The sequence below is a fragment of the Watersipora subatra genome, chromosome 5 (assembly GCF_963576615.1).
Source record: "Watersipora subatra chromosome 5, tzWatSuba1.1, whole genome shotgun sequence".
NCBI classification, from domain to species: Eukaryota; Metazoa; Bryozoa; class Gymnolaemata; order Cheilostomatida; family Watersiporidae; genus Watersipora; species Watersipora subatra.
Genome location: NC_088712.1, coordinates 33,714,564 through 33,828,315, shown reverse-complemented (window position 1 = coordinate 33,828,315; position 113,752 = coordinate 33,714,564). Strand labels below are relative to the sequence as shown.

The 113,752-nt window shown below is 37.0% G+C and overlaps 1 protein-coding gene across 1 annotated transcript; it reads left to right on the top strand.

Moving 5' to 3' along the window:
* The first annotated feature begins 3,212 nt into the window (after positions 1–3,212).
* Positions 3,213–103,744, top strand: LOC137396469 (ATP-dependent RNA helicase TDRD9-like). Its single transcript, XM_068082757.1, has 30 exons — positions 3,213–3,430; positions 16,272–16,368; positions 16,540–16,719; positions 21,657–21,728; positions 24,700–24,817; positions 26,749–26,906; positions 27,679–27,753; positions 30,046–30,216; positions 36,360–36,522; positions 37,005–37,211; positions 38,054–38,282; positions 39,599–39,701; positions 44,599–44,712; positions 45,135–45,314; positions 46,512–46,706; positions 48,883–49,100; positions 54,789–54,989; positions 57,560–57,653; positions 57,955–58,065; positions 64,460–64,648; positions 67,119–67,251; positions 70,668–70,780; positions 73,697–73,887; positions 75,269–75,347; positions 76,931–77,058; positions 92,964–93,102; positions 95,769–95,863; positions 97,514–97,634; positions 101,395–101,525; positions 103,305–103,744. The coding sequence occupies exons 1-30, from the start codon at positions 3,213–3,215 to the stop codon at positions 103,450–103,452; spliced, it is 4,371 nt and encodes a 1,456-aa protein (XP_067938858.1). The 3' UTR covers positions 103,453–103,744.
* Positions 103,745–113,752: the final 10,008 nt, after the last annotated feature.

Here is a 113,752-nt window from a genome sequence, read left to right as displayed (position 1 = left end):
TGTCAATAATCGACCTATTGCAATAAATTTCTTTGCTACTTTGATAAAACATGAAGTGGTATGAATATCTAATTTGTCAGATTGTTGCGTAAAATGCTAAATCAGGCCAGAGTCATGCAGGCATTCATTTGATCATAGTATGATTCAAGTCATGCGACCTTTACCAGGCTTTGTAAACTGCAAACATTTAGTTCAAGTAGATTAAATTTTGCACTAATTGGAAACTTTTGTATAGTTTTTTAATTTACTGTAACATCACTGCTCTAAGAAACACCATTCCTATAATATAAGTAACAGTAAATTCCAAACTAGTTCACTAATCGGTCCTCGCCAATACCTTTGGATATGTGACGTCACTGACATGGTTCATGATTATGGTAATTTTACAGTAAGTTAACTAGAGCTCATACCTTCAATTTTGAGGTTTTTTTCATTTTTCTCTAGAATGCACAGGATAGTCTATTTTACAAAGGAAAAATATAGCAAATGTTTTATATTGCTAAAATAAAGTAAAACAAAAATATGTATTTACTATACGTAATAAGAACGGTGTTCGAGATTAGGATAAGAGTTACCTTTCGACGAAACTACAACTCATATCAGTAAATCATAGCGTATCATCACTCATAGCTTGGTAAATCGGCATTCCAACATCTGCATTAATAGATCGCCTCTAAATACATGCACGTACCTATTTCTGAATTATTGCACGGTTACTTATTTTTTGTGCTTTGCCAACACCTGACGATCTCTAATAGCGAACTGGATTGCATGGGCACTAGCATATATATATACTGCTGTACTGCTCGGCGTTGCCTGGGTAATAAAAAGTTCTTTGCATAGAAAATTGTTTTGTATTTAACATATAACAATAATTGCCATTCTAACTTTCAAACTACATATCATGAGAAAAGTGTTTTTTGCAGTTGAAATAAATTAAGAAAGAAAATAAAATAAACTGTAAAGGTTTTCAAACATTGTCAAGCAACTGTAACTTTCAAATTTCATATCATGAGAAAAATGTTTTGTGCAGGTCAAGTAAATTAAAAAATTAATATAGGGTTTAAACGTAAATGTGAAATAACTAGCAAGTAATAGCCAAACTAAGTCTGTTTTGTTATGATTACAATAAAAATAATTCAGTAATGATACAATTAATACAAATAGAGAAACCAAATTAAAACACCTGAATATGTTGAATTAATAATAACAATTCTTGTGTAGAAGCGTGTGTGTATAAAAAAGGTTACTGTTCCAGCAGAAGCTATCCATCAAAACTTTGAATACGACGATGCTGGTACCTCTCGATGCTAGTACCTCTCGATACTGGTACAAATGTAAAAATGAAATATCGTACTGTCTTTGTCTGACCGAATGTTTAGAGAATGTCGAGGCTCTTCCTACGTAGATAATACCTGTGTGAAAAGAATTGGATGTTACTTGTGATGCAAAAACTGGTTTTCTATTGTTCTTATTCACCACCTACGCTCCCAGAGCATCAAATACTCTGCTATAAAAGGTAATATTACCATGCACAGTAGTGTATGGAGTTTTTACCTTTGAGACCGATGGTAGCGGCGAAAGGCTGTGTGAGAGAAACTTGACAGCCACGTGTTTGATACGCTGCACTTTTGTGATGCTACGCAGAGTAACAAAAATTTTAAATTTTATTTAAATGAATTTAGTTTATTATATAGTATATATATACTATATAGCAGACTATATTTTCACATAGATCAAAATATCTTTTGATCTTACACTAAACATAATTCTAATTTTTTTTTCATTTACTTTTTTATTATCTTATTCCAGCTTATGATTCTTTATTTACTCTTTTTTGGCTCTCTTTCACTTTCACCTTTAGTCGGCCCTTCACCTTTAGTCGGGGTCCTTCACCTTTAGTCGGCCTTCACCTTTAGTCGGTCTTTCACCTTCACCTTTAGTCGGCCTTCACCTTTAGTCGGTCCTTCACCTTTAGTCGGCCTTCACCTTCACCTTTAGTCGGCCTTCACCTTCACCTTTAGTTGGTCTTTCACCTTCACTTTTAGTCGGCCTTCAACTTCACTTTTAGTCGGCCTTCACCTTCTCCTTTAGTTGGTCTTTCACCTTCACTTTTAGTCGGCCTTTCTAAAACCATTTCAAACTGATCCGACAAAAAAGACTGAGTGATGCTGTTCTTGTAATCCGCCTCTCACGTACTCGGCCAACTTGAACTGTCTCATATGCTTGTATCTCAATTTTGTCTAGTCTCTCAAAGCAAAAATTTGTTTGAAATTCTTGTCTAATTTTTGGTATGATGTGTCATGACTGTACATTGGAGTATAACTAGTTAAACTGTAATCATAAAAGACTGTTGAAATGTTTAAACTGTAGAGATCTACATATGCAGGCATGCAACCTACATACACTATGAAATTTAATTAAGATTCTAACAGCCTAAAGTTATGTGGATGTGAGGATCTTGTTACATACAACAGTAGGTATTACATACAGCATGTATGTAATGCCTACTGTTACATACAACAGTAGGTATTACATACAGCCTGTATTTAATACCTACTGTTACATACCGGTACATCACATATTACACACGCGCTGTATGTAGCACCTACTATGCGTACACATGAGTTTTGCATCAAAATACAGCTTAAGGCCTATGTCAAGCTCTGAAATGCGCATATGTTCACGCTAGCCTTTTTTCAACATTGGGTTTTATGAGTTAGTAACTCCAAATGGAGATTCAGTTGATGGTAGGGTGAAAATCTAGTCGTTGCCCACCTCAATTGGGAAAGCCGGCAATTATTGATAGCAAAGCACTTTTGTAAATTTAAGCAGATCAATTCGTGTTGGCAATCAAAGTATTATCCCTGTTGAGTCTGATTTATAATTGGTAAAAAATGGACTTCTGTCATAATGCGATTCAATCACGCAAACTCTACATTCTAAATGCTTTAATGTGAGTTGTCGCCAATTTCACCGTAAATAAGCCAGTATGTTGAATATGTTTCTAAATTATTCATCTTTTGTCTGTCACTAGTTGTACCTTTCTGAGCCCTTTAGTACACATTAAACAATTAATTTATGCTATCATTAAGCCTTAGGTTTAAATGAAATATCTCGCTTGACCTCTTATCTAGGTGTAGAGGGCATACAATAGCATGAATTTGCACGAGCTTTTGTTAAGTATTATTTGTGCCTCATATGCAGGAGATATGCCGAGGCATCAACTCCGTGGAGCTTCTACTTTGGATGATATCGATGACTTCTTTTCCATCAAGCCTCATTCATCTTCAAGAAGCAGCTATGTTTCTGAGGCGACTGAAAGAAAGCCAGACCGCATCAGAGGTCGTATGATTGATGAGCATGGGAACCCCATCACTGCTGAGACATACACAGTTCGCCGGCAGCAGACTATGCCAAGCTATCAACTGTGAGTGTATATGTTCAGCTCACCCCTTCATCTGAGCTAAGTCATTAGGGCAAAGTAGTGATGCCTGTCATTAAAAGATACCTGAAATATTTGTAGTTGATTGGAGCTATTTTTCTTTTTTGATAACGCCAATATTCCGTAGTAAGTTTGGAGTCGTTTATCCTTGATGGGACCATTGTTTAGATGCCACTAGGCATTGGGGTTTCGGAACTTATTAGTTTCACTCAGAAGATTCCTGACTGTTCATCTATACAGGAATTTACTGATTATTCACCAAGTGCTCAATGAATGAACTTTTAGAAAATACAAGTAAGAGGTTGACGGCCTTGTGAGCAGCTGTTCTTAACTATCGTACTTTTCAGACTATTAGCCGCTACTTTTTTCTGATGTCTTGAGCTATGCGGCTTATATAAGGGTGCAGCGGTTCTGTGGTTTTTTTTTCACTGCTAGGGCGCATTAACCGGAATCTCCGGTTAGCGCGCCTCTAGCGGTGAAAGAGAAAACCCTGCAATGCCTAACGGTAGTGTTCCGTTAGGAGCTGGGTTAAAAAGCGTTGATTAATACGGAGCCGTGCCTCACGGCACTGTTCCGTAATAACTAGCAAAGTTGCTGCCGTGTTAAAAATCACCGTCCTGAGTTCTGTGACCTATACAAAGGTGCGGACTATGTACTGTTTTATTATCGTTTTTTTTAAATACAGCAGATGCGGCTTATATAAGGGTGCGGTTAATAGTCCGAAAAGTATGGTAGATATGAAACTAAGAATTGTTGTTTTCATCCGACTATTACTGAATCACTATGTTTCCATGATGCGCAGTGCTTCGGAGTGGGGCCCTCTCCGAATCATGGAAACGGCGTCTCCGCACTGAAATCACTGCGCACTGATCAGTGCGAAGCCAGTGCAAATTCGCAGCAAGGAAACAGCTATTGCGCAGTGGCTGCGCATCGCTCTCTTGTTGTAGAGGCAGATTCATCGAGCGCCATAACCGCGTACGAAGGTTTTCTCGCGTATATTGTTCTTTTCTATTCTTCTGCTCTTCTTTCAATTAAATATGGTTTGCACTTATGAGGATGATGAAGTGATTACTTTTTTGGACTTTATTATTGATACCAACACTTTTCAAAAGATAGATGGCAAGTCCCAAAGTAATATTAAAATATTTGATATGCTGGCTGCAAAGGTGGCTGAGCGAGCTGCGGACGGTGAAGGGAAGTCGTGGAGTCCAAAGACAGGGACTCAGTGGCGTATTAAATGGAAATCATTGAAGTCGAAATATCTACGCTACAAGGCTGAAGCATCCAAGTCAGGTAAGTAAAAGTTGGTCAAACAAAGCACCAGATACTCTTTCCTATCACGTAAAATTAATTCTATTTTGCAGATAGTCGGTGATTGATTTACCTATTATGTATTACACGATGTATTATCATTATTTTTTTTAAAAATAATTGTTTTCTAATAGCAATAAAACATGTAATGTACAATAGTAACATTTATCAATATGTTATTTTATCTTTGTGATATACCATACACAACTGCTCATACTCACGCTGATACATTTGTCATTTCCGTTATCCAGGAGCATCAGCACCCTCGTGGCGCTTTTACCTAAAGCTTCAGGAGGTTATGGGTCATAGACCCATAGCTAATGAGATCGACACGGAGGAGCAGGCAGAAAATACCCAAGGTTTGTGAAGCATGCTATTTACATACTATGTGATTGATCTTAAAAATAATTGAACAGAACTTGATTTCATGTAAAACCAGACCTGCTAGCTGCTGTTGAATTGTGTAAGGAAGGTGTTGCATTTGAGTGGGGTGGTCCTAACCTAGGGTATCTGGGTCGACAATACAAGACATATTAATAAAATTTTTATAAATTTATTTAAAAATATCTAATTTTAACAGATGTTGACTCTGATCAGGAGAGGCCCAGATCTGCTGTGTCAGCATGTTCATCTTCTTCGACCAACAGGAGAAAGAGGTCGAGAGATGATGAGGACATGCATGATTTGAAGAGGATCTTAACAGAGCAAAGACAAGACGACCTAAAGGCTGTTGCTGCCATTATCGAAAAAAGTTCAATGACAATGTTGAATGGAATTTCTACTATTATGCAACAGATAATGCAACAACCCTCCACACCTTATGCCATGCCTAACCACCTCCAGGGCTCTGTCCCTTTTCCGCAACCTCCTAATGATACTTTCGCCAGCCCACCCCACACCATCAGTAATACATTTCCTCACACCACCCATTCGTCAAATAATGCATTCGCTTCAACCATACCACCCCACCGCCACAATATTTCCCCCTGTGCACCCCACACTGCAACCAATCCTGAAAGGCTACCTACCTCAATGGCCAGTAATGAATTGTCAGGGTACAATGTGCCCACGTTAGACTAGTACTTTGAACTACGTAAAGACTTCACATAAATATTGGAGACAGTTCATGTATGTTCAGTTGAAATTATTATTTACATTATTATTTTCTACTCAGTAAAGATTTTACATAAATATTGAATACAGTAACACAATTAGTTCAACTCACTCACAAAATTAATGTAACAAATTCAAATGCGGTTTTACATGTGAAAGGGACGGAGTAATGGCTGGGTGTGAGCAAGGAACTCTTTGATAGTATCACGGATCTCAACTGCATCTCTAGTTTGCTCATGATTGAACACAGGTGGCGGCTGTTCACGTTCAGCTGGTTCATCTGCTAGTCTGTTGAGAAGGTGGCGGGGAATCACAACTTTTCTAGTTTCCAGCATGTTATGCAATATACAGCATGTAGTAATAAGCTTGGGCACCAACTTATACTTGACATCAATACACTTCCGCAGCATTCTCCAGCGTGCTTTGAGTCTTCCAAACGCAATCTCGACACACATGCGTGCTTTGCTGTGGTAAACATTAAATGACTCCTTTTCGGGTGACAAGTTGGCCCCTGTGAAACCTTTAATGATTTGTCTAGATATAGGGTATGCAGGGTCGCCAAGGATGTGGAGTGGAAGACTCTCTCCATGAACAATTTTATCCCGTTTTGGCATATTTTGCATCACTAATGTACTCAGCCTTGATCTTCTAAAAACGGCGGCATCGTGAGCACTGCCTGGGGTGTTGGCATAAACGTCTCTAAACAGATACTGAACATCAACCACCGCTTGCATGACAACACTTGGATACATTTTCCTACATAGAAAATCAGCCATGCCATCAGCAGGTGGTATGATCTCAAAGTGTGTTCCATCGACAGCCCCTATGGCTTGTGGGTATTTGTAATTAGCTTCGATGATATCAGCAATCTCCCCTGCTTCTACATCTGAGTACCAGGTGATGAACTGATGTTTTTTTCTTGACATTGCATGGCAGAAAGCATACAAGCATCGATGAACTGTAGTCTTACTGACCCCGAACGCTGTTGCAACTTTGCTATATTCGCAGCATGAAGCCAGTTTGAAGATTGCTATGCACACCCTGTGAATAAGAGAATATTGCCACAATTAACCAAACAGTTTTACAAGACATATTGAAAAATGTACCATTATTCCTATATGGCATGTTTTCCATATGCCAAAATTCCTACATGACATAATAAATGAATGGCATTACCTCTTCTTCAGTGGAACAGGTTCCCGTACACATCTTTCTTGAGGAGACATATCGTCACGTACTAGCTCACAAATCTCATCCACAATGGTTTCTGGCATTCTGAAATGCTGCAGCCACACACCTGGCCTTGACTTAGGCAAAACATTATCATACCAAGAGGGTGTCACCTGTAGGAGAGAGGAGACGATGAGTAGAAATAACAGAATAGTATGATGTGTTAACACTAATATTTTAGGATATTTATGTTTTAGCACTGTATTTCCAATTATTTTTTTTATAAATTTTATTTTTATATGTATTGTGAATATTGTTTGAAAAAATAAATGTCATACAGAAATTAAAATAAAAGCAACTAACATACTACTAATGAATGACAACTAAACAGACTTACACACTGAACAGATTCCCATTCAACAGGTAACTTTCTCTTTCTATTTTGTCTTCTTGTCCTTCTAGAAGTGGCTTCTAACAGTATGGCGTCCTGTCGCGTATTACTTTGTAAAAATTGTGTTAAAATTAGTAATACATTGTGAAGGTGTATTGTAAATAAAAGTGTAATTACGAGAAAAGCATAAAAAAGACGTTTCTGGCGTTCGGTCTGCATGATTGCTGTGCGCAAGCGCGGCGCGTGGCGTTCCTATTTATACACTTTCTCTTCTCCGACTGTTTTGCTGGAAATCATAATCATCACTGCGCAGCATGGAAACGCCCGATCCCCACGACTTCGGAGAGCGCAACTCCGAAGCACTGCGCATCATGGAAACATAGTGAATGTCCGGCGTAGCGTAGGTAATAAAAAGGGTTTTCGCCCAGATAATCAACATTTATCATTTAACTTTTAAATGAAGGTGTTTATTTCTGTGTTACAAGTTTAATTAAGTTCATACTAATTAAACTTAATTAAACTTATAGTCAGGCATTCAGCTATACATATACTAGTTGAATGCCTGATAAATGAATACTGATGAATGCGATGTACCGACTAACTGACAAATGGACACACGTAATGACTAACAGACAAATGGAAACACGTAATGACTAACAGACAAATGGAAACACGTAACGACTAACAGGCAAATGGAAACACGTAACGACTAACAGGCCAATGGATACACGTAACGACTAACAGACAAATGGATACACGTAACGACTAGCAGACAAATGGACACTTGTAACGACTAACAGACAAATGGACACACGTAACGACTAACAGACAAATGGAGACACGTAACGACTAACAGACAAATAGATACACGTAATGACTAACTGACAAATGGACACACGTAACGACTAACAGACAAATGGAAACACGTAACGACTAACAGGCAAATGGATACACGTAACGACTAACAGACAAATGGATACACGTAATGACTAGCAGACAAATGGACACTTGTAATGACTAACAGACAAATGGACACATGTAACGACTAACAGACAAATGGACACACGTAATGACTAACTGACAAATGGACACACGTAATGACTAACAGACAAATGGAAACACGTAATGACTAACAGACAAATGGAAACACGTAACGACTAACAGGCAAATGGAAACACGTAACGACTAACAGGCCAATGGATACACGTAACGACTAACAGACAAATAGATACACGTAATGACTAACAGACAAATGGATACACGTAACGACTAACAGACAAATGGACACACATAACGACTAATAAACAAATGGACACGTAACGACTGACAGACAAATGGACACATGTAACGACTAACAGACAAATGGATACACGTAACGACTAACAGACAAATGGATACACGTAATGACTAACAGACTAATATATACACGTAACGACTAACAGACAAATGGATACACGTAACGACTAACAGACAAATGGATACACGTAACGACTGACAGACAAATGGACACACATAACGACTAATAGACAAATGGACACGTAACGACTGACAGACAAATGGACACATGTAACGACTAACAGACAAATGGATACACGTAACGACTAACAGACAAATGGATACACGTAATGACTAACAGACTAATATATACACGTAACGACTAACAGACAAATGGATACACGTAACGACTAACAGACAAATGGATACACGTAACGACTGACAGACAAATGGATACATGTAACGACTAACAGACAAATGGACACACGTAATGACTAACAGACAAATGGACACACGTAATGACTAACAGACAAATGGATACACGTAACGACTAACAGACAAATGGATACACGTAACGGCTAACAGACAAATGAACACACATAACGACTAATAGACAAATGGACACGTAACGACTGACAGACAAATGGACACATGTAACGACTAACAGACAAATGGACACACGTAACGACTAACAGACAAATTGATACACGTAATGACTAACAGACAAATAGATACACGTAACGACTAACAGACAAATGGACACACGTAATGATTAACAGACAAATGGATACACGTAACGACTGACAGACAAATGGATACACGTAACGACTAACAGACAAATGGATACATGTAACGACTAACAGACAAATGCACACGCGTAATGACTAATAGACAAATGGATACACGTAACGACTAACAGACAAATGGATACACGTAACAACTGACAGACAAATGGATACATGTAACGACTAACAGACAAATGGATACACGTAACGACTAACAGACAAATGGATACACGTAACGGCTAACAGACAAATGAACACACATAACGACTAATAGACAAATGGACACGTAACGACTGGCAGACAAATGGACACATGTAACGACTAACAGACAAATGGATACACGTAACGACTAACAGACAAATTGATACACGTAATGACTAACAGACAAATAGATACACGTAACGACTAACAGACAAATGGACACACGTAATGAGTAACAGACAAATGGATACACGTAACGACTAACAAACAAATGGATACACGTAACGACTAACAGATAATTGGATACACGTAATGACTAACAGACAAATGGATACACGTAATGACTAACAGACAAATGGATACACGTAACGACTAACAGACAAATGGACACATGTAACGACTAACAAACAAATGGACACACGTAACGACTGACAGACAAATGGACACACGTAACGACTGACAGACAAATGGACACACGTAACGACTGACAGACAAATTGATACACGTAACGACTAACAGACAAATAGATACACGTAACGACTAACAGACAAATGGACACACGTAACGACTGACAGACAAATGGACACGCGTAATGACTAACAGACAAATGGATACACGTAACGACTAACAGACAAATGGACACATGTAACGACTAACAAACAAATGGACACACGTAACGACTGACAGACAAATGGACACACGTAACGACTGACAGACAAATGGAAACACGTAACGACTAACAGGCCAATGGATACACGTAACGACTAACAGACAAATAGATACACGTAACGACTAACAGACAAATGGACACACGTAACGACTGACAGACAAATGGATACACGTAACGACTGACAGACAAATGGACACACGTAACGACTGACAGACAAATGGACACACGTAACGACTGACAGACAAATGGACACACGTAACGACTAACAGACAAATGGACTCACGTAACGACTGACAGACAAATGGACACACATAACGACTAATAGACAAATGGACACGTAACGACTGACAGACAAATGGACACATGTAACGACTAACAGACAAATGGATACACGTAACGACTAACAGACAAATGGATACACGTAATGACTAACAGACTAATATATACACGTAACGACTAACAGACAAATGGATACACGTAACGACTAACAGACAAATGGATACACGTAACGACTGACAGACAAATGGATACATGTAACGACTAACAGACAAATGGACACACGTAATGACTAACAGACAAATGGACACACGTAATGACTAACAGACAAATGGATACACGTAACGACTAACAGACAAATGGATACACGTAACGGCTAACAGACAAATGAACACACATAACGACTAATAGACAAATGGACACGTAACGACTGACAGACAAATGGACACATGTAACGACTAACAGACAAATGGATACACGTAACGACTAACAGACAAATTGATACACGTAATGACTAACAGACAAATAGATACACGTAACGACTAACAGACAAATGGACACACGTAATGATTAACAGACAAATGGATACACGTAACGACTGACAGACAAATGGATACACGTAACGACTAACAGACAAATGGATACATGTAACGACTAACAGACAAATGGACACACGTAATGATTAACAGACAAATGGACACATGTAACGACTAACAGACAAATGGATACACGTAATGACTAATAGACAAATGGATACACGTAACGACTAACAGACAAATGGATACATGTAACAACTGACAGACAAATGGATACATGTAACGACTAACAGACAAATGGATACACGTAACGACTAACAGACGAATGGATACACGTAACGGCTAACAGACAAATGAACACACATAACGACTAATAGACAAATGGACACGTAACGACTGGCAGACAAATGGACACATGTAACGACTAACAGACAAATGGATACACGTAACGACTAACAGACAAATTGATACACGTAATGACTAACAGACAAATAGATACACGTAATGACTAACAGACAAATGGACACACGTAATGAGTAACAGACAAATAGATACACGTAACGACTAACAGACAAATGGACACACGTAATGAGTAACAGACAAATGGATACACGTAACGACTAACAAACAAATGGATACACGTAACGACTAACAGATAATTGGATACACGTAATGACTAACAGACAAATGGATACACGTAATGACTAACAGACAAATGGATACACGTAACGACTAACAGACAAATGGACACATGTAACGACTAACAGACAAATGGATACATGTAACGACTAACAGACAAATGGAAACACGTAACGACTAACAGACAAATGGACACATGTAACGACTAACAAACAAATGGACACACGTAACGACTGACAGACAAATGGACACACGTAACGACTGACAGACAAATGGACACACGTAACGACTGACAGACAAATTGATACACGTAACGACTAACAGACAAATAGATACACGTAACGACTAACAGACAAATGGACACACGTAACGACTGACAGACAAATGGACACACGTAATGACTAACAGACAAATGGATACACGTAACGACTAACAGACAAATGGACACATGTAACGACTAACAAACAAATGGACACACGTAACGACTAACAGACAAATGGACACACGTAACGACTGACAGACAAATGGAAACACGTAACGACTAACAGGCCAATGGATACACGTAACGACTAACAGACAAATAGATACACGTAACGACTAACAGACAAATGGACACACGTAACGACTGACAGACAAATGGACACACGTAACGACTGACAGACAAATGGACACACGTAACGACTAACAGACAAATGGACACACGTAACGACTGACAGACAAATGGACACACGTAACGACTAACAGACAAATGGATACACGTAACGACTAACAGACAAATGGACACACGTAACGACTAACAAACAAATGGACACACGTAACGACTAACAGACAAATGGATACACGTAACGACTAACAGACAAATGGACACACGTAACGACTGACAGACAAATGGACACACGTAACGACTGACAGACAAATGGACACACGTAACGACTGACAGACAAATGGACACACGTAACGACTAACAGACAAATGGACACACGTAACGACTGACAGACAAATGGACACACGTAACGACTAACAAACAAATGGACACACGTAACGACTAACAGACAAATGGACACACGTAACGACTAACAGACAAATGGATACACGTAACGACTAACAGACAAATGGACACACGTAACGACTGACAGACAAATGGACACACGTAACGACTAACAGACAAATGGACACACGTAACGACTGACAGACAAATGGACACACGTAACGACTAACAGACAAATGGACACACGTAACGACTGACAGACAAATGGATACACGTAACGACTAACAGACAAATAGATACACGTAACGACTAACAGACAAATGGACACACGTAACGACTGACAGACAAATGGATACACGTAACGACTGACAGACAAATGGACACACGTAACGACTGACAGACAAATGGATACACGTAACGACTAACAGACAAATGGACTCACGTAACGACTGACAGACAAATGGACACACGTAACGACTGACAGACAAATGGACACACGTAACGACTAACAGACAAATGGACACACGTAACGACTGACAGACAAATGGATACACGTAACGACTGACAGACAAATGGACACACGTAACGACTGACAGACAAATGGACACACGTAACGACTAACAGACAAATGGATACACGTAACGACTAACAGACAAATAGATACACGTAACGACTAACAGACAAATGGACACACGTAACGACTGACAGACAAATGGATACACGTAACGACTGACAGACAAATGGACACACGTAACGACTGACAGACAAATGGACACACGTAATGACTAACAGACAAATGGACACATGTAACGACTAACAAACAAATGGACACACGTAACGACTAACAGACAAATGGACACACGTAACGACTGACAGACAAATGGAAACACGTAACGACTAACAGGCCAATGGATACACGTAATGACTAACAGACAAATAGATACACGTAACGACTGACAGACAAATGGATACACGTAACGACTAACAGACAAATAGATACACGTAACGACTAACAGACAAATGGACACACGTAACGACTGACAGACAAATGGATACACGTAACGACTGACAGACAAATGGACACACGTAACGACTGACAGACAAATGGACACACGTAACGACTAACAGACAAATGGATACACGTAACGACTAACAGACAAATGGACTCACGTAACGACTGACAGACAAATGGACACACGTAACGACTAACAGACAAATGGACACACGTAACGACTGACAGACAAATGGACACACGTAACGACTAACAGACAAATGGACACACGTAACGACTGACAGACAAATGGACACACGTAACGACTAACAGACAAATGGATACACGTAACGACTAACAGACAAATAGATACACGTAACGACTAACAGACAAATGGACACACGTAACGACTGACAGACAAATGGATACACGTAACGACTGACAGACAAATGGACACACGTAACGACTGACAGACAAATGGACACACGTAATGACTAACAGACAAATGGACACATGTAACGACTAACAAACAAATGGACACACGTAACGACTAACAGACAAATGGACACACGTAACGACTGACAGACAAATGGAAACACGTAACGACTAACAGGCCAATGGATACACGTAATGACTAACAGACAAATAGATACACGTAACGACTGACAGACAAATGGATACACGTAACGACTAACAGACAAATAGATACACGTAACGACTAACAGACAAATGGACACACGTAACGACTGACAGACAAATGGATACACGTAACGACTGACAGACAAATGGACACACGTAACGACTGACAGACAAATGGACACACGTAACGACTAACAGACAAATGGATACACGTAACGACTAACAGACAAATGGACTCACGTAACGACTGACAGACAAATGGACACACGTAACGACTAACAGACAAATGGACACACGTAACGACTGACAGACAAATGGACACACGTAACGACTAACAGACAAATGGACACACGTAACGACTGACAGACAAATGGACACACGTAACGACTGACAGACAAATGGAAAACACTGAGATTTGTATATGTAGATTAGAAAAGGAGAGGACAACTCATTGTTGCGTATTGCTTTAGCTGCTTGAATTAGCTGCTGATTGTTGAGACACATATTAACAGTTTATTTTGTTCTTGTGTTCAAAGAAGCTACATGTAGGTAATGATTTTACTAAACGGGCTATAATAGTGACTACCTGCAAGCAGAAGTTCATCATACCATCTTTTTGTATTTCAAATATTAGCGCACTTCTACTGCGAGTGGAGATTTCATAGTAGAAAATTGTATGTGGAACCAAGAAATTGCTAAACGCTCATAGAATCTGTCCACAGAAAGCTTCCACTGAAAGGTTGAAAGTGTTAGTTCAGACATACGTGTAGGTTGAATAGTTTGCATAAGTTGAATGATCAGCTAGAGAATGGAATGTGGGCTAGGGAAATGGATGCATTCCGAAGTTGAAGTGATGTCAAAAACGTGATGTGTAGCGTACCTTAACTTAAACTAAAATTTTTTTTAATTTAATTTGTTTATATAGTATTTTGTTCATTTTTTTTTTTATACTTCTAATTTTTACAACTTTTTTTCATCACCTAAAAAACTTTGATGTTTCAAAATCTTTTCAACATCAATTACTTCTCATGCAGATTCTAATATACGCTGGAGTTACTTCTAGTGCTGGAATTGAATGTTGTTAGAAAACTTGCGACGGGAGGTTAGAAGGTATAATATTCTGATTGATGGAACGATGAATTTTCTCCATTAGTGTGTCACGAAACTAAAAAATGGTGAAATGGTATGAGTTATGTAACAAATATCGTTTTTGGTTGTTAATGGAATAACAACTAGACAGTTTTACAAACCCTGCTTCTGACCACATACTGCCAAGTAAATCATATAATGATATACATGTAAAGTAATGATATAAGTTTTGACACGCTTTGGCAATTTGGCAAATCCATGTTTTAAAACTAGTTCAGGCTAAATTATTAACATTAAAGCTCCTGTAAATCATGAGTTGTAAGTTGCTAAATTACGATGCTAAGTACCTGTAAGTACTGTACTCTAAGGCAGTCTGGTCTGCCTTGAGAGGTTGTCAGGTGTAATAGCCATCTGTACACATATTCTTATCTACCAGCTGAGCCAATCGAACAACTCAATTGACTCAGGTGTCAGCCTAACCAGCTGAATGTCTTGAATGTGAATCCCATTGAAAAGATCTTTTTTTCAAACTCGACGCATGGGGACAAACAGACAGACACATTTTTTATTATAGTAAAGGTTTCAATTACTGTAAATATCGTAATTTTTCTGCCCTGCTGGGGTTATCTCGTTTGTATTATTTTAAAGTCCCTACAAAGAATTAATGAAAGACTCAATATCCTTAGCTACAGTTTTTGAATGTATGGAAACAGGCTAAGGTTCATCTGTGCATTGGCTTATGCATGATGTAGGGAAAGTGCGAGGTACCGTGATGGGAAAGCATATGTTCAAGAATTTAAGAAAACACAGGCCGACTCGGCTGATGCTTCCGAGGAGTTGTCTGCTCTGGTGAGTGATGTTCTTTTATGGCATAAGCTACAATTAGCTTGTCAAAGACATGAATTAAGGAACAACTGATCGAGCTAATTATTCCTGGAGTGTTTTATCTTGCTTGTCACAATATTTTGCTGATAGCTTGGTTGTCACAGACTCTATTTTTAATTTCCATGCACTTGACAGAAGTTGGATGACACGGCAACCTTGGATAGGTTGGAGACTAGCAGTATGACTGGCTCCACTGTGTCCACCATGTATGGGCAGCTTTTTAACATGCCCATACAAGATGCCAAAGTGGCGTACAAAGGCTACAGACAGACAGTATACAGCGATAAATTACCCATAACATCACACAGAGAAAAGGTACTAAAATAAATCTTTGTTATAATTTCTTTATGGGATACCATAATGTTTGATTTGTTCATTGAATATTAATGAAAGTGTTGACTTTAGTAAGTGTTCATCTTAAGTTCATAAAACTATGCTACAGCATATTCTTTAATAATGTTTATAATGTAGGCTAAGGAACTTTTTATTTCGAGCTTTTTACCGCATAACTTAGCCGCAAAGTTAGCTATATGCTTTTATGAATAGCCAAAACATATTTTATTTGTAATTTAATGCTCAGCTGCACCCAACTTATGGCCCACTGGTCACATCTGGCCCATAAAGCTGTCTCAACCTATGGCCCACTGGTCACATCTGGCCCATAAAGCTGTCTCAACCTATGGCCCATTGGTCACATTCGGCTCATAAAGCTGTCTCAACCTATGGCCCATTGGTCACATCCGGTCCATAAAGCTGGCTTATGGGGCCCACTCTTATGAAGTTTATTGGAACGACGTATTATAGTAGAAATATTCAAATAACCTTTTAAATAGGGGTCGGAGTGTCGTAATTTTTCCATAGCGACTGTCTCCTTGTTGTTTTTTAGATGCCAGATAAAAAAATTTGTAATCCCTTTTTTATCTCACTCTAATTGCCCCTCTAATATCTACCCATTCTATTGTCTTTCACTGACGCACTTTTGAGGCTACGGGACCCTTCTATGTCCACCCAATGTACTGTCTTTCACTAAAGCACTCTGAGGCTATGGTACGCTCTAATATCTACCCATTCTACTGTCTTTCACTGAAGCACTTCTGAGGCTATGGTACCCTCTAATATCTACCCATTCTACTGTCTTTCACTGAAGCACTTCTGAGGCTATGGTACCCTCTAATATTTACCCATTCTACTGTCTTTCACTGAAGCACTTCTGAGGCTATGGTACGCTCTTATGTCCACCCATTCTACTGTCTTTCACTGAAGCACTTCTGAGGCTATGGTACCCTCTAATATCTACCCATTCTACTGTCTTTCACTAAAGCACTTCTGAGGCTATGGAACCCTCTAATATCTACCCATTCTACTGTCTTTCACTGAAGCACTTCTGAGGCTATGGAACCCTCTAATATCTACCCATTCTACTGTCTTTCACTGAAGCACTTCTGAGGCTATGGAACCCTCTAATATCTACCCATTCTACTGTCTTTCACTGAAGCACTTCTGAGGCTATGGAACCCTCTAATATCTACCCATTCTACTGTCTTTCACTGAAGCACTTCTGAGGCTATGGTACCCTCTAATATTTACCCATTCTACTGTCTTTCACTGAAGCACTTCTGAGGCTATGGTACGCTCTTATGTCCACCCATTCTACTGTCTTTCACTGAAGCACTTCTGAGGCTATGGTACCCTCTAATATCTACCCATTCTACTGTCTTTCACTGAAGCACTTCTGAGGCTATGGTACGCTCTAATACCTACCCATTCTACTGTCTTTCACTGAAGCACTTCTGAGGCTATGGTACCCTCTAATATCTACCCATTCTACTGTCTTTCACTGAAGCACTTCTGAGGCTATGGTACCCTCTAATACCTACCCATTCTACTGTCTTTCACTGAAGCACTTCTGAGGCTATGGAACCCTCTAATATCTACCCATTCTACTGTCTTTCACTGAAGCACTTCTGAGGCTATGGTACCCTCTAATACCTACCCATTCTACTGTCTTTCACTGAAGCACTTCTGAGGCTATGAAACCCTCTAATATCTACCCATTCTACTGTCTTTCACTGAAGCACTTCTGAGGCTATGGTACCCTCTAATACCTACCCATTCTACTGTCTTTTACTGGAACACTTCTGACGCTACGAGACCCTCTTATGTTCACCCAATGTGCTGTCTTTCACTGAAGCACTTCTGAGGCTATGGTACCCTCTAATATCTACCCATTCTACTGTCTTTCACTGAAGCACTTCTGAGGCTATGGAACCCTCTAATATCTACCCATTTTACTGTCTTTCACTGAAGCACTTCTGAGGCTATGGTACCCTCTAATACCTACCCATTCTACTGTCTTTTACTGGAACACTTCTGACGCTACGAGACCCTCTTATGTTCACCCAATGTGCTGTCTTTCACTGAAGCACTTCTGAGGCAAATGCTTCCGTGTAAGACGAGTCGAAATTTAAGTGGACATTAAAAGGTTAAATGGCTAAATATTCGTCTGATGTTGTTAATCATGTTACAGCTCGAGCTTACATTGTGAATCTTCACATTAATATTGTGCATACGTGTTGGCCCGCAAGATTTATCTCAATGTTGAGCGTGGTACCATGTAAGAAGAGGTTTGCCACCGCTGCTCATTAAAACGAGAAGCTTTCAAATTGCATGAACGGCAAATATTTGATTTTGATGTATTGAATGTACTTTGTTGATTTCAAAATTGAAGTGAAGACCAGGAGAGTATGTAGTAGTAACATACCCAAACCTGTGTTACTGATCTGTTTGTTTGTCAAGCCTTGCTAATTGTTAGAAAATTTTATTTCAATCTATACAATTTTTTATGCGCAAATAATGTAACCTTCCTGAAACAACATTTTTATTATAGGATTAGCTAAACTAAGCGAGTTTAAACTCCGTCTAGTTTTAGTCATGCCTTGTATCTATAGCAACACCTCATCTCTAAGTCTATGATCATGCCTTGTATCTATAGCAACACCTCTTCTCTAAGTCTATGAGTCATGCCTTGTATCTATAGCAACACCTCATCTCTAAGTCTGAGTCATGCCTTGTATCTATAGCAACACCTCATCTCTAAGGCTATGAGTCATGCCTTGTATCTATAGCAACACCTCATCTCTAAGTCTATGAGTTATGCCCAGGGCTGTATTGTTCATTTTTAGGATGCCTCTGCCAATATCTTGAGTAGCCCTTTAGGCAACTTGTGAGGGCTGTAGGCCTGAGCGGTCAGCGGGGTGGGTTTGGGAGGGGTGCAACGCCCTCCAGAAAATCGAACAGAAACTTACAGAACACACACAAGAAACCCTATCTGAGAGCAGTTTTAATTGTATTATTGCAACTTATACAGGCAAGGATAATACTAGAAAAATTTCTCAAAAATCATCAAGAATGCTGTGTATCACGTTCCGTACGAATTATTGAATACATGTCATGTGGTATGTAAACTTGTGCCAGGGGCAAGAAAGCAAAATCTTATGATTATTGATTAAGATTTGATAATAAACTCTAAACAGCAAATCTATAAATAGAAGACTAAAGATTATTTCAAATTGAATATTAGGTTTGCTACTCTGCTGAGAAAAAATTATGGTAGAACAATGAAGCTAATTTGAGCTATCTAGATCTATAACAAGAGCAGCCGTCACTGAGTGACTCAAAGTTCAACGTGATGTCAGAGTTCTTTCCTGAAGATTGTTTAAATTTGAAGATGGTTGATTTTGAATTTAACAAGGTTAGAGATTCTTCTCACGCTTTGGGTGATCAGGTTTGGTGCTAATGGTACTACCTTTACCCATGAATAAACAGGTTCAACGAGTGAGAATAAAATAAAAACTGTACAAAAAATATTTCCATGCAAATATAGATAATAATATAGCTCACTAAACAAACAAATTATAGACATATAATACGTGACTAGAGCTTGTCAAGCAGATATTAAAAAAATAAAACACAAAATTACGAAGAGTTTAAATCGGCTGTTACATGTATGCAGCCTCAGAAAATCCTTAGTTGAATTCCATGCAATGAAGTAGAAGTTAGTTCGAATGATGGTTCTAAACACGTTTGCTTCACACAGCGTCGATACAACAAATATAATAATAAAGAAAACATTTCAAATATCGTTTGCAAATTGTAATCAGTCAAGTGACTATCGTCAAAATATTTCGTGAAACTGCAATAAAGCTAGTAAAGCCAGCCAAGAACTATTCTACACGATCCTGTAAGTAATTGGCTTCCCATAACCATCAAAATATTGATCTTAAGTAGAAGTAAATGTTTTAGACGTCCAGAATTTATGGTAATCGTCAAAATCAAAACTCTTCGTCAGTTCAACAGCGTCTAGCACATTTAAACTTAATCGTTATCATTAAATATGTGAATCCAGAACAGACAAAACCGAAACGTCTGTTTTCCGTTCCATTCTCAGCAGTAAACAATGTTGTCGAAATGGATTCGCTAGGTTTGCAACCACTAGTAAAATTGTGAAAACGAGCTCTGCACAATACGTTCGCACCTTTCGTCCGAACATTGTCGACACTAAACAACAAGGAATTCACCGTTTGGCCGTTATGGGTGCTGAAAGTTTGCCTCTGCACAGCAGAGGCTGCCTCATGGAACAATACGGCCCTGGTTATGCCTTGTATCTATAGCAACACCTCATCTCTAAGTCTATGAGATGCCTTGTATCTATAGCAACACCTCATCTCTAAGTCTATGAGTCATGCCTTGTATCTATAGCAACACCTCATCTCTAAGTCTACGCCACACCGTGCCCACACTTCTATTCACATTTCTGCAAGGTGGAGCAACCAAAAAGCTCATTTTTACTGATTATAAATTGAGTATTATTAGTTTTATATAATGCGTTAGGTTTAACGCTATATGAGATTATTTGTAGAAGTTATTTAGCAGTTACCATAAGTTTTTTTGTAATTTGCAAAAAAGAACCGATTGAGTTGCAGTATATTCCTATAGCAACGGTTACTCTAATTGTTGCTATAATTGTTGCCGTTGTTTTAACATTCACGGCAACCTAATTAACTTCTAATGAAGGGTTATCTGGACACGGTGCTTTATATTTAGGTGAGATTTTACCTTTTTTATCTTGAGGGCTTCTCTCAAGATCATATGACATTAACAGGCGGTTAGATATGCCATCAGTTCAGGCTATCTCACTTTGCGTTCCTCTAGTTTTCATACATAATTCTAAAGCTACTGTATATCATTTGTAGCTGATACAAACAATTGAGTCAACTCAGGTCACCATCATAGAAGGAATGACAGGCTGTGGAAAGACAACCCAGGTGAAAAACATTGTGCTCTTAACAACTTTGTGTGTCCGTACAAGATGTTTGCATGCAAAGGAGACTGCTTGACTTACTATCAATCACGTGTATTAAAATATTGGAATTATCTCATCCTGTTTCACATTTGTAGACAAATTGGTTACGAACGTATTCCGCCTACACTTGCTGGGTGTCTTACAGCTGTAGGCCAAAAGTTTTTCATCACCATTTATTGTCAGATATTTTGTTGGCAGATATCGTTATGATGAGGTAATTTGAAAGAAATTGTTGAATTATTTATACAGTTTCTGTTGAGCGATGTTATCTCAAAGACATGATGTACTTTGATTCGTCGAGCATGGCAAAATATTTTGACACATAAATCTCGCTTTACATGCAGCCAGAGCGTAACTAACAACTCTAGTGTTAACCCTTTGGCAGGGGAAACGACAAAAATGTCGTTTAGCGGTTGCGTGGGAAAACGAAATTTATGTCTATTTCGGTAGACGTTTATAAAGCTGTCACCTAGTAACGTTAAACAAAAGATATGAACACTAGTGAGTTTTAAATATCATCAACAAGATATCGGTCGATGATTTACAATATGAAACGATTATCTGAAAGGCGTTGTTTTGGGTTAAAAGCTAAACAAATCGCGCCTCCTTGGAAAAAATAAAAGTTGGGAAAACCAGCCAAAATCCGCTCGACTTTCAAAACTGTAAAATAAAAGATTATTTGATCCTGCGATTGTTAGTGATTTTTCGTCTGATCAGAATAAAAATATTTCAAATGATAGAAGTGATGTAAACTTTTTGGACTTTTAATATATTTGGAATATACAGAGAAAACGATCGTTATGGTGGCTCGCACGGCTACGTTATAGCATTTGACTCTACCAAAAAAAATGCTTCCAAGCCTTTCATACAGGGACAATTGCACATGGTTGTATTTTTTTTTGAGTAGTAGATATGTGAATGAATGTTTATGTACAAAAAATTTTGTTCGTAGAAATAAATTTAAGATTTGAGCTATGCATGTTCATAAAATATCGATTTTATTGAATTTTCGCAAATAAATTACATGAGTTTCGGTTGTTTTTGGGGGGCTTATACTTGGTCAAAGGGTTAGTGTTCGCACATCCTTAACAACTCTAGTGTTAAGGATGTGCGATAGAGCTCAGTTTTTTGCATCCAAACATAATGTTAAAACCATAAATGGTTGTCATATTTATCGTGCAATGTCATTGCTGTCAATCCGTTCGATGAAATGTCGTGCAAAAAATGCAGGAAAAACTCTCGTACATGTATACTTGAACTCTAGCTACAGGCCGTTTCTCGCCAACAGGCTCTCGTTTCTGTGACCTTTATGAGGCTTGCTGAGTGTTAGTCTCAACATTCGCTGCGACGCGTTGTTAGATGGAATGTTCTGGCTTCTTTGCCAGCCAACAGCCGAGCCACGAGTTGACAACTTACCGAGGGCCACGAGTTGACAACTTACCGATGGCCAAGAGTTGACGACTTACCGAGGGCCATGAGTTGAGAACTTACCGAGGGCCGGGGGTTGGCGACATACCGAGGGTCACGAGTTGATAACTTACCGATGGCCAAGAGTTGACGACTTACCGAGGGTCACGAGTTGATAACTTACCGAGGGCCGGGGGTTGGCGACATACCGAGGGTCACGAGTTGATAACTTATCGAGGGCCGGGGGTTGGCGACATACCGAGGGTCACGAGTTGATAACTTACCGAGGGCCGGGGGTTGGCGACATACCGAGGGTCACGAGTTGATAACTTATCGAGGGCCGGGGGTTGGCGACATACCGAGGGTCACGAGTTGATAACTTATCGAGGGCCGGGGGTTGGCGACATACCGAGGGTCACGAGTTGATAACTTATCGAGGGCCGGGGGTTGGCGACATACCGAGGGTCACGAGTTGATAACTTATCGAGGGCCGGGGGTTGGCGACATACCGAGGGTCACGAGTTGATAACTTATCGAGGGCCGGGGGTTGGCGACATACCGAGGGTCACGAGTTGATAACTTATCGAGGGCCGGGGGTTGGCAACTTACCGAGGGTCACGAGTTGATAACTTATCGAGGGCCGGGGGTTGGCAACTTACCGAGGGTCACGAGTTGATAACTTATCGAGGGCCACGAGTTGATAACTTACCGAAGGCCACGAGTTGGCAACTTACCGAGGGTCACGAGTTGATAACTTACCGAAGGCCACGAGTTGGCAACTTACCGAGGGTCACGAGTTGATAACTTATCGAGGGCCGGGGGGTTGGCAACTTACCGAGGGTCACGAGTTGATAACTTATCGAGGGCCACGAGTTGATAACTTACCGAAGGCCACGAGTTGGCAACTTACCGAGGGTCACGAGTTGATAACTTACCGAAGGCCACGAGTTGGCAACTTACCGAGGGTCACGAGTTGATAACTTATCGAGGGCCGGGGGTTGGCAACTTACCGAGGGTCACGAGTTGATAACTTATCGAGGGCCGGGGGCTGGCAACTTACCGAGGGTCACGAGTTGATAACTTATCGAGGGCCACGAGTTGATAACTTACCGAAGGCCACGAGTTGGCAACTTACCGAGGGTCACGAGTTGATAACTTACCGATGGCCAAGAGTTGACGACTTACCGAGGGCCATGAGTTGAGAACTTACCGAGGGCCGGGGGTTGGCGACATACCGAGGGTCACGAGTTGATAACTTATCGAGGGCAAGTTATTTTATTGGAGCATATTTTTTATTATTATTTGTTATTATCTGCGCCTGTTCAAAGGTGAACTCAGTACTAGGAGTGAGCAAATCAAACGTTTCAAGTTGTTGTAAAAACATTTTCTGTCATAATTTAGAATCGCTGTCGGGGTCTATAGTTATATCTATAGTCTATAGTTAGTCTATAGACTATAGATAGGGTCTATAGTTACTGTTGAGTTTTCAGTTTGACCGTCTATTGAGCGTTAATGCTGTTGAACAGGTGCCGCAGTACATATTAGATGAGTACGCAAAGGCAGGTCGCAGGTGTAAGATTGCTGTGACGCAGCCGAGGAGGATTGCTGCCATCAGCATCGCGAAGAGAGTGTGTAAAGAAAGAGGTGAGCGAATATACTCCGAGGGTAGAACACTCTCATATACTGCTAGGGTAGAACACTCTCATATACTGCAAGGGTAGAACACTCTCATATACTACTAGGGTAGAACACTCTTATATACTCCTAAAGTAGAACACTCTTATATACTACTAGAGTAGAACACTCTCATATACTCCTAGGGTATAACACTCTCATATACTGCTAGGGTAGAACACTCTCATATACTACTAGGATAGAACACTCTTATATACTGCTAGGGTAGAACACTCTCATATACTCCTAGGGTAGAACACTCTCATATACTCCTAGGGTAGAACACTCTCTTATACTACTAGGGTAGAACACTCTTATATACTCCTAGAGTAGAACACTCTTATATACTACTAGAGTAGAACACTCTCATATACTCCTAGGGTATAACACTCTCATATACTGCTAGGGTAGAACACTCTCATATACTACTAGGATAGAACACTCTCATATACAACTAGGGTAGAACACTCTTATATACTGCTAGGGTATAACACTCTCATATACTGCTAGGGTAGAACACTCTCATATAGTACTAGGGTAGAACACTCTCATATACTACTAGGGTAGAACACTCTCATATACTCTTAGGGTAGAACACTCTCATATACTCTTAGGGTAGAACACTCTCATATACTACTAGGGTAGAACACTCTCATATACTACTAGGGTAGAACACTCTCATATACTACTAGAGTATAACACTCTCATATACTCCAAGGGTAGAACACTCTTATATACTGCTAGGGTAGAACACTCTCATATACTACTAGGGTAGGACACTCTCATATACTCCTAGGGTGGAACACTCTCATATACTACTAGGGTAGAACACTTTTATATACTCCTAGGGTAGAACACTCTTATATACTACTAGGGTAGAACACTCTCATATACTCCTAGGGTAGAACACTCTCATATACTCCAAGGGTAGAACACTCTTATATACTGCTAGGGTAGAACACTCTCATATACTACTAGGGTAGAACACTCTCATATACTACTAGAGTATAACACTTTCATATACTACTAGGGTAGAACACTCTCATATACTCCTAGGGTAGAATACTCTCATATACTGCTAGGGTAGAACACTCTTATATACTCCTAGGGTAGAACACTCTCATATACTCCTAGGGTGGAACACTCTCATATACTGCTAGGGTAGAACACTCTCATATCATGTTGAAAGGGCGACAAAGGCAAATGTCTTTAGATAGGATTATCTTAAAACGGCCGGCTAGTCGTGAAAGCGAAACAAAGGAAAAATTAGCTAACCAGCGAGAAACTTCAAACTACGAACGCCGAAGAAATTTTAAATACGTCAAGTTAAAAATGAAAGTTTGCTTTTAGGTTTGCTTCTACGTTTGTCTTTTAAGACATTGATAAAATCCAAATTTATCAGAGTCAACTGTTGTAATGAAGGATAACTTAGATCTCCCTCTCTGGCAAATGCTAGCGTTAGCTGCTATTGTATGTATTTAATTTTACATTTTAATTAATCACATTTCCTTGCATTATTTTTTAGTTGTTGCTTTTTGAAAGCATTTGGTAAATTAGGACAATAACCAACATGTTCTTTCTGTTAAAATATTTTGTTTTGAGTGTTTTATTTGCATTGTTAGAGTATGGAAACCAATCAATATATATTTAATGGTTCTATATATAAATAAATTGCACCAACATGCGAGTAAATTAACATACGAGCTCAGTCTCGGAACGCATTAAGCTCGTAAGTCGAAGTATGACTGTACTAGGGTAGAACACTCTCATATACTCCTAGGGTAGAACACTCTCATATACTGCTAGGGTAAAAACTTTCATATACTACTAGGGTAGAACACTTTCATATACTACTAGGGTATGAGATCACATGATTGAATGTGTCTGATCGTATTTATTAGGCTGGCAAGAAGGCACTTACTGTGGCTATCAAGTTGCAAGAGACACAAAGCTTGATCTCGATAAGACAATGATCACTTACATGACGACGGGCATTCTCCTTCAGAAGCTCATCAAGGAGAGGAGTCTCAACACCTATACCCACATCATTCTCGATGAGGTCAGTATAGTTGTTAGAGGATGTTAGAGTTGGTGATGGAGTTCGTATTAGCATGCTGGCTTGTCACGTTATAACAGATGTCATACTGGAACACCGGACCGGTGGGTCTGAATTCGTTATCATCGTTGCAGCAAGCGATATCATATCTGGTCAATTTAAGCTAAGATATTACATTAGCTGTTTGGTAGGTAAGTGATGACATCCTGTGCTTATTAATACCTGTCAGCAATGTAGCTCTATCGCATGAGCATTCGCTCGTCATGTTTATATTATTCGGTAAAAATTATTAGAGCAGTTTTTGACGAATACGATAAAGGGAAGGATTTGATAAATTATCTTTGACAGTCGGTCTTGCAACTGGCTACTTCAAATCTTGGTGTGCTCCATGTCCTTTAGTGTATTAAGTCTACCATCATTCTTTGTGACTTCCTGTCTCTAGTGTATTAAGTCTACCGTCATTCCTTGTGACTTCCTGTCTCTAGTGTATTAAGTCTACCGTCATTTCTTGTGACTTCCTGTCTCTAGTGTATTAAGTCTACCGTCATTCCTTTTGACTTCCTGTCTCTAGTGTATTAAGTTTACCGTCATTCCTTGTGACTTCCTGTTTCTAGTGTATTAAGTCTACCGTCATTCCTTTTGACTTCCTGGCTCTAGTGTATTAAGTCTACCGTCATTCCTTGTGACTTTCTGTCTTTAGTGTATTAAGTCTACCGTCATTCCTTGTGATTTCCTGTTTCTAGCGTATCAAGTCTGTATTAATTTCTGCTCTTAGGTCCACGAAAGAGACCAAGACACTGACCTGGCATTGCTGATAGTGAAGAGGTTCATCCACAGTGTTTCTCCTACGGTATGTCATGTGATTATTGCTTTTAACTCAGTAGACTCTATTGTCTCTCGCTATTTAGACAGAGTTATTAGATAAATTTTAGACTGATAACTGGCACAGATGACTGATAACTGGCGCAGATGACTGATAACTGGCGCAGATGACTGATAACTGGCGCAGATGACTGATAACTGGTGCAGATGACTGATAACTGGCGCAGATGACTGATAACTGGAGCAGATGACTGATAACTGGCGCAGATGACTGATTACTGGTGCAGATGACTGATAACTGGTGCAGATGACTGATAACTGGCACAGATGACTGATAACTGGTGCAGATGACTGATAACTGGTGCAGATGACTGACAACTGGCGCAAATGACTGATAACTGGCGTAGATGACTGATAACTGGTGCAGATGATTGATAACTGGTGCAGATGACTGATAACTGGAACAGATGACTGATAACTGGCGCTGATGACTTTGCTTGCACTGCGAATGAAAATATGAGCAAAAAAAGTTCAATAACATATTGATATTGGTGTCTGCATGTTTTGCAGACACCAATACCAATATTCCTGGGAACACTTTGTTTTTCAAAGTTGTAAATTATAAGCAGAACTTTGGTTTACAAGATAGTTTACGAATTGCGGAGCATGTTGTCTGTTTCACCTACAATGAGCCTAATATGTAAGCTAAGAACTTATAGTCTGGTTATCACTATTTGTTACCTGTACTAGTGCAATGGTACTAGGGCAGGTAACAATAGTACTGCTGTTAGACACATTGATAACTGTGTATGTTTAGCTTGACATGAGTGCATGACCAGATTATCATATAAAAAGTTTTGATGAAGTGTAGAAAAACAAGTCGTTAAGAATTATGTACAGCGGAACCCGGCATATGGTGACCCTAACATACATTTTTCTTCGTTTACGATGTGGGAGAGGATGTTCTTACTGTTCCTGGTTACGATATTTTTCCCGCTTCACAGTGTAACAAAAAAATTAATAAAATCCCGATATGTGCTCCATATATGCTATTATGAAAATTAGCTGTATTTTAAATTGGATAGTGTCTATTGGGCACATATAGGCTGCAGCAGTAAAATTGTGAAAACAGTACGCACACCTCGCACCTTTCATATTCATAGATATTGGTCTTTGGTGGAAAAACGCTGCTTGATGAGGAAATGTTGTCTCAGATCAATTCAGCTACAGTAAATAAGAGAACATAGGCTAAATTAAACACAAAATGCATTAATTAGAATGCACTTTTATGTTTTGGTTGAAGGTTGCAAACATAATTTTCTGTATAATCTCAAAAAGCCAGCTAACATCCTCTCGCGTCAATAAGATCTGAAGGCATGTATCTCCAAGTTTATAATGTGCAAGGATTAGTCAGAATGTAGATTTCTGTGCGCTTATGAACCATGTTCTTAGAAGTAGTACTACTGCGCTTTGTGAAGCGCTCCGTAAAATGCTGCAGGAAGTTCTGCATGTTTCTAGTCGTGTTACCTTTTTTTCTATCAATGGAAATGGTTCAGAGTCAAATATATTATAACAATATACATGGTTTATTTTAGGTTCTTCCTAATGAATAGACTGAGTTTTACAGTTCATCCTTGAAACTAAAACAAGTATGCCTATGACGGTTGACTAAGCTTTGGCTGCTTGCTGACCTATATTTATATGACCTATATATAGCTTCTTAAAAGCCAGCATATGAGAGACATTGACTGTGTGCTCTTTCATTATTGGCTTGATTTTAACTAAATGTTTTGTGATGTTTTAAAATATCTTTCGATGCACAGTAATTATGGTTTTTATCTCTTTCGACTTTCCATTTGAAAAAATTTATTTTTTAAATGCGTAGCATTCACTGTGTGCATGAAGTTGAAGTTGCAGCTACCCAAAAACTGAATTGGTTGACTGGCATGAAGCTGAGGCTATATTTACTACAGCCAAGCATTCACACAATGCCATGGTTTTTGACATTTCCTTGTCCCTACTTTCTCTTGCTCTACCTCTTCAGCCTTTATGCTCATTTAGGATAACAAAGCAATTTCATTTTTTATTTTATACAAGACACATTGTACCCATCGTGTCTATTGTACGCATTGTACTCATTGTACGCATTGTACTCATTATACGCATTGTACTCATTGTACGCATTGTACTCATTGTACACATTGTACTCATTGTACACATTGTACTCATTGTACACATTGTACTCATTGTACACATAGTACTCATTGTACGCATTGCACACATTGTACTCGTTTCATGTGCTTTTATATGCCTTATGCAGGTCAAAATCATCCTCATGTCAGCAACATTTGATTGTCGTATCTTTGCTGACTACTTTGCTACGGAGATACGAGGGCGTATGCAGCGCGCCCCTGTCTATGAGATAGAAGGTAGAGGCTATAGTGTGAAGGAAATCTACTGGTCAGACCCTCCTTGCAACAACATGATTGCTGTGAGTCATTGGCAGCATTTATTCTGTTAGTGTGTCATCATTGCTGTCAGTGGCTGGTATAGTTTACAAGTCAAATTTGCTTTTTGGGGCAGGCATACAGCATTCCTTGGCAGTGGTCACGAGATTCAACTGACAACTGTTTAAAAGGGACTCAGTTATAATGTTATAATGCATGCTATTATTTAAAACAGGCAATTGTTTAGTGTAGTCACACCCACCAAATATTTCATTAAAATATTTCAAACATATATTTAAGATAATCTATATATATATATAAATCGTGAAATGTATACATGTTATATATATATTCAGCTAGTAGGGCCTATATATATACATATGTACTAAATGAATGCCCGGTGTTGCCCGGATAACAAAAAGCTTTTAGATGAAAAGTTTATTTATAATTAACATGTACAACATTTACCATTCTAACTTTTAAACTTCATATAATGGGAAAAGCGCTTTGTGCAGTTCAAATGGATTAAAAGAAATTAGAAAACAACTGTAAAGGATTTGAAACTTTTCCATACAACTGCAACTTTTAAATTTCATATCTAAATGAGGTGTTTAAATGTTAATTTGAAATCATTAGCAAGTAATGGCAAAATATAATCTGTTTTGCTATGATTATAATGAACAAGTTACATGTATTTGGTATACAATTATATGATTTTAGTTCGTTTCAGTGTTGGCATTCGAAAATTAGCGTAGGCTGTAGATGTAGAGTGATTAGCGTAGGCTATAGATGTAGAGTGATTAGCGTAGGCTATAGATGTAGAGTGATATTAGCGTAGGCTATAGATGTAGAGTGATTAGCGTAGGCTATAGATGTAGAGTGATTAGCGTAGGCTATAGATGTAGAGTGATATTAGCGTAGGCTATAGATGTAGAGTGATTAGCGTAGGCTATAGATGTAGAGTGATATTAGCGTAGGCTATAGATGTAGAGTGATATTAGCGTAGGCTATATATGTAGAGTGATTAGCGTAGGCTATAGATGTAGAGTGATTAGCGTAGGCTATAGATGTAGAGTGATTAGCGTAGGCTATAGATGTAGAGTGATTAGCGTAGGCTATAGATGTAGAGTGATTAGCGTAGGCTATAGATGTAGAGTGATTAGCGTAGGCTATAGATGTAGAGTGATTAGCGTAGGCTATAGATGTAGAGTGATATTAGCGTAGGCTATAGATGTAGAGTGATTAGCGTAGGATGTAGATGTAGAGTGATATAGAAACCCACTGTAATCATCTAATGTAATCACCTGCTAAAAATCATCATAATTAAAAATTAGTTACAAAATAATATGTTAACCTTAGTAACTATAGGTACCTACAAGGACTAGTGCATTTTTTAGTTATGATCTGCAAGATAATACAGTAAAACTTCAACTTGGTAAACAATTGGCCGGTGACAGCGTAACTGAAACGATGTTTCGATAAAGGCGAAAAAGCCTATGTGAAAAGGCCGGCGCTATCTATGAAAATAGACTTTCGGGCAAATTGGCTAGTGGTCGTGCATTAACCCTTTGTGACGACACCAGTGTTCGTCCTAATCGCAACACGTTGAAAGGGCGACAAAGGCAAACGTCCTTAAATAGGTTTATCTTAAAACAGCCGGCTAATCGTGAAAGCGAAACAAAGGAAAAATTAGCTAACTAGTGAGAAACTTCCAACTGTGAACGCCGAAGAAATTTTAATTACGAAAAATGAAAGTTTGCTTTTAGGTTTGCTTTTAAGTTTTTTTTTAAGACTTTGATAAAATCCAAATTTATCAAATTCAACTGTTGTAATGAAGAATAACACTTATATCTCCCTCCCTGGCAAATGCTAGCGTTAGCTGCTACTGTATGTATTTAATTTTACATTTTAATTAGTCACATTTCCTTGCATTGTTTTTTATTTGTTACTTTTTGAAAGCATGTGGTAAGTTAGGACAATAACCAACATGTTTTTTCTGTTACAATATCTTGTTTTGAGTATTTTATTTGCATTTTTTAGAGTATAGAAACCAATTAATATATATTTAATTGTTCTATATATAAATAAATTGCACCAACATGCGAGTAAATTGACATACGAGCTCAGTCTCGGAACGCATTAAGCTTGTAAGTCGAAGTATGACTGTATAACATTACAATGTACTACATGGAAAGTTTTTATCTTCAAGACAGACGTGTAACATAAACGCTGAGTCTAACTTAAATGAATTTAATTTACTAAACACATACTTGAAGGAAGTATTAGTATGTATTTTAGTGAACTTCAAACTTTTAGCTAAAATTTCATCATTTATCTGTTTGCGAATCCGTTTTTATCATAACGGATAACGCCAAACTCACCACGGCGAGCAACGAATATCTCCTAATAACATATATAATCAGTACACAAATTGTCAAATTTTAGTTTCCAGATAAATATTGTTGATATCGTGTGGCAGAACAACTTCCTAACGAACAATACCTAACGAAAAAAAAGAAAAAATTTCTTAACAGGGGCATCATAACGCTTGGGCCCAATGCTAAAATAATTAGCGTGTGGATACGGTATACGGTAGTGCCTTGGATCAATACGCTTTGTATAACTCAGTGGTAAATTGCGTGGATTTAAAACTTGCGGTTGCATTCTCCAAGAGTTCAAATCCATCATAATGCGGAATTTCGAATTCCAAGATTTTGATAGCTATAGCTGGACATACACATACACAAACTTCGAGAAATATATATATAAAAATTGTTTCCTCACCCCGGTTAACCCGTACGGGTGGTAGTTTTGAGCACTCGCCTCAAGATCTTAGCTGTTCCCAATAGCACACTTTTCTGCAACTGACCTGAGTTGATTGCTGTTGGTATCTGGGCAAGCCACATTTTATGCGCTAGTGTTATTGCGCCCAGTGCCCCAATGACTATATATATATATATATATATATATATATATATATATATATATATATATTATATATGTATATATATATGTATATGACTATATATATACATATACATATATATATCCAGCGTAAAACCTTTAATTGAATGCTATGTTACTCTATTTTTGGACCTTTCCTCTATAGTGGCGGTCAATTAGAGGCGGCGTTCAAATAGAGGCTGGCGGTGTATTTTTCGAATGGCTCGACAGAATTTTGGAAGATAAATTTAGTCCTATTACGGGCGAAGCGAATGTTGTCTATATTTTGCTCGCTTTCTCCGGGGGCGCGATATTAAACCTTTTGGATACAGTAAATCTGCTAACTTACCTCCAACTTGTTAAAAATCTCTTAATAAATATGCATCGAGAAACCGAAAAGTATCTCTACCAGTTGATATCTATTGCTTGCAATTGACCTGCGATGATAATATAGCCTGTGTACTTCTTTGCAATTTGTTGGCATCTTCAATTTTTATTTCATTCTAAATTTAAAAACTTTTTTATTTTATGTCTAAATTTAACAACGTTGCATAAATACTCATTGCACTCATTGATATGTTTGCTCCAGGTTGCAACCAAAACTAGCATTTTATGTGCGATAGAAGTGCAGTTATGAGCATCGATCCATTGTAAGCCATGTTAAGATAGCCACAAGGATGCTATTAAATAACATGCTATGAGTCTGCATAATTATCAGTTATATAATGGTAATCTTTCAAATGATACAAATAAATATTCATGAACAAGTGACATAAACGAAGCATACTTGTATTACATGCAGAAACAAAAATTAACGTTTTTAAAACAAAAATATTTCCATCGTTAGCTCGGATAGCTGCGTTCTGATTGTTGCTTTCAATGGAACGAACATTTTCTAGTTGTCCATTAACTTCCACAATATCTTCTGACCACAACTCTTCTGCACTGCTGAATTAGTCGACATTAGAGTTCAAACAATTCTTTAGCAAAGTAAAGCTTTCATGCGCTGCCTGTAGCACAGACACAACGCACGAAAGTTTGCTCGCTAAACGTAACCTTTAGCCCAAACCTTGCTAACCGTTTTTATATACATGTTCTTCAGAGTATCAAGACCGTGTTAATCAAGGAACTACTATTAGCCTGAGACAGTTGGTAATTATTTCTATGGCGTTGCTTTGGAAGTTCATCTACCATCGTAAATTCAAACCGTTTTCCATATATGTAGGCTACTTTGAAGTAGAAAGACGGCACTAAACATGGAACTACTCTCAGCCTGAGACAAATATTAATTATTTGTATGGTTTTGCTTTCAAAGTTTTAACGAACAAAAAGCAAAAAGCTTTTGAGTTGGAAAACGAAAGAATGGATTGTTATTAATGTAAACGATTCATTATTAGTACGATTTTGTGGACACTTTTTTAACAATGACTTGATACTATGATACTATAGGTTCATAAAGATCAAATATAATCAAAGTGGCGGTCAAATAGAGGTGGCGTTCAAATAGAGGCGGCTTTCAATTAGAGGTTTAACGGTTTATGTAGATTGTAGAGATGGAGAACAAATACATAGCAGTCCTTTATTTTTCTCACTTCATTACTGTACTAGTAATTTTAATTTAAGAACTATTGGTTATACAAACCACATTTGGCTCAGCAATGGTGAACATAGTAGAACTTATAAGGGGGGTATTATAGAACACACCTATATTCATTTACTGGTATCGTATGAACATACCTATATTCATTTACTGGTATCATATGAACACACCTATATTCATTTACTGGTATCGTATGAACATGCCTATAATCATTTACTGGTATCGTATGAACACACCTATATTCATTTACCGGTATCGTATGAACACACCTATATTCATTTACTGGTATCGTATGAACACACCTATATTCATTTACTGGTATCGTATGAACACGGCTATGTTCATTTACTGGTATCGTATGAACACACCTATATTCATTTACCGGTATCGTATGAACACACCTATATTCATTTACTGGTATCGTATGAACACACCTATATTCATTTACTGGTATCGTATGAACACGGCTATGTTCATTTACTGGTATCGTATGAACACACCTATATTCATTTACTGGTATCGTATGAACACACCTATATTCATTTACTGGTATCGTATGAACACACCTATATTCATTTACTGGTATCGTATGAACACACCTATATTCATTTACTGGTATCGTATGAACACACCTATATTCATTTACTGGTATCGTATGAACACACCTATATTCATTTACTGGTATCGTATGAACACACCTATATTCATTTACTGGTATCGTATGAACACACCTATATTCATTTACTGGTATCATATGAACACGCCTATATTCATTTACTGGTATCATATGAACACACCTATATTCATTTACTGGTATCGTATGAACACGCCTATATTCATTTACTGGTATCGTATGAACACACCTATATTCATTTACTGGTATCGTATGAACACACCTATATTCATTTACTGGTATCGTATGAACACGGCTATGTTCATTTACTGGTATCGTATGAACACACCTATATTCATTTACTGGTATCGTATGAACACACCTATATTCATTTACTGGTATCGTATGAACACACCTATATTCATTTACTGGTATCGTATGAACACACCTATATTCATTTACTGGTATCGTATGAACACACCTATATTCATTTACTGGTATCATATGAACACGCCTATATTCATTTACTGGTATCATATGAACACACCTATATTCATTTACTGGTATCGTATGAACACGCCTATATTCATTTACTGGTATCGTATGAACACGCCTATATTCATTTACTGGTATCGTATGAACACACCTATATTCATTTACTGGTATCGTATGAACACACCTATATTCATTTACTGGTATCGTATGAACACACCTATATTCATTTACTGGTATCATATGAACACGCCTATATTCATTTACTGGTATCGTATGAACTAAATCAATATGTTAGATAGATTTACTAACCATTAATTTGCAACCAAGAAGGGTTCCGCTCAAATTTCTCACACGAGTCAGAGTGCAAAATTATTAGTTCTCTGCACCAACCAGAAATATCGTGATACTAAAAATGGTGCATGCAGAGCTATTCCTTTCTTTAGCAACATGAAGGCCGCACTTTAACACTCCAATAGTGTTTATTGCCATAACATATGCCATATGCCATAACTCCATGTCTGTTCACCCGCTGTCAGATGCCAAAGTTTGATGAGGCGGAGCCAGCAGCTCACCCGTCAGCACTGGCGCTGGTTGTGAAGCTTCTATATGAGTTTGATAAGATCGAGCAGGAGGAACAAAAGGATGGTATCGCTCAAGGGAAGCCCGTGTCTCGAGGATCAGTGCTCATCTTCCTTCCAGGTACATTAATGAATAGACTTACTTATCATAAACATATCTCTCATCTTTGTGTTCCATTAGTCTCGTTTACTAAAGGCAAAATAAGAGGCCTTGTGAAATGTTAGTAACAGTGACAACCTTGCAATGGATGCCTCGCAAGGCATATTAGAAGCGAACAAGGCGAGTCAAATAAAATATCTTTTTTTAACACTCGCTTATTCATTCTTGAGCTATAACTTTCATAGTTTAAATATGCTTTTAATAATTTTTTTAATACATTTATTCTAAACTTCCAAAATATTTTATAACAACATAGAACCTTTTTGGGAATTTCTGATTTTCTTTTGAAACATTCAGTGAATCACAACAAAGCGGTGAATGTCCATATTGAGCAGTCGTAATGCGCATTGACTGCTAGCGTCATGAACAATCGAGTCAGTGTTTTCGAGGTCGCTTGATTTTGAACGTATGTTTTGTCTAGCAGGAATGACATGTATGTGTAGGGCTGGCGGAGATCCAAGATCTGCATGCGCTGCTCGTGAAAGAGGCTGGCCTAAAAGACAACAAGTTGACTATGTTACCGTTGCATTCTAGCATCACCCTCGAAGAGCAGAGCCGTGTTTTTGAGACTCCACACGTCTTCTACAGGAAAGTTATCCTCTCAACCAACATTGCTGAAAGCTCTATCACAGTTCCTGACATTAAGTATGGTAAGTATCTATCATGGATTCCTCAAGTTGTTTCGATGATTGAATAACTGTAGTCCAACCGAGTCCCTTGCCGAGACTACTAGGTTTTCATTTGCTAGTGAATCATGACATTCACTCACGTCAGCCAAACTGCGCATCTGCTTTGGCTTGATGATGAGAAAGCTTGACTTGCAATCAAGTGTTTTGAAGTTGAATTCTCCCTTCGGGTATTCTTTTACAAATCTTTCTAAACATAATTTTATTTCATGCTTTCAATAGCATTTGTGTAATGCCGATTGTCTGCCTTTGATTTACTCTCAAACATGCCTTTTAACTTTGAAGTGAACTTCAAAGTTAAAATAAATCTTTCTTTATAACTCATATATTCGTATGATAAGGTGATCATACGGTAGTCAGAGGTTTGACTGTATTATATGTTGGGGTGATCATAGTCAGAGGTTTGACTGTAATATATGTTGAGGCGATCATAGTCAGAGGTTTGACTGTATTATATGTTGAGGTGATCATAGTCAGAGGTTTGACTGTAATATATATTGAGGTGATCATAGTCAGAGGTTTGACTGTAATATATGTTGAGGTGATCATAGTCAGAGGTTTGACTGTATTATATGTTGAGGTGATCATAGTCAGAGGTTTGACTGTAATATATATTGAGGTGATCATAGTCAGAGATTTGGCTGTAATATATATTGAGGTGATCATAGTCAGAGGTTTGACTGTATTATATGTTGAGGTGATCATAGTCAGAGGTTTGACTGTAATATATGTACAGTGTGCATATATGCCTCTTCTAGAGCTGCTTGCCACTTGCATGTACAAGTGTCGATCACTATTTCCTCTAGTAATCGACTTCTGTCTCACCAAGTGTCTCCAAACGGACCCAGAGACGAACATGACGTGCTTAAGGATGGAGTGGGCCAGCAAGGCTAATTGCAAGCAGAGGATGGGACGCGCTGGACGCGTCTCCAATGGTCGAGTGTACAGGCTAGTTCACAGAAATTTCTATGTCAATCATCTATTGGATTATGGCGCCCCGGAGATGACAAGATGCCCTCTCTCACAACTGGTGAGGTCAAATGAAGGTCAACCTTTGGACTGTTTTTTTGTACAATGTAAAAAGAAAGCATTCAAAGGTTTAACCTTTGAATTGTACTATGTTGATTTTTGTACAAGAATAGTGTACAATGTACAGACAAACTTTTACTTATGATATTAGTTGGTTCCAGGATCTGCTTCATATGTTAAACCAATTGGATATGAAAGCAAATGTCCCATAAGAATACACTGTGATCAAACTATGTTATAACTCTATAATAATTATACAAATGCATATACTGTAACAAAACCACATTAATAAAGCAGGAATCGATAAACTGATAACTCTGATCATTACACACGCGATCAGAGATGTAGTTTTGTTGATGTGTTGATTTTGAGGAAATCACGGTTATCTTGATATTCCTTCAACTTCAAGCGAGTAAAAGTTGAACTAACACACCTTATATATTATCTCTATTTTTTATGCATCCATTTTAATTTCAATGAGCATCTTCTTTTATGCTCACAAACTGTGATGTTTCACGAAACTGAACACTATTTGGAAATATCTTTGGATGTAGAGGAAAGAACTTGCTGATGGTAGCTACGTATGTGAAGACGATGTCTGGTAGAGGTTTGACTGTACTACTCGGCCCCTTGACTTTTCCTTCAGTAGTTCATATGCGCTCTTTTCCTTCAGTAGTTGCTATGCGCTCTAAGGCCAGTTTATACTACATCGCCGTTTGTCAGTGTTTCCCTTTCGGCGTTCATTGTCGATTATGTGAACCGTAAATTGATGGCATCAACGAAGCATCGCGGACACGTCGGGAAAGTTAGCAGCTGTCAAACTTTCCCGATACAAAACTTTTTCAAAAAATTTCAAACTTTCGCAGAGCATCGCCATTCAAATGTGAACCATTTCAGCGATGGTAATTCACGGTCGCGGATGAAGTGATTTATTCATATTCGTTTATAATAGTCGCTGCGAAATTAGTTCTTGATTCCAGCACGCGAAAACAAAGAGGTTTCTCCGCGAAAATTAAAAAAAGATTAATGAAAACACTACGGATGGGTATGTGATAGTGTGAACATGGTTATCATCGATGATCGCCGAAGTATTGTGGCATCAATGCTAAATACGGCGATATAGTGTGAACCAGCCTTAAACAGGGAGTCACCGACTGGTTGTGATTTGCTTACCTAGTTTCTAAACATGAGGCGCAGCCTTAGTATGACGGATGTGTTAGCTTACTACTCAGCTGTTGGCTCAATTAAACTCCTATGTCATATTATATTATTAAATAGAATTGCCAAAACTTAACTGTAAGGTTTTATTTGCAGATATTGAGAGTGAAAAAACTCGGCCCTGAAGAACCACGCGCCATCTTGTCCTCCGCCCTTGACCCACCTGATATGAACGATATCGGAAAATCCATTTTACTTCTCAAAGAGGTTAGGACAGGTTCTGCTCTCTTTAATACTCTAGTTATGGGAGGCGGTTAATGCCAGTGTTTTATGTGAACAGCAGAGCCTGCAGCAGAGCCATTTCAATAAAATTTCCGATTTTCAGATCTTGTAACTTTGTACACTGAATAGCGTGTTATCAACTTGAAACATCTGCAGTCTTATCATGCTAGCTGAGGATGCATGACTCCCATGTGCTACTGTTTACATCACATAGCTATTAAAAAACAAAAACCAGTTTTGGAGAGAAAAAGACTCGCGATGTAAGCTCAAAGCTGTGACATAAAGAAGTCGTCTTTTTAACAAAATAGACGTAGGATATACGATGTATAGATGTGGGATACGATATCAGTACTGATGATTAGCCAATGCATGAACTCAACACAAAAAATATTGCGTTGGCCACCTTTCTACTACACTTTTTCCATCTAGAACAAAGGTTTTGTGTTTTTGTTGCCTAACATGGCAAATAGTTTAACTCAAGGTCGAAGCAGATTCCACAGATACCGAAACAGTCTGCACCGCATTTATACGTCCAGAATTAATTTTTACGAAGTGGTTATAGAATTACACCAATCAGCTTGTGCATAGTATACTGCAAACGCCTTGTGGAGTGTACTAACAAGAAATTCTTTTCACAAATTGGAAATTTAAAAAATAGCTATTTTTGGACGTCGTCTGTTAAAAACCTATTAAACTTATTATTCTGCTTTCATAAATAAGGATTTTCAACAGAAAAGCTTTAGATAATCTAGTTCACAAAATGAACGATTTTAATATAGTTATATAAAGTCACAGCTGGTTCTGGTGGCATTTTGCAAGGATTGAATATTTTTATCAATTTTAATGACTTGAAATGTAGATAAAACCAGGTATTTGATTACACAAAATATAATTCAAACACCAATCGATAATATGTAATGTTATCTACTTCTGCTAATGCAATAATATTTTATGCTGTCGGTGTACCTTTACGCTACTCATCATAGCATCAGCCGACTGCCCACCTATCAATTGGTTAAATAATTGATTAAATTGATTCTTTAAATCTATGTCAACCTCCATCTAGCACTCTAGTGGGCTGATGTTAGCATTTGAATAACCAAATTTAACAGCTTTAGAAACAATGCATATGGATTAGGATCATTGAAAAATATTTCCATTATTTTGACAGCATAACAACATCCATAGATGTACTGCTGGTACAAACTTTGTCACAGTCTATCAGTATTCATAGATGTACGACTGGTACACATTTTGCCTCTACTTACCAATACATGCAAATTTATTCTTGTTAAAGGTTGACTTGCAACAAAATTCACATTACAGTTATTTGGTATCAAAAGATTCACCATGTCTTACTCTGTTGTGTTGTAAGTGCCAAATACAGTGAAAACATGGATAACTCAAACTTCACGGGACCGAGCGAAAGTGTTTGAGTTATCAGAGCGTTCAAGTTATCAGAGCACAGTCACAAGTGAATGTATTTATCAGTAGATACATATACAAACTACATGTATATATAAAACTAAAGTATAGGTTGTTTGTTGTAAGTTAAAGGGCATCTGATGTAGAGTTTTAAAGTAATCATCAGAAAGTATAGATATTTTTATACACTTGAGATTTGTGTGTTGTTTTAGGTGATGTGACTGCCAGAACTTTTTTAGATTAAAATTGGCAAAACCTAATCGCGGTTAAAACGCTCAGAAGACATTTTTTTTTCTGAGTATTTTACTCCAGATCAATTTTGCCAATTTTAATCTTAAAACGTCTTGTCAGTCACGTCACCTAAAACTGCAAACAAATCTCAGCCCAATAGAAAAATATCTATTCTTTCTGATAATTTTTAAAACTGGACATAAGTAAAAATTTATGACCAATGCAAAAAAGCATGCTTTACATCTGATCAGTTGTTTCATTTAAAAAACTTATCGAGTGTAGTCTGTGACAAGGTATTTTTTTGACAAAGATCAACAGTGTGACTTATTGTAGAAATAGAATTTAAACAGTTATTATAGTCCTTAAAAACTTGTTAGTCTTTTCTAACAAAATTGGCCCATCGATAGGTACGCCTTCACTACGCACTTGTCTAAACAAGTCAATAATACACCATCCAAATCATCGTGCTACGTTGAACGATCTCTTAGCCTTGATGAATTTTGGTCACATAACGATCTTATTCTTTTTTTTTGTTTAATCCATGTTGACACTGTACTTTTTGGAAGATTTTCTCTTTTTGATAATGCTGATAGCTTTTGTCCTGCTTCGATTTCCTCGAGTACTTTAAGTTTGTCAGAAGGTTTCCACGCTTTTCTTTGCTTGCGTGATGCCATCGTAAAGCGGATGTCTGTTGTAGCGGACGCCAAGCCACGAGCCTATTTGTGACATTTTATCTTTATGTATCCGCATATAGTCACTGTTACAATATGTATTTTGCATGCTGTGTCTATCTTTATTAAATTTTTATCGCTAATACCTTCTAACGTTTATAGCTTGGCCGTGACTAAGCGAACGTCTTAGTGACCCTATTAATCATTTTTATACGATTTCTTTTTCGGTTCCATTATATGGTACGGGGGAAATTATATGTACAATATACGCATATAAAAAGCGCTTTCGTTAAGAAAGCAGAGTGGTCTCAGCTCCGCGACTAGTGGAAACTCCTTCGAAACAAATTGAACGGAAACCACGTTTGTGAATTCGGCAAAAAACCGTTCGAGTTAACGGCGCCGAGGTCGAGTTATGTAGAGCCATTTATCATTGCGTGGGAACGGACCAAGCAAATCCATTCGAGTTAACCATGTGTTCGATATATCTGAGGGCGAGTTATCCATGTTTCACTGTATGTGGAAATGTGATTACAAGCTCTTAAAAGCTCAAAAACGAAAAGCCGCTGTAGATTGGAATCTCTTCATTTCGATGACGTAGTCACGAAATTTGATTATCGTCTTGTCACGTATGTTCTCACGTGAATTGAAAGGCCAATACAAAGCTCAATATAAAACTTATCATAGTACTAGTTTATGACAAACACTTCGGGTTTTACCGAAGACCCTGTATCAAATATAGATGCTCGCTACTTTACAGTTTTGTTTCGGCCTGGTCTAATTGGCAAGTCGTAATCTGATCATGTGACCCAATACTTCGCAAATAATTTCTGCAGCACTTTTTGATTATCACAAGTGACCAACAGGCTCGTCATGATTATCAGACAAGGATATGTACTCTTTCAAACTAAGGCTAAAAAATTAAACGAATTTTTACGGTAAGTTATAAGATATCAGTGCTAATAGTGACAGCATTACAATGACGATAAAACAGACGCGTAAGAACAATAGACATGGTTTTATTGAATGCGTGAAGTATATTTGTGAAAATATTTTGACGAATATGGTTGCATGAAAGTGTAAACAGAAACCATCTCTCACAACTACATCACATTTGAGCCGTTTTAGAAAGGGAATCAAAACTAGTGCGGTCTCGTGTGGCTGCGATTTTCTGTTCATTTTTGAGCTTTTAAGAGCTTGTAATCACCTTTCCACATGTGGAAATGTGATTACAAGCTCTTAAAAGTTCAAAAACCAAAGTTAATCGCAGCCATCACGAAAACGGCTGTAGGCTAGAATCCTTCTCAAAATGGCTCAAATGGGACGTAGTTGAACGTGATGTGCTTCCATTTACACTTTCAAGCAACCTCATTCGTCGAAATATTTTCACAAATATACTTCACGCATTCAATAAAACCATGTCTAATGTCCTTACGCATCTATTTCATTTTTGTTGTAATGCTGTCACATTGAGCACTGATATCTCAAAACCTAGCCTAAAAATTTGTTTAATTTTTCAACCTTGGCTCGAAAAAGTGCATATCATTCTCTGATAAACATGAGGACCCTGTTGGTCGCCTGTGATAGTTGAAAAATGCTGCAGAAATTGTTTGCGCCATTTGGCAGGAAGTATGGGTCACATAATCAGATTACAACTAGAAGATTAGACCAAGCTGAAACGAAACTGTAAAGTAGCGAGCATCTATATTTTATAGGGCTTTTCGGTAGAACCTGAAGTGTTTGTCATAAACTAGTGCTATGAGACGTTTTATATTGAGCCTTTTATTGGCCTTTCATTTCACAAGATAACATCACGTGTCAAAACAATAACCAAGTCGAGTTGAGTACGTCTTCGAAATGAGGAGATTCTAACCTATGGCGTTTTCGAGATGGCTGCTGTTAAAAGCTCAAAACTGTTCGTTTTTGAGTTTTTAAGAGCTTGTAATCACTTTTCCACACATTTGGCACCTACAACACAGCAGATTAAGACATGGTGAATCTTTTGATACCAAATAGCTGTAATGTGAATTTTGTTGCAAGTCAACCTCAAGATCTTAGATGTACTATGATGACCACAGATGTATTATTATATCCATAGATGTATTATGATGGCCATAAATGCCTCATGGCAGCCATAGATGTATTATGATAGCCATAGATGTATCATGGTAGCCATATATATGTATTATGATATCCATAGATGTATTATGGTTGCCATAGATGTATTATGTAGCCATAGATATATTATGGTAGCTAGAGATGTATTATGATAGCCAAAGATGTATTGTGATATTCATAGATGTATTATGGTATTCATAGATGTATTATGACATTCATAGATGTATTATGAATGCAAGTAAATGCCTTAATTTCGTGAAGATTGTAGAAGTATCAAAGCCACACACAGCATTCATAGTATCTAAGGAGGGGCACACATGTAGCTTTGAACCTTTGGTTGAAGATTGATATCTATCTCTTTTGTTCATACAATCATGGACAAAGTAAATGTAAGTTACCCAACTGTACATAACTGCCACAGTTTAGTGCGTTTCGATTAGGCTGGTGCCCTTGCTAACCCAAAGGACATGAGACGGTACAACCCTTTTGATGGAGAGCTGACATTTGTGGGCGAGGTTCTCTCTTCCCTTCCGCTCAGTATTGAGCTTGGAAAGGTAAATAATTCATGCTATCTAGATGTAGGAACTGACATTAGTAGTCTGGTGAGTCTGCCCCATGAGTCTGGTGGCTTGAATAACAATGGTATGATTATAAATGGACTGCTGCAAGACTATAATATAAATGGACTGCTGCAAGACTATAATATAAATGGACTGCTGCAAGACTATAATATAAATGGACTGCTGCAAGACTATAATATAAATGGACTGCTGCAAGACTATAATATAAATGGACTGCTGCAAGACTATAATATAAATGGACTGCTGCAAGACTATAATATAAATGGACTGCTGCAAGACTATAATATAAATGGACTGCTGCAAGACTATAATATAAATGGACTGCTGCAAGATGATGCTCTATCTATGAATGTCTATGAATCTATGAATGTTATCCCAGCGCTTCATTCTTTCAGCTACTCGTATTTGGCCACCTTCTCGGCTTGCTACCGGAGTGTCTTATCATCGCCGCTTCTATGCATACACGAACTATTTTCCGTCAGCCGTTCATGAAGAAGGTAGATGCCTTTAGACACAAGCTGCGCTGGGATAGAGGGATGCACAGTGATCCTATCGCAACTGTCAATGCCTATAAGGTACCCAGGCATATGCGTTTTTTCTTGTTTGTTTCCCTTTTCAGATATTCTAACAGATAGTCTAACTCCTAGTATAGCTTCAAATGATAGAAATGTAAATGTGCCCTGTCACAGTTGTTCTAAACAGCAATCCGCATGCATTGTATAGACTATAGAGAGTTAAAGGTCAATGTCTTTCACCGAATTTCCTTTGCCATGATGCCAACTTGCAATAGCTGTGTTAGCCAACCTGTCACTTCTGTCAGGACAGGGTGAACCCATTTATATGATAGCATTATTATAACAGTTTTACCATGCTTAGGCAGTGGAAAAACTAATACAGTGCGCCTTTGCTAGACGATTTTAATCTGTTCCAGGGTTGCCTTCGAATAGCGACAATGTAGTATAGATGGATATAGAAACCCATATAGTTATTTTTCATATACATATCGTTTTTCATATACGTCGAAGTATCAAGACCGCGTTAAAGATGGAATCTTATTAGCCTGATGCATTTATTTATTATTTCCGTGTCATTGCTTTTAAAGCTTTAAAGAAAAAACCGTAAGCTTTGGAGTTGGAAAACGGACTGCGATACAAACATCGACACTGCGATACAAACATCGACACTGCGATACAAACATCGACACTGCGATACAAACATCGACACTGCGATACAAACATCGACACTGCGATACAAACATCGACACTGCGATACAAACATCGACACTGCGATACAAACATCGACACTGCGATACAAACATCGACACTGCGATACAAACATCGACACTGCGATACAAACATCGACACTGCGATACAAACATCGACACTGCGATACAAACATCAACCTTAAAAGAATTAAATGTTAATGATGTAACCCAATCATTATCACCACCATTTTGTGGACACTTTTCTACTGCTCACTTGCTCGTGCGGGTTCCTAAAGATCAAAGAATTTCAAAGTGGCGGTCAAATAGAGGTGGTTCAATTAAGGGCTGGCGCTCATCTTCCAACCCTTCTCTTATAGTGGCAATCAAATAGAGATTTTATGGTAGGTTTATTCTCTCAAACCAACAGTATCCAATTAGGCTTCTTTGTAGCTAGTAGCTTTTATCATTGAAAAAGTAGATAACAAGAATTAGGATATGTTGAAACCTGATGTGTCCTTTGTAATGGGAAATGAGATAGGTTCAAACCTGAAATGTGTTTTGTAACGAGGAGTGGGATAGGTTGAAATCAGAAGATTACTTCATGCAAGGCTCGAACAAGGAGAATAAATGGTGCCATGATCACTTCCTTCAAAAGAAGACACTGCAAGAGGTGAAGGAGGTTATTGGTGACCTAACGAGGAGGCTTGAACAGCATGATATTCGTCCCAAAGACGCTAGCAAAGCCTCGCATACAAGGAAAGGAGCTCAGAGCAATCCTGCACAAGAACAGCTTTTGTTGAAGGTTGATTTACTGTTACTTGTTTAGCCTCATATTGAATGTCGATCAAGGTTACCTGATCCGGTAGTGCATATTTACTCCGATAGTTGCAAGAAAAATGTCAATTCTGTTTAATTTCAACTCCTAATCTCATATACCCATCTCATATATTCTCTGTTATACTAGTAAAGTTGTACTAAGAAGTCTAAGCAGACAAGGTTCAGGAGTTGCCCTTTCCTTCTAAACAGGGGAAAACAATTCATGTTTTTGAAAAATTATCTTTTTAGTTGCTATACGTACATTCGAATTAATTTTTAGTTTTTCATATTTAGCTGTTTTTTTTTGTAAATTTAAAACTTTCTCAAGCATCTCTTTCCATTATTATTATATTTGTTTATTCAGATAAGTTGAACATTAATATCACTTTCTGTCACACATCGTTAGAATTTAGAATCTGTTAGTCATTGCATCTCTTTACTTGATATTGTCTCTTTCTTTCTAATGTTTATAGGTTGCATTAGCCTGTGCTTTCTATCCTCACTCTCTTTCTAATGTTTATAGGTTGCATTAGCCTGTGCCTTCTACCCTCCCTCTCTTTCTCATGTTTATAGGTAGCATTAGCCTGTGCCTTCTACCCTCACTCTCTTTCTAATGTTTATAGGTGGCATTAGCCTGTGCCTTCTACCCTCACTCTCTTTCTAATGTTTATAGGTGGCATTAGCCTGTGCGTTCTACCCTCACTCTCTTTCTAATGTTTATAGGTTGCATTAGCCTGTGCCTTCTACCCTCACTCTCTTTCTAATGTTTATAGGTGGCATTAGCCTGTGCCTTCTATCCTCACTCTCTTTCTAATGTTTATAGGTTGCATTAGCCTGTGCGTTCTACCCTCACTCTCTTTCTAATGTTTATAGGTTGCATTAGCCTGTGCGTTCTACCCTCCCTCTCTTTCTAATGTTTATAGGTGGCATTAGCCTGTGCGTTCTACCCTCACTCTCTTTCTAATGTTTATAGGTTGCATTAGCCTGTGCCTTCTACCCTCACTCTCTTTCTAATGTTTATAGGTGGCATTAGCCTGTGCCTTCTACCCTCACTCTCTTTCTAATGTTTATAGGTGGCATTAGCCTGTGCGTTCTACCCTCACTCTCTTTCTAATGTTTATAGGTTGCATTAGCCTGTGCCTTCTACCCTCACTCTCTTTCTAATGTTTATAGGTGGCATTAGCCTGTGCCTTCTATCCTCACTCCCTTTCTAATGTTTATAGGTTGCATTAGCCTGTGCCTTCTACCCTCACTCTCTTTCTCATGTTTATAGGTAGCATTAGCCTGTGCCTTCTATCCTCACTCTCTTTCTAATGTTTATAGGTTGCATTAGCCTGTGTCTTCTACCCTCCCTCTCTTTCTAATGTTTATAGGTTGCATTAGCCTGTGCCTTCTACCCTCCCTCTTTTTCTCATGTTTATAGGTAGCATTAGCCTGTGCCTTCTACCCTCACTCTCTTTCTAATGTTTATAGGTTGCATTAGCCTGTGCCTTCTACCCTCACTCTCTTTCTAATGTTTATAGGTTGCATTAGCCTGTGCGTTCTACCCTCACTCTCTTTCTAATGTTTATAGGTAGCATTAGCCTGTGCGTTCTACCCTCACTCTCTTTCTAATGTTTATAGGTTGCATTAGCCTGTGCCTTCTATCCTCACTCTCTTTCTAATGTTTATAGGTTGCATTAGCCTGTGCGTTCTACCCTCACTCTCTTTCTAATGTTTATAGGTTGCATTAGCCTGTGCCTTCTACCCTCACTCTCTTTCTAATGTTTATAGGTTGCATTAGCCTGTGCCTTCTATCCTCACTCTCTTTCTAATGTTTATAGGTTGCATTAGCCTGTGCCTTCTACCCTCACTCTCTTTCTAATGTTTATAGGTTGCATTAGCCTGTGCCTTCTACCCTCACTCTCTTTCTAATGTTTATAGGTAGCATTAGCCTGTGCGTTCTACCCTCACTCTCTTTCTAATGTTTATAGGTGGCATTGGCCTGTGCCTTCTATCCTCACTCTCTTTCTAATGTTTATAGGTGGCATTAGCCTGTGCGTTCTACCCTCCCTCTCTTTCTCATGTTTATAGGTGGCATTAGCCTGTGCCTTCTACCGTCACTCTCTTTTTAATGTTTATAGGTTGCATTAGCCTGTGCCTTCTATCCTCACTACTTTGGCCACCAGGCTCAGCCTGAGCAGGATGCTCTCCGAACTCTTTCAGGCAAGTCTCCACTGAACACTGTCTATATGAATGGTTTTCCCAACAACCAAGGAATTCTTTACAAGAGACAGGTAGAGAAGATGCTTGGTGAGCATCTGCCAGGATCCAGAATGCACGCCAGCTTTGAAAACACCAAGTTAGTTTTCCTGCGACTCACTGAGATCTCTCCTTCTTTTGCTCAAGCTGTGCTCAAAGATGAACTTGCGCAACACACTAGTAGATTTTACCACAAACTATCGGTATTGTTCTACCATTTGCAATTGTTTTGGATGTTTGAGGTGATCTGATTGCCGGAATGTTTCAAGATTAATATCGACAGAACTTGATCTCAGTTAAAACTGTCAGATCGAGTGAAAGTATGATTGTGATGCCCATAATTCAAAGAGACCAACAGAATAGTGACGCGTAATGCTGGAACTTAATACAACAGCTGATATCAACTATAGCGACTATATCAACTATAGCGGCAATAGCAACTATAGCGGCAATATCAACTATAGCGGCAATAGCAACTATAGCGGCAATAGCAACTATAGCGGCAATAGCAACTATAGCGACAATATCAACTATAGCGGCAATATCAACTATAGCGGCAATAGCAACTATAGCGGCAATAGCAACTATAGCGACAATATCAACTATAGCGGCAATAGCAACTATAGCGACAATAGCAACTAGTGTCATAGCAACTAGTGTCATAGCAACTAGTGTCATAGCAACTAGTGTCATAGCAACTAGTGTCATAGCAACTAGTGTCATAGCAACTAGTGTCATAGCAACTAGTGTCATAGCAACTAGTGTCATTTCACACACATCTCTGGCAGTCGGATCACCTCAAACATAATAAACAATAGAAAAATACGGATACCTTATAATAAAATCTACTAAACTTTCGAGCAGGTTCATCTTCAAGTGAACGAATAATCTCTGATTAGATTTCCCTGTCAGTGCATCTACATTATATATATAAATCTCTGTGTTTCTCGTTTTGCCTTTTTGACAAGGACTGTGTCCAATTATAGCAATTGAAGTCTAGCGATGAAAAAATTGCGTGGCACTCGATTTCATCTCAAGACCTATAGATCTTGAGGTGGTGAACTTAACCATTAAGTTACACAGAATACAAAGAATTCATTGGGCAAATAGTCATTACATTGGTTAAGATACTCAATGTAACCTCAACCCTTGCTCGGGGTTAATAACTAGCACTGTTCACCATACCGTAACGATTGTTAAACTGGCTGAAAACGTGGGTATTATTTTAGTAAAGATTTTAGTTAAGATCTAGCTTTTTAGGTAAGTTACTCAAATTCATTAGGCAATTATTCTATTAGCTCTGCAACGCTGGGCATCCATCCAGTCTACCCTAGGACACTTATATTTCGCTAGTATTAAGTTTCGTGAGTAGCACACAGAGTAAAATTTCGCTGCAACTTAATTTCGCGGCTCTGATGAGTGCGAAAATATAGTGGTGTGAAAATAAATGCAGTGGAAAAACATTACATTCCTCAGGTCCAGTTCACTAATAAGAAAAAAATTCAATTTGGGAATAGTTCGTATTTGTAAACCACAGGTTGAAATGTGTGGGTGAGATCGACAATTCAATTTGATCACTTGCTGCCATTTGTTTCTTAGACTATCAATGACGTCTAGGTCCCTCCCGCCGTGACTTTCACACTCGAATCCCAAGAAGAAGAAAATAGATAGGTAACAACCAACTTCACAACCAAAACTGTATAACCCTTACGCTGCCATAAACGCATTTATGCGTTTTCTAGACTTTTCTAGACATTTTCTGACTTTCTCAGCAATTGTCTGGTAACCTGATTTTATTATTTGTTGACCACATAACCCACGGTCTTTAAGTGTTTTATGAAATTGACTGTGTTGTCCGAAGATTTCTCTATAAAATCAGCCTAAAACAACGAAGCAATTTTAAACTTTTGTTTGAGAATTTCTAATCTAAAAACGAACATTTTTCTGTGAGTTCATTAACTACCCCGCGCGAGTCATAAAACAGGTAATTAGTTGTTGATGACATAACAGACAATTTAGATTTTCGTGATTATACAGATAATTAAAATAGAACTTGAAAAATACTGTATACATATCATGAAGCAATATCGGCAATTTTGGTAAAATGGCTGGCACTAGGCCGGTAACGAATTTGTACATGATTGGCAGTGAAAGAGATAATGTGGTTTGACCTGATGAGGGTTGATATTGTTTTTGGATAGTAATAAAATTCATCACTGCAATAATTATTCTTCAATTTTACGACTTCACCTACCAGACTTTCATCCTCATCAGTTACAAATTCGGTGACTAAACTGATATTGCTTTGCCATGCTGCTCAGTTGGTGTATTAGCTATAATGAGTTTACCAGAAATTTCCCATTTGTCCTAACCACAGATGAAAGTTGCCTGCATTTCTAATATTACGATTTTATTGTGGATATCAACGAACAAAGCTATTTAACTTCGCGTTTTCGCTCGTTCGTTATGATAGTTTAGTTTCGCTCATTAAATTTTCGCGAGAGGATTACACCGCGAAAACGCGAAAGTTAGATGCCGCGAATACATAAGTGTCCTAGGGTATATATAAATATATCTATATCTATATATAAATCTCAGTGTTTGTCTGTCATTTGTCTGTCCAGTTATGGCGATAAAGTTTTTGAAATGAAAAATCCGCTTTCCATTGGATTCAAACCAGACAGGGACTGCAGACACGTATTCTAAACCACGAGACTGCGTGTTCAACTGACTATAGCAATGAATGAATTTACACAGGTTAAAATACACACTTGAAACGCCTCGGGTTATTGACTAAAACTCTTGATCATTACACATAACATGTCTAGTAAGCTAGCTTACTCGAATTAAAATACTCTAATTCATTGGCTAATTATTTTATCGCCTGTGCAATGCCGAGTTTTCACCAAGTTAAATATAACTGATCAATCAACCAATCAATCATACAGACGGCTAGGCTTTTGTATTAGGGTTTTGTATCTGTAATGGCTACAAGCGTACAACTCAGTCTAGTGATTGTGGATTTATTGAGTATGTTTGTTTACATTTGCAATCAATTAGAAGTAACCTGTCAACTCTCACAGCTTTGCAAATTTTGTTAAGCATACCCTTTACCTTTTGGTCCTATTTGAGATTTTTATACTAGAACATATCTGTTTATATGCAGTTTATATGTAGTTTATATGAAGTTTATATGTAGTTTATATGTAGTTTATATGTTTATATGTAGTTTATATGTAGTTTATATGTTTATATGTAGTTTGTATGTAGTTTATATGTAGTTTTAAAATACTGCTATAAAGCTGCTTAGTAACTACTTTGGAAAGGGCAGGAAAAGCTGTTTCATTGGGAATTTCAAGCAAACCAATCAAATGCAAGGTCAATGTGTTTTACTTTTGTGTTTACCTAAAAACTTCAGACGTTCTGGATCATGAGTTTTAAAATATCTTTATGCACTGGGTATGTCTGTATGCCTGGCTTCCTTCAGAACTAAAGCAAAAAATTGATGACGATATATTTGAGTTTTTAAATATCACTTTTTTGATGCTCAGCATGCTTTTGTTTACTACTTTCATACCTCTTCACCATCTTCACAAAGTTAGTGTAACTTGTTGCATTTCCTTCATATCTCTTCAACATCTCCACAGAGTCGTTGTAACTTGTTGCATTTCCTTCATACCTCTTCACCATCTTCACAAAGTTAGTGTAACTTGTTGCATTTCCTTCATATCTCTTCACCATCTCCACAGAGTCAGTGTATCTTGTTGCATTTCCTTCATATCTCTTCAACATCTCCACAGAGTCGGTGTAACTTGTTGCATTTCCTTCATACCTCTTCACCATCTTCACAAAGTTAGTGTAACTTGTTGCATTTCCTTCATATCTCTTCAACATCTCCACAGAGTCGGTGTAACTTGTTGCATTTCCTTCATACCTCTTCACCATCTTCACAAAGTTAGTGTAACTTGTTGCATTTCCTTCATACCTCTTCACCATCTCCACAGAGTCAGTGTATCTTGTTGCATTTCCTTCATATCTCTTCACCATCTCCACAGAGTCAGTGTATCTTGTTGTTAAAAAGATAAATGATGAGTGTTGAAACATATCTTCTGCAATTATTGTAACTCATGTTCACAATTTGACTCGCGTGTGGAAGAACTGACATGTACTTCCAAGTGTTGACATGTGAATGACAAGTGTTGACATGTGCTTGTCAAGTGTTGACATGTGCTTGTCAAGTGTTTACATGTGTTTGGCAAGTATTGATTTGCATTTGGTGCGCATACGCCTCTTTGTAGTAAGTTATGACATCTATTTACATGTATTAGTACATGTGTGACAAGTGTTGACTTTTATACGAAATTCAGTGCACCCTCAGAATAGGATTTGATTCCATTCTAGGGTTGGTATCGTATGGTGAAAAAATCCTATGTAGAGGTTTAGAAACCATAGTAACTATATAATGCAAACACCTCCTGGTAAAATATCATCAAAATTTTATACAAATACTGTACATATTAAAAATTAATAAAAATAGTAGTATGGTAACCTTACTAACTAATGTTACCTATGTATGTACAGTAACTTTAGTATATTTAGTGTATTTATTGGTTATTATCTGCATTAAAATGTAACATTGCAATGTGCTATGTGCAGTATGTACCATAGAGAGCTCTTCCCTGCAAGACAGACGGACGGATAACATAGACATTCAATTCACTTAATTTAAGTTTAGCTTACTAAACACACACTTGAAGCTAAGTTTTAGTATGTATTTTTACCTATTTTACTGAATTTCAGCTTTTTATCACTAAAAATTTATCACCTATTAGTTGCTGGCTTCGTTTTTAATATAATTTTAGCCAATCTCATTAAAACCTTTTTCTACCTAATTTGACAAGAAAACCCAAACAGAACTGAGTAATTGAGTTTTCGTAATTGAGTGGGTTTGTGTCAGCATGTTAAGAGAAGTTGTTTGACCACTGACCTTCTGTTTGAAGGGATCACAACTCTAACTTTTCTACTGGTTTTAAAGGGAAAATATTAATGTTTTACGCACGAGAATTCCTGAACTGAGAGAACTCGTCATTGTGTCTCTTTCAAGCATTGTGAAGATGTTTTCAGCGAGCTGCATTTTGGCGTCTATATTATTTTGACGTATGTGATAAGCACACCGACACCAAATTTTAACTCGAGCAAAGATTTTGTTGAATTCGTGTGGTGAAATGAAATTCGTAAGGCGAGGTGGAACAATCATCATGTTCCACATCGTAAGGTAAAAAAAATCGTGTATCAGGGTAATCGTACCCTGAAAGTGCACTGTATCTTGATGTCTGTTTTGCATGCTTTGATTTATGCTATCTCGCTTTGGGATTATTGAAATGTATAATAGAACATAAAGACTTATCATTAAAGTCATATAAAGGTTGCATAAAGGTCGCATAAGCATAGAGGTCGCAGGACCCATGATGTGAACATCAGTTGAACCACGCGTTTAAGAACATTGTGTTCTGGACAATCATTAGCAGTGATTCCTTGAGAAGAAATTGTATTCAAGGTGTGCAGTCTCTTTGACCTTATCCAAAGAGCTCCTTGAATTTCAAGTTTATAGATAGTTAGTTATCCATCTCATATGCAAATGATGAGTATAGGGAGTTTCAGTTTTCTATCTCTTGGTCATATTCTGATTAGCCAAGTTCAAAGAGTTTCAGTTCACCTTTTCTTACTTTCTTACATACACTCTTATTGGCTAATTTTACTGTTTACCGCTGTTTTTGAACTTGTCTAGGTGCTATGTGGAGTTTGAGCGTGCTGCTGGTGACTGCAGTGTCATACCCAATGCCATGTATGTGTCCCTCCTGCTACGACTGCAGAGGGAACGACTACAGCTCAAGCTGTATGACGATGATCAGGCCTCGGAGATGATGCGTCGGATCAATGATGTACAGCGAGAAGCAGCCATGTATGAGGGGCGGCTTGACACCAATAGGTACTGGGTTATGTCTCTCAGTCTAATCTGGAAGCTGTTATTTCCATATACCCTAAAATTAGACTAGTCACTAAAATGATCATACATGTAGTTACGCTTTTCCGTGTGACAAATATTGCAAACCACGATCTACTTGTACAGGAGACATACACAGTTGTACTCAATAGGTCTATTTGTATAGGAGACATACTCAGTTGTACTCAATGGTTCTACTTGTATAGGAGACATACTCAGTTGTACTCAATAGGTCTACTTGTATAAGAGACATACTCAGTTGTACTCAATGGGTCTACTTGTATAGGAGACATACTCAGTTGTACTCAATAGGTCTACTTGTATAAGAGACATACTCAGTTGTACTCAATGGGTCTACTTGTATAGGAGACATACTCAGTTGTACTCAATAGGTCTACTTGTATAGGAGACATACTCAGTTATACTCAATGGATCTACTTGTATAAGAGACATACTCAGTTGTACTCAATGGTCCTGCTTGTATAGGAGATGTACTCAGTTGTACTCAATAGGTCTACTTGTATAGGAGACATACTCAATGGTTCTACTGGTTTAGGAGACATACACAGTTGTACTCAATAGGTCTACTTGTATAGGAGACATACTCAATGATTCTACTTGTATAGGAGACATACTCAGTTATACTCAATGGTTCTACTTGTATAGGAGACATACTCAGTTGTACTCAATGGTTCTACTTGTATAGGAGACATACTCAGTTATACTCAATGGTCCTACTTGTATAGGAGACATACTCAATGGTTCTACTTGTATAGGAGACAAACTCAGTTGTACAGTTATTTTGTGTTTCCCTTTCAACATGCTATAGCTTTCGGCCCCTTCAGCCCCTTGCTTTCAGTTCCTTACATTCTCTTTGGCTGTACACTTTATTGTCAGAGCTTTAATTATCACTTTGGAATATTCTAACACAAGAAGTAAAATAAATATTATGCATATGGGAAACTTATTTTACTAAATAGCAGGAAACAATGAGTGACATGTGATGTTCAGTAGTAACTGAAGTTTACTGTTTGTGCTATAGCTACGATAAAGGGTACTGTTCGTGCTATAGCTACGATAAAGCTTATAGCTATGATAAAGCTTACTGTTTGTGCTATAGCTACGTTAAAGAACAAGATGGTTGTCAGCTCGTACAGTCAGTCATTCTACATGAAGCGCAAATAGTGGGTCACACCTGCGTGTAGAAACAACATCTAATAGGAGAATATTTGGTCAACAAACTAAAAGAGATTTACGTTATCTTCCAATTCACTTCTGTATGAGTTGATTCCATAGCATTTAGGTTGATGATGTCCAGTCAAAGGCATCAGACTATCCCTGTATATCTCATTAACGTTCAATACCATACATAGTGGTGCTGTCTGGTTTTCAATCTTAGACACTGTCAATATTTTAAAACTTAGACTATACAAGTATCAAAGTTTCAATATTTACTACTGGGATGACTATCATTTCTCCTATGCATTCGTACAGCTTTATGCTGATTAAATCTTTTCTTGTTCAAGCATGTTAGGTCAGTGTTCACACGCATATAGATAGTTTTTACTACAGAAAACTTTGTTGGAAGGTTGAACAGAAGTTTAATATTAGCAGCGGATGCTTGTATACATGCTTCTTTTATATTTTCATCTTTGCATTTTCTGTGTTTCTTTTGACCTCTCTGTGTTTCTTTTGACCTCTCTGTGTTTCTTCTGACCTATCTGTGTTTCTTCTGAACTCTCTGTGTTTCTTCTGACCTTTCTGTTTCTTCTGACCTCTCTGTGTTTCTTCTGACCTATCTGTGTTTCTTCTGACCTCTCCGTGTTTCTTCTGACCTCTCTGTGTTTCTTCTGACCTTTCTGTGTTTCTTCTGACCTCTCTGTGTTTCTTCTGAACTCTCTGTGTTTCTTCTGACCTTTCTGTTTCTTCTGACCTCTCTGTGTTTCTTCTGACCTATCTGTGTTTCTTCTGACCTCTCCGTGTTTCTTCTGACCTCTCTGTGTTTCTTCTGACCTTTCTGTGTTTCTTCTGACCTCTCTGTGTTTCTTCTGACCTTTCTGTGTTTCTTCTGAACTTTTTGTGTTTCTTCTGACCTATCTGTGTTTCAAATGACCTTTCTGTGTTTCTTCTGACCTTTCTGTGTTTCTTCTGACCTCTCTGTGTTTCTTCTGATTTCTCTGTGTTTCTTCTGACCTTTCTGTGTTTCTTCTGACCTCTCTGTGTTTTTTCTGACCTCTCTGTGTTTCATCTGATCTTTCTGTGTTTCTTCTGACCTTTCTGTTTCTTCTGACCTCTCTGTTCCTTCTGACTTCTCTGTGTTTTTTCTGACCTTTCTGTGCTTCTTCTGACCTCTGTGTTTTTCTGACCTTTCTGTGTTTCTGTTGACCTTTCTGTGTTTCTGTTGACCTTTATTTCAACTCATCTCAGAGCTGGTTTACTTTCGGACTAGTGGCATTTCTTTTGTTTGCGTTTTTTCTCAAACATGACTGGAAACTAAGAATTCCTCTCAAGATTACAAACTCATCAGATCAATAATTTTCATTTTGTTCTCGCAGGATGAGTGCCAGCAGCAGTTTCAAGTCTGACTCAGTCAAGTCTCCAGCTGTCCCAAATGGTAGCACAACTATAGTTGAACTTGTTATAACCTATGTAAGCACGCCTTCTTTTATTCCTTTTTTCCTTATTACTGTTTTTATATTATCAGCTTTAACAGCATATTTCGTGGCATCAGAATCACCTCTATTCCCTTAGCAGGCAATTTATCTTCTTTCTCATTCTTACTCTTCCTTTACCCGATGCTTATTTGTGTAATTTTTACTGACAGGCATTTTCTTGTGGTCGGCCTGTCCCTGTATCCATACCATGCTTACTCTCCTCACTGTTAGGTCAGGGTATGTACTCGTATACCTTTTGTCATAATGCACAACTGCGCCTGCATTCATATTGTTAGGTCGAAGAGTGTGGACATTTTTGGGGTCAGCGGGTGGACAGCGTTAAGATGAATCAGCTCACCACGCTGCAGAACTTTATCAACCAACCAGACACTATCAACCAATCTTCTGTAAGCTCTTATTGATCATTTCATCTCTCTTTACTGTTGAATTATTTATAAAGACTGTCAGTATTCTTCTTTGTCTACCATTTTGTAACGCATCTTTTGACAGTCGACAGATAACTGCATACCGTAAGTTCACTATGTGAACAATTGTGTGAATAAATATGTACACACTTATTCCTATATGTGGCAAGCGGTTGAGTGGTGAGTTGTTAGAGCATCAGTATACTAATCTGAAAGTCAGGAGTTCGAGTCTCATTGAAGGCAATGGTTCGTCTTAACCTCTTAGCACGGCTGCAGACGGACACCGCTCAAAGTAAAGTCTAGCTGAGTGCGCGGCGTAGCACGGGTGATCAAATAATTACCCAATGAATTTGAGTAACTTACCTAGTGAAGCTAGTAACTTACTGTAATAAGTTCCATGTCTGAAGCTATTTGTGATGCAGTCATATAACGCAATCGTGAACTTGAAGCATCTGTATTTTTGCAAGCTATGCATAAGTACGGTATGTGCCCTGTTATGCCATAGTAGGGCAAGGACAGCGTACTGTCATGGATTAACTCACCGGTCTACAGGCCTAGAGGTTCTAAGTTCAAATCCTCTGTAAAGTGTCGCTGTAATTGAACAGACGAATCATAAACACTGAGATTTATTTATATAGGCTTTATGTCATATGATTGTAAGCACTTCCCCCATAGACTTACCCCATAGACTTACCCCATAGACAAACTTTGTTCTTTAGCCAGTTATCTCAACTGCCAGCTATGGTGGATCCTGTGTAATTCTGGTTCGTAAATTTAGATCATAGACATGAGCTGATAGGTACTGGCTGTTGTATGTTATGTAATTGATTGTTAGATGATAGACATGAGTTGGTAGACAAATAGTAGATGATATATATTTGTCGGCGTGTATTAGAAGATAGTTGTTAGAGGGTAGTAATGTTGGTTTTTAAAGATAGGCATAGTAGACATTAAAGATAGGCATAGTAGACATTAAAGATAGGCATAGCAGACATTAAAGATAGGCATAGTAGACATTAAAGATAGGCATAGTAGACATTAAAGATAGGCATAGTAGACATTAAAGATAGGCATAGTAGACATTAAAGATAGGCATAGTAGACGTTAAAGATAGGCATAGTAGACATTAAAGATAGGCATAGTAGACATTAAAGATAGGCATAGTAGACATTAAAGATAGGCATAGTAGACATTAAAGATAGGCATAGCAGACATTAAAGATAGGCATAGTAGACATTAAAGATAGGCATAGTAGACATTAAAGATAGGCATAGTAGATATTAAAGATAGGCATAGTAGATATTAAAGATAGGCATAGTAGACATTAAAGATAGGCATAGTAGACATTAAAGATAGGCATAGTAGACATTAAAGATAAGCATAGTAGACATTAAAAGTAAACAATTGGTAATATATATTCGTTTGGGTGTAGTTAGAATGTAGATATGATATGATAGATTTTAGTAGGATGGGAAACTTTGGATCAAAAAGCAAATTTTAGATATGTATAGGATTTTTACTATGAGAATATTGTGAAGGAATTTGACAGCCTTTACTTGGCACGATCTAGACTATTACATACAGAAGAGATCTAGACTATTACATACAGAAAAGATCTAGACTATTAGATCTAGACTAATGGAATCAAGTAAGGAAAACCGTATAACAATAAATATAAATGGAGTCACTAATGCGTTGGCATGGCTATAATAAATTACAACAGCAATATAACGAAAGCAAAACATAATAGCGATAAGTATAACAAACAAGTTATTAACAATATAATAGAACAAGCGCAAACACAACATGCAAGATACATAGAATTATTTACAAAAATTGAAAAGTCATGGCCACCACAATATTGCATAAAATTTAGTGAATTTTTCAAAGTTTTTCAAACTTTCTCAAATTTTAGTTTGTCATAGTATACCATCTTATTTATGTGATACTTAAAAAATTTATAAATCGGTTATTTTGGTCCAGGATATATTGACAATTTTGTGACATTTCGTCGAGATGTAATTGCATGCGACAAAAGGACAACATGATAGTTATAGGGCACTAATGAACTCAGTAGTGCAGTATGATGTGACACTCTGTTTGCTAACCTGCAGGAATATAGTACGCTGCTTTGGTGCATCGTATACTTTATCTCTCTTAGCTTGTCTCTTCTCCTCACTCATATTCTAATAAAATTACAACCCCATTGACTTGTTATCAGTATTGTCTTCCTGCTCTTTGTGAAGCTATCAGTAACTTCTACCTTATTTCAATTTAAGTGGCAATTTTTAAAAAGGCCAATTTGACATGGAATATTGTATGTTTCTATTATTAAACTAAAAGAGATTTAATTCAAATAAAATTGCATTAATATACGGATGTATAATATATATAGATTAATATACAGATGTATAATATATATAGATTAATATACAGATGTCGCAGTCAATACATCTATCAATATTTATTTAACGACATTGAAAGTTTATTGTTATACCCATTCTATTAACAAGTCAGCAGTATGTACAAATAACAAAAAAGAGGGATGACAGTTTTAACGAAGACCACAATTCACACAAAAAAAACAATACTTGATCATCGTATTGGCTTGCCTCGCCAATAGAATGAAACTGCTACTTCTGATAATATTACACTTTTAACAAAAGCCGTGCCACGCGACAGATTTCTGTTAATAATTGTGATTTATGTACAAGAAAAGGGACAATAGTGGATGTGTCAAATGGATTACCAAAGTGTGGGATTGTTGGCAGAAAATTCGGAAAAAAACCAGAACAGAATCCGGGCGATGACAATTTGAATAATGAAGAATGGAACTTTGTGTTTGATCATCTCATTATGAGTAGGATTACTAGTACTTTACTATATCATAAATAAATCCCTATATGTGATATAATGTAATTTCGATTTTTGATGGTTTTTTGAAGTTGAATTTCACTAGCATTCATGTCAGGAAAAGCGTTTCTGCCGCATAGGTCGCAGATGGACTTTTAAGCTTGAAATTTAGTGTCAATTTTTTTACCTGTGCCGAAGTTTATGGCATCTATCGTTATTTAGCAAGAAAATAATAAGTGACAAGAATATCTCGAAAGCACATTAACTTATCAGGGTAAGGCAAGCACATAGTAAACATTGTTTAATTTAAAAACTTTATTTTGAATAAAAATTTACTTCCAGCTATCATTTTGTTACCTGCTATCAAAAATTTGCTATCATTCTTGGTATTTGTTCACATCACAAATCACTCACTGAGGTGTAGTTATACATTAAAGAGTTACGAAGAGTTATCGCGCCTGCTCATACATACCCTCATTACTATACTTGAGAGGGCGTTAAGCCAGTCTATGTTATTAAAACTAGAAATGTCCCGATTCCAATTTCACCAGCCGATTCAGATACCGATTCGATATACCGATTCTCTTCATTTCTCATTGATTCAGATCTTTTGGGTTGCATAGATAATTGTTAAAGGTTGACTTGCAACAAAATTCACATTACAGTTATTTGGTATCAAAAGATTCACCATCTTACTCTGTTGTGTTGTAAGTGTCAAATATGTGGAAATGTGATTACAAGCTCTTAAAAGCTCAAAAACGAAAAGCCGCCGTAGATTGGAATCTCTTTATTTCGATGACGTAGCCACGAAATTTGGTTATCGTCCTGTCACATATGTTATCACGTGAATTGAAAGGCCAATACAAAGCTCAATATGAAACTTATCATAGTACTAGTTTATGACAAACACTTCTGGTTTTACCAAAGACCCCGTATCAAATATAGATGCTCGCTACTTTACAGTTTTGTTTCGGCCTGGTCTAATCGGCAAGTCGTAATCTGATCATGTGACCCAATACTTCGCAAATAATTTCTGGAGCACTTTTCGATTATCACAAGTGACCAACAGGCTCGTCATGGTTATCAGACAATGATATGTACTCCTTCAAGCTAAGGCTAAAAAATTAAACGAATTTTTACGGTAAGTTATAAGATATCACTGCTTAAAGTGACAGCATTACGATGACGATAAAACAGACGCGTAAGAATAATAGACATAGTTTTATTGAATGCGTGAAGTTTATTTGAGAAAATATTTCGACGAATACGGTTGCAAAAAAGTGTAAACAGAAACCATCTCTCACAACTACATCACATTTGGGCCGTTTTGGAAAGCGAATCAAAACTAGTGCGGTCTGGTGTGGCTGCGATTTTCTGTTCGTTTTTGAGCTTTTAAGAGCTTGTAATCACCTTTCCACATAGTTTGCACCTCCAACACAACAGAGTAAGACATGGTGAATCTTTTCATATCAAATAACAGTAATGTGAATTTTGTTGCAAGTCAACCTTTAATTTTATTATGTAAATATAATGCAAACAAAATATAAATATTGATGTATTATTTGTTTGTATTTATGGAAAAAAGACATACATGTAAATACATTCACATACTGCCATACCGTGCATCTAGTAACAAAACATTCCATGTGTCTTGAAATCTGTTATTAATAATGGTAATTACTGTTAGTGGTACAGCTTTATCTGTGATAATTAAGTCTTTCTTCACTGCTGAACGAACCGCTGGCTGCGCCTGTACTGTTTAGAGCAAATAGATGTTTCTTTTAATTACCGTTAGTGATTCAATTATCTCAGTGAGACGTCTTTATCTTCTATCACTATCGATGTAGCCAGTAGTACTGAAGAAGGACTTACTTGCCACAGATGATGGAGGACAGGCTGAATACCGATAAGTCACTGAGGTTATTTTATGCGATACAAACGATACATCGTATAATCAGGACCAAGAGAGAGATAGATAACTTTATGCATCGGCTGCTCAAATTACTCTCGTAATGCTAGTAAATAGAAACATTACACCGCATTCTTGTTTCTCATGATTGTTCTTTTGTTCGTGATTGGCTGCAATAAATGATATCGCTGTAATTGGGAAATACCGCACTTTGTGATTACGTCATGACTAAAGCCAAAATACTCCTCAGCTGTATGGATGTTTATTAGGCTATAGACATGAAATAGATTGTGTGACAGGCTCGGAATTCATTAGGTAAAAAGAAGGAACTTGCAGCTGATGATTTGTTTTTAGTGTAGCAGGCTAAAATACGGTTTTCTGCTAAATAGTTGACCTGTAAAAAGTATCTGAAGTTTCCGAATTTTTAGGAAAAGATTGGCTAATATTGATTCAGATACTTAACACCCATATCGGCACCGATACCGATTCTGATATTAGAATCGGGGCAACTCTAATTAAAACCAATAGGGAGCAATTCACAATGATCTCTTCTGCCACTTTCGGTATATTCTATATTGCCAATGAAGTATATATAACTGGTTTTCACTGTTGAAGTTGGAGACCGGGATCATTTTAAGCTAGCTTTGTTGGTATGATGATCATAGTTGAACAAAAGAGTGCGTGATAACCATGTGATTTTTTCAAGATCAGTTATTATTGTAAAGAGTTGCGAGAAGTGTCAAACTATTTTGACTGAAATTTTGTCTGGATGGAGTAGTGATGTGATTAAAATAATTGTTGTAGGTGAGCTTATTACTATCGTGGCAAACATTAATGACCAGCGTGACGCTGTATTACAGGTGTTAATAATTTTAATATCGGTAAAACTAGTGCTTGGAGATTAAAATGCTTGTGAATTATATTTAAACTGTAACAAAGATTGTTTCACTTTACAGAGAACAACAATGATAAAACCTGAATGATACCTCCGAACGTCCTCCTCAATGACCAATAAAAATTAATTTTAATTTTATTTTCAAGGTAATATTCATAATATTGTACAATAAATAATAGAATTAAGTGTGTAGATATGAAAATAAAAATTTTTTTGCACAATTAAATGTCAAAATATATTATCTGTCACATTTGAATAGGGAGTTCCAAAGTCTGGTGATTCTCCTAATAAACAATCTTACCTTCTTGTGAATTTAAATCCCGCTAATTGTATTTTAAGCGTTTGAAAATCAACAGCTAAGTTTAAGACTAATATTTAGTCATGTTGGCGGTATGTCCTTGACCTATGGTTGAGCTACAGCTGACTTTTGGTTTACCTATAGTCGAACTACAGTTACCATTATCAGTGACTGACTTTCATAACAGGTAACCAATTTAGGCAGCTTTATTTCTGTGGCTTCATATGAAACTGTGGTTGAATGTCATTCTGCACATATGTTAATGTTCAGTAAGAGATCATGTATGAAATTGGTTGTTTAGCTTACAAAGATATAACACTTTGGCACCTTTTTCAGAGATGTGATAATAGCACTCACAAGTGTTCTTATTAGGTGTTGGTCATATGGGAAATTTTTGCATTGTGTGATTCGATTCTTGCAGCCTATGCTCAACCCTGTCGTGGAGGCGTTATGCATAGCACCCTATTGTGGAGATTTCTACAGAGGCAGAGTGAAAGCTGTTTCTGGAGAGTCGGTGCAAGTTCATTTCATCGACTATGGCAACACTGAGCTGGTGTCTGTTAACCATGTTAAACAGCTTCTGCCACAGTTTAGACAGCTTGAGCCACTGGTAAACTCTACGTTCTTAACAATGATGTCTTTGGTAGAGTTATCTTGATAATTAAAGGCTGTATGTTCTTAACAATGATGTCTTTGGTAGAGTTATCTTGATGATTAAAGGGTGTATATTCTTAACAATGATGTCTTTGGTAGAGCTATCTTGATGATAAAAGGGTGTATGTTCTTAACAATGATGTCTTTGGTAGAGTTATCTTGATGATTAAAGACTGGGTGTTCTTAACAATGATGTCTTCGGTAGAGTTATCTTGAAGATTAAAGGCTGGGTGTTCTTAACAATGATGTCTTCGGTAGAGTTATCTTGATGATTAAAGGCTGGATGCCACGTATTTGATCGCTGGTTATGATGTTTTTGAATTTTGCAAACTTCCAACTTTTTAATTAAATTCAGCAAAGAAATGCTCAAATATTGTTAGATGTGTGAAGCACTATATAAGCTGGAACATAATGATATTAAACAATTTTTATTGTGATTTTTGATATTTTGCTTTATGTCAAAATCGAATTTACATGCTGTCTTTTATTGTACAGAATACTGATTGCTTTTACTTAGAAATGAATGAATACATTTTGTCATGGTTCAGCTGTTGATATCAACTACTAGCAAACATAGCTTAGATTGTATAATATCGCGCCTCCCACTGTAGTTTTAGACCGTACAGTACATGGCAATACTATACTGTTACGTGGTGTGTAGTTGTAGACAGTACGCAGCAGTACAATAGTGGTGTGTAGTTGTAGACAGTACGCAGCAGTACAATAGTGGTGTGTAGTTGTAGACAGTACGCAGCAGTACAATAGTGGTGTGTAGTTGTAGACAGTACGCAGCAGTACAATAGTGGTGTGTAGTTGTAGACAGTACGCAGCAGTACAATAGTGGTGTGTAGTTGTAGACAGTACGCAGCAGTACAATAGTGGTGTGTAGTTGTAGACAGTACGCAGCAGTACAATAGTGGTGTGTAGTTGTAGACAGTACGCAGCAGTACAATAGTGGTGTGTAGTTGTAGACAGTACGCAGCAGTACAATAGTGGTGTGTAGTTGTAGACAGTACGCAGCAGTACAATAGTGGTGTGTAGTTGTAGACAGTACGCAGCAGTACAATAGTGGTGTGTAGTTGTAGACAGTACGCAGCAGTACAATAGTGGTGTGTAGTTGTAGACAGTACGCAGCAGTACAATAGTGGTGTGTAGTTGTAGACAGTACGCAGCAGTACAATAGTGGTGTGTAGTTGTAGACAGTACGCAGCAGTACAATAGTGGTGTGTAGTTGTAGACAGTACGCAGCAGTACAATAGTGGTGTGTAGTTGCAGACAGTACGCAGCAGTACAATAGTGGTGTGTAGTTGTAGACAGTACGCAGCAGTACAATAGTGGTGTGTAGTTGTAGACAGTACGCAGCAGTACAATAGTGGTGTGTAGTTGTAGACAGTACGCAGCAGTACAATAGTGGTGTGTAGTTGTAGACAGTACGCAGCAGTACAATAGTGGTGTGTAGTTGTAGACAGTACGCAGCAGTACAATAGTGGTGTGTAGTTGTAGACAGTACGCAGCAGTACAATAGTGGTGTGTAGTTGTAGACAGTACGCAGCAGTACAATAGTGGTGTGTAGTTGTAGACAGTACGCAGCAGTACAATAGTGGTGTGTAGTTGTAGACAGTACGCAGCAGTACAATAGTGGTGTGTAGTTGTAGACAGTACGCAGCAGTACAATAGTGGTGTGTAGTTGTAGACAGTACTAGCAGCATTTTTGCTAGCTAGTTTGTTGTTTTCTGTTTCTCTATCAGTCAGGAGTTATGAATACCAACAGCCTAATCCTTGTTTTTACTCTAGTTTGAGTTGTCTCACTGCTGATTAATGGAAATGGTCAGACTGGGTTATATCCATTTACACAAGCTTATGCGGGGGATTCCTTTGTATTTATTTCTTTTGCACGCACCGCTGCGAGAGATGTTTCCGGAGTTAAGTTCTTTTGCAAGTACTAATGCAAGTGGTTTTTTTGACTTATCTCCTTTTGCACAAAACAATGCAGTTGGTTAGTATGGGGCTGGACACTGTAAAGACTACTACGGGTGTCTCGATCGGACTTGAGTCGCACATTTTAATGTCAGTTCCTGTTTTCGATTTATCTCCTTTTGCATAAACTAATTTAGCTGGTTGGTATGAATTTGGTCCCTTCACAGACTAATGCAGTTGGTTTGTCTGATAGTAATGTCTTTTTGCATTACCATTTAGAGGTGGTTTATGTAGAGTTTTGGGTTTCGGCACAGACAAATATCAATGGTTTGTTTAAAGTTGTCTCCACTTGCACAGACATTACGTTGTCTGAGTTATGGCTAGTAAATCTAGATAGATTCTTTAACTGATGTGTTTCTTTATCATTGTCCATCCATAAATGATGTAGATGCATACTTATTTGTGCACGGTATCGTCATGTCTAATGTAGTAGGTGTTCTTTACTGCAGGCCATGGAGTGTGCACTGGCTCATCTCAAACCTCCGAATCCTAGCCAGGGTTGGCCTCCGCAAGTCAATGAGATCTTCTCTCAAATGGTGCTCTATAAACAAGTCTACTGTAAGATATACTCATTTGATCAGGGTGAGGATATTATCTCTCTCTTCGACCAGATACTTTCCTATTTGCTCCCCATCGTATCTGCCGTTGTTGGTCTAGAGAAATGATATTTCAAGGGTTCTATAGGTTCAAGGGTTTACCTATCGCATTGTGATAGAAATTTCTTATATACGTAAAACCTCTAATTGAACGCCTTGGCGCTCTATTTTTCAACCCTTCCTCTTCAGTGGCGTTCAATTGCAGGCGGCGTTCAAATAAAGGCTGGCGTTGTGTTTTCAAATGGCTCATCAAAGTTTTCGGAAGATAAATTTAGCCCTATTATGGGTGAAGCGAATGTCGCCTATATTTTGCCCTCTTTTTCTGGTGGAGTGATATTAAACCTTTTGGATGCAATAAATCTGCTAACTTACATCCAACTTGTCAATGATCTCTCAATAAATAGGCATCAAGAAACAGAGAATTATCTATGCTAGTTGATATCTATTGATTGCAATCGACTTGCGTTGATATTATAGCTTTTCTTCTGCACTGCTGAACTAGTCGATATTAGTGTCAAAACGATTTTTTGGCAGAGCAAAACTTTTACGCGCTGCATTTAGCACGAATGCAATGCTTAAAAGTTTGCTCGTTAAATGTATCCTTTGATTTAAAACTCGCAAACCATTTTTATATGTGTGTTCTTCAAGGTATTAAAACCCAGTTAAACAAGGAACTTCTATTAGCCTGAGACAGTTAGTAATTATTTCTATGGGCGTTGCTTTCAAAGTGCATCTACCATCATAAATTTTAACCGTTTTTAATATATGTAGGCTACTTCAAATTAAAAAAAGACCGCATTAAACAAGGAACTACTAAGGTAATTAGCCTGAGACCGTTATTGATTATTTCTATGGTGTTGCTTTCAACGTTTTAACGAAAAAAATGAACAGCTTTGGAATTGGACAATGAGAGAATTGATTGTTATTAATGTAAATGATTCATTATTAATACGATTTTGTGGACACTTTTTTACTGGTCACTTGATATTATGGGTTCATAAAGATCAAAGATAGTCTAAGTCGCAATCAAATGGAGGTGCCATTCAAATAGAGGTGGCGTTCAAATAGACGGGCGCACTCTATTTTTCAACCCTTCTCTCGTAGTGGCGGTCAAATATAGGTGGCGTTTAATTCGAGGTTTTACGGTTTATTGGTGTTTACCGCAAAGTACATAGGTGCTATTCATCTCTTTTTCACCGAGTTTCCAATAAGTGATGGCGCTTGAAAACTTGGGTGAGTCACTCAAGGCTACGAATATCCATACATAATTGCTAATCGACCCAAGGTCGAAAAATGACCAATACTTGCTAGCATAGAGGTTTTAGTGTTAAAGATGTATCGCAGAGCTCAGTCTATCTCTTGAAAGACAACTGATAATAAGGCTACTATTATAATATTTCATATGTGCTGCCATTATAATTACTTTAGTTGGTGAGTGTTTTCAGAAGGTATATGCATTGAGCTCAGCTCTGACCTATTGGTCAGCGAGTGTTTTCGGAAGGCCTAGACCAATATGCATAGAGATCAGCTATGTATGACCTCTTGGGCAGCGAGTGTTTTCTGAAGGCCCCGACTGATATGCATAGAGCTCAGCTATGACCTATTGGTCAGTGAGTGTTTTATGAAGGCCCCGACCAATATGCATAGAACTCAGCGCTGACCTATTAGTCAGCGAGTGTTTTCTGAAGGCCCGACCAATATGCATAGAGCTCAGCTATGACCTATTAGTCAGCGAGTGTTTTCTGAAGGCCCCGACCAATATGCATGGAGCTCAGCTCTGACCTATTAGTCAGCGAGTGTTTTCTGAAGGCCCCGACCAATATGCATAGAGCTCGGCTATGACCTATCCATCAACCTGGTCCTCAGACTCTACTCAGGTGAAGAACTCATTTTAATACGCCAACAAACCAACTCTTCGATATACCTTCGCCTCGTAGAAACATGGCGATTGGGAGCTTTCATTCTATGATAGTCATGTTTCCAGCTTACAAGGTCATATGTTGGTACCCTTTTGTCATTAGAGGTATACAGTACAATCTCAAATATTACAATCTTATTACATTTATTTTTTTACTTTCATCTAGAGATGGTCTTTCTTCTCTCAGATGCCTTCTCTCTTTTCACTCGCACATATAGCTCTTACTTTCTTCTCTCAGATGCCTTCTCTCTTTTCACTCTCACAGATAGCTCTTACTTTCTTCTCTCAGATGCCTTCTCTCTTTTCACTCGCACAGATAGCTCTTACTTTCTTCTCTCAGATGCCTTCTCTTTTTTCACTCGCACAGATAGCTCTTACTTTCTTCTCTCAGATGCCTTCTCTCTTTTCACTCTCACAGATAGCTCTTACTTTCTTCTCTCAGATGCCTTCTCTCTTTTCACTCGCACAGATAGCTCTTACTTTCTTCTCTCAGATGCCTTTTCTTTTTTCACTCGCACAGATAGCTCTTAACAGTACAACTCTAATTATCATTTTTCTTAATAAAAAGTACTTTTTAATAATCTCATTGTTATTAAGGTAATATGGAAGTTTCGCTTTTGTTCTGGCATCCAGGTTCACATGGCGTCAGCAAAAGATGAGTTTGCATCAAAGAACAGTGTCCAGATATTCAAATTCTAGCAGATATAAACATGACTACTATGTGTAGTATAAAAGTGTGAACCACTAACATATTGAGGCTTGCTATTACAGTTGGTTAGCATTGCTGCCTTGCAAGGTCAGCAGTTCAACATGAAAGAATCATGTTATTACCAGTATTCACCACCTGCTCACCAAACACTCCATTTCTAGAATATGATTTGATAAAGTGATCTTCTCTTTCTTTTTAACGGTGAAAAAATAAAAAGACTCAAATTCATAATTTTGTGTGTTGTAGGCAAAAATAGTAACGGATATTGGTTAGTGATGCATTCCTTGAGGTTTGAAGAAACTCCTTTATAGTGCAATAAAAATTAAAAGCGGTCAGATGTATGTGTTTTGTATCATTTGCAATTTGCATTAATGGCATCCAAATCTAAAATCTGTTTGCTTTCTTTCAGTTATTGCTTGGCAGTTTAAACACAGACATGGCTGTGGAGCATACTACCTATCCGTGTTGGTGCAGCGGTTGAAGTTGTCTGCTCTGTTCAATTGCATGACTCGGGCTCATACTAATCGACCGAAATGCTTCCAATAATGGCCCATGCCAACTTTTTATGTCCACGAGATTTTAGATTTGCTGACCAGTCTAAATTTAGTTGAATGAGGTTTGATAAATTCTCATGAGGTAAATGATACATCAAAATAGGTAAGGCATCGCATTCTAGGCCGTGCATCTATCTATAGTTGTCAATCTCTGTGCATTACTTTACTTGCTTTGCTAAGTTTTATCGGTCAATGTGAACTCATTATCTGGCCTAACATAGGGGTTCTGAGGCTAGACAAGATGGCCGACGTACAATCGCAGCACATCGGCTATCATGAAATACTCATCAGTAAGAACATGGCTTCCCCTGGCACTGAGAGCTTTACTTCTCAGGTATGTCTAGTCTTTGGTGTGTTTATAGCCCGAAATCCTTTCATAATGCTGGCAATTTGATTTTGTTTTCATTGGTTACAACTTCAGCTAAAATTGTTACTTTCTTTGAGTATTTTATAGCTCGCGGTACCTTTACTAATCATTGCCTCCACACGTGAGTCTTTAAATTTACATTAGTCTTAACATGAATCATCCATACATCGTAAGATATGGGCGAGCAGTCGACTCGAGACCAAAAATAAATCACAATGCACATTTTTTTACGTTTCTTTAATTATAACAGCTAGTACCCAGGCAGTTCGGCATGTGTAATAACTAATCTCACAACTATTCGGGCATATGGCAAGGCAGTTAATCGGTGCATATGGTAGAAAGTTAAACTACTGAAGTGAATGTCTGGATTTAGAATCCTGTTTCAAGTGATTTTTTTGCAACTTCTAAGTGAGGCTTCATACAGATAGATGGACACAGGTCTTATTATAGTAAAGATTTCATAAGCGGAAGCGAATAGTCTTAACAGAAAAATTAAGGAAAATGCTGAAATATCAAAAAAACTACCAGAGTATAACTTCTTTTGAGTTCTCTTTATCACCGCCTTGACCTCTGTACACATGTACGACCTTGACCTTTATACATATGTACCACCTTGACCTCTATAAATATGTGCGTATGTAGTTGGATATGGTCATAATTTAATTAATTAGTGTGAATTTCTACGAAAAGATGTCATATGATATATGTAAATGTTTACGAGAGGATGTCATATGATATATGTAAATGTCTACATGAGGATGTTATATGATATATGTAAATGTCTAGGAGAGGATGTCATATGATATATGTAAATGTTTACGAGAGGATGTCATGTGATCTATGTAAATGTCTAGGAGAGGATGTCATATGATATATGTAAATGTCTAGGAGAGGATGTCATATGATATATGTAAATGTTTGCAAGAGGATGTCATATGATATATGTAAATGTCTAGGAGAGGATGTCATATGATATATGTAAATGTCTAGGAGAGGATGTCATATGATATATGTAAATGTCTAGGAGAGGATGTCATATGATATATGTAAATGTTTACGAGAGGATGTCATATGATATATGTAAATGTCTACATGAGGATGTCATATGATATATGTAAATGTCTAGGAGAGGATGTCATATGATATATGTAAATGTCTAGGAGAGGATGTCATATGATATATGTAAATGTCTAGGAGAGGATGTCATATGATATATGTAAATGTCTACATCAGGATGTCATATGATATATGTAAATGTCTAGGAGAGGATGTCATATGATATATGTAAATGTCTAGGAGAGGATGTCATATGATATATGTAAATGTCTAGGAGAGGATGTCATATGATATATGTAAATGTCTAGGAGAGGATGTCATATGATATATGTAAATGTCTACATGAGGATGTCATATGATATATGTAAATGTCTAGGAGAGGATGTCATATGATATATGTAAATGTCTAGGAGAGGATGTCATATGATATATGTAAATGTCTAGGAGAGGATGTCATATGATATATGTAAATGTCTATGAGAGGATGTCATATGATATATGTAAATGTCTACATGAGGATGTCATATGATATATGTAAATGTCTAGGAGAGGATGTCATATGATATATGTAAATGTCTAGGAGAGGATGTCATATGAATATTGTTATTACTGTTTTAACCCTTTGGCTGGGGAAATGACCAAAATGTCGTTTACCAGTTGCGTGGGGAAACGACATTTATGTCCCTTTCGGTAGACGTTTATAAAGATGTCGCCTAGTCACGTTAAACAAAGGATATGAACACTGGTAAGTTTTAAACATCATCAGCAAGATATCGGTCGATGATTTACAATATGAAACAATTATCTGAGAGGCGTTGCTTTGCGTTAAAAGCTAAACAAATGGCACATCCTTGGAAAAGAATAAAAGTTGGAAATACCAGTCAACACCGGCTCGACTTTCAAAACGGTAAAATAAAAGATTATTTAATCCTGCGATCGTTAGTGATTTTTTGTCTGATCAGAATAAAAATAATTCAGATGATAGAAGTGATGTAAACTTTCTGGACTTTTAATATACTTGGAATATACAGAGAAAACCATCGTTATGGTGGCTCGCATGGCTACGTTATAGCGTTTGACTCTACCGAAAAAAAATGCTTCCAAGCATTTCATACAGGTACAATTGCACATGATTGTATTTTTTAGTAGTAGATATATAAATGAATGTTTCTGTACAAAAAATTTTTTGCTCATAGAAATAGATTTAAGATTTGAGCTATGCATGTTCATAAAATATCGATTTTATTGAATTTTCGAAAATAAATTACACGAGTTTCGGATGTTTTTGGGGGCTTATACCCGGTCAAAGGGTTAATATGCTATATCAATTTATACTTCTATGGATATTTTAGTCTTTGTATATTTTCAAAAGCGGTGTTGTTTGCTATTGTAAGATATTCTATTTACATGTCTATGAAGGTCACATGGATGTCACACGCTAACACCTAATGAAAGACCCTGAAATACTGAAAAGACTCTAGAAATATGTAGTCTTAGTTATTTGAGAGTCTTTGTTTACTGCTATGAAGTCTACAAATGACTGAGTTATTATTAACCTAGTGTAGGTGTCATAGGCCAGCCCATCTCATCTCATATTATGCTAACACTGCAAAATAATATTTATTGATGTATCTCTATGAGTCAAATAAGAGGGAGTAGAGAATGAGCAAAGACCTTATTCAGAGGTGCATTCGATAGTATCTCAACTATTCATGTTTTTTTGAATTTCAAGGTTTTAGTTTGGAGAAATCCAGTATCTGGAAACTAACTAGTTTATCTCATGCAATCAGTTAATTTCAGTTAATCTAAAATTAATTCTATTGATAGCAAAACCACAAGCTAAGGTACTCGGAGGCGATGGGGATGACCAATGATATGGCTGATGTCGACAGCTGGGGCTTTGGAGTCGAGTCCGAGATCGGCAACCTGAATAGTAGTACTCGCAGGCAGAATATCTCCGGACCCTTCAGTCCCCTCGAGCTGCGCTTCTTCCCTTACGCCGCCGTCCGCTCAATGAAGTGAGCAATTCATCTGTTCTCTCATTTCATGTCCTCTCTGCTCGAAATTGAAACTTCAACTGACTAGAATGTGACTCCTTGAAACTAAGTGGTTGAATTAGGTCAATATCACACAACCTTTCTAGGAAAAATATTATTTTCATGTACATGACCACAAATATGACCATTTTATTAAAGTCGCTGCACATCTTATGAGTTTGTGTGATGTTAGGGTATGCACCGCCTTAGTGAAGCCTCAAGTGATATATCTTGACTAGATTTATTTTGTGCCGCTAGATTATGATAATCCGATGGTTGGATTAAGCATGATAATATGCCTTTTTGCAGTTGTTCATGTGGTAGGCATTCAGGCTTGATTATTTGTTTTTCCATAGCTATCACTTTGGAACCTCAGGTCAATTTTTACCCGCGATTGTCTGACTGGTTAGTTTTGTTTTCGGACTACCAATTCTTTGGCTCAACTGGCCGTCTCACAAGTTACTGAAATTGATGAATTGTTACTAGTGTTCGTTGTTGCTACTCGGTGCAGGTAGTACGAAGTCTCAGCTATTGCAGGTAGTTCTAGGGCCTAGAATCTAGGCGTTAATTCTTATTCTTGATACCTGGTGCAAGTAGCATTGATTATTACTGTTAGCTGTTACGAGGAGCAGTGGTAATTTATGGAGCTAGTTGTCAGCTATAGTGGTTATATATAGAGCTGGTTGTCAGCTATAGTGGTTATATATAGAGCTGGTTGTCAGCTATAGTGGTTATATGTAGAGCTGGTTGTCAGCTATAGTGGTTATAAATAGAGCTGGTTGTCAGCTATAGCGGTTATAAATAGAGCTGGTTGTCAGCTATAGTGGTTATATATAGAGCTGGTTGTCAGCTATACTGGTTATATATAGAGCTGGTTGTCAGCTATAGTGGTTATATATAGAGCTGGTTGTCAGCTATAGCGGTTATATGTAGAGCTGGTTGTCAGCTATAGTGGTTATATATAGAGCTGGTTGTCAGCTATAGTGGTTATATATAGAGCTGGTTGTCAGCTATAGTGGTTATATATAGAGCTGGTTGTCAGCTATAGCGGTTATATGTAGAGCTGGTTGTCAGCTATAGTGGTTATATATAGAGCTGGTTGTCAGCTATAGTGGTTATATATAGAGCTGGTTGTCAGCTATAGCGGTTATATGTAGAGCTGGTTGTCAGCTATAGCGGTTATATGTAGAGCTAGTTGTCAGCTATAGTGGTTATATATAGAGCTGGTTGTCAGCTATAGTGGTTATATATAGAGCTGGTTGTCAGCTATAGTGGTTATATATAGAGCTGGTTGTCAGCTATACTGGTTATAAATAGAGCTGGTTGTCAGCTATAGTGGTTATATATAGTGGTTTCTTTGCAGGCAGGTAAAAGTTGAGACGAGCAGTGTTAATGCCATGGCTTTGGATGAGATGCCAAACGATACTCACAATAGACTAATGGTAAGTTGTTCTTTCTCTTAGTTGTACAGTAAAGACCTCAACTCATGATCACCTCTCTTAGTTGTACAGTAAAGGCCTCAACACGTGATCACCTCTGCATCAGTTGTACAGCAAAGACCTCAACTCATGATCACCTCTACGTTAGTTGAACAGTAAAGACCTCAACTCATGATCATCTCTATGTTAGTTGTACAGTGAAGACGTCAACTCGCGATCACCTCTGCGTACAAATCTACAAACATCTGGTTTTATATACGAAGAAATTTTTAGCATCTTACATTTTAAATTTCTGTAAATGTTACTGTTTTGTAGTTATAACGAAAAAGTTGGTAGAAAAGAAAAAATGAAACAAAATATATCGATTAAGTCGATTTAAAATTAATCTGAAGTAAATAAGGGTCAGGTACCTTTATTGAGGACATAAAATATTGCATTCTAAAATATATGTCCAACATACGGCATATAAGGTGAATGAAGCCATTATTTGAACCTACTGGCTTCACGTTCTAATTTCACATCTTTGTTTTCTACCTGATTCTCACGTTCCTGTATGTCATCTCTCCCTAGCAAACCAGAGAGATCCAATTTATTAATCCTGTATGTCATCTCTCCCTAGAAAACCAGAGAGATCCAATTTTTTAATCCTGTATGTCATCTCTCCCTAGTAAACCAGAGAGATCCAATTTATTAATCCTGTATGTCATCTCTCCCTAACGAACCAAAGAGATCCAATTTGTTGTTCCTGTATGTCATCTCTCCCTAGCAAACCAGAGAGATCCAATTTGTTGTTCCTGTATGTCATGTCTCCCTAGAAAACCAGAGAGTTCCAATCTGTTGTTCCTGTATGTCATCTCTCACTAGCAAACCAGAGAGATCCAATCTGTTGTTCCTGTATGTCATCTCTCCCTAGCAAACCAGAGAGATCCAATTTGTTGTTCCTGTATGTCATCTCTCCCTAACAAACCAAAGAGATCCAATCTGTTGTTCCTGTATGTCATCTCTCCCTAGAAAACCAGAGAGATCCAATCTGTTGATCCTGTATGTCATCTCTCCCTAGCAAACCAGAGAGATCCAATTTATTAATCCTGTATGTCATCTCTCCCTAGAAAACCAGAGAGATCCAATTTGTTAATCCTGTATGTCATCTCTCCCTAGAAAACCAAAGAGATCCAATCTGTTAATCATTACTCATCAATAATCTGAAGGACCAATGAAATGCTTGCATTGAACTCTTAGCAAATAACTCCGGATGCTGCTGTAACTTTTGTATTAGCTTATACGTTTGTGGATAAAGTTATAATTGTCCATTAGCTTTGTTCTTTTGTTGCATTGTCATATTAAAACAAAAGCTGTTGTTTTAATATGACAATCCTTCATCGCTTAGGGCAAGTATTTGTGCACGGTTAACTAGATATCTGTGTGCTATCTGCCAATGGCACTTCACACTCGCTATCATATACTGTATACAGATTACGGAAGATATTAACTCTGCTTAAAAACTTTCATGGATATGCCAAAATATGTCTTATTGTTTCGTTGTGTTGTTCTTAGTAAAATATAGATGTTTGCTAGTTGGCTTTTAGGTTGCGGCTGGACTCAGTGTCAACCCAAGCAGCTCAAAGATTATAGCAAGGGAGACGACTCTCATGCCTAATATTCACGGGCTGCCGTCTCTCATGTGTCTGCTTTTTGCACCATCCATTCAAATCCGGTAAGCATTGTACATGTAGTAGGAAAGTTGGAGTGCACCGAATAGGTAAATGGTGTGGTAGTACTGATCAACAGCATTGCTTGCAGTGATCTGCACCGTTTTAGGAAAAGACAATTGTCAATCGAATGCTCATATTCATTAAATATGAATTAGCCAGGTGTCAAAAGATGAGTCACTTGCTACTGTTATCAGCTATGTTATTAGAGGTAATACAAATCCTTTATTGCTGTTATCAGCTAACTACGTATGTTCTTAGAGGTATCTCTAAATGCATCTGTTCTGACTTGCGAACAGCTCAAAATTAATAAATAGTGTTTGATGCCCTTTTAGACAGCAATTTATATTTCTACCAATGTTATATGAATGACTAGCTGTGCCTCCCGGCGTTGTCCGGGTATTAAAAACCAGCTTATAAACAATGAGAAGTGATGAGAGTTACCTACCACTTGCTATTAGCTTGTCACATTGCCAATAGATAATGGTATTAAAATCAACTCGTAAACAATGAGAAGTAATGAGAGTTGCTTGCCACTTGCTGGTGGGCAACTCCAGCAAGTGGCAGGCCATCGCCAAGTGGCCTGGCACATTGCCAATGGAAAATTCCAGTACGCTTGCAATAAGCGCTAGGCTTCTAATGATGGTATGCCATTACGTTGCATCAGCGTTGTCTAGCTACAGCTATTCTAAAAATAGCTATAGCTGGACATACCGAAAACAGAAAACAGACATACTTTGAGAAATATATATATACTAGCTGTGCCACCCGGCGTTGCCCGTGTAATAGAAGAGTATTTGGACAGAAAATTGATTTGTATTTAACATATAACAACATTTGCCATTCTAACTTTCAAACTACATATCGTGAGGAAGGTTTTTGTCTTATAAACAATGAGAAGTATGCGCAAGGATTTTCGCCACGCACATACAAAACAAAAACAGCATGTTGTTTTTGTTTTGTATTTGCGTGGCGAAAATCTTTGAGTGCGTGATCCGGCTAGCCCGTGATGAATAATTTTCCGACGTTGATTCTGTGTTGAATCAACGTCGGAATGTTGAATGTTTAAAACGTCTTAAAAATTGTTGTAATTAAACGTATACATTGTCTTAGCTAAAAAAACTATTCATCGTTTGACCTAAACACAGAATACGTGTGTACATTCAATAAGTATCCATTCAAAAAGCGTGAGTGATATACAATGTACCGTAAAACCTCGTAAAACTTTTAATTGAACTGCCTCGGAGTGTTGCTCTTAACGAATCCCAGGTAAAGTAAGGTAATCTTTGCATAAACTTCAAGAAAAATCGGCAAAATTGATCGTGGGTAAAACGCTCAAAAGAACAAGATGTCTTTTCTTTTGAGCATTTCAGCAACGATCAAGTTTTGCCAATGTCAATCTAGAAAACGTCCTTGCAATAACATCGCCTCAAACAACAAACCAATCTCAAGTGATAGAAAAATCTCTATACTTTTTGATAAAAACGTTTTAAACCTTACATTAGAAGCATTTAATTTGAAACAAGCCATTTGTGCTTTTGATTTATATTATAGTTTGTATATGTACATGTATCTACTAATAAATAAGTAAATATATGGACTTGTGACAGTGCTCTGATAACTTGAACGCTCTGATAATTCGAACACTTTTGCTCCTTGAAGTTTGAGTTATCCGAGTTTCACTGTATATATATAAATTATGGTTTAAAGGAGTTAACCACTTGAACCAACTTGCTTAACATGAACTAAGTTGTTTAATTTGTATTCTAATGCTGTTGCTCAACCATATGCCGTCTGTCATGCTGTAATGAGCAGGAACAGGGTTTATGATTAGCAGAAACAGGTTTTGCGAAAAGCATGAACAGGTTTTATGATGAGCAGGAACAGGTGTTTTGCCTAGTATACCAGTTGATGTATACATACACATAACTATTATAGTTATGTCAAATCTTGATGTCAAATCCTTTACATATAGGGCTTATCTAACAGCTGTAATAGCTGGTAGATAAGCTCATTTGTAGATGCGCAGAGTTGTCTTCACATTTCCACATTCATTAGTTATGGTCGTAATTAGTGTTTTGAAGTTTATTTTTCTTAACATTTAATATTGATTTGAGAAATTCTTTTGTTGATCAATCCGCCAAATTTTCTGACTCAAACACAGCATTTACCCCAGCAATTACAGATATAAAAGTCCATAGATACCTGGGATAATTGCAACTAGCAGTCCGGTGTCTAGTTACAGATAGTGGAAAAAGGACGAAATGGGAGTTGTCGGCACTACGCAGCAGTTGACTCGCATTTTATTTAAGATAGTGCTGATCATGAGGTGAATATGAACCAGTATGGAGCAGGAAGTCATAAACTGCATTTTTGTCTGGCTGGTTTTGATCAATTGTATTTACAGATGACAGATCTTTCTACATGTTTTTTTGTATTGTCTTTTATTAAAATTTTATTTCAATAGCTCATAGATCAGCAATACCTATGATATTTATATAAAATTTTATTTAACTGACGCGCTGAAAAACCACTAATTTTTTTGTAGGTGAGTGTAACCACATTTGTGCTTCTAAGTACCCTGCAGACGAGGTTTCACTCTAATGACAAACAGTACAACTCAGTGATATAGTAAAAAGTGATGTATCAAGTTGAAGTTGTCTTATCAAGCCATTTAGTGCTCTCACGCATTAATCCAGCATTAAATTCTATTTTTATATTAATAAATGCTGTTTTATATTTAAAACCTGTTGCAGCTTAGTAAAAATGAAAACTCATGCCTAATTTTTAATAACAAATTCAGTACTGAAATCGCTTTGCTATCAAATTGACCTTTGTTCATCGGATGAATACCCATTTTTGTATTGGAAGCTAGTCCCAGTCAGTGAGTCCCAGTCGGTGAGTCCTAGTCGGTGAGTCCCAGTCGGTGAGTCCCAGTCCGCTAGTCCCAGTCCGCGAGTCCCAGTCCGCGAGTCCCAGTCCGCGAGTCCCAGTCCGCGAGTTCCAGTCCGCGAGTCCCAGTCCACGAGACCCATTCTGTGAGTCCCAGTCGGTGAGACCTAGTCGGTGAGACCCAATCGGTGAGTCCCAGTCCGTGAGTCCCAGTCCGTGAGTCCCAGTCTGTGAGTCCCAGTCCGCGAGTCCTAGTCGGCGAGTCCCAGTCCGCGAGTCCCAGTCGGCGAGTCCCAGTCCGCGAGTCCCAGTCGGCGAGTCCCAGTCGGCGAGTCCCAGTCGGCGAGTCCCAGTCGGCGGAGTCCCAGTCAGAGTGTTACTTGGTATTTCAGCTGGAGTCAGTATATTTCTTTCTCTGTATCAACTACCAACTATGAGTTAGCCAACCCTTGCATTTAGGACAAGATCATAGCTGGTCTAGAGTAAAAGAGGAGAAACAAGTTAGAGTTGTGAAGTTCTCAAGCCTGTAATGGCTATATAGATTATATATATATATATTATATGGATTACATAAATTATATAGATTATATATTATATAGATATATATTATATGATATATAGATATATATTTTACAGATTATATATATTATATATATTATATATATTTTATAAATAGTATATATAATATATTATATAGATTATATATTATATAGATTATGTATTATATAGATTATATGTGTAGATTAACCAAAAATGGAAAGTAGAAATCATTTGTTGGTTGATGTAAGGCAGGAGGGAGATCAAGAAAGGCAACAAATGGTAAAGTGGATGGAAATTGGAGCTGCACGTACGTGTGTAAATCGTTTACTTCATGCCAAAGGCAAATCTAATAGTTGGAACACGAATATATTGAACGCTTGGATATCTGCAACTTTTCGCATGTAGGTCTCCTGAAGTCTGATATCTCCATGTTATACTGAATGTCTGAATAACTTCACTTAATGTTGTCTCCAGTAAACATATTCGCTATGAAAATGAACATGTACCACTTCGGCATTAGTCATGTGATATATTGGTGCTGGTCATTTGTCAACAACGATACCTTCTTTGGCATAATTTATTAGCAAACATTAGGTTTCAGTATGGTCTATACGCGTTTGTAAAAGTCTCGTGGGCTGAGACAGAGTAGCCACACCTAAATGGTGGAACCACAGCTGTTAGAGGGAATAATAATCAAGATATATCTCTGGATAATAGCAGAGATAATCCGCCATCTCATTGATCCGACTCTCACAGAATATAGGTCAGGCCTTGCCTAAATACCAGGCATAAGATGCAAGGGTTTCTACTTGTCTTCTGCCTTTTACACATTTGAGTGTTAAGTCTCTCCTGGTCCTTCGCAGTCCTTCCTAGTATGAGCTCTTTATGAAATTATTATGAGTTCAAGGTTACTTCTGGGTTACTTCAAGGTTACTTCATTTTACTTGTGTATCATACAAAGCACTTTTATTAAGGATTCATCAACTGGGTGTGGTAACCTAACATACCTTTTATATTTTATGAACAGATAATGACTATCCATGTTTTTCCAACAGTAGAACCTGAATGCTATCACATTAACCGCAAAGCATCTGAAGACAGGGTGAGATTTGTATTTAAAATGCTTATTGTTTGAAGATTTGGGAACGTGCAACCTTGATAGAGAGTGCAATTGGTACAAGTTTAACTGTCCCCGGCTTTTTGCGAAATTTAATTGGTTACAAATGCAAGATTTTGAAGTTGGATTCACAAAAAGCTCATGTACTCTTTTCCATGGAAGTCCATAGAAAGATGTTGAGCAGCTGTTCAACCTATTTATACATGTAGGTGTTTGTTTAAAGAAGTAAATCTATTGTTATAATTGAAGGATGGATTTGAAGTCATTTATTCTTTCTGTTGCGTTCAAATTCAAGTAAGTCTAAGTTTTTTCGGTTCCTATAAACCCTGAAATGTTTGGGTTTGTTTAACTTAACTGGCAGTCAAAAGCACATTTTGAGTTAGAGTCTGCTTCAAAGCCAGTCATAAAACCTTTTCTACAGGCATCTTCTGCTAAATATACACAAAAAAACTAATATTTGTATGATTCTTGAAGTGGTTGAGGCCTTGCTCCACCTTTAACTCAGGTTACTGGGAGCATTTAGTTATGCAAAGCTTGCCCCTATATCAGAGAATATCCATGGTCTTCTCTTGTCTTTACGATATTACACATAAACGTTTGCGCAGAGCTTTCAATACATGCCGCGCTTGTCTTTCCATCTTTTCACTTCAAACAAGGGATTAATAAGGCATGAATTAAGGTGTCTAATCCATGGGCCGAATGATACATACAGCAGCGATTAGCGGTAACCCCTGGGCACAGCCGCACCCTTTCTCTGGAATTGTGCTGCGCCATTACCTGTTGCCGGAACCAAATCTTATCTGGCTATGCAATACGCTTTTAATGAAGTAGTGACAAAGGCAAGCATGCACAAATGTAAAGTAGGGAGACTGTGGGTTCATTTACCTGCAGCTTCCTTTTTATTTGAAGGCAGTCATCTGTCTCTGCTCGTTTATCACGGTTTCATGCTTCAACAATATACACGCTAGCTGTCACTGTTCCTTCGAAATACTCATGAGTGAGTTTCTTGTCTGAGAATTTAGAATGCAACCAGTCTTTTCAGTTTGATTGATTTTCTGGCTAAAACCAAAGTAGGTTAATTACTGAAAAAAGTTTTGAGCATTTTTTGTATAATCGTTTGTCATTGATTTACGACCTCCGTAAATCTTGTTTGGAAATTATTAATACTTAAAAATTTTTTAGTGATCAAGTTTTTAAAGTTTTAGTTAATTTAAAATCATACTAAAGGTTAAAAGTACATATATAGTATACTATATACTATATATGGCTATATACTTAAACATACAGCTAAGAATATGAGAACACACGAGTCTTCTCAGGCAGAATCGTTTTTATTCAGGCAGCGCTAACCAAATTCCTCATATATCCGCACTCCTCGGGTTCAATAATCTAGTTCAAGTTATGCATATGGTTGAGTTTACCTGGCAATCCGACCAACGTCTCCTAGAACCCATTTCTGAACCAAATATATCTCAACCAAATATATCTCAACCAAAGAACGTACTAGAACTACCGAGGAGTGTAAATATTAGCAGATGAGTGTTCATCTCAGATAACATAGCATAGCACTTTACAAATTAGCCTATACCTCAGCCAAAGCAATTTAAAACTCCAATAAAGTCACGGCGTCAGTTACAGTTGTACCTTGACACATGTGTGACCTTGACCTTAATATAGTTAGAATTGTAAAGTGAGTATGATTGGCGTAAACAAAGTGTTTTAAGCATATAACTCTTTGGAAAAACAAAACACTTAGCGTTTGCTCTAACTGGAAATGCAGACAGAAGACAGATTAGTGTAAACCTATTTTATAATGAGCCAACTGTTATTACTATTTGTGCCAGCCATTCTCACTTAGGGCTGGTTCACACTATATCGCCATATCTCGGTGTCGATGCCGCAATACTTCGGTGATCGTCGATGATATAATATTCACACTATCACAAACCCATCAGCGTTTGCATCAGCAAATACTCCGTGACGTAGTTTTCTCATTTTTCTTTTTAAATTTTCGCGAAAAAACCTCTTTGTTTTCGCGTGCTTGAATGAAATGCTAGTCCCGCAGCGACTATCATAAAAGGAAATAAATAGATCATGCTATTTGTGGCTGCGAGTTACCATCGCCGAAATGGTTCACATTAAAAAGGTGATCGTTGATGCTCAGCGAAATATCGGGATAGTTTGACAACGGCAAACTTTTTCGACGTGTACGCGCTGCTTCGTCGATGCCATCGGTTTACGATTCACATAATCGACGATGAACACCGAAAGGAAAATTCGTCCTATGGCGATATAGTGTGAGTCAGCCTTTACTTTGTAACATATAGCTGAACTAGATATGATAAATTTGGCCTAGCAACCTGTTATTTCACTTAGAGTATGACCGTTGGATCTGTCAGTTTTTGCTTTAAGTAGTTGACATCACCAGACAGATTGAGTTTTGTTGTTGAATTGAGTCGCATACTAAGCATTCCACTCTAGAGAGACACCCGATAGAGAATCTCTTTGCAAAATTTAAATCCCGAGTAATCCTTCAGTAGAATGACAAATGGGCGCGAATCATTTACGGCTAAGTAGGAGCTATCGATTATATGGTAAGGTGAAAGGACAGCTGTGATAATGCTGCTCAGCAAGGAGTTACTAACATTTCTGCATATAAATTATATGATTACGTAAAGTTAGTTTGAAAGAGAAACTTTTTTTTTTTTTTGTATTTATAAAATATTTCACGCTAATATCTATTAGTCAAAGAGTAGGTTTAGTTATTACCATATGGGTGGTGATGGTCACACCATGTATTCAACTCTGTTTGTTTTATCCACATGTTGATGTCCTTAGTGTTCTTTAGTTTGGAGTCAGCTCTTATAGGTCATCACTCATCTGTAACTCAACTAAGTGGTGGCCACACCGCTGCTAAGTGGTGGCCACACCGCTGCTAAGTGGGGGCCACACCGCTATCAAACCAAAACTTTCTAAGTCAAAGTTTTGGGTAGAAGCGGCAGGCAAAGTAACCAACATCCATAAATTGCACTAAACAGCTTCAGTCTTACTCACCTTTATTAAACAAATGCAATTGAAACGAGCATTTGATTGGACAACTTATTTTTTATAAATTATCTACTTTATTTCTTTATTCAAAGTTGATTCAACTTTGAATAAGAATACAACAAATGGAATTGTGTGACAGTCGGACAGGAAATAGACGGGAATAGCGGTAATTTATCCGGGTTCAGTTCGGCATGTTTTAACTCAGTACAATCTTGGCATGGCTGCATCGGTAAAAATGAAAGCTTTTGCTGTCGTATTAGCATCCCTGCAATGTATGAAAAGTTGAAATCGTTTTCTCAATTGTCTCAAAACGTTATAAATATGGAAAGAAATCTGATATTCTGTGAAAGTCTTCTACCCAGCAGTGCATAGTGCAATACTAATAATAGCAATAATAATAATACAATGATAAAGCAAGAATGCAATACCAACCAAACACTTGTTGAACTAAAGTGTTAGTGTATGACACTTGGTTCGAATGACATACATTTAAATAGAAGTCAAAGTTCAGCCATAAAATTATTTTCAAAGTCTAAAGATTTGGTCATTCACCGTCATTCATACTTGCACACTAGCTTTGTTCCCTGCTGTTAGTTTAGTTCCAAGTAGATAAATCATATCCTTAAACTTTAGGGAGCTTCTTGTGATACATACACTGGTCACTAACTAGTGGAAGGAATAGGTTTTCTCTCTAAATTTTATAAAATTGAAACATAACAAGTAGTAGATAATTACGACTTTGCCATGCGTCTTTTGCCGTGCGTATGATCACCGTTTTACAGAAAACAAAATATCGCCTCTTCAACTTTGATACTCGTATGTATAGTCCTTAGCCAAGAGCTAGTCGTAAGTAGGGTGTTAGTTTGCCGAGTTAAGTTGATATGGTCAGTCCTTACCAACTGGAGTTGTCTGGTCAGTTCTTACCAACTGGAGTTGTCTGGTCACTCCTTACCAACTGTAGTTGTCTGGTCAGTCCTTACCAACTGGAGTTGTCTGGTCAGTCCTTACCAACTGGAGTTGTCTGGTCAGTCCTTATCAACATTGATAGCTTTGGTTTGATTGCACTTGGCCAAACCCCTCTATCTTGTTCTCTATGGTTACCGCTAGCCACATGTGCGCATATTAAATGTGCTTATTATGTTGGGTGCAAATATTCATCAACCAATTATGTCAGGGTTGAGCTACAGTATTTATATAGTTATTGGACTGTTAATTGCTACAAATTATCTTAAGCCATGCCTATTTCTAATAAGATTATATTTTGCCAAGTTTTATTGACCAAATGACTCTGTAAAGTCTAATCTTCAATCAAAGCATTAGAATACTGTTATAGTCGAAACTTACATATCATATTATTCTTCAAATTTGCAAGATGGTCAATACTGCAAGTTGTAGACTGTTTGTCTCCCAAATTGAATGTCACTAGATCAAGACCTGTACAAAGTAATATTTTTTGAATCGCTGTAATAATCACCTGTATCATTTCTTCAATGTGACGGTTTCCAGCAAGATTACACGATGAGAGTCTCGAGTATCATTTACGACATGAATAAATCTAGCAATAAAATAATTGCAAACTTCTAGTTTTCCGATCGAAAGATGATCAAGGAATTACATTGTGTTGGTAATAAACAATACCAGCCCATAAGGTATAATCGTATGCTATTGTAATGTATAATCGTATCCCTATTATAAGGTATAATCGTATCCCTATTATAAGGTATAATCGTATCCCTATTATAAGGTATAATCGTATCCTTATTATAAGGTATAATCGTATCCCTATTATAAGGTATAATCGTATCCCTATTATAAGGTATAATCGTATCCCTATTATAAGGTATAATCGTATCCCTATTATAAGGTATAATCATATCCCTATTATAAGGTATAATCGTATCCCTATTATAAGGTATAATTGTATCCCTACTATAAGGTATAATCGTATCCCTATTATAAGGTATAATCGTATCCTATTATAAGGTATAATCGTATGCTATTATAAGTTAACTTTTCAAACTGACTGGTACTGACTGAGTCAAGACCAGCGTAACAGACAAATACAAATACCTGTCAAACTATGACCAGACTTCAGTTCTAATTAACTATTGTCAATACTGGAAATATTGAACACTGCCACTGGATCCATCTACATTATATAATTTATAATCGTTTTTTAAAAGTTTTAGGTCTGTTAAATTTAATCAATAATGAGCTTTTGATATTTTAGTAATTTAATCTTTTTTATATTTCATAGTTCATCAACACTCAGCGGATTATACAAACATTTTTAATGCAGATTACGAGCTGTAATTCTGACAATCTGTCACCTATCCACCTGCCATAAAGGTGTCACCTATCCACCTACCATAAAGGTGTCACCTATCTACCTTTCATAAGGGTGTCATGTATCCACCTGCTATAAGGGTGCCACCCATCTACCTGCCATAAGGGTGTCATGTATCCACCTGCCATAAGGGTGCAGCCTATCTACCTGCCATAAGGGTGTCATGTATCCACCTGCTATAAGGGTGTCACCTCTCTACTTGCCATAAGGGTGCCGCCTATCTACCTGCTATAAAGATGGCACCCTATCCACCTTTATGAAAATGGATAGGTGCCATAAAGAATGGCACCTATCCACCTGTCATAAGGATGGCACCTATTTTACCTGTCACAAGGGGGTCATCTATCCACCTGTCATAAGGGTGTCACTTATCCACCTGCCATAAGGGTGTCACCTATCTACTACTCAGTGTAAATGTAAGCTTTTGTTTCGAGCAAAAATGATGCGTTACAAACAAGTTGTTTACATCATTTTCGCATGATTTTTACAAACAACAAGTTGTTTGTGGTATAGTACTGCATAATTCTGAAACTATGCAAGTTTTACTGTAGCTTGTCTGAGGCAGGTTTAGTTAGACCAGGAAGGTTTGGTTTAACCAGGAAGGTTTGGTTTAACCAGGAAGGTTTGATTTAATCAGGAAGGTTTGGTTTAACCAGGAAGGTTTGTTAGACCATGAAGGTTTGATTAGACCAGAACGGTTTGATTAGACCAGAAAGGTTTGTTTAGTCCAGGAAGTTTTGAAGTGTTAAACACCGAATGGCAGATTACATGATCAAATACTGAATCAGTACATCTCCAAGAAGGCTTCACTTTAGACTCACTCGTTGTGTGTAGCTAGAAGCTAGTCTGAAAAAGTCTGAGGTAATTCTACGGACTCATACAAACTGGAGATTGCAGTCTGCTTGAGTAGTTGTGTATCTCAATCATTTCATGTGTGGAACGTGTTTTATCTCTGACACGCAGCTCTCATCAGCTGTTTTAGTATTCAGTGTTAACTATTGAAGCCATTTCCTACAAGACTCACAGTGAAATCTAGAAATTAGAATACAATTCTGCTAAGCTAATCCTGAGTCGGCCCTAACTCCGCGGATCAACATAATCTCCTATCTGTAGTTAATCATCTACTCAGATATATCTGCCTCATTAATTCGATGATTACCCATGATGCAACAGTCTCCTTAAGCTGGAGAGGAATGCTGATTTTGGGAAACCCGTTCTGCTATGTTTACCAGTGCTGTCCGTTTATCACGTTTATCTTCATAATATTAATATATTTATATATTAATATATTGAGCTGGCTCAGATGAGCTGTCTTAGATCAATTAGTTGCAATGTTATCTGCCCCTGTTATAGATTTTAGTAAGGAGGAATGCCCTTGAAGGTGCCCTTGAAATTAGCAATCATCTCATTCGTAGTTGAAACATATCTAGAGTATTTCACATTTGTTGTAAACATAGGTATAACACATATCCAGAGTATTTCACACTTATTGTAAACATAGGTATAACACATATATAGAGTAGTTCACACTTGTTGTAAACATGGGTATAACACATATCCAGAGTATTTCACACTTGTTGTAAACATGGATATAACACATATCTAGAGTATTTCACACTTGTTGCAAACATAGGTATAACACATATCTAGAGTATTTCACACTTATTGTAAACATAGGTATAACACATATCCAGAGTATTTCACACTTGTTGTAAACATAGGTATAACACATATCTAGAGTATTTCACACTTGTTGTAAACATGGATATAACACATATCTAGAGTATTTCACACTTGTTGCAAACATAGGTATAACACATATCTAGAGTATTTCACACTTGTTGTAAACATAGGTATAACACATATCTAGAGTATTTCACACTTATTGTAAACATAGGTATAACACATATCCAGAGTATTTCACACTTGTTGTAAACATAGGTATAACACATATCTAGAGTATTTCACACTTGTTGTAAACATGGATATAACACATATCTAGAGTATTTCACACTTGTTGCAAACATAGGTATAACACATATCTAGAGTATTTCACACTTGTTGCAAACATAGGTATAACACATATCCAGAGTATTTCACACTTATTGTAAACATAGGTATAACACATATATAGAGTAGTTCACACTTGTTGTAAACATGGGTATAACACATATCTAGAGTATTTCACACTTGTTTCAAACATAGGTATAACACATATCTAAAGTATTTCACACTTATTGTAAACATTAATCTTTAATCAAACCTGCTTAAGCAATGCACGGTTCTTTAATCAAACCTGCTTAAGCAATGCACGGTTCTTTAATCAAACCTGCTTAAGCAATGCACGGTTCTTTAATCAAACCTGCTTAAGCAATGCACGGTTCTTTAATCAAACCTGCTTAAGCAATGCACGGTTCTTTAATCAAACCTGCTTAAGCAATGCACGGTTCTTTAATCAAACCTGCTTAAGCAATGCACGGTTCTTTAATCAAACCTGCTTAAGCAATGCACGGTTCTTTAATCAAACCTGCTTAAGCAATGCACTGTTCTTTAATCAAACCTGCTTAAGCAATGCACGGTTCTTTAATCAAACCTGCTTAAGCAATGCACGGTTCTTTAATCAAACCTGCTTAAGCAATGCACGGTTCTTTAATCAAACCTGCTTAAGCAATGCACGGTTCTTTAATCAAACCTGCTTAAGCAATGCACGGTTCTTTAATCAAACCTGCTTAAGCAATGCACGAATCTTTAATCAAACCTGCTTAAGCAATGCACGGTTCTTTAATCAAACCTGCTTAAGCAATGCACGGTTTTTTAATCAAACCTGCTTGAGCAATGCACGGTTCTTTAATCAAACCTGCTTAGCAATGCACGGTTTTTTAATCAAACCTCCTTAAGCAATGCACGGTTCTTTAATCAAACCTGCTTAAGCAATGCACGGTTCTTTAATCAAACCTGCTTAAGCAATGCACGGTTCTTTAATCAAACCTGCTTAAGCAATGCACGAATCTTTAATCAAACCTGCTTAAGCAATGCACGGTTCTTTAATCAAACCTGCTTAAGCAATGCACGGTTCTTTAATCAAACCTGCTTAAGCAATGCACGGTTCTTTAATCAAACCTGCTTAAGCAATTGTATATTTTGTTCCACATTGTTTTCCACATGTGATTCTGATCTTTGAGTTGGTTATATGTTTGTATTCCCATCAGCGAAATACTAATGACCATTTATTTCCAGATCACGTCAGATGTTGGCTATGATTTTACTTTCTGTTGATCGTATTGCGTTTGTCTATGTAAACATTGCCTCTCCACATTTAAGCTAATATATCCCCATCAGTATGCTCTTCGTAAGGGATTTAATCTTGTCCACTCACTAGGTTAATCCGAACCATAGCAGTTGAGTTACTAAGTCATTAGGAGGATGCTCTCTGAAATAGCTGATTTTCTCCTTCAAAATCACTGACTGATGATCATTCATCAGGTGTTAATGACAGCAAATATTTGTAGAGACACTAGCTGTTACTCTGCTATGAAAAGAGAGGCTGTATTTGTAGTGAGTCCAGTTGTTACTCTGTTGTGAAAGAGGAGGCTGTATTTTTAGAGACTCCATGTGTTACTCTGTTATGAAAAGAGAGGCTGTATTTATAGAGAGTCCAGTTGTTACTCTGTTGTGAAAGAGGAGGCTGTATTTTTAGAGACTCCATGTGTTACTCTGTTATGAAAAGAGAGGCTGTATTTATAGAGAGTCCAGCTTTTACTCTGCTGTTAAAGGAGAGGCTGTATTTGTAGAGTCCAGTTGTTGTTCTGCTGGGAAAAGAGAGGCTGTATTTATAGAGAGTCCAGCTGTTACTCTGCTGTGAAAGGAGAGGCTGTATTTGTAGAGTCCAGTTGTTGTTCTGCTGGGAAAGGAGAGGCTGTATTTATAGAGAGTCTAGCTGTTACTCTGCTGTGAAAGGAGAGGCTGTATTTGTGGAGTCCAGTTGTCGTTCTGCTGGGAAAGGAGAGGCTGTATTTATAGAGAGTCCAGCTGTTACTCTGCTGTGAAAGGAGAAGCTGTATTTGTAGAGTCCAGTTGTTGTTCTGCTGGGAAAGGAGTGGCTGTATTTATAGAGAGTCCAGCTGTTACTCTGCTATAAAAGAGAGGCTGTATTTGTAGAGTCCAGTCGTTGTTCTGCTGGGAAAGGAGTGGCTGTATTTATAGAGAGTCCAGCTGTTACTCTGCTGTGAAAGGAGAAGCTGTATTTGTAGAGTCCAGTTGTTGTTCTGCTGGGAAAGGAGTGGCTGTATTTATAGAGAGTCCAGCTGTTACTCTGCTGTGAAAGGAGAAGCTGTATTTGTAGAGTCCAGTTGTTGTTCTGCTGGGAAAGGAGTGGCTGTATTTATAGAGAGTCCAGCTGTTACTCTGCTATAAAAGAGAGGCTGTACTTGTAGAGAGTTTAGCTGTTACTCTGCTGTGAAAGGAGAGGCTGTATTTGTAGAGAGTCCAAGTGTTACTTCCCTATTAAAGGGTAGTCTGTATTGTTATACATAGATATAAGTAGCTTGATGAGTTGAACTTGAAAGCTTTTAGCTAAAGAACAATAATTATAACTAATAATAACTGTCATAATTGTGCTGGAAAGATTGATATTTAAAGCCAGATGAGTGATTAGGGTTTGTGGGGATGATGAGATCTAAAGGAATCCAACATTTCCACCTGCTAAAGAAAGCAGAGGCTAAGTAGACTAAGTACGCGGAGACTAAGTTGTGGATCCGCATGGGAAATAAAATGAATCACAAGTCAACTCGTTTTGCAATCTTTTCAAAAAATTGTATTGTCATATCTTTGAGCTTGCACTCATCTACGTCCGTTTGCCAGAATGTTACAGATTACCGAGTTAGCAGAGTTGCAGTTTATTGTACCTCTATCGCTCTTTCTCAGATGGTTCCTATGAGGCTGAGCTAAAATCTACTGGTTGGATGGCATTTGTTGCTCTTACAATGTGTCTACACTAAACACATGTACTAGTTGTTATGGCTGGTGGTGTTATAGTACTGCTTCATGTTCCTTCATTCTTTATTTGAAGTTAGGGATTCGCATATGATGTTGTGTTATGTCATTTAGTTATAGTCATATGTTAGTTAGTATATGACAAGTGTTTCCTAAAGGAACTCTAGACTTGCAATATAGAATGTAATCATGTGTGTGTGTGTTCTTTTCTGAAAAAAGAAGTTGTTAGTTGTTCGTTTTGTTAATTATCTCGTGTGAAGTGTAAGAAAGTGTGCCATTAGTCATAGTTAACGCCCACTGCAATAAACTCTTGCCAAGGAAGTCCTCTAATTATGTCTATATATATACATGTATATATATGCTAGCCACATTAGTTTGCCTGTCTCATGCTTATGTGATTTTGTGAATAACTTGCAAAATGGAGTGTCAAAGATATCTAATGGCATATTTCATCATACGTTAAGCGACACGTGTTTCCAGGTTTCTGGTTTTAACCTTCAATTAGGTTCAATCCGCATTTTGGTTGGTCAACCATGCTTTGTTTCAAAACGGATCAGCATTAAATGTTGTGGTGCTCTTGCAAAATAAAATCATTGTTTTCAGCTTTACAAATAGACATCGGTATCAGTGTTGTAGGTAAATCATTCTGGTTCTTACACGTCCGATATACGGTGAACCATCTCTTAAGCACGCAAATCTGGTGAGCCAGCTGTATGTAAAACATCATTACGTCTAGTCCTATCGGTGATAGGTGTTTGAGTATGTGGTAGAAGGTCAAGGTGAAACTCAGTGCATTGATTATGATAGCCGTGTACTTTTTGCAGTCAAACCTTCGTAATACACTTATTTCTGTCTCCTTTTCAACTCGCTACCCAGTTTACGGTGACAGTTTAAGGGAATGTAGTTTATGGTCATCAGCTAGTCGAGAATTAACAGAGATTATACTGGAGTCTGAAGGCCAATCACTGTTGTAGACGAGATGATCAAAAAAATTCGTACACAGGAGCCTTATGCGGTCTTGGTCAGGACCCGAGGACTGGAGGCTCAGCATTTCCAGATCATGACATCGAGATGACCTTTGACACACAAATCGATGTTGAAGATCTCATTGCTGTGAGTGGAGGTTTAAGAAAGCGAGAACACAAATATTTCAGTTGTTTTAAACTTTTTCTTGACACCCGAAGTAATTTCTGCTACAGTAGACTCTCCAACACCAGATATAATTCATTCCGAGAGCATTTACGTTGTAGGGATTTTACATTATACGAACAATAAAATATGTGTAAATTACCATTTCTGATGCACCGTTGCTTCATGGAAGCAACGGTGCATCAGAAGTGTTTTCAAAACCCTTTTTTGTATCTAAACTCTTTTGCTAATGCGTTTCCCCATGGTGCCGCTTCTTATTGAACAGTAGTACTACTATAGAGTGATTATTATTGAACAGTAGTACTACTATAGAGTGATTATTATTGAACAGTAGTACTACTATAGAGTGATTATTATTGAACAGTAGTTCTACTATATAGTCATTATTATTTAACAGTAGTACTACTATAGAGTGATTGTTATTGAACAGTAGTACTACTATAGAGTGATTATTATTGAACAGTAGTACTACTATAGAGTGATTATTATTGAACAGTAGTACTACTATATAGTCATTATTATTGAACAGTAGTACTACTATAGAGTGATTATTATTGAACAGTAGTACTACTATATAGTCATTATTATTGAACAGTAGTACTACTATAGAGTGATTATTATTGAACAGTAGTACTGCTATAGAGTGATTATTATTGAACAGTAGTACTACTATATAGTGATTAGTATTGAACAGTAGTACTACTATAGAGTGATTATTATTGAACAGTAGTACTGCTATAGAGTGATTATTATTGAACAGTAGTACTACTATATAGTCATTATTATTGAACAGTAGTACTACTATAGAGTCATTATTATTTAACAGTAGTGCTACTATAGAGTGATTGTTATTGAACAGTAGTACTACTATAGAGTGATTATTATTGAACAGTAGTACTGCTATAGAGTGATTATTATTGAACAGTAGTACTACTATAGAGTGATTATTATTGAACAGTAGTACTACTATAGAGTCATTATTATTGAACAGTAGTACTGCTATAGAGTGATTATTATTGAACAGTAGTACTACTATATAGTGATTAGTATTGAACAGTAGTACTACTATAGAGTGATTATTATTGAACAGTAGTACTACTATATAGTGATTATTATTGAACAGTAGTACTACTATAGAGTGATTATTATTGAACAGTAGTACCGCTATAGAGTGATTATTATTGAACAGTAGTACTACTATATAGTGATTAGTATTGAACAGTAGTACTACTATAGAGTGACTATTATTGAACAGTAGTACTGCTATAGAGTGATTATTATTGAACAGTAGTACCGCTATAGAGTGATTATTATTGAACAGTAGTACTACTATATAGTGATTAGTATTGAACAGTAGTACTGCTATAGAGTGATTATTATTGAACAGTAGTACTACTATAGAGTGATTATTATTGAACAGTAGTACTACTATAGAGTGATTATTATTGAACAGTAGTACTACTATAGAGTCATTATTATTGAACAGTAGTACTGCTATAGAGTGATTATTATTGAACAGTAGTACTACTATATAGTGATTAGTATTGAACAGTAGTACTACTATAGAGTGATTATTATTGAACAGTAGTACTACTATATAGTGATTATTATTGAACAGTAGTACTACTATAGAGTGATTATTATTGAACAGTAGTACCGCTATAGAGTGATTATTATTGAACAGTAGTACTACTATATAGTGATTAGTATTGAACAGTAGTACTACTATAGAGTGACTATTATTGAACAGTAGTACTGCTATAGAGTGATTATTATTGAACAGTAGTACCGCTATAGAGTGATTATTATTGAACAGTAGTACTACTATATAGTGATTAGTATTGAACAGTAGTACTGCTATAGAGTGATTATTATTGAACAGTAGTACTACTATAGAGTGATTATTATTGAACAGTAGTACTACTATAGAGTCATTATTATTGAACAGTAGTACTGCTATAGAGTGATTATTATTGAACAGTAGTACTACTACTATAGAGTCATTATTATTGAACAGTAGTACTACTATAGAGTGATTACTATTGAACAGCAGTACTACTATAGAGTGATTATTTTATGTTTAGCAGTAATAATAATGCCATAAGTTGTAATAATATTGATAATTCGACTGACCCGAACATGCTCACGGTTGTAGTGAAAGAATTAAGTCATTCACATCTTCACAAAGCTTCACAACTACGTCCCATTTGAGCCGTTTTGGAAAGAGATTCCAATCTACGGCGTTTTCAATATGGCTGCGAGTAACTGTTGGGTTTTTGGCGTTTAAAAGCTTGTAATCACATTTCCATATATTTTGCACCTACAACACAGCAGAGTAAGACATGGTGAATCTTTTGATACCAAATACCTGTAATGTGAATTTTGTCGCAAGTCAACCTTTAAAGTAGCCTCTAGCCTCATTGCTAGTTAGCTTATCACTGTATATCTAGGAGATGACGCTTAACTCATGTATCAACTCAACTTCCATACATGAGGAAAACTTCAAGTCAGTTACACTTGTGCCATTGCTGTACATATAGAATAGTCTGCTTGAATTGTTTCTATAATTGTTATGAAACAGTCCCTTTTTTGTGCATTGATTGACTCTAGAAGTTATCATCTCCTTACAGATCAACAGCATAAGGATGAGTTTCAATTACTGCCTCGGAGGAGCAAACATGGAGATGTTTGAGTTTCAGACTAAAATCAGAAAGATATTGCTAGAGTAAGTTTGTCATCAAGTAACTATTGGCTATTATTTTTTGCTACCTCTAACATAACCTCTAATATAACCTTTAATATAACCTCTAATATAACCTTTAATATAACCTCTAATATAACCTCTAACATAACCTCTAATATAACCTTTAATATAACCTCTAATATAACCTCTCATATAACCTCTAATATAACCTCTAATATAACCTCTAATATAACCTCTAATATAACCTCTAATATAACCTTTAATATAACCTTTAATATAAACTCTAAAATAACCTCTAATACTACCTCTAATATTACCTCTAATATAACCTCTAATATAACCTCTAATATAACCTCTAATATAACCTCTAATATAAACTCTAAAATAACCTCTAATATAACCTCTAATATAACCTTTAATATAACCTTTAATATAAACTCTAAAATAACCTCTAATATTACCTCTAATATTACCTCTAATATAACCTCTAATATTACCTCTAATATAACCTCTAATATAAACTCTAAAATAACCTCTAATACAACCTCTAATATAACCTCTAATATAAACTCTAAAATAACCTCTAATATAACCTTTAATATTACCTCTAATATAACTTCTAATATAACCTCTAATATAACCTCTAATATAACCTTTAATATAACCTCTAATCTAACCTCTAATATAACCTCTAAAATAACCTTAAAAATGAGCTGATTCATTTGCGTTCACACCGATTGCTTTCCGACATTCAAATAAATCTTTTAGGATGTGGAAGAGGTTATTTGCACTTGAAGGTATTAAATTCAAGATGGCTGTCGTACTGAAGACAGTTCAGTCTTGGGTCAGAAACATATCACACTCTTGTTCATCAATCTGGTCATCTATTGCTATAGATTTATAGGGATTTATATTTATGTATATTATGTTATCACGTGAATTGAAAGACCAATAAAAGGTTCAATATAAAACGCCTCGCAGCACTAATTTATGACAAACACTTCGGGTTTTACCGGAAAGCCCTTATCAAATATAGATGCTCGCTACTTTACAGTTTCGTTTCAGCTTGGTCTAATCATCTATTTGTAATCTGATCATGTGACCCAAACTTATTGCCAAGTAGCGTGAACAATTTCTGCAGCATTCTTCAACTATCACAGGTGACCAACAGGCTCGTCATGTTTATCAAATGATGATATGCACTCCTTCGCGCTAAGGTTAAAAAATTAAACAAATTTGCTTTAAGTTGTAAGTTGTAAGTTTTAAGATATCAGTGCTCAAAGTGACAGGATTTCAATGATGATAAAATAGACGCACAAGGACAATAGACATGGTTTTATTGAATGCACGCAGTATATTTGTGAAAATATTTCGACAAATGAGGTTGCATAAAAGTGTAAACGGAGGCCATCTTGTTCAGCTACGTCCCATTTGAGCTGTTTTTTAAAGGGATTGACGGCGTTTTTGTGATGGCGGCGATTAACTGTTCGTTTTGAGCTTTTAAGAGCTTGTAATCACATTTCCACATATTTTGCACCTACAACACAGCAGAGTAAAACATGTTGAACCTTTTGATATCAAATAACTGTAATGTGAATTTTGTCGCAAGTCAACCTTTTAAGTTTTTTTTGAAGTTGGCTGCACTACAGAATGAAGTTCTATATGCTTCAGTTTGCTGAACCGAGAAAGACCCAGTCGAGAGAAAGTTTTTGCTGTCAACAGCCTCACCTGGACAAGAATTGATGAGTGGGATGTACTTAGACACGGACTTGAGGATACGATCGCCGACTCGGTATGCCATTCTGTTTCTTCCCTTCATCTATTTGTTTCATCTGCTCATGCTTGAACGCATTTGGAAGATTTATTGATCTGAGTTTGTCTAAATTTTTATCTTAAGGGAACTCCCAAATGTTTAAATTTAGCTTTTTAATGACTGACGCTACAGAAATGTCGACTTTGCCAATTCAATACTCATTAAGAGTTCGATGCACATTAAGAATTCGATACACATTAAGAATTCGATACACATTAAGAATTCGATACACATTAAGAGTTCGATACACATTAAGAGTTTGATACGCATTAAGAGTTTGATACACATTAACAGTTCGATACACATTAACAGTTCAATACACATTAACAGTTCAATACACATTAAGAGTTCGGTACACATTAACAGTTCAATACACATTAAGAGTTTGATACACATTAAGAGTTTGATACGCATTAAGAGTTTGATACACATTAACAGTTCGATACACATTAACAGTTCGATACACATTAACAGTTCAATACACATTAACAGTTCGATACACATTAAGAGTTCGATACGCATTAAGAGTTTGATACGCATTAAGAGTTTGATACACATTAACAGTTCGATACACATTAACAGTTCAATACACATTAACAGTTCAATACACATTAAGAATTCGATACACATTAAGAGTTCGATACACATTAAGAGTTTGTTACACATTAAGAGTTCGATACACATTAACAGTTTGATACACATTAACAGTTCGATACACATTAACAGTTCGATACACATTAACAGTTCGATACACATTAACAGTTCAATACACATTAACAGTTCGATACACATTAAGAGTTTGATACACATTAAGAATTCGATACACATTAAGAGTCCGATACACGTTAAGAGTCCGATACACATTAAGAGTTCGATACACATTAAGAGTTCGATACACATTAACAGTTTGATACACATTAACAGTTTGTTACACATTACGAGTTCGATACACATTAACAGTTCGAACACATTAAGAGTCCGATACACATTAACAGTTCGATACACATTAAGAGTTTGTTACACATTAAGAGTTCGATACACATTAACAGTTCGATACACCTTAACAGTTCGATACACATTAAGAGTTCGATACACATTAAGAGTTCGATACACATTAACAGCTCGATACACATTAAGAGTTCGATACACATGGCTGATGCTTTCACTAGGCAGATCATTTTATAAATGTAGAGGTTTTAATAAGACTGCATATCGAGGTTGAAGCAGGCCTTTAAATAATTTATTGTCTAAGAATGGTTAAAGTTTCATTTTAAAGGTTGATGTTGCTAGTCGCTGACTATACAAACTGTGTTCTGGTTATAAAGGTTATGGTTAAGGTGCCAATATAGTTATAATATGGTTATAGCCACTTTATGAGAGGATTAAAGGTTTAGAGCTGTGACCTTTTTAAGATATCTTTTGTGCAATATTTAAACTCATGAACTGTTATGAGAAATAGAAGAGAGTGAGTTCGTGTCGTGCGCAAAAGGAATCGGTTTTTTCCCTTGTCTAGCAAGTTGAGTCAAGCGCACAATATAGATTAATTGTCAAGGAGACCGTGTGGTAAGTTGCAACTACTGATGATGATGCAATGAGAAATATCAATGTAATAAGTATCTATACCGTATAACAAAGATTCATTGATGACGCAAACTGTGCAATGCAACAATTTTGGTTACATGGTTTAACATCTTACGCAGGCTATGGTAGACATACGGTAATTAGCATCTTGCATTTTGGAAACAGCTGTTGGGAGGTTATGCTCCTAGATATCTCTCATCAGCAGTCCATTGTGCATGGAACTCGAAATACGTGGTGCATTTGGTTGCGTGACCTTGAATGCTATAGAGTTTGCCGAAAGCATATACACTCCTACCTAGACATACTAGTTTAATGCGTTCTGGGGCTGAGATCGAATGTCAATTTTCTTGTATCTCAAAGCAATGTTGCTTATACAAAATAACTTGATACAAATTAATCCATTTCCATACTATGAAACCCAGCTAAAACCAAGATATGATGGGAAATTGTGTTTTTAATTGTTGAAATTCACTTGTTCATTTCACTACCTACGCTTACAAAGTAACAAATTTAGTTTAGCGGTTTAGATCATAACCACTAAACAACCACTGTTTAGTGGTTATCACCTGCAATAAAATGTAACAATACTATGTACAGTATTGTATGGAGTTTCTACCTTCGTGACAGACAGTAGCGACTAATGGCCGTGTGACAGACAGTAGTGACTAATGGCCGTGTGACAGACAGTAGTGACTAATGGCCGTGTGACAGACAGTAGTGACTAATGTAATCTAACATAAACTTTGAGTTTAATTTAAATGACTTTAGGTTATTAAATACACATTTAAAGCCAAGTTTTAATACTTTACTAAACTCAACTATAATCTTGTCGACATTTTAATTTTCTCTAATCTGTTTCTGACTTTAGCAAGCATTTTTTTAACCTTTTTCTGACAGATTCGACGAAAAAAGCCAAGCGATGCTGTTCTCGAAAGCGGTCACTCGCATACTTGGCCGGTTATTGGCCTCATAGAAAACCGGCTCGTATCTCGAAGCTTTTCATATTTCCAACCAAGAACTTGCTCGAAGCTTTCCTTGAAATTACCATGCGCTTGAAAGCATATCACCTATTTAGTTTGCCAAAGTGATGGCTTATATGGCAAGCGGAGAGCTGCTCATCTCAATAAGCCACATTTTCAAGGCATCCAATTCTAATGAGTGCGTATTTCGAAAAAATTCATCCCGGAACCAACACAAAATTTTAGAGTGCCAATTGCTCTTGGACTCTGTTCCATTCGCAAGGTTTGTTTTGTGTTCTATCTGTGAACAGTATAGTTATATCTGTGAACAGTATAGTTATACCTGTGAACCATATAGTTATATCTGTGAACAGTATAGTTATATCTGTGAACAGTATAGTTATATCTGTGAACAGTATAGTTATACCTGTGAACAGTATAGTTATATCTGTGAACAGTATAGTTATATCTGTGAACAGTATAGTTATATCTGTGAGCAGTATAGTTATATCTGTGAACAGTGTAGTTATATCTGTGAACAGTATAGCTATATCTGTGAACAGTAAAGTTATATCTGTGAACAGTATAGTTATATCTGTGAGCAGTATAGTTATATCTGTGAGCAGTATAATTATATCTGTGAGCAGTATAGTTATATCTGTGAACAGTATAGTTATACCTGTGAACAGTATAGTTATATCTGTAAACAGTATAGTTATATCTGTGAACAGTATAGTTATATCTGTGAACAGTATAGTTATATCTGTGAGCAGTATAGTTATATCTGTGAACAGTATAGTTATATCTGTGAACAGTATGGTTATGAAAGGATTCAACTAAAAATGCATGATGTTTGCTAATTAGTCTTGCAAATGTTGAGGTCATGTGATCTATAGATCAACCAGGATTATCCTCAAGGCCAGACACTGTCATCTCTCCTAGCCGGAGCAGATGTTTTGATTGAACAACATGTCCATCAATTTAGTTGAGGGAGGAGTGAGTTTTCCGAGTATCGTAGAGTCTCTAGAGACATTCCCCTGCTACATGCAATAGTTTCCTTTCTCTCTGTGTGATATCTTAACAGCAAACTCAAGTCATACCTGTAGAACTAGGAGGTTGGGAGTCATAGAGATTTGCTTCTTCAGTCTCACAACTTGTTCAAATTTCAAATAGCATGCGTTGTTTTCCCTCATTTGTAGCTCCATCTCTTCAGACTGATAGATGCTCCAGTCCTTGAGACAGCGTTGAGTTCTGAGGATGTGGCTGAGAGGGAAAGGCTTGAAGGACTCAGTGTTCATGTACAGAGTCTCACGAAGATCGCTGGTGGAAGGTTTGTAACTCTTTTGGATTATCTCTCCCTTGCATTTTACCCGCAGACTGTTTGGCTGCTTATCCAGTCATCTAGGAAATAGTTCTAAAATATTGAACAGTTTATTTGTTATTGATAGAATTCTGAAAAAAATTTATTATGTCAACATGGACTTCAAGGACGAATGGTGGATGTTATGATAGTAATGATGATAGTGGTAGGTATGATAGTGAACAGTGGTTGAACCACATTCTGTTGGACTGATCTGTGTTTATATGCATCGCATTGTTGTGATTAGCTCGCTCAATGATGAGGTCAGCAAATAAACTCTGTGGAACACTGAAGTGGATTTCTAAAAGAAATCCAGTTTTTCTAAAGGATAATAAACATTTAAAATATGATTCAAGTTGAAAAATACATTCATTAAGAATATGTAAAAAGAAAATGCAATTAATTTTATCCTACCCACCTTGTAAGAAAGATTGGTATTAGATCAAAGAGGTTTTGCTCGGGTGTTTTAGCTATACTGATGTTAATTCTAGTGTTACACAATGCCTCCTATTTTACCTTTAGTGTGCTGGATTTTAGTCGAATAGGGCTTTCCGTAGTAATGTGTCTAGCAGCTCCACTTGTTGCAAGTTTTTCGTGGCATATTCATTTTTAAGGGAGCAAACTTTGTAACTTTTGTTCATTGGACTAAACGGTACTAGCTACATATTAGTAGGTCTATCATTACTAGTAGTAGGTATATCATTACTAGTAGTAGGTATATCATTGATAGTAGTAGGTATATCATTGATAGTCGTAGGTATATCATTACTAGTAGTAGGTATATCATTGATAGTAGTAGGTATATCATTACTAGTAGTAGGTATATCATTACTAATAGTAGGCATATTATTACTAGTAGTAGGTATATTATTGATAGTAGTAGGTATATCATTAATAGTAGTAGGTATATCATTGATAGTAGTAGGTATATCATTACTAGTAGTAGGTATATCATTGATAGTCGTAGGTATATCATTACTAGTAGTAGGTATATCATTGATAGTAGTAGGTATATCATTACTAGTAGTAGGTATATCATTACTAGTAGTAGGCATATTATTACTAGTAGTAGGTATATTATTGATAGTAGTAGGCATATCATTACTAGTAGTAGGTGTATTATTGCTAGTAGTAGGTATATCATTACTAGTAGTAGGTATATCATTAATAGTAGTAGGTATATTATTGCTAGTAGTAGGTATATTATTGCTACTAGTAGGTATATTATTGCTAGTAGTAGGTATATCATTAATAGTAGTAGGTATATTATTGCTAGTAGTAGGTATATTATTGCTAGTAGTAGGTATATTATTGCTAGTAGTAGGTATATCATTAATAGTAGTAGGTATATTATTGCTAGTAGTAGGTATATTATTGCTAGTAGTAGGTATATTATTGCTAGTATAATGTTGCTAGTACTAATGATATGGCCGTTTGGCAAGTTTTAGTTTTTCCGGCTTAGATCTGAGTAATACTGAGCCCATTCCTGTAGGCTCTAGAGTCTAAATTTCTCTTGGATTATGTGTTTATGTGTTCTTTCACATAGACATATAATCCTGTGGATGTCTATGTGGATTATATATCTTTGTGGATTATATATCTATGTGGATTTACACGTATTTGACCAACAACAAAATCGTTTTACAAATAATCAGTTTAAACCAACTGTGCGATCATACTTCAATGTTAAGGTGTTTATATCCACCAAAATTATAATATTATCGCTAAATTTGCTATCGTTTCTTATAGGCCACGTCCGCTGACTGTAGACTGTGAACTCTGCCATGTGAGAGTGACAAGCCAGCGGGAGCTGGTTATTCACATGCAAAGTAAAACTCACCGAGCCAATGACCACGACTTGCATACTCTGCTGCAAAGAATATCTCGTCGCTCTTAACTGTCACATGTTGAAATGCCTACCTGATCTAATGGAATATATTGCCATTTACTTCTTTAGCTTTCTGTTGCTTTGAAACATTTACAGTGATGAGCCGTCAACTGTTTCAGCTAGTATAATATTATAGTATTCTAGTAGTATATTTCCCTCAGCCATATTGCAGCGTGATGAGCGCTATTCAATAAGCTGCTGGTTTTACTTACGAGTTACCTCAGTGTATGATTCCAAATATTTAGTGTTCAATATTTACATCATAGTATTCTAACAGACATTCTTGCAATAAAATACATAGTCCATTCACATCCAACCCTTTTTAAAATCAGTGCTAAAATGCTAGTTGCTGCCTATTCGATACGATGCTTGATATTCGTTTATGATGCTAGTTGGAAAGGTGTGCTGCCTCTCTCATGACATGAAAAAGGTTTTTTTCTCCAATTGAAATAACACCTTTTGCTTCCATATTATCTCTCAGCACCTGTAATCATAGGGGCTGAGAGACTATATGGTTTCCAGCGTTTTCACTTTCCCTACCAACATGTGTGCTTGGTTGTTCATAACATTAGTCTCTATTCGGTTGTGAGTATTAGTTGGATACAGGAACCAATATTTGTATGTTTTCTATTGGTGAGAGCAGTGAAGAGTAATTAATGTTTGCTTATATAAAGGCTTTAGTTCTAGGAGCTTGTTGCACAACGAGGCTGAATTTCACGAAGCACACAATAATAACAGTACAGAATCTTGTTTCAATCATAAATCCTGTTTGTAATTCGGTACACATAGTATAATGACAGTCTGTAGTTGAATCAGTTGATTAACACATCACAGGTGAAGAGTTATAGAGCTGACTCACACCTCATGCGAAGAGCTATAGAACTGACTCATACCTCAGGTGAAAAGCTATAGAACTGACTCACACCTCAGGTGAAGAGCTATAGAACTGACTCACACCTCAGGTGAAGAGATATAGAACTGATTCACATCTCAGATGAAAAGCTATAGAACTGACTCACACCTTAGGTGAAGAGCTATAGAACTGACCCACACCTCGGATGAAGAATTATAGAACTTACTCACACCTCAGGCGAAGAGCTATAGAACTGACCCACACCTCAGGTGAAGAGCTATAGAGCTGACTCACACCTCAGGTGAAGAGTTATAGAGCTGACTCACATGTCAGGTGAAGAGCTATAGAACTGACTGACACCTTAAGTGACGAACTATAGAGCTGACTCACACTTCAGGTGAAGAGTTATAGAACTGACTCATGTGTCAGGTGAAGAGCTATAGAACTGACTCACACCTTAGCTGAAGAACTATAGAGCTGACTCACACCTCAGGTGAAGAGCTATAGAACTGACTCACACCTCAGGTGAAGAGATATAGAACTGATTCACATCTCAGATGAAAAGCTATAGAACTGACTCACACCTTAGGTGAAGAGCTATAGAACTGACCCACACCTCGGATGAAGAATTATAGAACTTACTCACACCTCAGGCGAAGAGCTATAGAACTGACCCACACCTCAGGTGAAGAGCTATAGAGCTGACTCACACCTCAGGTGAAGAGTTATAGAGCTGACTCACATGTCAGGTGAAGAGCTATAGAACTGACTGACACCTTAAGTGACGAACTATAGAGCTGACTCACACTTCAGGTGAAGAGTTATAGAACTGACTCATGTGTCAGGTGAAGAGCTATAAAACTGTTTCATACCTCAGGTGAAGAGCTATAGAACTGACTCAAACCTCAGGTGAAGAGCTATAGAACTGACTCATACGTCGGGTGAAGAGCTATAGAACTGACTCACACCTCAGGTGAGGAGTTATAGAACTGACTCGCATGTCAGGTGAAGAGCTATAGAACTGACTGACACCTTAGGTGACGAACTATAGAGCTGACTCACACTTCAGGTGAAGAGTTATAGAACTGACTCATGTGTCAAGTGAAGAGCTGTAGAACTGACTCATACCTCAGGTGAAGAGCAATAGAACTGAATTGTGTTAGTATGTCGGTGAACCAATTCATCACCCCACCATTGCCTTATTGTAACTTTATGATTATCTTCTTTATGAAATACTCTTTTATATGTCAGACAAGCTGATAGCATATAAAACTGTCATCCTTACAAAATGGTTACACGCACAAACAATATTGAAGTTTGAACCGGAAATTGCCTACTTTGGAAGTTTTAGAGAAACCAAGCCAGTAGGCTCGTGAACATTTTATAACGAATAGGAATTAGAGCAGGCGGATAAGTGATGAGATCCTGCGCTCAAGACTTACTTAAGAGCTATTGACTATTCTTCGCCTTCAAGTTGTAAATGAGCAACAATTGGTTAATTCTTGGTTTTTGCCAACAGAGTTAATTCTGAAATATCTAACTGTATGAACAATTCAGTGCTCGACATCTAAAATTATAACCCATGAAATTATGTTCAAAGGAATGTAGTGTGTGTGAACAAACTGTCGAAGATTGAGTCTGATGTCTATTTGGCTTACTGCACGCAAGGCTGTGCATGTTTTAAGAGCTGTATGATCACATTGTTGTACACACAATGTGATCATACGGTGTGATCAGCACTAATAAATAAAATGGTTGGGTAGCTAAAAGCAATCAGGAACCGCTATTGGTTCATTTGCTGCAACACGATGCTTTAGTTCGGCACAGATGTGACCATCAGCGAGGTCCATATAACTCAAGATTTTACTGCATATGCTAAAACCGTATCTCAATTGTATACCCAATCCCAAGCGTAAACCCAATCGTACCGCATTCAAAACTGTAGTAAACAGTTTTGAATGCGGTACGATTGGGTTTTGTATACTGTCAGAGGCAGCAAGTTGAGTAATGACGGATTGCAGCTACAATTATTTTTATTCATATCAAACCAGTTTCTCTTTGATGGTTTTACTAATGTAAAACATGTTCTTTTATATTTATTAGGTGTATATAGGCAGCGTTAAGACTTCATTCTAACATAAATTGATGTTTGTCAACCTGTCATTTACAAATACGGAAAGAAAGTTTGTATTTTCCCTACATATGCGTCAAAAATTTCATTTAGCGTTTTCTGACACTGACTCTCAATCTGTTCAAGATTTTTTAGGCTAACTCATATCTTGAGTTTGTTTCTCCTCCTTTTTTGATTCCTTTGTCTGCTACACTTGTTCTTCTTCGTTTTCTGTTTCCAGCTGACCATTAGACACTCTCTTTAAGGCTGATGCTCTACAGTGACGTCAATGATACTCCATTTTTTGCTAATCATTTTTTTATTCTCAGACAGAATGTTGCCAGTTCTTATGATGTACTGACTATTCTGTGTCTTGCGCCGCTATAAATGGTATCTTTATGCACATTCCAACTCTGCTCTGCTCCGCTGTGTCAAACCTCAAATAGGCCTACTGGGTTTGTTAATTGTACTGAGCAGTGGGAAGTCAGGATGTGTATCAACTGTATCTATAAGTACATGTATGTTGTTTGACACACTTCAATAGAACATACTTGGTGAGCTGCTCTTCCAGCAATCATTAAAAGATTGTTGGGCGAGGGGCAAATGATTATTAAATATGATTAAGTCTACCTCTCTGGCTTTCATAGTCCATACAAAGTTTAAGGATATTGAGAGTGAAAGCATTCGTCATTTTCTCTTTTTCACCACATGTTGTATCTTTTCTTAATTAATGTGGCCATTGATTTGAAAGAGGCGTAGTAAGGTTACAGGATTAAAAGAGGCATATAAGGGTGCTATGATTAAAAGGCTCATATGAAGATATTGCAATTAAAAGAGCCACTGAGCCATTATTAGCAAGTACTAGTCGATAGCTAACACAAATGTGGCAGGTAGGTATATTAACTTAGCCATCAAATGGTTTTGGCTAAATTAAAGTTAGTTTTTCTTATCTGATCATTGCCTGAATTACAACTTGTTACTACTTCAGTGCTTTGAGATGCTAACGAGTATCTCTGCAGCCCTAGAATATCCTGAACCGTTTCACACAATGCTCTCTGGTCAAATTATCATATCTATTCGGAGGTATCTATTGTGGTGTCAGCTCAGGTATTTCCCTCTCCTTTGCTGCCTCAACATTCTACATACAGGTTCTTAACTCATTTCAACTTACGTGATATGAACAAATTGCATACAATCACTAACAATCAGTTTGAAAATTTCATTGCCAGCTGCTTTAACAATCTTCCACTAAATATCCGTTCTCTTAGCAGAGAAAGGCATTTTAAACACTATTTGTCAAACTATTTATTCAATTTTAATGGCTAACTGTTGCTTTTTTCCCTTTTTTTGTTTTACTATTGTTGTATGGCCTAATTTGAAAAACATTTCTATTTGTGAAATGAAATTATTGCCAATAAAGTACTATATATATATATATAACATCTATCGGGGTCTCAGCTCAGGTACCTCCCTCTCCTTTGCTGCCTCGACATCTATTGTTGTGTCAGTTCAGGTACCTCCCTCTCCTTTGCTACCTCGACATCTATTGCTGTGTCAGCTCAGGTACCTCCCTCTCCTTTGCTGCCTCAACATCTATTGCAGTGTCAGCTCAGGTACCTCCCTTTTCTTTGCTGCCTCAACATATATTGATGTGTCAGCTCAGGTACCTCCCTCTTGTTTGCTACCTCAACATCTATTGCGGTGTCAGCTCAGGTACCTCCCTCTTCTTTGCTGCCTCAACAATAGTATGGTCATATTTGTTTACCGCTTTAGAGCCAACTTTGAGCCTATTTGTAAGCATTTAGTTTAAAAATAAGAGATACAAACAATTTAAAGGTAAAAAACAAACACTTAATAAATTCAATCTAAAATCTTTAGCATCGAACTATGTTTGCATTATTATAACATCATCAGTAATACATCCTGCGTTAATGGTAATTAGTAGATAGATGAATGTACATTAGATAGATGAATATACAGTAGATGGATGAATATACAATACACAGTAGATAGATGAATGTACATTAGATAGATGAATATACAGTAGATGGATGAATATACAATACACAGTAGATAGATGAATATACAGTAGATAGATTAATGTACATTAGATAGATGAATATACAGTAGATGGATGAATATACAATACACAGTAGATAGATGAATATACAGTAGATAGATGAATGTACATTAGATAGATGAATATACAGTAGATGGATGAATATACAATACACAGTAGATAGATGAATATACAGTAGATAGATGAATGTACATTAGATAGATGAATATACAGTAGATGGATGAATATACAATACACAGTAGATAGATGAATATACAGTAGATAGATGAATGTACATTAGATAGATGAATATACAGTAGATGGATGAATATACAGTAGATGGATGAATATACAGTAGATAGATGAATATACAGTAGATGGATGAATATACAGTAGATCGATGAATATACAGTAGATGGATGAATATACAGTAGATGGATGAATATACAGTAGATGGATGAATATACAGTAGATGGATGAATATACAGTAGATGGATGAATATACAGTAGATGGATGAATATACATTAGATAGATGAATATACAGTAGATCGATGAATATACAGTAGATGGATGAATATACAGTAGATGGATGAATATACAGTAGATGGATGAATATACAATATACAGTGGCTAGATGAATGTACAATATACAGTAGATAGGTGAATGTACAATATACAGTAGATAGATGAATGTACAATATACAGTAGATAGATGAATGTACAATATACAGTAGATAAATGAATGTACAGTATACAGTAGATAGATGAATGTACATGTACAATATACAGTTGGTAGACTGTTTTTAAGAAGATATTACAGAAAATTCTTTCATCTTAGGTTTTCGATAAAATTGATTTTAACAAACTGATCAGAATTGCGACAGCAAAAGTGGCAACAGAATTCCTCCCATTCCTAGTGAAATCTTAGCGATTACTAGTATAGCTTTGGAGACTTACTAGGAACTGCTTTCGAAGAATAAATATCATGAAAAAAGGCAAAGGTCTAAAAAAACTTTCTAAGTAATTTCTAACTTTCAATTTCGTAAGTCATTGGACTATACAGTCCCCCCCCCCCCCCCCCCCCCGTACGATTGAGGGATAGATGATGACGCAATGAATCTACATTATAGACGCCCTATGACTATAGAGTGGATATACTGCCCACCCTATAATTATAGAATAAGTATAAAGTGCATTCTATAATCCTAAACTCGGCAAAGCGAGTGTAATATGTAATAACAGACTTTTATAGCCTTCAATACTAATATAAGGTTTCAAGATATGAACTGTGGAGTTGATGAGCTCGATGATAGTTTTTAGAGATACCCTGTATGTTAGACATCCACTTCATATCAACCGGACTGCAAAATAGTTTTCAACGTTAAATTATGTATATTTTGTTGCATTGCCAGTAGTTCAATTGCTGGATATAGAGACACGATTTTATTGGCTGTGAGTTGGTTTGCTATTGTTTTCCATCAGGTTTTTGTTTTTAAAAATTGTAGATTAGTCTTTGGTTTCATAATATGTCTGAATTTATAGCACGTCAAACACTTTAGCTAATGTTTTCTGAGCAAGCATCAGTTTCAATCTATTTTTAACTTAGCGGTACAGAAGTTGAACTTGCTAGATACTTGCTTGAAAAATAACTATGATCATCTTCCATTTGTCATCATGAATGAAGGGTAGGGGAGAGCGGGGCAGGTTTAGCCACATTTTGAACTTCATCAAATTTTAGGAAGCCAAATTTTAAATATAGTACCAAATTTGAACATAAGCAGCCCTGGCTATGGTTGATGCGTGGTAGTTTTGTGGCAGCTTTGAAAATTTATTTGACAGGTTTCAAATTTGAGCAGTGTGAATTTTCATAAAATTTTCACAATGATTCAACATGTCCCATGAGCAGGGCAGGTTGAACTCCTACATGGTACAGATTGAAACAATCATAAAAATGAGAGAACAGTATTGTTTTTTAAAATGCTTTATTGTTTAGAATGTGTGATATAACAAATAATATAATGCGAAAATTAAGATTCTAATTAATATCTTGTAAATCAAATTGTACTTATAATTACTATGTGTTATATAACACTTTTATATGATCCCGTTATATGCATTGCCCAATGTGTGATTCTACATGCTTCCTTGTTCTACCTACCCAGCTCTCCCTTATATTATGGCATTGTTGGCAGCTGTAAATTATGTTGTATATTCAACTATGCTCCATCTACACAATTATATAAAAAAAAGCTATTTAGAAAAACGTTGTTTAAATGTAGATCCTCTATCATCATTTATGGGAACAGTTCCAATTTTCTGAATAAATTGGGCATTTAAAAAAATCAAAATAGCGGCTGAAAGTTGCTAGTACCTCAACAGTACTAAAATATCTTTGCATGGATTACTGAGCCAAGTCTTCTAGAATCTTCTTTATACAATTTATTTGACACGCTTCTCTAACTTGTTAAAAGCTATTGACACCTTAAGGATATCCTGTAAATGATATACAGTCGCTTCAAGGTCGTCTGAAGATAATACGACTAATAACATGTATAATATTCATAAATATCAGACGAGTAAGTCTTATATTGTTCATTTATTGATGTGTAAAATGTAGAAAAAGAAATGTGGTTGATCCATGCAAAGAAAGTTTGGGACTGAACTAGAGTCAGAGTAATAAGCCGACAAGGCTCCTTTGAGATTTAAGTTGCAAATGATTACTTCCACATACATATATCATAAGGGGTTTCCTTTTTAGTGAGGCGTGATCATTTTTTAATTCTTCCAACATCAATCGCCAAATAAACAATGAGCATTCACCTAAAAAACCTGACACAGAAATGTCTAAATTTCGACTGAGGGTTGTCATTAAGGATAACACAGTGGCACTTGGAGCAGAAGATGAGTGAAAGGAATCAAGCTAACAAAATTACTTCTTATTCACTTCGTTTGCAGCAAACAACAAATTGAAATGATGGTAGTACTTACATGAGTTATATGACGGTAGTACTTACATGAGTTATATGATGTTAGTACTTACATGAGTTATATGATGGTAGTACTTACATGAGTTATATGATGATAGTACCTACATGAGTTATATGATGGTAGTACATACATGAGTTATATGATGATAGTACTTACATGAGTTATATGATGGTAGTACTTACATGAGTTATATGATGGTAGTACTTACATGAGTTATATGATGGTAGTACCTACATGAGTTATATGATGGTAGTACTTACATGAGTTATATGATGGTAGTACTTATATGAGTTATATGATGGTAGTACTTACATGCGTTATATGATGGTAGTACTTACATGAGTTATATGATGGTAGTACTTACATGAGTTATATGATGGTAGTACTTATATGAGTTATATGATGGTAGTACTTACATGAGTTATATGATGGTAGTACTTATATGAGTTATATGATGGTAGTACTTATATGAGTTATATGATGGTAGTACTTATATGAGTTATATGATGGTAGTACTTATATGAGTTATATGATGGTAGTACTTACATGAGTTATATGATGGTAGTACTTATATGAGTTATATGATGGTAGTACTTATATGAGTTATATGATGGTAGTACTTACATGAGTTATATGATGGTAGTACCTACATGAGTTATATGATGGTAGTACTTATATGAGTTATATGATGGTAGTACTTATATGAGTTATATGATGGTAGTACTTACATGAGTTATATGATGGTAGTACCTACATGAGTTATATGATGGTAGTACTTATATGAGTTATATGATGGTAGTACTTATATGAGTTATATGATGGTAGTACTTACATGAGTTATATGATGGTAGTACCTACATGAGTTATATGATGGTAGTACTTATATGAGTTATATGATGGTAGTACCTACATGAGTTATATGACGGTAGTACTTACATGAGTTATATGACGGTAGCACTTACATGAGTTATATGATGGTAGTACTTACATGAGTTATATGCTGGTAGTACTTACATGAGTTATATGATGGTAGTACCTACATGAGTTATATGATGGTAGTACTTACATGAGTTATATGATGGTAGTACTTACATGAGTTATATGATGGTAGTACTTACATGAGTTATATGATGGTAGTACTTACATGAGTTATATGATGGTAGTACATACATGAGTTAGATGATGTTAGTACTTATATGAGTTATATGATGGTAGTACTTACATGAGTTATATGATGGTAGTACTTACATGAGTTATATGATGGTAGTACCTACATGAGTTATATGATGGTAGTACTTACATGAGTTATATGATGGTAGTACTTACATGAGTTATATGATGGTAGTACTTACATGAGTTATATGATGGTAGTACTTACATGAGTTATATGATGGTAGTACATACATGAGTTAGATGATGTTAGTACTTATATGAGTTATATGATGGTAGTACTTACATGAGTTATATGATGGTAGTACTTACATGAGTTATATGATGGTAGTACTTACATGAGTTATATGATGGTAGTACTTACATGAGTTATATGATGGTAGAACCTACATGAGTTATATGATGGTAGTACTTATATGAGTTATATGATGGTAGTACCTACATGAGTTATATGATGGTAGTACTTACATGAGTTATATGATGGTAGTACTTACGTGAGTTATATGATGGCAGTACTTACATGAGTTATATGATGGTACTACCTACATAAGTTACCCGATGGTAGATACCATGCTGAAGCCCTCAAACATAAACAGCAATTTTCATATAACTTTTGTGAGACTGAACTACTTTGATGTCCGTGAACAAGTTTAATCCGATGACCTGAGCATGGTAGTGTCCAGTGGATATGGATTGAATGTTTGCTAGTCTTAAAAAAAAACTTTTTGATATAAAATATATATTTTCTATTTAAATATATACAATATATGGACACACTATGTTATTTTTTTGTTTGACCAATCATTAATTCATGCCTATTGGCTACTGGATAAGTTCGGGACTTACAAGTAAGTCATTTGCGTATTTCTTGAATTTCTTTTATGTTTTCTAACATCTTATTTATAAGAGGTAACCAAGTTCTTTTGAGTCATATTTTAATTATCCAGCTACAAGCAATAGCAATAATAATAACAACAATACCTGGATAATAATATTCAGACACCGACAATCTGTAGAACTGGGATGAATATCACTGATGGCAATGTGGCCACCTGAGTGAGACGATACTACACTGTGACCATGGCATCACTATCACGGTTAAGTGTGGCAGCAATGGCTATGACTTCA

Excerpts from the sequence above, each read along its gene's own strand:
- LOC137396469 (XM_068082757.1), top strand. The coding sequence starts at position 3,213 with ATGCCGAGGCATCAACTCCGTGGAGCTTCTACTTTGGATGATATCGAT. Across the intron at positions 16,369-16,539 it reads CCGAGGAGTTGTCTGCTCTG|AAGTTGGATGACACGGCAAC; the intron begins GTGAGTGATGTT and ends TGCACTTGACAG. Across the intron at positions 21,729-24,699 it reads GCTGTGGAAAGACAACCCAG|GTGCCGCAGTACATATTAGA; the intron begins GTGAAAAACATT and ends GCTGTTGAACAG.